Source organism: Mirounga angustirostris, unplaced genomic scaffold, assembly GCF_029215605.1.
Source record: "Mirounga angustirostris isolate CCGP_5_RB_7025 unplaced genomic scaffold, mMirAng1.0.hap1 SCAF_3, whole genome shotgun sequence".
In the NCBI taxonomy this organism is placed as follows: domain Eukaryota; kingdom Metazoa; phylum Chordata; class Mammalia; order Carnivora; family Phocidae; genus Mirounga; species Mirounga angustirostris.
Window position 1 is genome coordinate 94807550 of NW_026991711.1, and position 142821 is coordinate 94950370.

General features: G+C 48.1%; 2 protein-coding genes across 2 annotated transcripts; one reads left to right on the plus strand and one right to left on the minus strand.

Annotated features, from left to right (window-relative positions):
• Positions 1-12917: 12917 nt before the first annotated feature.
• SCTR (secretin receptor) lies at positions 12918-88301 on the plus strand. Its single transcript, XM_045868509.2, has 15 exons — positions 12918-12986; positions 13096-13152; positions 32400-32513; positions 34367-34487; positions 54731-54838; positions 61113-61216; positions 65810-65907; positions 66858-66990; positions 69052-69205; positions 76194-76254; positions 77512-77581; positions 81050-81141; positions 82598-82724; positions 86877-86918; positions 88001-88301. Exons 1-15 carry the CDS (start codon positions 12918-12920, stop codon positions 88169-88171), a joined length of 1521 nt encoding a protein of 506 aa, XP_045724465.1. The 3' UTR covers positions 88172-88301.
• TMEM37 (transmembrane protein 37) lies at positions 84324-96824 on the minus strand. Its single transcript, XM_045869008.3, has 2 exons — positions 96646-96824; positions 84324-91263 (listed from the first exon to the last, which is right to left on the minus strand). The coding sequence occupies exons 1-2, from the start codon at positions 96664-96666 to the stop codon at positions 90691-90693; spliced, it is 594 nt and encodes a 197-aa protein (XP_045724964.1). The 5' UTR covers positions 96667-96824; the 3' UTR covers positions 84324-90690.
• Between the last annotated feature and the right edge of the window lie 45997 nt (positions 96825-142821).

The window sequence follows — 142821 nt, forward strand, 5'->3', positions numbered from 1 at the left end:
GTCTGTGACTGCTTTAACAGCCCAGTCCAGTCCTGCCTGAATTTCTGACCCTAACATTCATGAGAAATAATAAAATGGTTGTTGTTTCGAGCCTGCAGCCTTTCAAATAAAACTTAGCTAATTCCTACTCAGTCTAAGGATCTCTTCTTTAGAGGGGCTTTCCCTCGCTTCCCTTTCTAAATCAGGTCCTACCCCACCACCTTCTCTCCCAGCACTGGCTGCTCTCCCTTCAATGAACTTACTGGAGAATGTGGTTCTAGACTAATAGGCTTACCTCTCGATGTCTGTCTTCCTGGAGTATCAGTTCAGTAAGGCTGACTTGTTCATCACTGTATACTCATCACCTTGTACACTGCGTGGCACATGGTAGGACTTCCAAGATATTTGTAGATAAAGTCATTAATGGGTTATGCCAAGTGAGATCTAAATTTATATATACATATACTTATGTGTGTGTGTGTATAGAATTGGAATATGGACAATATATTCATATGGTTCAAAATCTGAGAAGTAAAAAATCTCCCTTCTACCCCTGTCCTTAATCACCAGTTTCCTTTCTCAGAGGTAACCCATGTTACCTGATTCTTTTTTAAAGATTTATTTATTTATTTTTAGAGAGAGAGTGTGCACATGCTTGTGAGCAGGGGGAGGGGCAGAAGGAGAGAGAGAATCTCAAGCAGACTCCCCACTGAGCATGGAGCCCAACATGGGGCTCGATCTCACGACCCTGAGATCATGACCTGAGCCAAAACCAAAAGTTGGACTCTTAACCAACTGAGTCCCTCAGGCATCCACCAGATTCTTATTTATCTTTTAGGAATACATTATTCATACACAAGCAATTATATGTATGCTTGCATTTATAAGAAGTTCACCGCCTGTTTAAAAGCCCAAATAGGGGGCGCCTGGGTGGCTCAGTTGGTTAAGCGACTGCCTTCGGCTCAGGTCATGATCCGGGAGTCCCGGGATCGAGTCCCGCATCAGACTCCCTGCTCGGCAGGGAGTCTGCTTCTCCCTCTGACCCTCCCTGTCTCATGCTCTCTCTCTCTCATTCTCTGTGTCTCAAATAAATAAATAAAATCTTAAAAAAAAAAAAAAAAGCCCAAATAGGGACATCTGAGCCTGCCAGGCACCCCCCCTCCCCATTGTTTTTTCTGGCTGCAGAAATTCCATAACTTTTGTAATCAGTTTGCTATTATTGAATATTTAGGTTGTTCCTGATCTTCTGCCATATAAACAATGTTGTGATGATTTATATAAGTGCACATGTCATTTCTACAAACTTGTACATACATTCATTCATATGCATGTGAGTATATCTATAGGAAAAGTCCCCAAAGTAGAAGTGTTAGGTCAGAGGGTCTGTGCATTTGTAATATTGATAACTATTGTCAGGTTGCCCTCAATGGCCTTTGTCTTAATTCTTACTCCTACTCATAATGTATCAAAGTGCTGGTTTCCTTATGACCTCCCTAACAGAATATATTATAAAACCTTTATGTTTTTGCCAATTCAGTGGGTGAAAAGTAGTATTTCAGTATGGTTTTATTTTGTATTTCTCTAATAATGAGTAAAAGTGAGTATGCTTTCATATGTTTACAGGACATTTATGTTGTCTTTTCTGTAAGTTCATGTCCCTTACTCTTTTCCATTTGGTTCTTGATTTTTTTCTTATTGAATCACTGGAGCTCTTTCTATATTACAGCCTTTCTATATTACAGTCTTTCTATATTACAGTCTTTTGTTGCAAAAAGTTTCCCTAGCTTGTCATTTGACTTTGCTGTTAATGGTTTTTGTCTTGTAGGATTTTTAAGAAATTTTATGTTGTATTCATTATGTATTGCTCCATAACAAATTACCTAAAACTTAGTGGCTTAGAACTATAATCCTTAACTCTTTCATGGTTTTTATGGGAAGGGAATTCAGACAGGGCACAGCAGAGATGGCTTGTAGATTCAAAAGCAGGGAGGTGGACTTGTCTGAAGGCATCATTTGGTGGTTGATGCTAAAGCTGCCAGCTGGAAACCTAGATGAGGCTCTAGGCCAAAATACCCACATATGGCCTGGACTTCCTCCCAAAATGGTCACTAGATTCTGAAGACAAGTATTCCAGAAGAGAGCCAGGCACAAGCTAGCCTTATGACCTAGCCTTGAAAGTTGTGCAGGACAACTTCCAACCTCATTCTATTGGTTGAGGCCATTCACAGATCCACTCAGGTAGGGGTGCCTGGGTGGCTCAGTTGGTTAAGCATCCAACTCTTGATCTCAGCTCAGGTCTTGATCTCAAGGTTGGAGTGGCTGCCCTTGGCCCCCTACATAGACTTATAGGGGCAGACCACTCCAAGATGGGCCACTTTGGCATGAAGATTATTTTTATTTAAAAAGCAATCAATCAATACCCAGCAGATCTAGGAAAAGCTCTTTAGTTCCCCCCCGCCCTACTCCCTGAAAAGAATGTAGATAGAGGAATTGGTCCAAGAAGGAAGGTAATACCATAGACAACTACATTATACTATGGACTAGGTATGGCATGCAGGGAGGGACCCAGTAAGGCCTGTTTGATCAAAGTCCTCTATGTGCCCTTGTTTTTGAGGGGTCCAGCATACATTTGTTCACAAACATTTACTCTTTTTCATCTTCCTGTGAATTGCTTTTCTTCCCTTTGAAGTCCCAGACCCCTAGCTCCTCCTCCTTAGTTCAGAATGACATATATAACTTACTTCACCTGTCTTAGGAATTTCTTGTCTGTGTGGATTCCCCAAATATATGATATTAAATTTGACTTTCTCCCGTTCATCTGTCTCATGTCCACTAGATTTTTTAGTCCAGCTAGAAGGACCTCGACAGGCAGAGTAAATTCTTCTCCCCCAACAGACTCCACCTCTCAATGGAGAAGCGTCAGCATCTTAAGAGAGTACCACATTCTCTTTTCTCTGGCATTGACTGTGGATGGGAGGGTACAGAACTGCTGTAGCCATCTTGCTACCAGCCTGAGCTTATGCAACTCAGGGTTGGGCCGAGCAAAGAGAACCATGCACAAACACAACCTGAACCATGCGTGAGTCCACCCTGAAGTATGCTCTGTCTCTGGACTCTCAGTCACGTGAGCCAGTACTCATCCCTATCACTACTTCAGCCAACTTAAGTTGATTTGTCTGTTATCTGGAGCCAAATGCATCTCAAGTTGTATATGCAGGCCATTTAATCCCACTGATTTTTTTTTCAACCTCGTGATAATACTGAAAGATCGGTATTATTTGCCCCATTACAAAGATGAGGATATTAGCCCTGAAGGGCTAAAGTAACTGCCCGACGCCTGGGTGGCTCAGTCGGTTAAGCGTCTGCCTTCGGCTCAGGTCATGATCCCAGGGTCCTGGGATCGAGCCCCGCATCGGGCTCCCTGCTCCGGGGGAAGCCTGCTTCTCCTTCTGCCACTCCCCCTGCTTGTGTTCCCTCTCTCGCTGTGTCTCTCTCAAATAAATAAATAAAATCTTTAAAAAAATAATAAATAAATAAAGTAACTGCCTGAGGTCACATGGTGAATTGATGCCTAAGTCAGGATTTGAATCCAGGTTTGTTTGTTGCCGGCATTCTTTTCTGTACACCAAGCCAAATTGCCTAATCAGGCAGAAATGTAGGGAGCCTCTGGGAGGTCGGGGTGCACCTGATCTTTCTTTGTTCCCTCTAGTGAAAGTAAGGTCTTGGGAACACTGGCAACATTGTCTTTCAGATATGGTTTTATTTGCTCTCTTTTATTTGATCTGTTTTAATGATAATATTTCATATAAATATTTAAAAGGATGCTGACAAATGGAGGAGGAAAATAAGAAAAGTAAAGGGAAAACTGCTTTCCCGAGAAAGCCAGCCCACATTTCCAGAGTGTAAACAGTGAGCTTGGACCATAAAAACCTCATTAAAATGTCAGTGTTATACCTTTGTACTTCAGCACTGAATAGGAAATCATGCTTGCCCCATTATTTATGGCTCATCAATAATACATTACCTGGGCTCCAGAAAAGCTCACATTCAAGAGAGGACAGACCTCTTTGTTTGGTTTATTGAGCAGCTGAAGGGGCAGAGCAAGTTCATTTCATTGGTGTGGTCATTTGGTGAAGGCCTTAAACCCAGCCACCCAGGGACAGCCAACCCCTCACTCCTTCCCAATGCTCTCCTCAGCCCCTACCCCCAAACCAGTCCCTTCTGCTCAAATGTCACTTTCCCGGGAAGCCTTCCTTACATGTATGCCAGTGGAAATTTTTACAGGTGACAGAAGTGGATTTAAGTGACAGAAAGAGATTACAAGTGACAGAATGAATTCAGAAGTTAGAAGTAAAAAAAGTTAAAAATTTATCTATCTACCTATCTTCTATCAAGAGAGGCTTCAGTCACAGCTGCATCTAGGTACCAGAGGATAGTGTTAGGAGCTTGTCTTTCTTGGCCTCTTGGTTCTCCACTCTGTGTGGGCTTCATTCTCAAGCAGGACTCTTCATGATGTGGGAGGGCTGCCATCTTGGTACTAGCTTGAGTATAATGCTAATGCGTGGGTTTTGGTGGTGCCACTCTTATTGGCCCAGCATCTGTTACGTGCCCATCCCTGAGCCAATTACTGTGCTTAGTTGGTGGTGCTGCCTCTCCTCGCCTAGGTCTGGGTCATGTGCTCACCCCTGGGCTGCTGTTGGTGAAAGCCCCCCCCCAAGCCCCAAGGTCTGAGAGTGGAGGAGGGGAAGGGAGATCCTTGTACCAGAAGGGGGGGAATGGAGGCCAGCCAGACACACCAACAGATGTCTATTAGATTGAACCTTATAAAGTTATCGATATTCAAATATATTTTACCTATGAGAATGGTGACCTCATACATTAACCCACAAGGTTTGGTCTGGCCCCTGGTACAGTCTCCCATAGAATGTATTGTGGTTTACAGTATCGACCATACATTCTGTAGTTGTTCACTTCAGCCCACCAATTGGTTTGTTAACTATGTGGTTGCGTTAAACCTCTGAAGTCTTGACCGCCAGCCTCCATCATCTTGCTGGGCCTCCTGGGAGGGGGTGCAATTAAAGTACCCCAGGCTTTGTACACAGGGCTGAGATCTCCACAGGCAATTTCCCCAGGCCTCTATCATTCTCTCATAGCCACCTGGAACAGAGTAGGTACTCAATGAATATTCATTGAATGAATGGGCTTAATTAGTTCTCTAACAAGTGTTTATTGTTCCTGGAAAAATGCAAAAAACTAATTTCATGTTGGAGAAGTAATTTAAAATAAAATCTCTGGTCAACCAGGTGAACCCTCTCCACCAAATGAAGAAAAGATGAATCCGTTTTATTATTAAGCATTAAACCAGCTTGAAATGCACATCATTGACAAGCCACAAAAGAGATGGCAAAGACAAATAGAAATCTTACCCTTTTATAGAGCCAGGCAGTTAATTGTCTTTATCCAAAGGGAAAATAAAACTTCTCGTATCTTTTTGACAAGCAGGAAATTACAACTTGGAGCCAAATGTCTGCACTAACCTCCCACAGTGACAGAGAGCTGGAGGGCCTTGATATCCACATTTCATGGAGATGGATCCACCGCCTTCAAGAAAAACTGGCAATAGGCTTATTTCCTTTTTAAAAAGGAAATACATACATCTCAAAGAGACGGAGGAGATTTTTAATTACAAGTTTTCTAAAGGAAATGCTAAAAGAGAAGGAAGAGGAGAAAAGATCTCTTTCCCTTTGGGCACCAGGGATTTTTTAAATTTAGCTTTTGGGGGATTGCACTGTAGGGGAGGAAAAATCTTTTACCCCTACCCTCCCAGGTTCAATGGCTGAAGCTTGCAAATCAATCTGATAGAAGACAGATTAACAAGAACAAAAGCAGTAGTAATGACCTGCAGATGCGTGGGAGTTTCACAAGGAGATGAGATTTAGGGAGGTGGTCAGATGATTGAAGTGTATATACCATTTTAGGCTAAACAAAGGAAAAGGGGGTGTGGGGGCTTCTGGGCTGGGGAGGCAAGTTATGGGAAAGGGAGGGGAGAAAATGTGTGATAAATAAGGTTTGTCTTGTTATGTGGATAAGTGTCTCTCAGATGATAGGAGTTGTCTTGGGGCATAGCTCTCTTCCTGGTACAGCGTTTTTTTTTAACAAATGGAATGCACTGGGCTCCACAATCAGCAGGGAGTCCGCTTGAGATTCTCTCTCCCTCTCCCTCTACCCCACCCCTCCACTCTCTCTCTCTCAAATTGGTAAATAAATCTTTAAAAAAGAGAGAGAGAGAGATGGCCCCTCTCCATCACTCATGGGGGTTATAATGAAGTTTAGAGGGTGTATAGTTTGGTATTTCCCCACAATGGCCATAATGGTATTTATGGTTTCACACACTCTTCCAGAATCTTCTCATTCTCTCTCATCAAGAGATTGAGTCTATGCTGCTTCCCTTGAACCTGGGCAGGCTTCTGTGATTGTCTGGATGTCAGTGAGCCCTCTTGCTCAACTATAGACCCCAACAGTTTTAACCAGAAATAGTCAAGACCCCTTAACTCAGCTCTAACTTAAAACCCTTGTGCTTATTTCTTATCGCACTTTCTTGAGGCATTGACAAGACATTTTGCAATGACCGGAATATTCCAACCACCAGACCAGAAAAGCCTTCATAGCAATGGAATGCCTAGAAGATCACACCCTCACATCCCCTTCCCCACCATGATCTTGTGCTGAACACATATCGACCCCCACCCATGACCACCTGCTCTCTGACAGCTCTCTTGCGCACAACCCCCCCACCAACCTCTCTCTATAAGACTCTAGATGTCCATCTTGATGTGGAGAACAAAGGCAAAAGAATTGTAGATAAAATTAAATGTCCTTATAACCAGCCACCCATTGACAAATACTTGAGACAGGCAGAGAAAGACGTTCCTCCAGGAACTCCCAACTGCCTTTAATGTTAATACCTTCCTGGAGGAAAACAACCTTAGCTTGACAATAGCCAGGCCTCCAGGATCCTGTAAAGTCTTCTTTAACATACGAAAGTCCTTTTGGAAACTTCCTTTGTCTCCCAACTTAAAAGTATATAATCAGCTGCTCCTCACAATCCCAGAGCAGCTCTTTCTGCCCATGGACCCTGTCCCTGTGTTTTTAATAAAACCACCTTTTTTTGCACTAAAAACATCCCAAGAATTCTTTCTTGACCGTTTGCTCCTGGACTCAAACATCAAATCACAATCACATCTTGTGGGCTGGGCCGGGAAGATCGATGGTTAAGGCTTGAGGCTTCCACATCCCCACCGCTGCAGGCACCCAAAAGAAATTTCTCCCTTTCTCTTTTCCAAACCCTCATCTCGTGAGTTACTGGCTTCTCTTGCCATGAGTTTATCTGAGTTTGTTGAGCAACAGTGTGTGCAAACCCAGCCAGGAGCTCTCTTTTCAATTTGTCCGCCTGTCTTGGGACTCCCCCCCCCCCCCCCCCCCCCCGCCAACCACTTGGCTGCCCAGCATGCCAGGGCTCACCAGTTCCTTTTCTGAGTTAGTGACTATGATAGATCGATTGGTAATATGGACAATACGAAGCAACAGAAGCAGTAATGTGTGGTTTTCAGGCTGAGTCATCAATCACAGTAGAGTTTCCACCTGCTCTTTCTTGGGATGCACACCTTTGGGATCATGAGCCACTGCAACCATGTGGAGAAAGCATACAGAGACAGCGGGGGACACCTAAGGAGCCCCAGCTGCTCTGGCCCCAGCCATTTGACTGAGCGCATCTTAGGGTGACTCTTAGCCACAGTCTGACTGCAACCCTGGGAGAGACTTTTTTTTACATTTATTTATTTATTTGAGAAGGGGTGGAGGAAGGCGGAGAGGGAGAGAGAGAGTCCTAAGAAGACTCCCCGCTGAGCACGGAGCCCCACTGGGGGTCATTCCCATGACCCTCGGGCTCAATCCCATGACCCTGAGATCATGACCTGAGCTGAAATCAAGACTTGGCTGCTTGCTGCTTTACCAACTGAGCCCCCCAGGTGCCCCTGGGAGAGACTTTGAATGAGAACTGTCTGGCTGAAAAGAGTCAACCCCCAGAACTGTGAAATGATAATAAATAATTGCTGTGGTTTTCCATCACTACAGCTGGGGGAGATGGGTGTGGGACGGAAACAATTCAGGGCTGGGGACCCAAAGTCCGGAATTCTGTACCAGCAAGCCTACCTCCCAAATGTGGGATTTTGAGCTACAGCCTCATCACATCTCAGTTTCTTCATCTGTTCAATGGGTATAATATTCCAAGTGGGGTTATTCTCCTTTTGCCTCCTCCCTCCCAAACCCATTTTCCTCCCTTCTCCATCCCGCAAGTAAACTGTATGGATAGCTTCCCTCTCTCGTCAGTCTGCCTTATCTCTGGCATTGGGTTGTGTTCAACCAATGGAAGACATCACCAGGAGATCAGTGGACAGGAGAAGGGAAGTCAGGGTGTTTATCTGACCACTTGACCCCTTGCCAGGGCCATAACTTTGACAGTGGCTGCCTCCCTCTATGGTTAAGTTCCGAGGGTGACTCCAGGACAGCTCTTACCAACTTCTGGGACACTGCTTTCTCTCCTGGCCCCTTGTTAAAGAAAACATTATTCTGACACTTGTTAAAATGGTAAGGAAGGGGCGCCTGGGTGGCTCAGTCGTTAAGCACCTGCCTTCAGCTCAGGTCATGATCCCAGGCTCCTGGGATCGAGCCCCACATTGGGCTCCCTGCTCAGCGGGAAGCCTGCTTCTCCCTCTCCCACTCCCCCTGCTTGTGTTCCCTCTCTCGCTGTGTCTCTCTCTGTCAAATAAATAAATAAAATCTTTAAAAATAAATAAATAAAATAAAATGGTAAGGAAGACTTTATTCAAGACTGTTACTATAGGAGTATTGCAATAGGGGAGAGAGATCCAGCTCGTCTTGGAACATAATAAGGACAAGTGGGGATTTATGGCCAAGGAGGAGGGTGAGGGGCGCAGTGGACGGAAGATCACTAAGAGGAGCCATCAAGGGTGGGGGATTCTCGCTAGCAGGACTTAGCAGGATTCTTGCTGAAGGCAGGCCAGGATTGAGACATCAGAGGTGGGGGATGAGTAACTTGATCAGATATCAAGGTTGGTCAGCTATCAAGAGTTCGGGGGGAAACAAATAATACATTATATGTTAATAAAAAAAATTTGTTTAAGAGTTGGAGGGGGGGAAAGAAAAGAGTTGGAGGGATTCTCACTAAGCTGAGGACAGTGGGACTCTTGCTGAGACTGGGCTGGGCAAGCCAGAGACAGAGGGGTCAAGGTCCAGGCCTAGACGAGAAGAGGACTCTGAGGAGTTGAGCTCAAGTTTCATCAAGGAGAGAGTCTCTGCCATCCTTTTTAGGCCCACTGTTGCTAGTCCCTGGCACCTTGCTGTGCCTTGTTGGTTCCCTTAACCTTGCCCAAACCCCCGCACCTCAATGGTCCTTTCATTAAACACTCTTCAGTGAAACCACCTGTGCAAAGGGTTCTCCTTGTCCTGCCCGGCCACGGCTGCTGGTCCTGTCACCCCCACGAGGCTATTTCAAGGGTCACATGAGATGATGCCTACAAAGCACTCTGGAAGCCCGAGGGTAATAAAGTCATCTTCATGACTGGTACAGTGCAAAAGGTAAAGGCAAAGGCTTTGCGCTCAGTCCGGGGTTCAAATCCTGCCCTGCCCCTCGTTAGCTGTGTTATTGGAGGTGAGTGCTTACCCTCCCTAAGCCTCAAGGTCCCATCTCATTGATCAAGGAAAGTAAACGTCTCTCATATAGTCCTGGAGGACTGGCTACAGTAACACACTCCAAATGTCTAAGGGCTCTCTAGCGCAGGGCAGGTATTAAACACCTTGTTAATTCCCTACCTTTTCCCTTCCACCCCTATTATGAAATTGTTTTCTCAGGCAGCTTTTATAAAGCCACTAACTGCATGCATGGCTTGTAAATGGGCTTCGTGGAGCCCTTCAGACCCTTTTCTCAATGCTCAGAGAGACAGAGCCTCCCATTTAAGGGAGGAAGGCTTGCCACAGGCCAGAAATTTATTAAATTGTCCAGAACAGATGTGGTTCTGCTATTTTACTGGCGATCATGAGGCTCTTGTATAGAGCACAGATTCCATTTGTGTATTGTTTTCTTGAAATTTCTTCCCATCAAAAAAGCAATACACACAGTGGTTACAGAAAATATTCGAGGGCGCCTGGGTGGCTCAGTTGGTTAAGCGACTGCCTTCGGCTCAGGTCATGATCCTGGAGTCCCTGGATCGAGTCCCGCATTGGGCTCCCTGCTCGGCGGGGAGTCTGCTTCTCCCTCTGACCCTCCCCCCTCTCATGTGCTCTCTCTCATTCTCTCTCAAATAAATAAATAAAATCTTAAAAAAAAAAAAAAAGAAAATATTCGAGGGGCACCTGGGTGGCTCAGTAGGTTAAGCGTCTGCCTTTGGCTCAGGTCATGGTCCCAGGGTCCTGGGATCAAGCCCTGCATCCGGCTCCCTGCTCAGCGGGGAGCCTGCTTCTCTCTCTCCCTCTGCCCCTCCCCCTGCTTGTGCTCTCACTCTCACTCTCTCTCTCCCTCTGTCAAATAAGAAAATCAAATCTATACAAAAAAAAGAAAATATTTGAGCAACATGGAAGTCTATATAGTAAAAATGGCAAGTCCTTACGGCGTGCACTTTCTGATGTACATTTAAGGTGTAACAACATTATTTCCAGCCCGAATCTTGAACCATTTAAGAAATAAGATTAAGACAGATGAGGTCAAATATCACTTTCACGAACGGTAAAGTTGATCTTGGAGAATGCGTTTATACCTGTGGGCAGGCAGGTTTTCTAACACTGAACTGCAGAATTACTTAGACCCCCCTGTCACTGGTGATACTGGATCAACACAGAGCCTTGACCAGCAATGACAGCCTGGCACCAGTGATCCACTTACAGGCTCTCTGCAGGTGGGGGAGCTGTCAAAGGAAGGCGGGGTGCAGAACCTCATGTCAGTCCTTATCCCAAATGCATGACACACATAGAGCTCTTCCTGTCTCTGCATTTGTGTGTGTGTGTGTGCTAGGGGGAGGGCCTGAATGAGGGGCTTGAGAAAGGTCAAGAGGATTATACTAATGGCTGCACTAGGGGAGGAAGGAAACATCAGGGGTGGGGCTGAGTGTCCCCCTTCCACACGCATTATCTCCTGTTCTCCGATACGGTACTCGTGCTTCTACAAACATCCTTGCACATATTTCATTAAGTCTTTGGGTGAGTATTTCCGTAGCAAAAGTTCTTACAAATGAATTTATGTTCATATATACTTTAGGCTGATATATCCTGGGCATTGATTGTGGACCTGAGAGCTCAAAGCACTGTTTTCCCTCTTATTTTTGCTGTGATCTGCCAACCTTACCTTATCAATAGCCTCCTCAGGTAAGGAAGGCTGCTATGGGCTAGAATATGTTGCTTTAAGAGCAGGTTAACTTAAAAAAAAAAAAGGCAGATTAGCCATCTGACCATAGGGAAGTCACAGAAAATTGGGGTATCAGGGTTAGCCAGGCTTTCCCATCTGACCTTCTGAGTCTCGGGTACCCAACAACGTCATTTATCCTCCTGCACCCTCAATGCCCTTCTCTGTCAAAAGGGCATAATATCACTAAGGGGCTTGGGGGGAATTCAAGCAGCTGATGTGTGCTTAAAGTGCCGGGAGAAAGGCCAACATAGGAGAGCCAAGAGGAAAGGAATGGGCACAAAAACACAGAAAGAAAAAAATTGGGTGTGTAAGAGCCATTTGAGGGTCCTGTACTGAGAGGCTAAAAGCCAGCCTCCAGGGGCGCACGGGTGGCTCAGTCCTTAAGCGTCTGCCTTCGGCTCAGGTCATGATCCCAGTGTCCTGGGATCCAGCCCCGCATCGGGCTCCCTGCTCCGGGGGAAGCCTGCTTCTCCTTCTCCCACTCCCCCTCCCCCTCCCCCTGCTTGTGTTCCCTCTCTCGTTGTGTCTCTGTCAAATAAATAAATAAAATCTTTAAAAATAAATAAAATAAAATAAAAGCCAGCCTCCAGGTCACCTGGGCACTCAGACTCAGGTTGAGCAGGCTACTGGAGAGACCTGCCTGGTGCTTAAATAGCTTCTCAGGGACACCAGGAGCACAAAGCCTCCAGGGGTTCATCTTCAGCGCAGCCCCCCAAACGCCTGGGTGGACCACAGGCTTCTCACCTGATCATCTAAACCTGCTCGTGTGATGGCGCCCATGGGAATGAAATTCCCTAGAATGAGAGGGTATGACTTGAATAAGGAAGAAACTCAAAATGAAAATTGGAAATGAAGTGCCACGTAGCTGTCCCACCCGATCGATGCAATAGGCATTTACGGAGCCCCCGCTACGTCCGCAGGGCACCAGCTCAAGCTTCTTTTAACCCGAACGTGGGCATCAGCAGATGCGAGACTCAAAACCGCGTCATACGTTGCCCGCCGGCGGGCGGCCAGCTTGCGGCAGGGCTGCCCCAGAACTTAGCGCTCTTTCGGGACTCGGGGGCGTTGCAGCGTCCGAGGCTGAGGCAGCGTGCCCTCTGCCGGTCTCCTCCGCCCCCGGGCTGAGCCTGCCGGAGCCGCCTGCGGCCCCCCGCGCGCTCCCTCCGCCTCCTCCCCTGCCCGCCAGTCGCGGCTGCGTGGAGGAGCGCCCGCCGCGCCGCGCGTCCTTATCAATGGGCTGGGCGGCTTAGCGCGCGGCCACCTCTTCCGAGGACGAGGAGTCCTGGGGCTCGCCGCGGGCTGGGTGGCCACAGCCATGGCTCGTCCGGACACGGCGGCCGGCCGGGGCCCCCGCGGAGGGCGCTGAGCTCCCGGACCGGGGGTGCGCACAGGACGGGCGGCCGTCGAGGCGCTCTCCGCGCTCCCCCCCCCCCCCCGCCCCGCGGGGGACGCGCCGGGCACCATGCGTCCCCGCTTGCTGCTGTGGCCGCGGCCGCCCCTGCTGCTGCTGCTCGCCTGCGCTGCGCACACGGTGAGTACCGCTCCCCTCCGTGGGTCCCCAGATCTTCCGTGGAGGAGGGGGAACCCTGACACCCCGTTCCCCCCTCCCCCAAGGATCATCTCTATCGCCTCCTCTCCAGATAGCCTCCTCCCCCGGAGTAAAAACGGCAGGTGCGCCCGGCGAAGGCAGCCCTAAGGTAAACCCCCTCTCCCCTCCACGCCATCCCCTCCCTCCAGGCTGTGCCCCGACGGAAACTCTGAAGGCGCCCCTAGCAGTGCCCATTGTGCGCTGGGCATTCTGCCTCCGTTATTTCATCGCTACCTCCTGATGGGTTTTCCAGGTTGGTAGTGTCCCCCTCTCTTTACGGACGAGGAAACAGAGACTCTAAGAGGCCAAAAATCTTGCCCTAGGAAAATTTGATTGGAGCTTATGTCCGTGGGCCCCAAAGCCTTGACATTCTCTCTCTCTCTCTCCCTCTCTCTCTTTCTCTCTTTCACACACACACACACACGCACCCCCAGGGCTGCAGAAGGGGAAACCTCAGAAAGCTCTGGCTGGAGCTGCCGGCTCTATGGTGGGACCATTAGCAACTCCCTCCCTCCCCTTTGGGATTTGGCTCCCTAAAGTCTGCATGTCTGGGGTGTCCTGGGAGGAGCTGATCTCCAAAAACCCGGTCCAGAGAAAGGCAGAGTGGGTGGCTTGTTTTCCTTTCCCACAGGAATGCCTTGGAATCCAGGGCTTCTCCCACTGGGATCTGTACCCAGACAGCCAGGATGGAAGGAATGGGGAGGGGGTGGTGGGGTGGGGAGTGGAGGGGGGGTGCAGATTCCAGAACCACTTCTTCCCACCAGCATTGCAAACTGGCCTTTAAGGCCTCTGTCCCAAGAAACTCCCCAGGCAAAGTACTTGGGGACCCAATTTGGAGTCTCCAGTCTCTGTCCTGGGTGAGTCCTTCCAGGTGTCCAATGACCTTGCCTTCTTGTAGTCCTCTCCTGTTTGATTATAAGAAAACCCTTCACTCCCAGAGCTGATGGGAGTGTTGACACTCAGGAGCTGCCCATCCAGCAGCTCCTTGACATTCTAGCAGCAGTAGTATGGAAAAGTAGAATTTGGGACTCTCGTTCCCAGCTCCCTTGTAACCCTGGAGCCTCTTCTCACCAGCGGCAGGGCCTGGTGGTTGGAAGGTGCTAGAGCAATAGTACCCACTCACTAATCGGGACCCCCAATTTGGGGAAGGGCCACCCAGGACCCTGGGGATAATTCAAAGCCTCTGGGTGTGCTGTTATTCAGTGCCCAGGGATGGGAGGGGTAATAGCTTCTTCCTCATCACCTTCCCCACCTCCTTCTTAAGTATTTGCAGTAACCCTGAGGTTGTCAAAAGAAATCAACAGGTGGTTGGGCTTCAGGACTGAGGTTCAACCTACATTTTTAGTCTCAAGGGGCCCCCAGGTTAGGAATAAGCAGAGGGGGAAATGAGAGCTTTCACTTGGTTTGAGTCTTCAGTGTGCCTTGGAAGGCTGCTTCATGATGCTCTGGTCCAATTCCCTTATTTTACAGATGAGCGAACTGAGACCCACAGAGAAAAGAGAGTTGCCCCAAATCAACAAGTTAGCTGTAGAGTTGGGACTAGCAACCAGATAGCTTGATCCCGGTCACCCAGGGTGCTCTCCCTTACGTCCTTTGTCTTTACATGACATTTTCATACACTCATGTCCTGCCTTGTATTATCACAAGATGGTTTCCTGTGTATAAGTCTTGGTCTTCTGGGTATTTTATGGGCTTATCCAGACCTGAGGTCTCATACTTCTTGGCAAGAACTCCTTTAATAAACAAGAATGGAACTGACCTACTTTGTTTGGAGTATTTCCCAGGCTTTGAAACCCTGCTTACCTTCTGTTTCTTTGTCTCTGAGTGGTCGGACATTTGATTTGGAAATTTAAGGGCATTCAAACAATTTTTTATTTATATGGGGCCCCCGCATTGTGTGAGATCATAGGCGTCTTCCTAATGGGGCATCATTAGGCCAAACTGCTTATTACTGCTACCCACCTTCCCCCCTTGCCTTTCCATATAGGGAAGTGTCAGGAGGGTCCCTTGCAAATGGAAACCAGAAAGTGATGATGGCTGAAGGGGCCAGCTTTCTGAGACCGCCAGAGGAAACATGGACCACACCCCCCTTTGCTATCCCACCCCCATGAATCTCATGAGGACTTCTACCTGGAAGGATGTTGAGATTATTCACTAGCACATCTGTCCTCTTCCTCCTCCCCAATACACACACTTTGAGATATCTTATTCATCCTCTATCCCTAGAGCCTGTCTCAGTGTAAGAAGGAGCTCAATGAGTGTGTGTTGGTTGAGTGAATGAGTGAGTGAGTGAATGAATGAAGTGACGACATCCAAAGGGAGTGTCGTAAGCTATGGCACTTTCGTATAGCACCAAGTAATAAACAATGACATCTTGAAGGTAACCCTTGCTTATAAAATTGTACATAACCGTGTCAAGCCAATGAAAAACAGTCACTCAAGGTAGGGCTTTTTAATCCGTGGCATCTGGCAAACTGCCAACTCGATAACCATAGTGAGTTAAGTGGGGTGGAGAGGGTTGCCTTTTCCTTCAAGTGGGGTTTCTTAACTTTGACACTGTAACCCCGGATATTAAATCTGGGCTTTCGGCAAGGGGTGCCAGGAAGGGAGCTAGGTCTTCCCCCGGCATGGAGGAAGCCAGAGGGAAGTACTAATGAGGATCCGGAGGACAGAGGGGGAGTCACAGAATTCTTTGTCTTGGGGGACTGTCCTGTGCATTGTGTGCATCTAGCACCATCCCTGGCCTTTACCCACTAGAAGCCAGGAGCACCTGTCCACGTTGTGCCCACAGAAAAATGTCTCCAGACATTACCCGATGTCCTCTGGGAGGCAGGGAGGGCAGAACTGCCCCTGGTCGAGAACCACTGCCTTAAAGGTTGTCCTGTTTCAGGGGAAATGCATGAGCAGAACTAACAATAGGGGTCAATTGCATGTTGGATTCAGGGGAGTGGGCTTGGTGACAAGGAATCGGAGCCAAGGTCCCCGATGAACACCCACTTGCACACAAAACGACTTGTGCTGAGAATGGGCTTGATCTTCTCCAGCCTCCCTCCCTGCTCTCCCACCTCTCTCCCTTCCATCTCAGTGAATGGCTCAGAAACAGAAAAGGTCCTGGCTTGGGGGTCTGGCACATGGTGCTACCACCTCCAGGGGCTGACAAGCTCGGTGGCAACCGGGCGAGCAGAATTTTAGGAAGACCTGCAAGGGTCACCTGAGGAGCTGGCTATTGACAACTCTTCAGAGGAGACTCTCTGGGATTTTTTTTTTTTTTTAAGATTTTATTTATTTATCTGACAGAGGGAGAGAGAGAGAGAGCGCGCACACACAAGCAGGGGGAATGGAAGGCAGAGGGAGAGGGAGAAGCAGGCCCCCTGCTAAGCAAGGAGCCCGATGTGGGGCTCGATCCCAGGACCCTGGGATCATGAGTTGAGCTGAAGGCAGATGCTTAATGACTGAGCCACACAGGCGCCCCTGGGATTTTTTATATCCCTGAAAGATCACCTTCTCATCTTCTGGGGAAATATTTGTGGATTTCTTTTGAAATTGCTACTATCTCTAAAATGAATGTGAACGAAGATGATGATGATAAAGGTGTCCTTTACTGAGCACTCACTTCACACCAGATACTCTGCCAAGTCCTTGCCAGCACCATCTGACTTTATTCTCATAACCCTCATTGTGCAGAGGAAGGAGCAGAGGCTCAGAGAGAGGTGAAGCCATTTGTCAGGGCCACCCACCCAGACACGGTGTGAGGACCCAACCCCAGGATTCCTAACCAGCACCCGCATCTGCTCCCAGAAAGAGGCCTGCGCTGGTTTCCGGTACCCAAGGGGCTGTCGCAAAATGCTCTCCCGAGCCTCAAAGTGACATTAATTTCAGTTTAATCTAATCGCTTTATAAAACATAAAACAAATACTGAATTACACACAGCGTTTTATTAAAGGGGCCAGAGATGAGCTTGGGGTCACAAAATCAATCAACCAGGCAGTACACTTCCCAGACTCCTTAGGGGGCTCCTTCTCTTAGCTTTGGCATCGCCTTTCTGCGCTCCCATGGAGCCCACCTCTCTCCACCCTGTCCCCATTATCCCTGCCCTATGGCTTCCTCCACGTCCAGGAAGGAGGGAGCACATAGCTCTCTTCCTGGCACCCGTCTTTGACAGCCCAGACTTCATAACCAGGGTTAGAGTTCCACCACCACGGTGGCGCCCTCCAATGTCCCCCGACTTAATCCTTGCTTCCCTGCCCTTAGTAAGCTGAGGTTTCTCACCACTGACCTTCACTCGGGCATTGGGACAACCTGCAGCCCAAGGTAAAATCCACAACACTCAGATCCTATCTACTTGCTTACATTACAAACAGAGGGCTGCTCAGTGTTCCTGTGGACTCCAGAAAATAATAATATCCTGGGGCTCAGCCAGCCTCAATATTCTGTGTCCGGCAGATTCCAAGGAGCATTCAGGGAAGGGACATCTCTGCTTGGCCTTGTCCTGAAGTCCCAGCCCACCATGCTGCCAACATTCCTAAGTTTTCCTGTCTTCTCCAGAATCCCCATATGTCAGACATCGATCCCTCACCAGTGGGCTCTCCCTGATGTCTATGTTCCTGATCTTACCAACCCCTCTTTCATTTTCAATAGACAGGCTTGCCTCCTATTTCCTGAGAGTCAGAGAATGAACTTTCTCCGACCAACATCTGGCTCTTTTTTTTTTTAAGATTTTATTTATTTATTTGACAGAGAGAGAGAGAGATAGTGAGAGCAGGAACACAAGCAGGGGGAGTGGGAGAGGGAGAAGCAGGCTTCCCACCGAGCAGGGAGCCCAGCGCGGGGCTCGATCCCAGGACTCTGGGATCACTACCCAAGCTCTCTGGTGTCTCTTCTTATAAGGACACTAATCCTATCAGATCAGGGGCCCACCCTTATGACCATGTTTAACCTTTGTTACCTCCCTCCAGGCCCTGTCTCCAAATACAGCCACACTGGCGGATAGGGTTTCAACATAGGAATTTGGGGGTGTCACAGACATTCAGTCCCTAGCATCATCTGAGTGGAAGAGAGGCACTTCTCCAGCTGGTGTGGCCAGTCCCTGCACCTGTGCTCCTAATCCTTCCACCCAAATCCATGGGCACTCCCATCCTGAGAGGACACAGCCAAGCCATCGTGCCCAGTCTTTGCCATTTTCCTCTAACCGTCTTTTCCCATCAGCTGGTCAACTTGCCCAAGTCTATCCAACCAGGTGGTAAAGAGCCCTCCCTCTGCACTCTGGGCCTTCCAAGCGCTGTTCCATCTCTGCCCCCTGACGGCCAGCTTCTGGGAAGAAGCATCCATGATGCTTGCCTCCACTTACACTGATTTCTTAGCCTGCCACCGCCCGCTCCCACCCCACCACCCGCTGAAATCAGTCTCTTGTGTGACCTTAATTTCGTTGTCTTCATTACATCCTTTTTGGCCCTGGTCCGACCTAGAGGGACCACATGATTTATGAGAGAGACGGGAGGTTGTCTGTAATGATGTCGAGATGGCAGGCATACACCTGACTGTCTTGGGCAAAGCGGGCATGGGACCCCTGCCTCTCGAGGTATCCCGTGCGGGACCCTCCCTCCTTTCCACTCCCCACTCCGTTGGCTTCTGCTCTTTACGGGCTTCTGATCGCCATTTGCCCTCCATCTTCTCAGTCCTGTAAGGATCTCTTGTCCAGGCTTGTCCTTGCTCTCCTCACTCTGCTCACTCTTACTGTGTGATCTTCCTCAGCAGTCCTACCTCATCATAAATCCAGCCTTCCAAACTCATCTTACCCCAGCTCCTAAGCCTTCTTCTCTTCTCTTTTCCTTGTTTTTCCTGTTCTTGAAACTATGGAGGCACCCAAACCAGCCTCGTGGGAGTCACACTGTCCCCTGCCCTCACCCCAACATTCAGTCCACGGCCTGCTGCTGCATAATCTGCCTGTTCACTGTCACATTGGGCCCTATTCTTTATGGGATGTTCTGGTGTTGCTGTTCTGGGTCCAATGACTCTCACTTCTTCCCGAAGCCGTGGAGCCACCTCCTGGAGGGCGGGTCCCCTGCCTCCACTCTTGGTCCATTATGATCTGGCTGCTTCCTTCGTTGTGTACTTCAGCTATGGCCTCTCCGGACCCCTCAAGCCATGAGCTTCAAGAGCAGGAACTATGTCCCATTCACCTTCGTGTCCTCAGTGATGAATCAATTGCTTGGCATAGAGTAGGTGCCCAATAAGTATTTGATGAAATTTTGCATTTTGAACTGGTTATTTGGTAATGAGTTTCCTCTTCTTAGTTCTCATTGTATAAACTAGCTAGTACCATGTCTCCTTTTATTTCCCCCTTGAAAAAATTCTTTTCCAGTCTAAGTTGGCAGGCAAGTGATTATATCATGAAGTGTGATTGGCAGAGTGATGTTGAGTCTCTTCACCTTCTTCGGAATCCAATAGATTTTCACTTTATCTCCTCCCAGATTTTACCTTTTCAGATTCAAGAGTCCAAAGTTAAACTAGTAGAACTCTCTCTTGACATCTTTCTTCTCTTATTTTGCTTAATTATTCTCTCTCTCTGCAGACTGAAGTTTTCTGTTGCTTTCTGAAGGACAGAATATGCTGCCCCATAGCTTTCCAAGAGTACATGCTTTAGGAATGGGAGAGATTGACCTTACTCCCCCTTACAATACCAAATATCCAAGAGAGGAAAGCACATTGTCCCAATCTCGGTTAGGTTTTCTCCAAAGGTCTGATCATTGAAATGGGACTTCACCACACACCTAAGGGTGAAGGGGTCTTCCCAGAGAAGAGTTGTTGCCTAATAGGTTGAGCAGACACCTCAAAATATGTCTACCATCTGAGAAAATACCCCAAAGAATGGGACAGTGGAAGCTAATCACACAATCATGAAGCAACAAGTATGAACTTGTACCCTGTAGTGGGCCAGCCATGACTGGGGGCCAAGGTCAGTGCTGAAGTATCAAAGAGTGATACTTGTACAGAGACACTACTAGATACACAGTCTAAGAAAGATTACAACTTAAGTGCCTTTCTTAAAAAAAAAAAAATTACTAGAGGTTATTCCCAGCAAAGCCAAAACTGAATCTAAAATATGGGATACAGGGGTGCTGGCTGGCTCAGTCGGTAGAGCATGTGACTCTTGATCGTAGGGTTATGAGTTCAAGACCCATGTTGGCTATGGAGCCTACTTAAAAAAATAATAATAAAATATGGGATACAAAAAAGTGTAATTTACCCAGGATGGCAATGGGCAGATCAGTTCCACAGTTCTGAAACAGAGGATTTAGTCCAGAAAGTCAAAGACTCCTTGAGTCACTTCCACAGAGGCTCCTTGGCAGAGCTGCTCTATTCAGGACCATGGAGTGCAACTATGCTATGCAAGGGATAAAGTGAAGGCCTATGAATTTTGTGATTAACAAGAAAAAAGAAAGTTAACTTAAAATTCCAGCAAAAGACAAAAGTTATATGAAAAATTTCATGATGCCAGTATTCTTTTTAAAGTTTGACATGATTGCAGCAATATTTTTAAAACTCCAGATGTAAAGATGGCCTGGACTCAAAATCTGAAACTGAAGAGGAAAGTCATGTAATGTGTCTTTTTGTTTGGTTAACTTAAATAATAAAGAAAAGTACCATTTAGTAAAATCCTTTTCTCTTGTACTCTCTTAGTGAACTTATGAGGAATACATATTTTTAAGTGTACTTTGGTCCGAGATGCCATTTTTACTACGAAGCAGCATCCCATTCTTGGTACCAACTATTTTGGGATTTTCTGCTCAAAATATTTCACTTACGGTGCTAAATATATGTGGTTTTTCCTCACATTGACAACCAATTAAACTCGCCAGACACCAGCTGGGTGTTCTAAAATTCAATTCAGGGCGCCTGGGTGGCTCAGTCGTTAAGCGTCTGCCTTCGGCTCAGGTCATGATCCCAGGGTCCTGGGATCGAGCCCCGCATCGGGCTCCCTGCTCGGCAGGAAGCCTGCTTCTCCCTCTCCCACTCCCCCTGCTTGTGTTCCTGCTCTCTCTATCTCTCTCTCTGTCAAATAAATAAATAAAATCTTAAAAAAAAAAAAAAAGTAAAATTCAATTCAGTTCTGGGGCACCTGGGTGGCTCAGTTGGCTAAGTGTCTGCCTTTGGCTCAGGCCATGATTCTGGGAGTCCCAGGGTTGAGCCCCAGGACCAAGTCACAAAAGTCACACGCCCCCTGCTCAGCGAGGAGCCTGCTTCTCCTTCTCTCTCTGCCCCTCCCCTGGCTCGTGCTCTCTCTCTCAAATAAATAAATAAAATCTTAAAAAAAAATCAAATTCAATTCAGTTTTGACTCTAACCACCTGGAATCAGCACAGACCCTGTGGGCTAAGGACACAGTCCACAAGACCACTTCTACTTTAGATGCCAATCATGAACGTGGGTCACCCGTACTTCCGGCTGATCTGCTGCTGTACATCGGGGATTCCCATGACCTCCTCCTTTCATTCGGTAATTTGCTAGAAGAGCTCACAGAACTCAGGAAAGTACTTTACTTGCCATTACTGGTTTATCATAAAGGATACCACTCAGGGACAGGCAAGTGAAAGAGATGCAGAGGGTGAAGAAGGGGGAACATGGATGCTCTCCAAACCCTCTTGTGTAGGGTATTTATGTAGGTTTCATTACATAGGCATGATTGACAAAATCACTGACCATTGGTGACTAACTCAGTCTCTGCCCTCCCTCCCATCTCCTGTGGTCAGAAGGGAAGCTGGAAGTTCCAATCTCTCACCCCATGGTTGGTCTTTCTGGTGACCAGCCCCCATCCTGCAGATATCTAGGGGCGCCAGCCACCAGTCGTCTTATCAGCATATACAAAGTCACTCATCACTTTGGAGATCCCAAGGGTCTTAGAAGCTCTTGTATTAGGAACTGAGGAGTAAGACCCGATATTATAACAAAAGATGCCTTTCTCACCCCTAATGCTCAGAAAATTACAAGCGTTTTAGGATCACTAGGCCAGGAACCAGAGATGAACACCAAATATATATTTCTATTATATTTGAATGTTACATTAGGACATCCAGTTTCAAATGGCAGATAACCACAGGCGTTTATCTACTCTGTCCCTGGGAACATCCTTAACATGATAGTAAAGGAATCACAAGGGTACAAACTCACAAAGTCAAAGGGAACAAGATGATACAACAATGAAGCAGAGATTTCAAGAAATCTTTGGGAATGGAAAGCGAATGAAGTAGGGGTAGCATTGTGGGAAAAATACCAACCTACATGTGCGCACCGGGCAGAGGGGTGTCCGGTTGGCCTGCAGCGCCCTGGAAAGGCTCCGAGCAAGGAGGACAAACAGATCCTGACTGTGGGGACCCGCTCAGCCTGATTTATTGTGTAGCAAAGGCCACAAACTGTTCAGGCCCACGGTGGTTCTAAGGACCCCATTAGTGCTTCAAGCTTAACTGTGGCATTGAGCACAGCACAGGGACCTTAGCCAATGGGATTGTGATGGGGTTGTATGGCGACTGATGGCAGCTACACTGGAGGTGAGCATAGCATTAATGTACAGATTTGTGGAATCATTACATTGTGCACCTGAAACTAATGTAACAGTGTGTGTCAATCATACTTCCATAATATACATACATACATATATTATATACAATGACATATATGTGTGTGTGTATATATATATGTATGTATATATATACATATGGCATTAAGGAAGGCCTCCAGTGTGAAAGCAAACAAACAGAAGGGAAAGAGGAAATATCCACCATGCAGAGAGGAGAAAAGGTCACAGGATTACAGTTAATGTCCTGAAATACAGTTCTTTAAAAAGATCTAGGGGCACCTGGGTGGCTCAGGCGGTTAAGCGTCTGACTCTTGATTTCAGCTCAGGTCATGATCTCAGGGTCCTGGGATTCAGCCCTGTGTCCGTCTCCATGCTCAACAGGGAGTCTGCCTGAGGATTCTCTCTCTCCCTCTCCCTTTCTCGCTCCCCCTCCTCGTGCTCTGTCTCTTCAAATAAATAAATAAATCTTAAAAAAAAAAAAAAAAAAAAGCATGCCAGATCTAAGAAGAAAGAGTCTGGGAAAGAGGCTGCTGGACAAAAGGAATCACCAGAGAATAAGAAAGGCTGCCTGGAAATTAAGTGTATGATGACAAAACATTTATTAGGAAACTCAACAGGTGATGTCAAGTGACACAATGGTAGAAGAGTAGAGGAAGGTGAAAAGACTAGAGGGTCCATCTGGGTTGTCCATTATTCAAATAATATGAATTCTAGGAAGACAGAATAGAGAAGATGAAGGGAGGAAGTAGTAAAATAAATCACATAACATTTAAAAAATTCCCAGACATGAAGAACACAAATCTTCAGATAGAAATGTCCCCAGAGTATCTAATGAATGAATAAAAAAAACATTTCTGCAAGGAATTTAAAAGCAACTAAAAACAAGAAAAATCCTGGGGCGCCTGGGTGGCTCAGTTGTTAAGCGTCTGCCTTTGGCTCAGGTCGTGATCCCAGGGTCTTGGGATCGAGCCCCGCATCAAGCTCCCTGCTCGGCGGGAAGCCTGCTTCTCCCTCTCCCACTCGCCCTGTTTGTGTTCCCTCTCTCGCTATCTCTCTCTCTGTCAAATAAATAAATAAATAAAAATCTTTAAAAAAAAAACAAGAAAAATCCTGAGTATTTCTACAGAGAAAACAAAAGTCACATACAAAAGGTTTGGAAGTACAGTTGGATTTCTTATAGATATTGGAAGAGAGAAGGAGAAATGCCTTCAAAATATGGAAGGAAATTTCTTTTCAACCCAGAATTCTCTGCCCAAATTTGATTAATTATCAAATTAATAGAAGCTTTTTCACTCCTGCAGAGATTTCAAAGTTTATCTCCCACATACGCTTTCATAGGAAGTGACTAGAGAATGTGCTTCTGCAAAACAAGGAAGTGAAGCAAGGAAAAAGATGTGGAATCTATGAAAGTGAAGTCTAGTCAGAAGAGTTGGGGAGAGGTACCCCAAACCACAGCCAGGCATCAGGCCCAGATTGGAGCTAGAGGAAGGAGGACCGGCAGGGAGGTCTCCAGAAGTAAAACAAATACCACTGTTGATAGATGTCTCTCGGAGCTGTTGGAGCACTTGGAAAAATTAGCCATATGTACATAGAACACTAATCAAATGAGAAAAACAAATTAATTATTAACGTCAGGAAAAACAATATGTACGAGAGGAGACGTAATCATTTTACATGGCTAGACTTAGCGGTGAATGATATTTCACAGTCAAAACAAGACATTATAAATATAGACCATTCATTTAACTAAAAATTAAATCAAGAGAAGTATATGTTTATATGGGGGACAGAAGTATATGTAGGGAGATTTAAAAACATCTAAATCTTTATCTTCCGTAACAGAGAGTTTTAAATAGTGTCTCAGATTAATAAGCCAAGAAATAGCAGTATAGGAATATAATATTTAAATATGGAGGGGTGCCTGGCTGGCTCAGTCAGAGAAGCATGCGACTCTTGATCTTGGGGTTGTGAGTTTGAGCCCCACGTTGGGTGTAGAGATTACTTTAAAAAAATCTTAAAAACAATATGGAGATTAAAAACAAAAATGAACAGCTACAAAGAGTTGAAATGGTTGCCTCTGGAAAGTAGATAAAGATTAGGGAAGGAAACTGCTATTTTTCATGACAAATTCCTTGGCACTCGTACAAGTAAAAAAAAAAAAAACCACATATACACAAATACAAATTTTTTAACTGTTTAAAGGTAACTTCTAAGGACTAATAGCTCTTGTTTTGAGAACAATGTTAGCAGTTCTTTCATCTTCATTTGTCTGTTTCTCCTGTGAATTTTATGTATGTATGTATGTATGTATTCATTCATTTATTTATTTATAAAGATTTTATTTATTTATTTTTGAGAGGGACAGAGAGAGCACAGTGGGGAAGGGCAAAGGAAGAGGGAGAGAGAATCCCAAGCAGACTCAGTGAAGAGCGCAGAGCCGGACTTTGGGCTCGATCTCATGACCCCGAGATCGTGAACTGAGCCGAAACCAAGAAGAGTTGGACAGTTAACTGACTGAGCCACCCAGGTGCCCCTTGCCTGTGAATTTTAAGTAAAATTATGTTTAATAATTATATAGAAATATACACATAAATATACATGCAGCTTCTTCCCTTCTCTAGGTTAATTTAGATCACAAGAGGGCTTGTTTCCCATTTATTCTCTCTCCAATGCTCCTACTGGGTGGTTGCTCCATTGAATACACTCCTCCCAGCCTCTCCCAGCACCCCGAAGGGTCCCCATTTTTTTTTTAAGATTTTATTTATTTATTTGACAGAGAGAGACACAGCAAGAGAGGGAACACAAGCAGGGGGAATGGGAGAGGGAGAAGAAGACGTCCCACTGAACAGGGAGTCCGATGCGGGGCTCAATCCCAGGCCCTGGGATCATGACCTGAGCTGAAGGCAGACGCTTAACGACTGAGCCACCCAGGCGCCCCTGGAAGGGCCCCTTTTCTTAATTGCTGGTCACCATATGGAGCCATGGGCTCAGTCCTTTCAGCAGAATGCTGCTGCTGGCAAGCCACCACAACACAAAATTATTTTGGTTTCTTACATTCTAATGGAAGGATCAAGGGAAATAGAAATGTGGAATGAGCCACTTCACACCCATCAAGATGGCTGTTATTAAAACAAAATACAAAAACAGGGGATCCTGGCTGGCTCAGTCGGTAGAATGTGCGACTCTTGATTTCAGGGTCCTGAGTTCGAGCCCCACATTGGGTGTGCCTACTTTAAAAACATACAAAGTAAAATAGGGGCACCTGGGTGGCTCGGTTGGTTAAACCTCTGACTCTTGATTTCAGCTCAGGTCATGATCTCAGCATAGTGAGATCGAGCCCCATGTTGGGCTCCACAATCTGTGGGGAGTCTGCTTCATATTCTTTCCCTTCTCTCTTCCTCCCCCTCTGCTCCTCCTCGTTTCTCTCTCAAATAATAAATAAATAAATAAATAAATAAATAAATAAAATCTTTAAAAATATATAAAGTAAAATAAAAAATAACAAGTGTTGATGAGGATGTGGAGATAACAGAACCCTTGTGCATTGCTAGTGGGAATGTAAAATGGTACAGCTGCTGTGGAAAACCATTTGGTGGTTCCTAAAAAAGTAAACATAGAATTACCACGTGATTCAGCAGTTCTGTCTCTGGGTATACACCCAAAAGAATCAAAAGCAGGGACTCAGATATCTGCACCCCCACGTTCATTGCAGCATTATTTACAATAGCCTAGAGGGGGAAGCAACACGAGTATCCATCAACAGATGAATGGAAGGACAAAACATGGTGTATACACAGAATGGAATATTATTCAGCCTGACAAAGGAAGGAAATTCTGATAGATGCTACAATGTGGATGAATCTTCAAAACATACTAAGTGAAGTAAGCCAGACATAGAAAAAATAGCGTATGATTCCACTTACATGAAATACCGAGAATAGGCAGATTTGGAGAGTCAGAAAGTAGACTAGAAGTCATCAGAGGCTACAGAAGGAGGGAAATGGGTAGTTATTGCTTAATGGGTACAGAGTTTCTGGTGTGATGTTGAAAAAGTTCTGGAGGGCGCCTGGGTGGCTCAGTTGGTTAAGCGACTGCCTTCGGCTCAGGTCATGATCCTGGAGTCCCTGGATCGAGTCCCGCATCGGGCTCCCTGCTCGGCAGGGAGTCTGCTTCTCCCTCTGACCCTCCCCCCTCTCATGTGCTTGCTCTCTCTCATTCTCTCTCTTTCAAATAAATAAATAAAATCTTTAAAAAAAAAAAAAGAAAAAGTTCTGGAAATAGTGATGATGGTTGCACAACATTGCCAATGTACTTAATGCCACTGAATTGTACGTTTAAACATGGTTAAAATGCTAAATTTTATCTTATGTATATTTTACTCCAATTCAAAAAAAAAGAAATGTAGGATAAGAAGAAAAAGCTAAACTGTCCTCTGATTATTATTTTTTTCCTGCAGTCTAAGGGAAAAACGCCAAGAAAGTTGAACTTGGAGCGATGTTCCCAGCGCAGGTGTCCTCTACATTTCTAACCTTGCTCCATTTTTCTTAAGAGTCCCCTCTTTGGGAGTACTCTTTTCTTGAATCCCCCAGATGCAAATCGCCACCTTTTGGGGGAAACTTCACTGCCTAAATGGTATACGTTGGCGCCGCCCTAGAATCTCTTTCCTACCCTGTGTCGTTCAGCTATGCTGCGTAACAATCAGACAACTCCGTGGCATACAGCGATCAGTGTTTATTTCCCTCTTTGTTTGCAAGTGAGCTAGGGTTTGATTGATCCAGGCCAGGTTCAGCTGGCTCGGCTCCAGCCCCCAGGTCAGGTTCAAGTCTGCTGTTGGTGTGTTATTCATTCTTCCAAGACCAGCAGGATACCCCAGGTGGCAGAAATGCAAGAGAGCAAGCACAGCTGTGCAAACATATTTCAAGCTTTTCTTCATATCAGATCTACCTAATATCCCAGGGACCAGTCACATGGCCAAGCCCAAGGCAAAGAAGTATACTCCACCCACCATGAAGTCATATGTATAAACTCCTATAGCGACTGAGACCAATAATTCTAATTACGATAATGCCTCTTTCCCTGTCCTTGACAGTAAACCTCCTAAGTCTGTTGAGTTATGTTGTCTCTAGTAATACCAAAAGGATGCAGTGGAATGTGGACATTCACAAGTGCAGTCCAGGATGAATTTTGTCCTCTGAATCTGGGAGGAGAGTCAAGCCTGAAGTGTTGCCCTCATCCCCATGATTGAATATGGGTGATCACCATATCCACACATGAAAGAGGGAGGCAGGTTTCTTTCCTTTTAAGGGCATAAGATAGCATTTGCACATGTGTCTTTTGTTCTAACCCATTGCTAGAACCTAGTCACGTGGGCATGCATTAGTTGTAGGGAAACTGGAAACTCTAGTCTCCAGATGGGCAACCATATGCCCAGTTAAATTCTGATTGCAGTAGGGCGCCTGGGTGGCTCAGTTGGTTAAGCGACTGCCTTCGGCTCAGGTCATGATCCTGGAGTCCCGGGATCGAGTCCCACATCGGGCTCCCTGCTCGGCGGGGAGTCTGCTTCTCCCTCTGACCTTTCCCCCCTTATGCTCTCTCTCTCTTTCAAATAAATAAATAAATAAATAAATAAATAAATAAATAAATAAATAATAAATAAATCTTTAAATTCTGATTGCAGTAGAGGAAGAGAAGAATAATTATTAAGGAGACAAAGAGCAGTGTCTTCCAGAGAGGTTATAACTGGAGGTAGGAATGGGAACAGAGACATAGAATGAAGTATCTACCTTCCTCTATATATTTACATATTATTTTTAAAGTTTCATATAATTTTCATAATACTTTCATGTATTCTTTTCCAGATTTTCCTCTGAAAATATGGTACATTGTACATCCTTACAATCATACTGTGTATACAACTTTGTGTCACGCTCTTCTCATTGAATATCATGGTGTCACCAGTAATAGTCTGTACTGCTGAATAGTCTTCTGAACTATCACGGATAATGGCTGAAACTATCACATTGAATGTAATTTCAGGATTATAGTATATATCATGTTGAATGTTAGCTGAGTGTTCCCTCGGATATTTAAATTGTCTCTTTTTAAGATTTATACTTTTAATTTTGAGATAATCATAGACCGTAAGAAATAATACAGAAAGATCCCCACCTCCATAGCCTTTTGTCAGTTTCTCCCAGGGATAAAATCTTGCAAAACTACCTAAAACAGGTAGTACTATAGTATTAAAACCCCAGCATCGACACTGATACCGTTCAGATACAGAACATTTTTATGACCCCCAGGGTCTTTCAAGGTGCCCTGTCAGTCACGGCCACTTCCCTCCTGCTCCTACCCCTTCCTTAATTTCTGCAACCGCTAATCTGTTCTCTATTTCTATAGCTTTGTCATTTCAAGAGTTACACAGATAGAATCATACAGTACCTTATGTAACCTTTTGGGATTGGCATTTTGCATTCGGCGTACTTCCCTGGAGATTCATCTAGGTTGGCACATGTATCAAAAGTTTGTTCCTTTTTATTGCTGAGTGGAGTTTCACAGTATGGATGCACCATCGTTTGTTTAATCATTCACCCATTGGAAGACATCTGGATTGTCTCAGTCTGGGGCTGTTATGAATAAAGCTGCTATAAATATTCACGTACAGGTTTTTGCATGAATATAAATTTTCATTTCTCTGGCATAAAGGCCTAGGAGTGCAATTGCTGGGTCATATAATAGTTGCATGTTCAGCTTTTGTAAAAGCACTGTGAACCTGTTTTCCAGAGTGGCCATACTATTTTACATTCCCACCAGCAATGTATGAGTGATCTAGTGTCTCCACAACCTCACCAACATCTATTGTTACTATTTTTTAATTTTAGCTCTTATGATAGGAATACAGTGATAACACATTGTGGTTTCAGTTTGCATTCACTTAATAGCTAATAATTTCACGTTCTTATTTGCCATCTCTATATTGCCTGTGAAATGTCTCTTCATGTCTTTTATCTATGTTCTAACTAGATTTTTTGTTCATTTACTGTTGAGTTTTGAATGTTCTTTATAAATTCTAGATACTAGTCCTTTCTTGAATATGTAACTGCAAATATTTTCTCCCAGTCTGTAACTTGTCTTTTCATCCTCTTAATATGGTTTTTCATGAAGCAAAAGTGTTTTTAATTTTTATGAAGTCCAATTTATCCAGCTTTCCTTTTATGGATTGTGCTTCTGTTGTCACGTATAACCCTGAGAGTCTGTTTTTTGTTTTTTTTTTTAAAGATTTTATTTACTTATTTATTTGAGAGAGAGAGAGAGAAACAGCATGAGAGGGGAGAGGGTCAGAGGCCCACTGAGCTGGGAGCCCGATGTGGGACTCGAACCCAGGACTCCGGGATCATGATGTGAGCTGAAGGCAGGCGCTTAACCAATTGAGCCACCCAGGTGCCCCAAGTCTGTTCATTTTTTGTTTTTATTTATTTATCTGTGGATTATTTAATTTTTTAATTTTACTTCTAATTTTTTTATTTTAAAGATTTTATTTATTTATTTGACAGAGAGAGAGATAGCAAGAGCAGGAACACAAGCAGGGGGAGTGGGAGAGGGAGAAGCAGGCTCCCTGCGGAGCAGGGAGCCCGATGTGGGGCTTGATCCCAGGACCCTGGGATCATGACCTGAGCTGAAGGCAGACGCTTAACAACTGAGCCACCCAGGTGCCTCACTTATTTTTTTTTAAATAAAAAAATATTTTAAGCTCTAACACGGGGCTTGAACTCACAACCCCAAGATAAAGAGTCATATGCTCTACCGACTAAGCCAGCCAGGAGCCCCAAAGTCTGTTCATTTTTATTTTTGGTTTATTTTTTCTCTGTGTTGCTCACATTGAATGATTTCTACTCTCCTGTCTTCTGGCTCAGTGACCCTTTCCTCTGTCCCCCCCCTTCCCCATGCTACTGTCATTCTGTTGAGCCCTTCCACTGAGCTTTTTACTTCAGTTATTGTCTTTTTCAGTTGTAACATTTACATTTGATTTTTTTTACATCTTCTATTTCTTTGCTGAGACTTTCTCTTTTTGCTGAGGTTTGTATCTCTACATTTGTTTCAAGTATACTTATAATTGCTCACTGAAACATTTTTATGATGGCTGCTTAACAATCTTTGTCAGATCGTTCCAGATCCCTGTCACCTCAGTGTTGGCATCAATGAATCACCTCTTTTCTTTCAGTGTGATGGCTTCCTGGTTCTTAATATGGTGAGTGATCTTGGATTGAAAGCAGGACATTTTGTATTGCTGTAAGACTGCGTCTTATTTAAGCCTCTCTCAGTTGGCTTTTCCTGATAGGGGAAGGGGGTGGGGGCTGCCTCCTTTCTGCCAGGTTTAAGTAGATGTCCAGCTAGCCCACTCTGCCTTACTTGATGCTGGCAAAGAAGAGATGATCTCCCCTTACTGCTGCGGGAGGGGTGGGAATATCAGCTCCCCACATGGTCTTATAACACAGCAGTGGGTAGGGTCTCATCACCACTGGCGATGGTGAAAGTCCTGAGTGCCCACTAGGCGCCTTCCATGTTTAGAGAACTTTCTTTAGCCATTCTTTTAGGGTAGGGTGCTAGCAACAAATTCTTTTAGCTTTCCTTATCACTTGAGAATGTCTTGATTTCCCTTTCATTTCTGGAGATAATCTTTTACTGAGTATAGGATTCTTTGCCTTCAGCACCTGTGACACCACCCCAGCGGGGAGATGGAGGAGCACCTTGTTACTTCTGGATTGGAGTGGAAGTCCAGTCTCCACTGACATCATGGGCTGGGGGGGATCTTTGTTAGCACACAGCAGGGATGAACGTGCCAACTTCCTACTTGGCCATCTGACACCGTCCTGGCCTGGAGGTTGGGGACCCATGTCACAGCCCGGGGAAGGCGGAAGTCCTGGCTCCCCAGTTGACCACAGTTTTTTCTGTGGTGTTTGGCTGTTGTAGGGCAGTTGTTGTCTGTACGTTTTCTGTCTTGCTACATTCCCTCTTTCCTGGTCCTTGGCTTGAGAGAGCAGGCTTTTATTGGGGGCTTTGTTTTGGTCTGCATCTGGCTGCATTTCCTTATTGCTAACTTCTGCAGCTCCGTAATGGGATATACAAGGAGAAAAGAAACTTCAGGGAACTCACCACTTGTTGAGTCATGAGGTCTTTAGCCACTTTGCCTTCTCTCCACCTTCCAGAATCTTCTGATGCTTGTTTTGTATATAATGTCCAGGGTTTCTTGTACTTAACAGGAGTGAGAGGGAAAACATACATGTGTTACATCTTCCTGAAAGCAGAAGTCTCTTTGTTTCTTTTTTTTTTCTTTTTTTTAAGATTTTATCCATTTGAAAGAGAGAAAGAGAGAAAGAGAGCATGAGAGGAGGGAGGGTCAGAGGGAGAAGCAGGCTCCCCACCAAGCAGGGATTCCGAGACTCCAGGATCATGACCCGAGCCGAAGGCAGTCACTTAACCAACTGAGCTCCCCAGGCGCCCTCTTTGTTTCTATTAAGCGTATACAGAATCCTTCTGTATAAATCTAAATCTTTTCCCACATATGGGATGGATTCCTAGAAGGAAAGTCAGTCGGCCAAAGGGTATGAACATTTTTGTGACACTCAAGACATGATGACAACACTTAAAAGACTGTACCTGTTCACACTATCTCTGGCAGTTTCTTGCCTTTTTAAGGATAATGTCAGTTTCAAAGTGGCACTGAATCGAATGTGTGCCTACTTGAGGTCCTTGGTAAACTGCAGGCCGCTTGCCAACCTGTAGGTGGATTTTTCCCCTGAAACTCTTCTACTGCCTCCGCCGAAAAGCCAGAGGGTGCTGGTGATGATGGGCTTCAGCAAGGACTGGGCGGAGCCCCGCGAGGGGACAAGGGCCCGAGTATGTGGGGCTGCATGCCGGTTCTCCTAACAGTGACTATATTCTTAGGGAAGCCGCTTGTTTCAATATAAGAGTCTAAATATAAGAGTCATCACAAGCAATGTGATGAAGTCATTAGCTATATTGTCAGGTGCTAGATGGAAACTAGGGGAGATGAATGGGGGAAGGAACGAGCATAGTATGATTTTTTTTTTTTTAAGATTTTATTTATTTATTTGAGAGAGAGAATGAGACAGCACAAGAGGGAAGAGGGTCAGAGGGAGAAGCAGACCCCTTGCTGAGCAGGGAGCCCGATGCGGGACTCAATCCTGGGACTCCAGGATCATGACCTGAGCCGAAGGCAGTCGCTTAACCAACTGAGCCACCCAGGCGCCCCGAGCATAGTATGATTTTAATGCTGGGTGGGTACAGGCATTCCTGCAGCAGCTCTGTTGCGGCTGATCACAGGCTCTGGGCCAGGGGGTGTGATGTGTGTGTTTCCTGGGGATCACAGACCCAGTCTCATGGTATCAGAGAGTCGGGGAGAAGAGGCAGTTGCTGACAGCTGATATATATATATATATATTTTTTTTTTTTTTTTTTTTGAGAGAGAGAGAGTGTGTGAGTGGGGGTGGGGGGTGTGGGCAGAGGGAGAGAGAGAGAATCTCATGCAGACTCCATGCTCAGCACGGAGACTAACACAGGGCTCTGAGATCATGACCTGAGCCAAAATCAAGTGTTGGATGCTTAACCGACTGAGCCACCCAGGCAGCCTGTGGATAGATACTCCCTGACAGCGTTAGTGAAGGGTGTGGAAGATCCAAACTTAAGAGATAATCAGATCATTTATGTTTGCCTTTGGAATCTTTGGAATGCAGTACTACCTTAGCTGCCCTTCTCTGGCCCAGAGTTTTGTTGATTTGCACCATTTTGGAGCATGGCCTTGTCCCCAGACACTTCTCCTCCTGCTCCATTATGTTGACATTTCCACCTACAAAGCATTAGTGCAGGGTTGACAAGAGGTTATAAAACCTGGCCCTTGACCTCTTGGAAGGTTGATCTCTGAAACTGAGAACGCTGGGTGTCGGACCTTGGTCACATGCCCTAACCACTATGGGCTTCAGTTTCCTTTTCTGGGTCTCTTTACAGGGTTATTTTGAGGATTAAATAAGGTAATAATGTATGTGAAAAAACTCTAATATTAAAATTCCATACTCTGTAGGAAGTAAAGTAGGAGTCCAATTCATTGATCTTTTCAGTTGTTAATTCACTCATTCATTCATTCACTCACTCATTCATTCATTCACCAATCACTCACATATTTATCATGTGTCAGGCACAAATAAAAGAAACGAGCCATGCTCAGGAAGTCTACTCTAGGAAGAGCTAGGAAGCCAGGATTGTGTGCTAATCCTTCCTGTCTAACTCCTCTGTCCATCGCTGTTTGGCTGGGGTGGACATAGACGCTCTTCTGGGGAGCTTGGAGATGGTTAAGAGGAGCTTTCAAAGACCTTCCAACCAAAACCAAGCTTGCCAAACCTGAGAAAAAAACACTGTTGGAATAAATGAAGTCCTACAGACTAATAATAGTAAGGTGCCCAGAAAGCAAGTAACTCACTGGGCTCGGGAGTCTTGGTAAACTTCAGAGCAAGATTTGCAGTGGACAAGCTACAGATTGTTTGAGCCTCCTGGCTGTCCCAGCTGTGGTCTGAATTCTCTCCCAGGAGTGGCTGCATCCAATCCTTGCTGGCACAGATTTTGCCTTCCTCATGTTGAATCCCCACTGTCTGGCCCCACTGTTGCTCACAGAAAGTCTTTTTGTGGTACCCTGGAGTTAGAGGCCGCGATGAGCATTCTGGGTTTTGGACTTGCAGGTGGGCACTCTCCCCGGACTGTGTGATGTGCTGCAGGTGCTGCGGGAGGAACGGGACCAGTGCCTACAGGAACTCTCCAAAGAGAAGCCAGGAGACCTGGGCACGGAGCAGCCAGCCCCAGGTATGTGGCTCACTTCAGTCCACGCTTGGACGTGGATAGTGTCCAGTCCCACTGGGGTAAGGGAGGCTCGATGGGTTGGGGATGTAGGGGGCTGGACTAGCTCTATTCATTCAGATAATCACCTGGGGGGAGGATCTGGAATGATCCCAACGAGCAGTTGACACACACTCAAAAAGCCAGATCATCACCACTCACCGTTTCTCTGGGCTCGTAAATACAGTCTGTGTTTTCATACCACCAACTTCTGCATAATGACTTCACCAAGGTAAGAGTTTGGTGAGAATTCCTAGTCAAGGCAGTGTACCTCCTATCCATTCTCTCACCTCCTCTGCCAGTTTGATAAGTGAGGTAGTCAAAGAGGCAGCGAGGGGTCAGAAAAACCTGGGGTCCAACATTGGCTCCCACTCACTGGCTGTGTAACCATGGACAAGTTATTTAACCTGCTGAGCCTTGGTTTCTTGATGTACACGATGGAGGTGACAATGTCTACTTTGGGTTTATAATGATGCATGAGATAAAGTGTGTTAAATACTGATGATTCTTAAATATTATTCATTTAAACATTATTATTAATCATTGAAAAATACCATTAATTTGATATTGAAGGGGCACCTGGGTGGCTCAGTCAGTTAAGCATCTGCCTTCGGCTCAGGTCATCATCCCAGGGTCCTGGGATGGAGCCCCACGTCGGGCTCCGTGCTCAGCAGGGAGCCTGCTTCTCCCTCTCCCTCTACCTGCCTGCCTGTCTGCGTACTTGTGATCTCTCTCTCTCTGTCAAATAAATAAATAAAGTCTTTAAAAAATTTTTTTAAACATTTGATACTGAAATGTTAATTTTATTTCTATTCTGCTTTTTAACTTTCCCCATCTAAAGGTAAGGAGGTGTGTAGCATTAAGAAAAGAATCTATTACAGGTATTCAAACAAAGACTTGTACACATATATTCATAGAGCCGCTAGTCTGAATAGCCAAGAGGCAGAAACAGCCCAAGTGTCCATCAACTGATGTATGGATAAGGAAATGTGGTCTATACACACAATGGAACATTATTCAGTCTTAAAAAGAAATGAAGTACTGAACATGCTACAACATGGATGAATCTTGAAAACATGTTAAGTGAAGGAAGCCAGTTACAAAAGGCCATGTATGGTATGATTCCATTTATATGAAATGTCCAGATCAGGCAAATCCATACAGAGAGAAATTAGATTGGTAGCTGCCAGGGGCCAAGGGGAGGGAGAATGAGGAGTAATTCTTAGCGGTTCCCTTTTGGTGGTGGTGAAAATATCTTAGATCCAGATAGAGGTGATGGGTGTGTGTTAACAGTGACTGTCCCAAATTCCACTGAATCGTACACTTTAGAATGGATAAGGGCTAATTGTATGTTATATGAATTTTTTTTTAAAGATTTTATTTATTTATTTGAGACAGAGAGAATGAGAGACAGAGAGCATGAGAGGGAGGAGGGTCAGAGGGAGAAGCAGACTCCCCGCCGAGCAGGGAGCCCGATGCGGGACTCGATCCCGGGACTCCAGGATCATGACCTGAGCCGAAGGCAGTCGCTTAACCAACTGAGCCACCCAGGCGCCCCTGTTATATGAATTTTTAAATAGACTTTATTTTTAGAGCAATTTACTGCAAAATGGAGCAGAAAATGCAGAGTTCCCATATACTCTCTGCTCCCCACCCAAACACAGCCTCCTCCCTCATGAACAACCTATAACAGAGTGATACACTTGTTATAATTGATGAATCTGCATTGATACAATGTTACCATCCAACGTCCATAGTTTACATTTGGGTTCACTCTTGGGTGTACATTCTGTGGGTTTTGACAAATGTATAATGACATGTGTCCACCATCATAGTATTGGACAGAGTAGTTTCTGTGCCCTAAAGATCCTCTGTGCTCTACCTATTCATCCCTCTCTCTCCCCCAACCCTTGGCAACCACTGACCTTTTTACTGTCTCCATAGTTTTGCCTTTTCTAGAACCTCATATAGGTGGAATCATACAATATGTACCCTTTTCAGATTGGCTCCCATCACTTAGTAATATGCATTTATGGTTTTCTCCATTTCTTTTCATGGCTTGATAACACATTTCTTCTTAGAGCAGAATAATATTCCATTGTCTGGATGTAGCACAGTTTACCCATTCACTTACTGCTGAAGGACATTTTGGTCGCTTCCAGATTTTGATAATTATAAATAAAGCTGCTATGCGTGGGCAGAAGTTTTCAACTCATTTGGATAAAATACCAAAGAGCTTGATCGCTGGATCATACGGTAAGAGTATGTTCATAAGTTTTGTGAGAAACTGCCAAACCGTCTTCCAAAGTAGCCATGCAATTTTGCACTCCGTGACAATGAATGAGAGTGCTTGTTGGTCCACATCCTTGCCACCATTTGATGTTGTCAGTGGGTTTTTTTTTTCTTTTTAACTGTGGTAAAATACGTATAACATAAAATGTGCTATCGTAATCATTTTTGAATTTGAGAAATTTGAATTTTAGTAAAAATCGCCTAACATAAAATTTACCTTAAGTATTCTGGAGGTACAATGCAGTAGTGTTAAGGACATTCACCTTGTTGGGCATCTAGTCTCTAAAACTCTTTATATTCGTTAAAACAACAACTCCCTTGGGGCGCCTGGGTGGCTCAGTTGGTTAAGTGTTCCAATCTTGATCTCAGCTCAGGTCTTGATCTCAGGGTCGTGAGTTCAAGCCCAGTGCGGAGCCTATTAAAGAGCAAACAAACAAAAAACCAAACCAGCCCCTTTTTCTCCCTTCCCCTATCCTCTGGCAACCACCATTCTACTATCTATGAATTTGACTATTCTAGATACCACATATAACTGAAATCATACAGTGTTTGTCTTTTTGTGATTGGCTTATTTCACTTAGCATAATGTCCTCAAGATTCATCAATGTTGCAGCATATAGCAGAACTTCCACATTTTGTTTATCTGTTCATTCATGAAAGAACACTTGACTTGTTTCCACCTTTTATCTACTGTGAATAATGCTGCTATGAACATGGGTGGGCAAATATCTCTTCAAGTCTCTGCTTTCAATTCTTTTGGGTATATACCTGGGAATGAAATTGAAGGATTATATGGTAATTCTATTTTTAATTTTTTCAGGGTCTGGCATACTGTTTTTTTCCATAGTGGCTGTCCTATTTCACATTCTCACCAGCAGTGCACATGAGTTCTAATTTCTCCACATCTTCACCAACACTTGCTACTTTATTGGGGTTTTTTTGATAGTTGCCATCCTAATGGGTGTGAGGTGGTATCTCATTGTGGTTTTGATCTGCATTTCCCTGATAATGAGTGATGAATGTTGAGCATCTTTTCATGAGCTTGTTGGTCATTTGTATGTCTTCTTTGGAGAAGTGTCTATTCAAGTCCTTTGTTCATTTAAAAATAGGGTTGTTTGGCTCTTTTGCTGTTGAATTATAGGAGTTCTTTATATATTCTTGGTCTTAACCCCTGATTAGCTCTACAACTTGTAAATAATCTCTCCCATTATGTAGGTTGCCTTTTCATTCTGTTGATTGTGTACTTTGATGAACAGAAGTTTTTAAGTTTGATATAGTTCACTGCATCTATTTTTTACTTTTGCTTTCTGTGCTTTTGAGGTCATATCCAATAAATCATTGCTAAGTTGAATCTCACGAAGCTCTTTCCATATGTCTTATTTTTTTATTTTTATTTTTTTTTAAAGATTTTATTTATTTATTTGAGACAGAATGAGAGAGAGAGAGAGCACATGAGAGGGGGGAGGGCCAGAGGGAGAAGCAGACTCCCTGCCGAGCAGGGAGCCCAATGCGGGACTCGATCCCGGGACTCCAGGATCATGACCTGAGCCGAAGGCAGTCGCTTAACCAACTGAGCCACCCAGGCGCCCTCTTTCCATATGTTTTATACAAAGATTTTTAGAGTTTTAGTTCTTACATTTATGTCCTTTGTCCATTTTGAGGAAATTTTTATATGTGGTCCAGCTTCATTTTTTCACATGTGGATATCCAGTTTTTCCAACAGCATTGGTTGAAAAACTTTTTTCCACTGAATGGTTATGGCACCCTTGTCAAAAATCCTTTGACCATATATATGAGGGTTTATTTCTGGGTTCTCTATTCTTTTCCATTGGTCTATATGTCTGTCTTTCTGCCAGTGCCACACTGTTTTGATTACTGTAGCTTTGTAGTAAGTTTTGAAATCTGAAAGTGTGATACTTCCAACTTTGTTCTTTCAAGATTGATTTGGCTGTTTCCAGGTCCCTTGAGATTCCGTATGAATTTTAGGATAGGTTTCTCTATTTCTGCAAATAACGCCATTGGGGTTTTGAAGGGATTGCTTTGAATCTAGAGATTGCTTTGGGTAGTATCAACATCTTAACAATATTAAATCATCTGATCATGAACACAGGATGTCTTTCCATTTATTTGTGTCTTTAATTTCTTTCAGCAACATTTTGTCACTTTCAGCATGCGAGTCTTTAACCTCATTGGTTGGGTCTATTCCTAAGTGTTTTTTTTTTTATGCTATTGTAAATTGATTCATTTCTTACTTTCCTTTTCAGATTGCTCCTCATTAGTGTATAGGAATACAACTGATTTTTATGTGTTGACTTTGTATCTATCTTGCAACTTTGCTGAGTCCATTTATTAGTTCAACAGGTTTTTTTGTGGAATGTTTAGGATTTTTTACATACAAGATTATGTTGTCTGTGAACAGAGATCATTTTACTTCTTCCTTTCCAATTTGGATGCCTTTTATTTCCTTTTCTTGCCTAATTGCTATGGTTAAGACTTCCAGTACTACTCTGAATACATGTGGTGATAGCAGGCATCCTTGTCTTGTTCTTGATCTTACAGGAAAAGCTTTCTGTCTTTCACCAATGAGTGTGAAATTCACTGTGGGCTCGTCACATATGGCTTTTGTTATGTTGAGACAGTTTCCTTCTATTCCTAGTTTGTTAAGTGTTTCTATCATGAAAGAGGGCTGAACCTTGTCACATGCTTTTTCTACATCAATTGAAATGATCATGTGGTTTTTGTTCTGTATTCTGTGAATGTAGTATATTACATTGACCGATTTTCATATGTTGAGCCATCCTTGCATTGCAGGGATAGATCCCACTTGGTCATAGTATATAGTCCTTTTAATGGATTATGCTATTCAATTCAGTTTCCTGGTATTTTGTTTAAGATTTTTGCATTAATGTTCATCAAGGATATTGGTCTGTAGTTTTCTTGTAATGTCTTTATCTGGCTTTGGTAGCAAGATAACAGGGGCCTCATAGAATGATTTTGAAGTTATTCCCCTTTTTCCCTCTTTTGGAAGTGTTTGAGGAGGATCGGTGTTAATTTTTCTCTAAATGTTTGGCAGAATTCATCAGCAAAGCCATCTGGACTTTTCTTTGTTGGGAAATGGAAATTTTTTATTATTGACTCAATCTCTTTATTAATTAGAGGTCTGCTCAGATTTTCTATCTGTTCATGCTTGTCTCAGTAGGTTGTGTGTTTCTAGGAACTTACCCATTTCATCTAGGTTATGCAGTTTGCTGACGTAAAGGCCACATATACCCTTTTGCGAAAGTCTTCCCTCCAAGTCATGGCCTTTGTTCTTGAAATTTTTGATCTGTTGGTTATCCAGTTTCTCACTGTGCACCATGGCTGGGTCAGGGACTCCTCCCCTTGTCTAGCAGCAGGTGGCACAGACACTCCCTAGAACTCGGCTGTGCCCCGGTGGCTCTGCCTGCTGTACAATGCTTTTTCCCTCCTCTCATCTCCTCTGCCTCAGCCTCCTCCTCCTCTCTCTGTCTTTCCCACTTCACCTTCACATGGCGCCTGACTACTGGTGGCAATGACGGTGGAATGTGCTGTGAGCTAAAAGGGAAGGCAGCCTCCATCTCTGTTATGTGAATTTTACCTTATTGTTTACAAGGAAAGAGGAAGAGGAGGGGAGTGGAGGAGAGGGGCCTAGGCTTTTAGATTAGACAGACTGGGGGCGCCTGGGTGGCTCAGTCGGTTAAACATCCAACTCTTGATTTTGGCTCAGGTCATAATCTCAGGGTTGTGAGATCAAGCCCTGCACCGAGCCCCGTATCATCTCCATGCTCAGCAGGGAATCTGTTTAACATTCTCTCTCTCCCTCTCCCTCTGTACCTCCCCTCCCCCACCTCACTCTCTCTGTCTCAAAAATAAAATAAAAATAAGTAAATAAATTAGACAGACTGTGTGACCTTGAACAAGTTACTTAACGACTCTGGGTCTCAGTTGCCAAATGTTTTTTATGGAGTTGGTGTGAAATTACAAGCATTCATTCACAAAATATAGCACTTACTGTTATGAGGTGGGACTGGTGAGAGCAGAGAATACAATGGTGAGAAAAAAGGACCACAGACTCCTCTCTAATCACTGAGGGATGTATTTTTCCACATGTAGCAGAAGCGTGGTAGGCTAGCTTCACCAAATAGGAGTTGACTTTTTTTTTGCACATTACAGAAAGTCCAGAACTGGTGCAAAGTTCCAGGGTGTCACCAGATCCCAGATTCCTTCTGTCTTTCTGCTTAGTGTGTGCTGTTTGCCTCATGGTCATAAAAAGGCTGCCATACCTCCAGGCAGGAGGTGAGAGTACCTGTTTCTGGCAGGAAGAGGAGAGTCACCAGAAGAAAGGGTGAGATACACTAGGAAGTCCTGAAGCTCTCCAGGTGACTTCTGCTCATTCTTCGCTGGCCAGAACTGGACTGCATGGCCACCTCTGGCTGCACCTGAGGCTGGAGATGGAGATTTTTTAGCTGTGTGTGTGGCACCTTGAACAAAATCACGCTCTGTCAGTGAGCAAGATGGACAGTCTCTGCTACAGCTGTTATGACTGGTTGATGAGGGAGGGGTTAATCAAATAATCACAAATTATTGTAAAATGGGAATGAGATGAGTTGAGTGTGGTGTGCGGCTCTGTGTAATTATGCAGCGAGGGACCCTGACCTGGTCTGCAACCCTGGGAGGGCTTTCCTGGGACCCTGGGAAGCTATGTTTGAGCCCAGACCTAAGGATGAGTAATCTTTCTTATGCAAAAAGGAGAAAGAGCAGTCGGGGGGCTGGGGGAACAGTGGAGTACACTTGTGATGGGAGGAAAGCCGAGGTGGCCAGAACACAGCCTAGGGATGAGAGCGAGCTTATTACAAAATGAGCTTGAGAGGCAGCAGGACCACGGCACACACGAGCTCATTGGCCATGTAGAGGATTTTCATCCTGATCTTTAGAGCAATGGAAAGCCCTAGAGAGTCTTAAGAGGGGAGCAATAAGGTCCTCTGCATTATGCAAAGATCACCTTTGCTGCAGCATGGAAGGTGGGTTGGAGAAAGACAGGAGGATGTTCTGAGGCACCCACTGGAAAGTTAGTGGTCTGCTATGAACATTGGGGTTCAGGTGCCCCTTCAGGTCACTACATTTGTATCTTTGGGGTAAATACCTAGTAGTGTAATTGCTGCATTGGGGTTGTAGGGTAGTTCTATTTTCAACTTTTTAAGGAATCTTCACACTGTTTTCCAGAGTGGCTGTACCAGCTTGTGTTCCCATCAACAGTGTAAGAGGTTTCCCCTTTCTCCACATCCTCACCAACATCTGTTGTTTCCTGACTTGTTAATTTTAGCCATTCTGACTAGTATGGTGGTATCTCATTGTGGTTTTGATTTGTATTTCCCTGAAGCTAAGTGATGTTGAGCATTTTTTCATGTGTCTGTTGGCCATTTGGATGTCTTTTATGGAGAAACGTCTGTTCATGTCTTTTGCCCATTTCTAGACTGGATTATTTGTTTTTTGGGTGTTGAGTTTGATAAGTTCTTTATAGATCTTGGATACTAGCCCTTTATCTGATACGTCATTTGCAAATATCTTCTCCCATTTTGTCAGTTGTCTTTTGGTTTTGTCGACTGTTTCCTTTACTGTGCAAAAGTTTTTTATCTTGATGAAGTCCCAATAGTTCATTTTTGCTTTCCGTTCCCTTGTCTTTGGAGACGTGTCTAGCAAGAAGTTGCTGTGGACAAGGTCAGAGAGGTTGCTGCCTCTGTTGTCCTCTAGGATTTTGATGGACTCCTGTCTCACATTTAGGTCTTTCATCCATTTTGAGTTTATCTTTGTGTATGGCATAAGAAAATGGTCCAGTTTCATTCTTCTGCATGTGGCTGTCCAATTTTCTCAGCACCATTTATTGAAGAGACTGTCCTTTTTCCACTGGATATTTTTTCCTGCTTTGTCAAAGATTAGTTGATCATAGAGTTGCGGGTCCATTTCTGGGTTGTCTATTCTGTTCCATTGATCTATGTGTCTGTTTTTGTGCCAGTACCATACTGTCTTGATGATGACAGCTTTGTAATAGAGCTTGAAGTCCGGAATTGTGATGCCGCCAGCTTTGCTTTTCTTTTTCAGCATTCCTTTGGCTATTCAGGGTCTTTTCTGGTTCCATACAAATTTTAGGATTATTTGTTCCACCTCTGTGAAGAATGTTGATGGTATTCTGATAGGGATTGCATTGAATGAGTCCACAATAGCCAAACTGTGGAAAGAGCCAAGATGTCCATCAACAGATGAGTGGATAAAGAAGAGGTGGTATATATATACCATGAAATATTACTCAGCCATCAGAAAGGATGAATACCTACCATTTGCATCAACATGGATGGAACTGGAGGGGATTATGCTGAATGAAATAAGTCAATCTGAGAAGGACAATTATCATATGGTTTCACTCACATGTGGAACATAAGAAAGCACAGAGGATCAGAGGGGAAGGGAGGGAAAACTGAATGGGAAGTCATCAGAGAAGGAGAAAAACCATGAGAGACTCTCAACTATAGGAAGCAAACTGAGGGTTGTTGGAGGGGAGGTGGGTGGGAGGACGGGGTAATTGGGTGATAGGCATTAAGGAGGACACGTGATGAGATGAGCACTGGGCATTATACACAACTGATGGATTCTTGAACACTACATCTGAAACTAATGATTTACTATATGTTGGCTAATTGAATTTAAACTTAAAAAGAAAAAAAACATCGTACATACCTAAAAAAAAAAAAGAAAGAAAGAAAACTACATAAGTGGTGTCATAATGTTAAAAAAAAAAAAAAGCTAGTGGTCCAGGCAGTGGATAATGGTCATCTGGACTAGCAAGGCTCCCAGAAGCAGGTGCTGGGAAGAGGATTCAAATGCAAGTAGCTAATTTGGCAGCTATCCCAGGAACCACCAGTAGGAGTGTGGGGAGCTGAGACAGAGAAGGGAAGGAGGCCCTTAAACTTGGCATTATCACTGTGAGCACTGGTGTTCTTTTCGTTTAGTTCTCTATTTTTTTGCATTCAGGACAGCTAGAACTTTAACAGATACTTAGCAACCACTGCTCAACTGAAGACAGTTTTCCATCTTTTTCCAAGCGGTTCAAGCTTTTGCCACCTTGCTGGATACTGAGGGACAGGGAAGAACAGGGTAAGGAAGGGGTGTAATGCTTTCCACACAGGGCAGGGAATCACACCGTTGTCGAATGGTGCTAACCGGCCATTCATGCTGGGGCAACCTGACAGTTTTATTGCTCGTAGCCCTCTGGGGCCACGTTAGGAGCCAGCACAGGACACACGCCTCGGAGGGGCAGAGGAGCTGGGATATTTACCCACCAATTCCCCATCAAGTCAGGACCTGGGCTGCTTTCTGGGGAGGGAGCGTTGATTCTCCTGCACTCCCAGCCTGCTGTACTTGGGGGGAAAGTGGGCTCCAGTGGCTGGAGAAAGCCTTCAGACAATAGCATTCGGGGGCTAGCAATTTGAAAATGAGGTTGGTGTGTAAAGAAAAGGTAAAGACCAAGGAGATACGAGCAAGGTCTTCTCCTGAGGGGAGGTGGAGGTGGAGAGGAGTTGGCACATGGGAGACAGGTCTAGATGGTAACCCAGACAAGACGTGGTGATAACTTGACTCAGGAGCAAGGTGTGAGAGGGCGTGTCCAGGATGACCCCTCAAGTGTTCCACCTGAGCAACAGGGAGATGGGGCCAAGGAAGGCCAGGTATTCAGGGGGGAGGAGAGACAAAGATCAGGAGGTGAGTGCCAGCCATGCAGAGCTGAGACTTCAGAGGAGGGGTCAGGGCTGGGGAAGCCCTCTGTACAGGTGACAAAGGGATTGAGGCCGCACAAGTTGAGGGGGTGAGAGGGAAGAAGAGGTGCCCGGACGCCAGCCTCGAGGTCCCCAGCATGCATTGTCAGGAGCAGCCAGACGCAGGGGGGAAATTGGGGAGTGCTGGACAGCGGGATGTTGCAACGTGCTTTAACCGATTCGCCCATCCTCTGCACAACGGACAGGGCAGGATGACTTTTTCCCATAGTCCAAGCCTTTCCTTCCTCTTTGCTGGCTATGAAAGCTGCTCGTGGGGAGGCAGGCTGTGGTCTTGCAGTACTCACTGGGGGGGCACCATTGAGCCTGAGCCTGCTGATTTCCTGAGCCCTCCTGCTACCCCAGATGCTGTGTCTGGAACAGCAGAGAACGAGGTACCGACAAGGCCAGCCCTGGGTGCTGCAGAGTTGGCAGCTGACCTCTGTCTGCATGTCCCGCATGTGAATGCCTAAAATTCCAGTGACAGGGCATGGGCCTTTCATTCAGTCCCGAGAAAGAAGGTCTAGAATGCTAGGCCTCTGGGAGAGATACGGGGGAACTTCAGCTCCTCCTGAGAAGTAAGGGACGCTTATTTTAAGAATTAGCATTTGATGGGGGCACCGGGTGGCTCAGTCGTTAAGCGTCTGCCTTCGGCTCAGGTCATGATCCCAGGGTCCTGGGATCAAGTCCTGCATTGGGCTCCCTGCTTGGCGGGAAGCCTGCTTCTCCCTCTCCCGCTCCCCCTGCTAGTGTTCCCTCTCTCGCTGTGTCTCTCTCTGTCAAATAAATAAATAAAATCTTAAAAAAAAAAAAAAAAGAATTAGCATCTGATGTGTTTGAAATGTCCCACTGTTCTTCAGTGGTTCCAGGATGAGGTCCAGTGCCTACTTGGATCTTGTCCATGCCTCCATCCCAAACATTTCCCTTTGGCTCAACCATGTTGCTTACAGTATCATGACAATATCAATTTCTTGGTGCCTCCAGGCCTTTGCACATGCTGATCCCTCTGCTACGACACCATTCCCTCTTCCTCACTCTGCCAACTACTCTGCTTTTTAGGCTCTTCCAGGAACAATTTCCTGAACGCCCGCAGCTCTGGTTTAGCTGGCCTCTGCCATGGATGGGTAGGCTCTGCTTGGGCCTTCTGTCTACCTGTACGCTCAGCCCTGCCCTGGGAGGTTCTTCTATCCATGAACCACTATCCAGGCACCAGACGGATGCCGACCTCCCCTTCACAGGGCTTGGGGTGGCTGTGAACATGCCCACACCAGCTTCTGGGTTGACTGATCTGGAGCAGGTCTTGTCATCCTTTTTCCTTAAGGCTCCCATGTAGTCCTAATTGTGCATCCAGGTCTGAGAAAGCTCATGAGGGACTCCTGCCCTGGTTGTCCCTCTAACTCCCTTGGGGAGATGTGGGGAAAGCCCTGAGCACAGCCTGTCTTCCGGACCTCACTCTCCTCATCTGGGAAAAGCACTGTGTTGTATTTGCAGTATTTAAGAATGTTTGGCAAGGCCCCGGGGAAGGTGAGTGAGAAGGTGGCCAGGCTCCTCTCCCCACCTTCCCCTTACCCCATCACACAGGGCTCAGCCTCTTGGATCTGTTTGGCACATCGGCCTTCAGCAATTTTCATTTAGGAAAGGGGATCTGTTGCTTTGAAAGCCTAGTTTAAAAGCCCTCGAGGCAGAGGATGTCCGAGTACCAGGCCTGCTAGAAAAGTCTTCAGGCTCACTCTGCTGAGAGGTTGAGAACGCAGAGCAGAATATCGATCTCAGAGTTTGGAATGAATGTGTGGCCGAGGAGGGGGGACAACTCCCTCAGAGACGGAGGGAGAGGAGAAACAGCAAAGGGGGCGAACCGTTGGTGTGGTTGTCCACGTCAGAACCAGGCCGGCGGAGGCCTGGGGCTAGGCCGCCTGCAGGCTGGCCCCGGGCCCTGCTCTCGAGACTGCCCAGGTCCCCAGGCCACCGAGGCCCATGGGCCCACAGGACCTCCAGCCCCAGCAAAGATCTGTCCTGGCACCTGAAGCAGGAGGGGCTCTCGGTGGGGGGCACAGGGTTAATGGTTAAGCTGCTCAGTCCTCCTGGGGGAGGAGGTTAATGTTTGATCACAGACGAGTCACAGGAAATGCCACTCATGGAGCTGTCACCCAGCCCAGCACACTTATCACAAATAAAAAATTAACTCTTCAGCTATTCCGGGTTAGGTGGCCAAGGCCTTCCCAGCATTTTGTGGGAACATTTCAGGGTCACCCTATTAGCTGTGTGGACTGCTCTACCGGGCTGTTTATTGCTCTGTTTACAGAAGCTGATACCCCCTCAGAGCTGGCTGGTGGAAGGGCTTTGGCTCTCCATAGGGAAGAATATTCCAGAGAGTTGGTGTGGTGGCAGGAAAGGTGTGGGTTCGGCAATTACAAATACATGTGCGTTCCTCTGGCTCTTAGGGGCTGTGTGACCTTTTTTTTTTTTTTTTTAAGATTTTATTTATTTATTTGAGAGAGAGAGAATGAGAGAGAGAGCATGAGAGGGGGGAGGGTCAGAGGGAGAAGCAGACTCCCCGCCAAGCAGGAAGCCCCATGCGGGACACCATCCAGGGACTCCAGGATTATGACCTGAGCCGAAGGAAGGCAGTCGCTTAACCAACTGAGCCACCCAGGCGCCCGGGGCTGTGTGACCTTGAACAAGACACTAATCCTCTCTGGGCCTTAGTATCCTTGCCTTCAAAGTCGGGACATGCCATGCCCTTTTTCTTCTTGTCTCTGCTAGCTGGTTGTCCGGGCCTGAAGAACATGGGCAGGAGGGAACAGGCTGACTCCTTTTGGTGGGAGGGGTGGGGCGGGGCGGGGGAAGGGGTGAATGAGATGAAATTCACATAATAACCATTGTAGAGTGAACAATTGCATGGCATTCAGGACATTTACAACGCGCGGCCAGCACGCCTCCAGTTCCAACACATTTTCCTCGCCCCAAAAGAAAACCCCATGCCCAGGAAGTAATCACTCCTCACTGCCCCCCTCCCCTGCCCCTGGCAACCAGGAATCTGCTTGCTGTCTTTATGATGACCCTGGATTTCTAAACGGAATCCTACAGTAGGTGACTTTCTGCATCTGCCCTCTTCCACTGAGCATGTTTTCGAGGTTCATTCACATTTTAGTCTGTACCAGTATTTCAGACACGCTGGCTTTTCATGCGATTTTTTATAGCAAACATTCCCAGCTCCTCGTCTGGATTCCGCTCTGGCTCCTCCCCCAGCACCCGACACGCCCAGCCTGCCCACAGCTCCCCTCCCCTCTTTTTCCCTGGACACAACGGATCTTGGCTCATTTTTCAGAAACAAGTAACTTATGTCTGTATGTGGGGCGCCTGGGTGGCTCAGTCGTTAAGCGTCTGCCTTCCGCTCAGGTCATGATCCCAGGGTCCTGGGATCAAGCCCCGCATCGGGCTCCCTGCTTGGCCGGAAGCCTGCTTCTCCCTTTCCCACTCCCCCTGCTTGTGTTCCCTCTCTCGCTGTGTCTCTCTCTGTCAAATAAATAATTAAAAATCTCTTTAAAAAAAAAAGTCTCTGTGACATTTCAGACTTTTTTTTTTTTTAGTTTTTAACCTGTATGATAAGTACCATTATTAACCCCATTTCACAGATGAGGAAAATAGAGGCTCTGAGAGACTCGGGATTTCCCAGAGCTGAAACAGGACTCTCAGCCCACATCTTTTGACTCTAAACCCTAAGGATTTTGTAGTTTGCAACCCAGACTGAGCTGTGAATGACTGATATCCTCACTCTCCCAAGAAGGGATTTAAAAATTAGAAATTAGAAAAAAAAAAGACTGTTGATGCCAGTTAATCTTTAATTAATGGGAGAGGTGGCATGAAATGAAGAGCTTTAGGCCAGGTGAGGAAGAGCTATCAGGGTGCACGAGGGGGATTCTGTGAGGCAGGGTACAGTTTGCCCAGTCCCTGGGAGGGGAAGGGCTCGGCATAGAGCGCTCAGGAACCCACCTCAAGGAAAGCAGACTTCAGGCTTAGGCTCGAAGCCTCCTTCGTCTTATCCCCTGCGGCCTCCGTGCAACATCTGAAGTATTTTCCAGTCTGCTAATTCCGTGCCCCTCTCTGCTTGAACACTTTTCGTGGTGGGGAGCTCGCTACTCCCAACACAGTTTATCCCGTGGAACTGCTTGGGCTTCGTGGTTTAAAAAGAACTCCACGCCTGCCCCCCCCCCCCCCCCCGCAACTGTTTAGTTGTTCCTCCCCGTGCTGTGCTTTGGAATGTCTTTGCCACCCGGGATTTCAGTTCCATTGACTCCCTCCTGACCGCTTCTGTGTGTGGTCCAGCCAGTACCGGGAGGCAACACCTTTCTTGACCTCAGTGCTGTAGATCAGCTCATCAGCAGAGCCCTCACCGGGTTGCCCCTTGGATGGCCTAGGGATGGGGCCGGGGTAGCCAAGAAAGGCAAAGGGAGGCAGGATGAAGCCAGGGAACAGGCAGCTGCAGGAGCCCCTGAACCACTGAGAGGTCTCGGGGAGGAGACAGGTGAATGGTGGTGAGTGGGGGTAGGAGACACCTGGGAGATGGATATGGCAGCTCTAGGTAGGAGGAGAGCGTTAACACTGACAGAAGCAGAAGCTCGGGGAGGACCAGAAGGGCAGGGCGAGGGGGAACTTGGGTTCCCTGGTGACCAGTGAGCAGCGGGGGGTGTGCAGGGGCCTTGGAGGGACGGAGGACCCAGTGGTCAACCCAGCATGGCCCTGGGGGCCTGGCTTGGTCCTGGCCCCATCGCATTGCAGCCTGACACATGGCTCCGGAAATACTCCCAGGTTATCGCCAGGCCATCTGAGCTTATTTATAAATAAATCAAAAACTGGAAGATGGATGCTCTTCTCTGGGTGGATGCAGGGCAGACAGGCAATTAGCAGAGGGCTGGCTGTATGCCAGGCACCAGGCTGGGTGGGGATGGAGAGATGCCCCAGGCCCGGTCCTGCCCTCTCAGATCACCTCTACCTGTATTCCAACCGCGTCCCTGTCAGCAGACCAGCCTCTGGGGCCACCTCTCTATGGGGACAGGGGGTGGGGCAGGACAGCAGGACTATAGGACAGAAGGAGCACATGTCATTGAGCCTGGCTCTGTGCCGGGGGCTTCACAAGTATAAAGGAGACCAATCTTTGTCCATCAACTCCAGTGGGCAAAAATAGAACTTTCTCAGTTTTCTGTACCTTTAATTCTGACTCCGTTCTCCTGGGATGGAGAAACCTAAGCCTTGTTTTTTTCTGGATCTTCCCCACAACTTGGCCAGGCTATCAGAGATTCACATGGCACTGTGGTATCTGGGGGAGCCCATGTGGTCTTGAGCTTTGCTCCACAGAGTGGCGGCCAACGGACTTCTGTGCTTTGCTGGAGGCATGAGCTCTGCAAGGCTGTCTGTGGTCCCGCCCGTCTAGAAAGATCCCTACAGCCATTTCTCCTCTGGGCTACCCCACCATCCAGGACTGGCTGGGCAGCAGGGTACTCATGCCTCTTGCTGGAACCTTGTATATCCTGTTCATCGCTTGCCCTCCTTGTCTCCCCAGACTGAGGGAAGTCTTGGTTCCTTTTCTGTTTTCTCCCAAGCATTTTGTTTACACCAGAATTCTTGTCCCCGCCCCCCCCCCCCCCCCCCCACTGCCTAGCCTTTGGAAACCCAAGCCAGGAAGATTCTAAATTTTTCTGCCCACCTCTGAGAATGTGAACCAGTAGGCTGAGGAGGAAGGACAAAAGAAGGGGGGCGGGGATGGAGATTAATAGATCAGAAAATATTCTCCTGAATACACAAATCATTTAATCCTCACCAAAATCCTGGGGGATGTTACTACACCCATTTTATAGATGAGAACACTGAGGCCCGTAGAGGTAAGGGGCATGCCCAAGCTAGATTTGGGTCCAGAGTTCGCTCTATCTCCACCACAACACCACTTCAACTCAGGATCCCGTGCTGTCCTCTGTGGCCACGGGCACTCGGCAGGCACCCCCTGCTCCCCCAGATGGCATTTGTGGGCCAACATTGTCTTCTCTTCTCTCCCCACTTAACCATCCCCAGCTTTCCCTCCTCACCCTCCAGCCAGGCAGTCAGCGGTGACAATGCCCATCAAGGATGGTGGAGAGCTGCCCCTCACGCTGCCCTGGGCCCTGCTTGTCCACGAAGCAGCTAATGTGTATGCATTTCGGCCCTGCTTTCCGGAGGCAGGGAGCCCTCCCTACTGGCTCAGTGAACAGGAGCCCCATTTACAAAGCTCCTCCATCCCTTATTTCATTGGACACCCCCTCACCCCGAACTCAGGCAGCGAGCTCTGGGGTCAAGATCTAAACCTACCAGGAACGCACAGTGACCCGAGTTCTGAGCTTTGTCCCTTTCCCACCAGAGCCCCAGAAGGAGTCTGGTGCCAGGACGCCCTCCCTTCTTCCCATCCCTGCCTTACCTGTGCAGGCCTTCCCCCTACTCAGAGCAGGAGCCTGGTGGAAAGTGGGGTCTGAGGCTCTCCACTCACACCCTGGACAGTGCAATGGGGGTCCCTGCAAGCAGCCAGGAGCCACACAGAACCACCTGGCTGCCCTGGCCACAGTCCCTCCAGCCCAGCGCACACGTGTGCTGCTTGCCTGAATGTTTTCTCTTTCAATCAATTGACTTCTTTTTTCCCATCATGCTGTACATTAGATCTTAGACTCATTCACCCTTAAGAACTGCAACTCAGTGCCCTTTGGCCAACCTCTCCCCGTTTCCCCCCAACCCCAGCCCCCAGTGACCATTCTACTTTCTGCTTTGGTAAGTTTGAATCTTTCACATTCCACATAGGAGTGAGATCACACGGCATTTATCTTTCTGTGTCTGGCTTAGCTCATTTAGCATACTGTCCTCCGGGTTTATCCATGTTGTCACAAGAGGCAGGATTTCTTTCTTTGTTAAGGCTGAGTGATACCGCATTGTAATCCTCCTCGTCCATTCACTGTTCGATGGACACGGAGGCTGTTTCCACACCTTGGCTATTGTGAACCATGCTGCAGTGGACATGCAAGAGCAGAGATCTCCCTCTCTGAGGTCCTGATTTCATTTCCTTTGGGTATATACCCAGAAGTGGGATTGCTGGATCATATCGTAGTTCTATTTTTATTTATTGAGGGCCTCCGTACTGTTTTCTATGATGGCCAGTTTGCATTCCCCCAATAGTGTACGAGGTTCTCCCCCCACTTTTTAAAATTAATTTATTTTTTTCGGAGAAAGAGAGAGAGAGAGAATATGAGCAGGGGGAGGGGCAGAGGGAGAGGGAGAATCTCAAGTAGACTCTGCGCTGAGCTCAGAGCCCAACACGGGGCTTGAGCTCTGGACCCTGAGATCAGGACCTGAGCCGGAAATCAAGAGTCGGATGCTCCACCGCTTGAGCCACCCAGGCATCCCGAGGGTTCCCTTTTCTTCAACTGACTTTCAGTTTTTAACTTAGCTTCCTTCTAAACAATAATAGCTATAAAATCACAGATGTGATATGCTCGTCCTATAACTGCTTAATATATATTAAATTCTCTTTTTTAAAAAAAACGTGTAACTATTAAAATTAAAAGCATTCAATCAGTAGGGGCTAGAGGAGCATGCTATTGAGGATGGGAGCACTAGGTCTGTTCCCGGTGCTGAGGCTGGAAGAGAGCGTGGCCCTGCCACGGCACGATACCGTGCTCAAGACACGAGCATCAGGTGGGCTCCTACCAAGGGTCAGCCTGGAGGGTGGGATGCCAGCTCCAGCAGCATCAGCTCTGTCCCCCTGCACATGTCACTTTGCCTCTCGGAGCCTGGGCTCCGCATCTCCATCACCTCTGCTGTGGGGCAGTGATCTTACCCAACCCCTGCACACTCCGCAGTGTCTGATGCGTGTCCAGGCTTTTCTCTCTGCAGGGCTGAGATGAAGGGCGTGTCAGTGACCTGGCCGCCAGGGGACCCCACTCACCTTGAGGGGAGCTGCTCCCCCCTGACCACCAGCCCCTCCTCCACCGCCTTCTGCCAGCACCGGGGCAGTGTCCCCGTGGGCCCAACCTGACATGACCCAGGTCAGGAAGCCTGCCAGATGCCCTGGTACCCTCCCCAACTGTCTGGCCGCTGGACAGGGCTTGTCTGGCCTCACGGGCAGGAGCCCTGGGCCCAGGCCCTGGCTGAGCTGGCTGGGCCCAGCCCTGAATTCATTTCTCCCAAAGGGAGGAAAGAGGCCCCTGAATTCTTCCACAGCTGGGAAGTGCCCCAACCACTTCTAATACAAGACATGTGGCTCCTTGTAAATGAGGCACCCTGCTGTCATATGGAGACTTCTGCAGAAGGAGAAAAGACGTGGGTCAGCGTCATCCTCCAGGCTCCAGATCCTGGAATAACTCAAGTAGACAGACACAGTGGGTCATCTGTTACGGGCCTTCCCAGCCTGGTGTCACCATCCCAGGGCCATCTGGGGAGGCCAGAGTCACTGGGAGCCTGCAAGCTCTGAAAGACCCTGCTCACGTCTGGCAGGCAGCGTCCACGGCTGGAATGTGGACGACCAGTTGCCTGGACGGTGGTAAACCCTGCCTGGGTGCTCTGGGAAGAGCTCAGATGGACAGCTCCAGCCCCTCCTCTTTCAGGCCTCACTGTGAGAGTTGGGGTGAAGGTTCAGGGACATCCAAGGGGTTGCTCATCTCCCACATTCCTCGAGTGACACAAACCCTGGTCCTCAGTCCCAAGATGCTTCCACCGTCCTGGGCAAGCCCCGTCCAAGCCCTGCCTTTGTGTCCAAGCTCTCTCTCATTCCATACCAGCAACCTTGCCCTGGGGCCACAGTCTGTCTGTCACTCAGGGGCAGCTCTACCTCCAGAGCCCCCAGCTGGGCATCCTGACTTCCCACTTCCTCTCTCCCCCCATCCCTCTGGGGGCCGACCCCCCTGCGAGAGGAGAGCCCCAACTGCCTTCAGCCCAGCTCTCTGCATCCTCCCTCTTTCCCTCCTGGCCCAGCTTCACACCCTGCCTCCCCGCCACCTCCTGGCCCCTCTCCAGCTCCCCTAGCCTGGCTCCATGAGGAAGGCTCTCGGAAGCTGGGGTTGGTGCCCCCGAGGAGACAGGGCAGGTGGGTGAAGCCTGGGAGGTGGCATGGAGCAGTGTGGCTGGACAGCCCCTTTCCAGCGCCTGCATTTCCTGGGCTGTGTGACTCCAGAAACCTGTTTCTCTTCTCTGCTTCATCATTTCATTTATAAAACAAGGACAGGGCCGGATGCCTTGGAGCACTGCTGTGGGTTAGATGAGCCCATGTGTGTGAAAGCACAGGGTGACGGACTCCCACTAGCACCAAACCAGAGCTCACAGGCCGAGGACTGGAAGGCCAGCACCTTAACGTGGAATCCAGAAGTCGGTGCTCAGACCAAAGTCCGTTTCCGAGGAATGCATATGGGGAAACAGACTCCTGTTTTAACACAGTATCACTCCTGGGCCCCTCCCGACACCAATTAAATCAGGATCCCTGGGTGTAGGGCCCAGTTCTGTATGTTCTGATGCCTGGGTGGCTCAGTCCATTGAGCGTCTGCCTTCGGCTCAGGTCATGATGCCAGGGTGCTGGGATCGAGCCCCGCATGGGGCTCCCTGCTCCGCGGGGAGCCTGCTTCTCCCTCTCCCTCTGCCGCTCCCCCTGCTTGTGCTTTCTCTCTCTCCGACAAATAAATAAATAAATAAAATCTTTTAAAAAATTTAAAAATAAGTAAATAAAGCTCCCTAGATGGTTACACTGTGCAGCCAGGCTGGAGGCCCCCTGCTGTCAAGTCTAATGCAAGCTGAGGCCAAGAGGTGTTCTGTCTCTAGAGAAATCCAGACCTGCCCTGGTGAGGCTTATATGAGATAATGTGTGTTCTCTCCTTCCTTCACGCCTTCAACGTGAGCACTTACTGTGTAGACAGCAGAGTCGAAGGCCCCAAAGATAAAAAGGCACATTAGACCCCACTGGTTCCTGATCTTGAAGAGTCAGGACCGCACGGGAACTCCTAGCAGGCCGGAGTGTTGGGGATGGTGCCAGGCGGTTTGGGGGGAGGCCCTTGGCCCACGCTCTCTCCCTGTCTAATGTTGTGTTCGTCTTGGCAGGTTGCGAGGGGCTGTGGGACAACATGAGCTGCTGGCCCTCCTCCGCGCTGGGACGGACTGTGGAAGTGGGGTGCCCCCCATTCCTCCAGATGCTCACTGGCAGAAATGGTAACCACTCAGCCCACGGGTTCCGGCTGCGAAGCAGTGGGTGGCCCTCTGGGTGGGGCCCTGGCCTGGAGACCAAAGAACCTCTGGGGACAAGTGGTGAACAGACTGGTGGGAGGTGGTTCTTGTTGGGGCCTGAAGGCCTTGCTTGGGGGTGTGAGGTGGGCTCAATTCGCAGGGTCCCAAGGAAGGGGGCCAGGAGGCAATGTACTAGAAGTGATAAAGGAGACTGGGCTTGCTTCTCTCTGTCCCACATCCCCAGTTGGGCTCCCCCACTTCCTTCCATGTTTCTGCCCCCTTAGCAACCAGACCCCTTGTTCCAGCCCCTGGGTCTGGGTCCCACATGGCACAACCTAGCTTTCCAGAACACTTACTTTCTATGTATCCATTCTGCCAGGCCCTGCTGATAAACTGTGCCCTCCCTGAAAGCCCCTCGCCTCCTGGGTGATCTCTTGCCCGAGGAAAACTGCAGTTTACAAGGATTTTCTTAATTTGAGGCAGGGAGTGGGGAGACTGTGTCAGACAGGGGATGTTCAGGGACTAACATTGGCTAAAGCCCCACCACCTGCCAGGCATTTTTATATACACAGGCTCAGTTGAACCATCACAACTCCCCTGCCAATCACAGAACTTGTCTCCTCCACTTGACCCAGGAAAAAGGAAAAAAAAAAAACCAGGGAGTTAAGAGGGGTTTAGCACTTTACCTAAGGTTCACGGCTAGAAGATGGAGAATCTAAGATTCAAACTCAGATTTCTCCGACTTCAAAACCAGCGCCCTGTCCTTCGATGCCATGGTCAAGGTGGGACTACAGCTCTGTGGTGGCGGGTGATGCTGGGTGGAGACAAGGTGGTTTCATGGCCTTTGGCCCCTGTCCTCCATGAGGTCATTTAAAGTCAAAAGCCTGACCTGGCCCTGCTAACCCCTCCCCTCATCTATGTGGGGCAGGAAATGCTGACCAGTGAGGCCCTTCACAAGAACAAACCAGAAAAGATGACTTTACACTAAAACCCACCAGCATCCCAAAGCCGGGTAAGGAAAGGTTGACCAGCAAGGAAAACAAGACCATGCAGTGTGGGAGAGGAGTGTAAATTCCTCACTCCATAATTCTCTAGTACGCATGTGCACACACACACACACACACACACACCCAGATCTGGGGAGCACACTGTGGTAGCTCACAATCCCGCTCAGCCTCCTGGATGCCCAGCAGACAGGAACTGCAGGGGACCGGGGAGATAGGTCGGAGTCCCCCTTCTCCACTTCCTGCTTGGATAACGCCAGCTGCCGAAACAGACAATGTCCCAAATCCCAAAGCCTTCATACGTATGTATAATGCCTGCCCGCCTAACGTGCAAACTGGGCGCTCCTGATTAGCACCAGGCCTGAATATGATCCCACTTCTGCCCACATTGCCTCTGCCAGAACTCAGTCATGTGGCGACACCGACCCGCAAGGGACGAGGGAAAGTGTGGTCCAGCCAGGTGTCAGTCTCCCGGGCCTGAGAGCCCAAGTTACTCATTCTCAGCCTTGATTTTCTCATCTGGAAAATGGGGAGAATAAACAGGACCAGGCTATGCTTGGAAATGAATTTTAAATATCTTCTTTTGTCCTTTCTCTTCCTCTCTTCTCCCTTTTTGCCTACCCCCACACACACCTGCAAACACATGCCAGGAAACTTACCAACAGTCTTTTTCTCCCAGTGTGACCCTTCCACGTCTATGTCTGGGGTCCATGGAGCTCCCGACACATGAGATTAATCCACACATGACTGACCTACAGCAACATGCTGGTCAGGTGCAAGGCCAGGACCAGATCCTGGACTCCCCATCCAGTGCTCCTCCCTCGCTGACCGAGTTCTCCAGTTGGAGGGACTTGAAGCTCTCCTCCTTTCCCAGCCTTCCCTTCACAACCCGCCCAGAGCCGCAGTGCCTCTACCTCTCCTATCAATGTCCCTCCTACCTTTCTGCGGAGGGGGCCAAGCAGAGCCGTGCTCCTGGCCAAATCCTTCCCAATCAATTGCTAGAACGCCGGCCTGCCTCATTAACTAGTAGCCCACTGACTCCTTTCTGAGGATCCCCAACCCTTTAATTGCTCAAGACCCCCCCGGAGTTCAGCCGGGAGTGCATTTCTAGGTCTGCCACTGTGGGGGAGGAAGTTGGGGTGGTACGTGTACCTCTGCTGCAGTTTCTTCTTGCTGCCACATGGTGTCGCTGTGGGGCTGCAGGAGCCACCCGTCTACCAGGCCACAGGGAGGCCCTGCCCTCCCCACCCCAGGGCTCTGCACTTGCTGGGGGGCAGTGTCACTACCCCCCCACCCAGTGACCCCAGGGCCACTCTGTTCATACCCATCCCCAAGCCCAGGGCACCAGCCAGTCCAGGAGCACGGGTCAGGACCAGTCCGGCCTCAGTTAGCCACCAAGAACCATCTTCCTACCACCATCTTCCCTCCCCATAGATCTCAGCCCCCTGGACTCCTCTCAGGAAGGAAAGCTCCCCTCAGTGGTTTCCCACAGGATTCCAGGGCTCCCCAACCCAGCCCAGGGAGGAGCGCCCAGTGAGGACAGTGTGGTGTTTTGGACCGACCCTTCCTTTTGAGAGAAGAAAATAATAATAATAAATTATTTCCCAGGGACCCCACTACAGGGGCCCAGACAGGATGGTTGTCCATGTGACTGGAGAAACTGCAGGCTAGAATCTGCCCCCAGATATTTTTCTGTGTGTGCCAAGGTCTAGAATGTTCCCTCCAGGATGCATTCCTTTGATTCTTAATGGGGCACTGGTCTTCCAGAGTTCCTTGTTAGAAAACACACTTCCGTGGCAGGGTCAGGCCTTGGCCTTTCCCTGAGCCTTAACTTAGTAGACGTTCCTTATAACCTGATTAGATTCCAGGAGCCTTTTGAGAATTGGATAAAAGCTTTGGACTGGCTCTTCCCCAAACTGCACATACGTATATGCACAAAAATACTGCCTGTACCTTCAGGGGCCCTTGAGGTGTACATTGACCTGAACGTGGGTAAGGACGGGCCCCTGTCCTATTAGGAATTAACCCCAGGGGAAGTGGGTGGGGTTGAAGGGACTCCAGAGAGAGCCCAACCCTTGTCTTCTCAGCAGCTCTGCCAAGAGCCCGGTCAGCAAAGGGCACCGTCTTTTTAGTCTCACCGGGCTCCTGGCCTGGATCACATGCAGCATCTGTCTGGGGAATCCCACTGGGTCAGTGAGGAGAAGGCCTCAAAACAGGCAGCCCAGCCCAGCCTCTATGGGCACGCTGGCTGATAACCGGTTCTGGGCTCCAGGGAGTTTGTGTTTTCTTAATCCAACTTCCCATCCAACCAAGCCGAAATTGGACCACCATGTTTTCCCGTCTGACAACCTAGCTCCCTTGATTTAACTACAGAAATCTTGCACCCCCTCCTAAATTCCATGCCCCACCACCGCTGGTCCATTTTGGAAAGGCTGAAAGGAGGAGGGAGTCACACTCCCAGCCCAGCGAGCACCAGCCTGGGCACTTCCTGGTGCTATCGTGTTCCCCACTCGGTCCTGCAGGTGGGTGGTTATTGTCACTGGGCACAGAAAAGTGAGGTACCTAAGCTCACACCCAGATGACCAAGAGGCAGGGCTGGGGTTCACACTCAGATCTGGCTAGCTGGAAACCTGTGCTCCAGGTCTCAGGAGCCTTCAGGGGCTGGGCATTCCTGGATGCGGAAGGCCAAGGTCTCCTGGTGGTAGAAGCTGCCCCCAGGACTGCAGGGAGGGAGGCACAGTGAAGAGTCACATCCTGGCTGGGCCCTGTTACCCAATCCTGGGCCTTGGTTTTCTTGTCTGGAAAATAAGCCAGCAGTATCTCCCTCACTGAGCACTGGGAGGATTAGATCAAAATCTGGAGATGAGCATGGTGGCTGGTTCTAGAAATGCCAGCCACAGTTCTCGAGTTCAGTGGAACCCATCTGACCCTGAACCCTGTGAACCAGTGGTCCAGACTGGAGGCCTGTCAGAGAGGAGCATACAAGGCCCAACTGGGATGGCTAAGGCCCCTGGGGAGGGTACAAATTAGAACAGAGTGGGTGTCAGAGTTCCTGTCTCCAGGGCTGAGACCAGCCTCCCCCCAACCCCTGCCACACGGGCAGCAGCCAGATCCTGGGACCAGTGCTTGGCCCTCCTCTGGAGTAGAGGATGCAACTGGGCCGTCAGTCCATGGAGGGCGACTCCTCTTGGTCACTTCCCAAGACTTCCTTCTCAGTGGCTGGCAGCTCCCCTTCCCCAGTTTTCGGACTTCTGCTCCAAAAGCTCCGTGTGGGCAAACTTCCCTGTTCCCTTATAGGAGAATTTAGAGCAGGCTCTTCTCCACTCAGTTGGTGTTCTGGCCCGCCAGCCAGCAAACGGATGAGCAAGGGCTCTGGGTTGGCCCCGGGAGCCCTCCAGAGCTCATCAGCTGCTAGGGGAGGTGGGGAAGCCAGCCACCACTGTGTGAAGGGCACAGGACTTGGCCTTGGCCTTGTGCGGGGAGAAGGGCGGTGAGCGCTGCGGGAGGATCGGAGGATCGCAGCTATCCTGTGATTTACAATGCAGAGAAATGCGGAGGTGTGGCCGGAGGACTGAGAACTCCTTCCTTTCTGGGAGGGGCGGCCCCCTGGACGGTCTACCTTAGTGCCCCTGCTCTGCTGGAGGTTTTCAGGTGCTGGGGAGCAGGGTGGGAAGTGAGATTTGAAATAGAACTTCCTCGGTGTGGGACATTTCACTATGGGAATGGCCGGGTCCTTGCCAACCGTGCCAGGTTCTCGGGGAACCCACCCATTAAATGGCAGCGGGATCTGGGATCAGTACGTAGTAAGAGGAGAAAGCAGGAGAAAGAAAGGGGATCCGTACATAGTGTGTGGTTGAGAGTGAGGGTCTGAGACCCGGGGTTCAACTCCCATTTCCTCCATTTCCTGTGCTGTGATCTTATGCAGATTATTTAACCACGGTGTGCCTCAGTTTCCCCAACTGTGAAATGGATGCAGTATTTACATGTTATAATATGTTTTACTATAAAGGTAACTGCTTAGTTCATAGTCTTGTTAGGGTTAAAGGAGTCGCTACCTGTCACAGGCTTAGGACAGTGTCTGGCACATAGTAATCACCAGGTATTATTATAGTAGAGCACGGGATTTTATAATTGAGCAAATACACAGCCCTTAGAGAGTGAGATCAATGGGGTTTTTTTGGTTGGGGGTGTATGATCAGAATCGCTTGGGACCACTGTCCTTGAGCACGACATTTGGCCCCTTGTATGACATGGGACACTGTAATCCCTTGCAAGAGCACTGGTGTGCTGCCATTGCGAAGGTTTATATTTATCTCCTGTGAACACCCAGGGGGTCAAGTAGCACCCCCTGTTTTGGGAAAACCCTCAAAAACCAGAAGTGGCACCTCAGCCAGTGGGTGTGGAGGATGGGCAGGGGGGTCCCCCCTGGAGCACTGAGGGGGCTTGATGCTGAGACTGGAGCCCGGGAAGGGAAGGTGAGGGGTAGGGTGGGAGTGGACATGCCTGGGGTGAAGCCGTGGTGCCCCGGGGCCTGAGAAACCCCTGGAGTGGAGCTGGGCCTGGGGGCAGCCAGCCGGGCTGGGGAGCGGTGACCAGAAGCTCTGCAGGGTTGGGAGTGCAGTGGGGGAGAGCTGCTGTGACCGTAGGGGACTGTAGTGTGTGTCAACCCCGTCTGTGGAGCCCTGTGCCTGGCACAGAGGGATGTGGGGGTGGGCGAGGCCGTGGGACCCCGGGGAGGGCAAGTAGTGCTTGGAGGCTGAACAGGGTATTTGTTCAGAGCCGGCCTGTTTGTAGATTGAGGCCTCAGGGGTCCACGGATCTATCTCTCTCTCACCTGTGCACACACATCTGCATCTTTGCCCTTTTTTTTTTTAAGATTTTTATTTATTTGAAAGAGAGCGAAAGTGAGAGAGATCACAGAGGGAGAGGGGGAAGCAGACTCCCCGCTGAGCAGGGAGCCCGATGTGGGACTCGATCCCAGGACCCTGGGATCACGACCTGAGTCAAAGGCAGATGCTTAACCGACTGAGCCACCCAGGCGCCCCTTTCCCACTCCTTCTTACTGACCCTTACATATTCTTCAAGGATCAGCTGGGCCAATTGAGAGCTGACCCTGTGGTTCAAAGAAAGGCAGCTGGGGCCCAGCAATGGGGAAACACCAGGCCACCCCTAAGGTGTGGCTGAGGGTACCCGGGACCCCAGGCCATCTGTCCCCTGTCCCCACTGCTCACCTGCAGGATGCTTGGCCCCCACAGGTTCCATGTTTCGAAACTGCACACAGGACGGCTGGTCGGAAACCTTCCCCAGGCCTGACCTGGCCTGTGGGGTTAACGTGAACGACTCGTCCAATGAGAAGCGGGTAAGCCTGTCTGCCCCTCTTTCCCTGGCTGGGGGCCTGCAGGGTGAGAAGACAGAGTGGAGCCAGCCCCGGGGCAAGATCAGGGGACCAGGAGCTGCTCCGGTCACCCACCCCACCCCGCTCATCATCCGGGGTTCGCTGGGCCTGCCTCACTGCCCTGGTCTGTCATGTGAAGCCAAGGTAGGTCTCCTTTCCGCTACTTTTGGCCAATGAATATTCTGAGTTAAGTCCAAACTTTGCATTTACCTTTGTTAAATTTCAGCTCCTTGTTTCGGGATTTTACAGTTTCAACCCTGGAGGAATATCATAGTTAAGGCCCTGGGCTCTGTTCTTCCCCAACTGATGAGTCCAAGCCAACAGTGTCTCCTATGTGATTTCAATAGGCATAACTCACAAAACCAAAAGCTCGTGGTGTCCGCAATAATTCTTAAGGGTGTAAAAGGGTCCCAAGGTCAAACGGTTTGAGAACCACTGGCCTAGGCCAATCCTGTATCCCAGCCCTCTGCCAGGGATGGTCCAGGGGTGGGCAGGCTCCAGTCACTTTGGGCCAGTGAGATGTGAGGACAAGCTTGCTGGGGTTTGGGAGAAGAAGCTTTCTCACTCTTGGGAAGGAGCCATAGGAAGTCTGGCTGTCCCTCCTCCTGGACAAGCAGGCATGGGGAAGCATGTGGCTGTCATCACCAAGGCAGTCATCCAAATCGAGAAGTGGCAGCCTCGAGAAGAAGCCACCAGGATAGCAGGAGGAGAAATGGAAAGAACCCGGTCCTTTGGCAGCTTCTTAGTGCTGCTTTATGAAAGAGTTCTGAAGCCTGTTCTCTGCATCCCCAGTTACAGGAGCCACATCTGTTTATTAAGCAAGTTGGAAATTTCTGTTTCTTGCAGCCCAGAGCATCCTTTCGAACCTCTGTGCTGCCATCCATCATAAGAATGTTCTCTCTTAATTTTATGGATTTTGCCAATGTGATCACATAAACTTCCTGTCCTCAGAGAGGTTGGCACACTGTGGCCCTTGAGCCAAACACAGCCCACCACCTGCTTGTGCAAATAAAGTTTTATTGAGCCATAGCTACGGCGATTTGCCCTACGAGCAGAGCTGAGTGATGGCAAGAGCCCAAATGGGCACCCAAAGTCTAAAACACTTATTACCTGTCCCTTTACAAAAAAAGTCTGCTGACCCCTGTTCTAGAGGATGCAGAAGGAAGGTGGCCTAGTCAGGAAACATGGCAGAGAGACAGGCAACTTGATCCAGGGCAGACAGCAGTGAGGCTTCTGGACCCCAAGCCCCCAGGGAGGTGGCGCCCGTTGCAGATGTGGAGGGCAGGTGCGCTGAGGTCACATCAGGCCTCCTGGGAGCAGGGCTCTTTCTGGATCAGAATTTACACACATAATGCAGGGACAAGTGGAGTTAGCTGGTGTCCTGAGGCTTCCCTGGCAGACAATCCGCCCAGCCTCAGGCCAATGCAGAACATTCAGCCTGAACGCCCCATACTGTCACCCTGTGCCTCCTCATGCTGTCACAGACTGGCCCAAATCCGCTTCTGAACTGAGAGCTGCTAGCCAGGTGGTCCTAGGAGCGAGGCTCATGCCCTCAGGTCTGGGGCTCATCCTGCCCATGGCAAGATTATAGGCCGACACATCATCGATCCACTAATTTCTTGACATTTGACTGCTCTTTGATGTCCCAAAGTCAAGGCACCATGAATCTAGGGCAACCTACTGTCCTTTCGGCTCTCATCTACGTTCCTGAGAGGTGGCTCCTGGCTTCTGGGATCACAGTCACACCAGTGGGGAAGCTCAATGTCACATGGCAGCCAGCCCATCAAAGGTTGCCTCTTGCTCTCAGAAAAGTTTTGGTCACTGAGTCAGATATATTTTTGGTAGCTTCCTCCCCCTGGAGCTAATGCTTCTACCTGTCAATCGTCCTAATACTTTTTTTCCCAAGTTTATTTGTTTGTTTCCTCGGGGTGCAATGTACCCAGTTTTTTCATGCACTCTTCCCTTCTCTGGAAATGTTCCAGTTTATTAATGTGCCTCTTAAAATAGCATGCCCAGAACTGGACAAAACACTCCAAACGTTCCAGTGTTGTTCGGTGTCCCACAGCACTCCGTTATTGTAACTGAGAATGCAATATAGCTTCTTTATAACTCATACTTCATACCGTGATCTTGGACCCATGACTCGTGTTGAAGGGTGGATGATGGGGGTGAGGGGTAGAGGTGGGGAAAAATTAACATGCTCTGAGTGTCTTGTAAGTGTCAGTCTAGATACTCTAACTGATACTTCATTTGCTCTTCCGACAAGCCTGCAAGGTAGATATTATCCCCCATTTTGCAGATGAGGAATCTGAGGCTCAGAGAAGTTAAGTAATTTGCCCAAGGTCACATAGCTGGTGAGTAACAGTCCTGGGTTTGGAAACTTTGTCTCGGCTCTGAAGCCTGCATTCTTTCCCTGCAGTACACTTCCTAACGCCATGGAGCTTGGGACATTTGAACCTCAAGGTCATTTTCATATGAACAGCTGTCAGCAAGGTTTCCCCAATACTATTCTTGTGCCTTTTTTTTTTTTTTTTTTAGATTAATTACCTTTTTCTTCTGGTTATAAAATAGTACTTACCCTCTGGGGAGAAATGAAAAGTGTAGAAAAAAATAAAATAAAAATAACAACTCTGTCCACAAACTTATCTTCCAAAGTTAACCATTATTAACCTCTATCACATCTTTTTACAGCCTTATGGTTTATGCATGTATGAGATTGAACCACATGAAATGGCCGGTACTCAATCATTTGATCTACAAAAGAGGGCAATTTCATGTAATTCAACCTAATACTTTTTTTTAACAGATAGCAGGAATCACACTGTACATATAAAATTTGTATTCTGGGGGTGCCTGGGTGGCTCAGTAGTTAAGCGTCTAACTTCGGCTCAGGTCATGATCCTGGGTTCCTGGGATCAAGCCCCGCGTCGGGCTCCCTCCTCCACGGGAAGCCTGCTTCTCCCTCTCCCACTCCCCCTGCTTGTGTTCCCTCTCTCGCTGTCTCTCTCTGTCAAATAAATAAATAAAATCTTTAAAAAAAATTTTGTATTCTGCTTTTTCACATAATGTTACATTCTTAGCACGTGCTGACATCTTTTAAAACGCTTGGTAGGCAGCATTTTAATGGCAGCATACATTAAAATACTGATTTAAAATAATTTAGTTAATTGTTCTATTGTTGGACATTTGAGTGTTTTTCATCACTAATCGTTCTGTGATCAACATCTTGATGTATAAATACGCTTTTCCTTTTGTGCTTATTTCTTTGTGTGTGTGTGCTAATGTCTTAGAATTAATTCCTAGAGGTAGAAGGGAGGTCAAAAGGAATGCATATTTAAAGGTTCTTGATACATGCTACTTTCAGGAGAGATTGAAGCAATTTTTGGTCCCCCTCTACCCTCAGCTGCATAGAATATTATTGCCTGTAAATATTAGTTCATTTGGTTGGGAACAGATGGTATAGCATTATTGGTTTAATTTTCATTTCTTTGATTCTTTTTAAGGCTGTCGCACAATTTGTTTTTTTTTTAACCTAAAAGATGCAGGTTTTACATTTATCTTTATATGTCGCCTTTTCCCATCCCATTGAGATTCTTTCTGAATCAAAGATGAGTCAGTAATGGGAAGTGGCTGTGGGCTGCATCCATATGAGTGCAGTGTAGAGATCAGGAGAGGTGATGGTCCCACTCTTCTCCTTCCTGCTCAGAGAGTACATTGGAGCTTTCCAGCTCTCGGTTCTGGGTGTCTTATTTAGGAAGGACGGTGACAACAGAGCATATTAATTGAGCAGAAGGGTGAAGGATCGTGGAAAGAGATTGAAGACACAGGAAAAATGTAATGCTGAGACTATATGTGAGAGACGAGCGGGTAGAAGAGCTGTATTAAGAAATGACAGATCTCTCTGTACAATATTTGCAACCCTTCTAGAAGCCCGAAACGATTCCAAAATGCAAAGTTTATTTAAAAAAAAATAATGCTAGCCCCGCATCGGGCTCCCTGCTCAGCAGGAAGCCTGCTTCTCCCTCTCCCCCTCCCCCTGCTTGTGTTCCCTCTCTCGCTGTGTCTCTCTCTGTCAGATGAATAAATAAAATCTTAAAAAAAAAAATAATGCTAGGCCTTAGATACAGACAAATTCAATTTATTTCAAGTGGTTCCAAAAGTAGGTCCAGAAAAAAGACCAATAGGAGCAATTTAAAAGTAATAGATTTTAGCTTCATGTGAGAAAAAATGACCTAATATTTTGCACCCTTGTATACCAGATGACTTCCTCAAAAGGCCAGGTGAGCCTATATCCCTGGAGGTATTCAAGCAAAGGCTTGAATTCAGGGTGATGGTAAGGGGCACTACGCATGGGGTAGAAGTTTGAGTTGGCATCAGATGATCCCCGAGATCTTCTCCAAAGCCAAGGTGTTCCGAGTCTATGAGCTGAGGTCCGCGGAATCTGATCAGCAGAGCAGTCAGTATTGAAAGGTTCCAGCTGCCTGAGCAGGTACACTCTGAGGCAGAAAAAAGCCCAGCCACCGGGTGGGTGGGGCTGACACATGCCTCTCTCTGCAGCACGAGTACCTGATGAAGCTGAAGGTCATGTACACCGTGGGCTATAGCTCCTCCCTGGTGATGCTCCTGGTCGCCCTCAGCATCCTCTGTGCTTTCCGGTGAGAACACATTGCCATCTCTCTGTCTCCCCAGCCTTCCACAGGCACAGAATTTGGGTCTCCTTAAATTACTCAGGCCAGAGAAAGGAAGGTCTGGGTGGGCCACTTGGTGACCTCTTGATCTAAACCTTACCCGTGGCCAAACACTGACGTTCCTGTGATCTTGTTCATATTTTTTATTCATTCCACAGTTACTGTGTGTAACGAGGAACTTACTGCACATGTACTATTTGTAATTTTCACACAATGCTATAAGATGGGTATCATTACCCCCGTTTTACAAGTGTGTTAGCCAGACTCTTGGTTGCAAGAAACAGAAATCCACCTTAAAACAGTTTAAGTAAACAAAGGTGACCTGACCCACATAATTGACAAGGTCAGGGGTGCTGGCTTTAGGAATGGCTGTATCTAGGTGCTCAAAGGTATCAGCAGAACTAGGTCTATCTCCCTCCCTTTCTCGACTCTGCCTTGGCCTCATCCTCAGGTAGGCTCTCAGCAGGGGTGACAGAGACAACCACCAGCAGCCTCAGGGGTACATTCCACCGGCTCGGCCACACCAGGACAAGGAGAGCTTCTTCCCCATTAGTTGCAATCAAAGTCCTGGGGTGGGGATGGGGGTGGGGATATCTCATAAGCTGGGCTTGGGTCACATGCCCAACCTGAGCCAGTCACGGCAGCCAGGGGTGGAGTACTCTGATTGGTCAGGTCTATCAACAGGGTGGGAGGATGGAGTCACCCCCACTCAGAGCTGGAATGGGTTCCCCATAAGAAAGCTTGCTTCTGGTACCAGAAGATGGGGAAAGAGTAACAGACCTCTGACCCCTCCCACAGAGGAGGAGACTCAGGCTCTGGAAGGTGAAAAGGCTTGCCCGAGGTCAAGGTCGTCTAGCTAAGAAGCGGCCGCGCTCCTGTGGCTCTGGCCCCCATGGCCCTGCATTCTCTCTCTCCAGGAGGCTTCACTGCACCCGCAACTACATCCACATGCACCTTTTTGTGTCCTTCATCCTGCGTGCCCTGTCCAACTTCATCAAGGACGCCGTGCTCTTCTCCTCGGACGATGTCGCTCACTGTGATGCCCAAAGGGTAACATGCCTGCATGGCCCCGAGTGTGGCCAGGCTGCCCACACTCAGCCCAACTCTGGGAGAGGGTGGTGGCCCCCTTGTCTTTCCCCCACGTCCCAGCTGAGGTTGCACTTAATGCCTAGTGCTGGGCCAGGGGGCCTGGGGAGAGTCCCATGTCTCCATGTGCACAGTCTGGGTCATGTATGAGGGCAGTTTGTCAGGAGGCCACTGGGGGCTGCCCTTCAACTCCCAGCATCCAGGAGTGGCTTAGCCACTCTGGCAATTAGATACATAGTGAGGCTCGTCTTTTCCCTCCACCTGCCAAGTCCCAGCTATGGACAGATGGCCAGGTGTAAAGAGGGCTGGGGTTGGGTGTAGAAAGAAAAGTGCGAACATATGCCTAGGTTCTGCAAACACAGGTCTGTAGCAAAACAATTGTTTTGTTAAATCTAACCCCCTTCCTCCTTCTGAATGCTCAGATAACTCTTAATTCTTTGCAATATTGCTCTGCGTATCAGTTGGGAATCCCTTTTGCAGCATATACCAGAACACAGCACATCAGTGGCTCAAACGGATGGGGTTTGTTTCCCACATCAGCCATCCACAGATGGGCAATCCAGAGGTCGTACGGCGGCTCCGTGATGCAGTGGTGGACACAGTCCTTTTCCCTCTTTCTGCTCCAGCGTGCTTGATGCCATGCTTTAACACTGCTTGTTTACAACATGGCTGTTGCAGCCCCAGGCCTCACATGCATGTTCCAGTCAAAAAAGAGAGTCAGGGTTAAACAGTTTTTGTCTTTGGGCAGCTTTGCCTTTTTAGGGTGGGAAAGAATGCCTGCCCCAAGACACCTATCTACATCTCATTGGCTAGAACCGTGTCATGGGACCACACCTAACTGCAAAGGAAGCTGGGAGATCGGATTTTTTTTACCATCATAGTCTCCATAGCAGAGGAAAACAAGGGAGAAGGGATTGGAGTTTGAGATTGGTTCGGTCAACCTCCCTGTCACTTCCCACCACTCAAATCTGTAATTCTTTACGGATCTGTTAAGTTTGTGTTGTTCATAGTTGTGTGTGTGTGTGTTTTCTGACTCCAGCTGAATCCCCCTTCAGGATATTGTCAGGATGAAGTAAGAGTACCAGAGTGAGAGTCAGAAGACTTAAATTCAGGCCCCCCACCTCACTGACCAGCAGTGGAGAAGTCCAGCAGTGTCCCGCAGGGAACCTTCTTGGGTTCCACCAAACATCAGACTCCTGGGCCAACCACGGGCGCCCCCCGGAATCCAAGTCTGCAGGAGGCCGGAGGGCAACACCGGCCTCTCCTCCTCCGTGGATGTGACCTCCACGTAGCCCATGTAGCAGCCCTCGGGCCATCCCAGAAGCTGTCCTCTCCCCAGGGGACAGCTCAGGGAAAGGAAAGGGGACCCTTGCCGCATGGGAATGGTTGCCTTGCTGGGACGGAAGCCTTGGGCCCCACAAGTCCCCAGGCACAGCTTCCGGCGATCCCCGCAAGAGACAGGCCTCTAACAAGTCACTGCGTCAGGCAAGGCTAGCACTGGCCCCCCATCTGGTAGTTAGAGGTCTCCAGAACAGACGCAGTGTGCCAATTGGGGGCCATTTTCACTATAATCAATGTTGCCCTCCTAACATAATTGGTACGTCCCTTCTTCATCTGTTTCCGGGGAAAGAGCTTGGAAAGGATTTTGTTACTCCTTGGCTCAGAAATCCCTTTCCTTCTCTCAGCCTGGTGCTCATCTGCAAAGGAGGCACTTGGGAGCTGGGCCCTATGTGACACAGATTTTACTGCTGGCGGTCAGCTCCAGGGTTCGAATGCACTGCCTACTTCTGTGATGGCCCGTTAGCCTTCTTGGCTGAGCCTCTTGGCATGTGGACTTCCACCCTCTAGAGAACTCCTGGGCCTGGCCTTCTGAGAGTGGACAGCCACAGGGGATGGCCAGGAGCCCTTAGAGACTCTCTCTGCGACCTGACCCCTCCTGCGCCCTGTCACGTCCTTCAGGGGTGGCCGCCAGTGGGGAGCCCGCTGTTGCCCAGCCCTGGGGCTCACCTGCCTCTCTCCTTGCAGGTGGGCTGTAAGCTGGTCATGGCTTTCTTCCAGTACTGCATCATGGCCAACTACGCCTGGCTGCTGGTGGAAGGCCTCTACCTTCACACGCTCCTCGTCATCTCCTTCTTCTCTGAAAGGAAGTGCCTCCGGGGATTTGTTGCCCTCGGATGGGGTATGTTTCTCCATGGGCAGAACGGCAGGGGTATGTGGAAACAGGCACTGAGCCAGAAGATTCGGTTTCTAGTTCCAGCTCCACACACAGTTAAGTTAGCTAATTTGTGGAATCTTAGGCAAGTTACTTATTGTTTAACCCCCTGGCTTTGGTTTACTTGTATGTCAAGTAGGAATTCACAGTTAAAATGTAGCCCCAGCTTTGGCCACCCAAAGTCTCTTACCATTTGATACCAACCAACGCTTGTTGCTTCATCTTCCTTAGACGTTCCATTCATGTATTTTCATTCTTGCTTCCTTTCTATATCAGTTAGTGTACTTTTGATTGTAGGTATCAGAAAATCTGGCTTAGATCAGCTTTAAACATAAAAGAAAGCATTGGCTCATGTATCTGAAAAGGCCAAGGATCACCAGCCTCAGGTGAGGCTGGATCCAGCAGCTCAACAACATTTCTTTGTGCCTTTCGACTTTGCCTTCTGTAACGTCAGCTTGATCTCTAGGCTGGTGCTCCCAGTGTAACTGCCAACAGCTTCTGGGCTACCAGCTTCCTTGTTGTACCTAATGAGAGAAAAAAGCCCAGCATTCCCAACAAATACTCTGAGGTTCACTCTGATTGGACCAGCTTGTCTCAGACACGTCCTGAGCCAATCACAGAGGCCTGAGTGAATGGAATACACTGATTGGCTTAAGCTATTCAAACCACATGGCTTCCCAAAGGAATTTCAGGGTTCATTTGCAGGAAGGAGGGGAAATGGCAGTCAGGTAGCCAACTGCAGGCCGCATTCTTTCTCTTCCCCCTTTCTTTTCTGATCAATGAAGATGATAACTCCATTTCTTGAGCACTTACTATGAGCAGGGCAGTTTACATGCATTAATTAATTGCCACCACAACCTCCAGAGGCCCTTCAAAGAAGCCTGCTAAAAGACGGGATGTAATATGCTCAGCTCACACTGTAAACAAGGGCAGACCCAGGATTCAAACCAAGGCTTGCCTGTTTCCAAAGGCCCCTTAACTCTTATTCTGCCATTAACAAACATCCATCCATCCATCCATCCATCCATCCATCCATCCATCCATGTACCCATCCATCCGTCTGTCCGTCTATCCATCCATCCATCCATCCGTTGTTCATTTGATAAACATATGTAAGTTACCCATTGGGTTCTAGAAAGATAGCCAGGTTCCTCTGAGTGACTCATATGCTTACAGGGATAGTCATGTGTACCAGCCATTAATTTCATTTTCTTTCTTCTTAGTGCCTTTAATTAAGAAGTGCCCCTGCCAGGAAAGCCCTGTCTTTTCTGCTTGTCTAAATCCTTCCATGCAAGGGCCCCATCTCCTCACATCAGGGAAGTCACCTGAGCTGCCAGAGCTTGCCGAGCCTTCCTGTAGACTTTGGCAGCCTGATTAGCACATAACCCTTAGCCAGTGGGAGCTGTGGTACTCTGCAGATCTTTGGATTTCTGCAGAAAACAGTAGTCCCAGAGTACTGGGGAACCAGGGACCTGCCTTATGCAGTTGACCCCAAAAAAGGACCCCATTTGGAACCTCGTTCACTGACCTTGACTCCCAGATCTGCCAGGATCTCATCATGTGAATATAGGCAGTTTCATTATCTGTAATATCAGGATCATAATTTTTTCAACTTCTTCGAGCATTTCTTTGTGCTCAAAGGGGCTTCTAGAGATTACAGAAACAAAAACAGTTCCATCATTCAAAGAGGTCGTATCAAGCAGGGAGACAAAATTGCATTGCAACATCTCCGTCACGGATTTTTAGGAGGGTTTATTTTATTTTATTTTATTTTAAAGGTTTGTATTAATTTGAGAGAAGAGATAGAGCACAAGCTGATGGGGAGAAGCAGAGGGAGAAGCAGACTCCCTGCTGAGCAGGGAGCCTGATGCGACTCGATCCCAGGACTCTGAGATCATGACCTGAACCGAAGGCAGATGCCTAACCAACTGAGCCACCCAGCGCCCCATGGATTTTTAGGAGGGTTTAAGTGAGATTATGAGAACCTTCCTTTCTTTCTCAAATAATGCAAGGCCCTGAGATAGAACAGCACATAAGGCAGAGGTTCCTCCCCTCCTGGTCTCTCTGCCTGCACCACCCCAAGGAGACCTTGAAGGGACTTAGGAAGGTCTAAAGTTTTCCGTCTGGGAGAAGCCTTTCTCTTGCAAAAGCAGGGACCCCTCCTCAATTTGTATGCAACTTGTTTCCCCAGAGATGGGTTGCTTAAATGAGTACATGCTCACTGTATAACTGCAAAAAATAAAATTAAGTAGAAAAAAATTACCCTGGTCTCATCTAATGAACATTTTGGGGGGTTTTCTTCCAGACTATTTTTCTTACTGAGTTTTTCTCTGCATTGTTGTGGTCATTCTTTTCTTTTTTTTTTTTAAGATTTTATTTATTTATTTGTCAGAGAAAGAGAGAGAGAGAGAACACGAGCACAAGCAGTGGGAGCGGCAGGCTCCCCGCTGAGCAGGGAGCCTGATGCAGGACTTGATTCTGGGACCCTGGGATCATAACCTGAACTGAAGGCAGATGCTTAACCGACTGAGCCACCCAGGCGCCCCTGTTGTGGTCATTCTAAATGTAGAATTCTGAATCTTGTTTCTTTCTATTGACACACAGGCATGCTCTGTATTCTTCCACCTCTGCCATAAACATTTTTAACTCATCTCTGTACCTATTTAACCAAATACCTATTGTATGGACATTTGGTTGTTTCTAATTTTCCACTATTATAAGTAACACAGTGATAAATACTTTTATGGACAAAGCTTATTTCCATGTGTAATATGGGATCCTAGAATTGGGATCACTGGATCAAAAGGAGTGGGCACTTTTAAGATTTTTTTTTAAATTTTTTTGAAGATTTTATTTATTTACTTGACAGAGAGAGACACAGCGAGAGAGGGAGCACAAGCAGGGGGAGTGGGAGAGGGAGAAGCAGGCTTCCCGCTGAGCAGGGAGCCCGACGCGGGGCTCGATCCCAGGACCCTGAGATCATGACCTGAGCCGAAGGCAGACGCTTAACGACTGAGCCACCCAGGCGCCCCAAGATTTTTAATACTTACCCAACACTTTTACTTTTTCAAGGTGGCTGGGGTGTCTGTCTGCACCCAGAAAAGGGTGACACCTCTGGCTTTTGTGGGGATGAACCAAGCTCCCACTCACTGAGTTGGTGGCTCTCCAGTTGGAGCCAGCATCAGAGTCACATGGAGGGTGTGTCAAGCCCAGCTGGCTGGATCCCCCGCCCAGTGCCTCTGAGCCAGTTGGCCTTGGGTGTAGCCAGAGACTCCTCACATCTAACAAGGCCCCAAGTGACTCTGATCCTGATAGTCTGGGGACCACACTAAGAAACCCTAACTTGAGCCATTATTGGTTTTCCCACTTTCTGCCAACTCTGTTAAAGATGGGAGACAACGAACAGGTGGCCCTTCAGAACCCATGTTCTTTGCCCAAAGCATCCAAAATTGAGCCAAGGAATTAAAAAATATATATATTATTTTTATTAAAGTCATGCACATACTTGGTTTAAATAATTAAATAGCGGGGTGCCTGGGTGGCTCAGTCGGTTAAGCGTCTGCCTTCGGCTCAGGTCATGATCTCAGGGTCCTGGGATCGAGCCCCGCGTCGGGCTCCCTGCTCAGCAGAGTCTGCTTCTCCCTCTGCCTGCCACTCTCCCTGCTTGTGCTCACTCTCTCTCTGTCGAATGAATAAATAAAATCTTTAAAAAAAAAAGTCCTATTCTATGTATGTATCCTTATATCTATGTAAATGTTTACTGCTGAGCCGAGTGGTGTACAATGATTTTACTTCCAATAGTTAACCTTTCGTTTTTTACGGAGTCACTTTTGATTGACTTATTTGTTTTATGTTGCTGTCCTTAATTCCCCCCAGTTCACCCAGAGCACTGGAAAACTCTCCAGTGCTGTTTCCTGATCATCCCATGCCAACAGGAAATCTATTAGTTCCTATTTGTTGGTTTCTTCCTGCTGTATTCGTTTCCTATGGGTGGCCGTAAACAAATTGCCACAAACTCGGTGGCTTAAAACAATAGAAATTTATTCTCTCACAGTGCTGGTGGCCAGAAGTTCGAAATCAAGGTTCTGGCAGGGTTGATTCCTTCTGAACTGCTCCATGCCTCTCTCTCTTCCAGCTTCTGGTCGCTGCTGGCAGTCCAAGCGGATTTTGGCTTGTGGCTGCATCCTTGTGATTTCTCCCTCCGTGTTGACGTGGCCTTCTTTCCGCTGTGTGTTCTTCTGCTCTGTGTCTCTCATGGTCTTCTCATAAGGATGCCAGTCATATTGGATTAGGTCCCCCATATGACTGGCATCCTTCTAAGTATGACCTCTTCTTAACTAATTACACCTGCTAAGACCTTATTTCCAAATAAGGTCACACTCTAAGGTTCTGGGTAGATAGGAATTTAGGGAGGATGCTTTTCAACCTGATAGAGCCAACAATGTTCTTTCTAGAGCCTTCTGATTTCCTGCCCTATTTGGGCTGGTTGTTCTCTAGACTTGCTCAATTCCCTTACCCTTCATGCTGAGAATTTCCTTCATTTCCCTCTATAAATCCTATTCCTTTTTTTCTTTCTTTCTTTCTTTTTTTAAGATTTTATTTATTTATTTGAGAGAGAGAGCACAAGCAGGGAGAATGGCAGAGAGAGGAGCAGACTCCCTGCTGAGCGGGGAGCCCAACTGGGGGATTGATCCCAAGACTCCAGGATCATGACCTGAGCTGAAGGCAGACGCTTAACCGACTGAGCCACCCCGGTGCTCCTCCTTTATTTCTTATCTCCTCCGTGGTTGCTCCCTGGTGGTGTTGGAGCACGTGCTCCGGCACCTGTCTAGCAAAGAGTTCGTGGAATGTACATGTTTTTGCATTGCATATCTGAAAATCTTTTTCAACTTTCACACCTAATTTATAGTTTTCCTAGGCAAAAATTTAGGTTGAAAAAATCGTTTTCTCCTAGGATTTTGGAGGCTTTCTGTTTGGGCATCTGATGTTACAGGATGTGCCGTGTTATTCTTTTTTTTTTTTTTTTTAAGATTGTATTTATTTATTTGAGTGAGAGAGAGAGAACACTCGCACAAGCAGGGGCAGAAGGCAAGGGGCAGAGGCAGAGGGAGAAGCAGACTCCCCACTGAGCAGGGGGCCTGATGTGGGGCTTCATTCCAGGACACTGAGATCATGACTTGAGCTGAGTGCAGATGCTTAACCGACTGAGCCACCCAGGCGCCCCTGCCATGTTATTCTTCTTCCCTGGGCATTTTTACTCATCTCTTTCTACATAAGCTGCAGGGTCTTCTCTCTGTCCCCTCTGTTTTGAAATGCCCTAGGGATGTGCCCCAACTCGAGGTGATTTCATCCTTTTTGCTGACATCCGGTGGTCCTTTCATCTGGAAATTCACATCCTTCATTTCTTGGACCATGTTCTTACATCACCTATTTGATTTCTTTCCCTTGGGTTTTTATCCTCTCTTTCTGAAACTTTTAATCAGATGGCGCATATCCTGGAATTGACCTCTGATTTTTTCGTGTCTTTCCTCCTACTTTTCATTCCACTCTTTGTGTTCTGCTTTCCGGGCGATTCCTGGTCCTTATCTTCCAACCCATCTATGGAGTCTTTTATCTTGGTTATCATATATTCAATTTCTAAGCCCTCTTCCTTGTTCTCAGACTGCTCCCTATTTTCGGCATCCTGTTTGGGTCTTGCAGATGTAATCTTTCCTCTTATCTCTCTGATGATATTCCTTAGAGTTGTTTTGTTTAAGTTCCTCCTGCAGCCTGCACGGTCTGTTTCCTTTGAGTTCCTTCTCTCTGATTGTTTTGGTCCCTGTCTTTTATGTAATCAGCTTTCCTCAGATGTCCGTGACCTTGACTGACTGTTCATGTTTAAGAATGAGTCACTTCAGAGCGGACTGAAGACCCCATGTGTGGGGTGGCGGGGCATGTCTCTCAAGGGAGACTGGGCTGGAAGTGGCCACTGTGTTGGAAGGGGTCCCCAGCATCGCCATCTATAGGCCCTTTGTCTGGGGCTGTTGGATTCCTCCAGAGAAAAATTCTTTCATCTCCTGCCTGGATGTAAACCTGGCTGCTGGAGGTCTGAAACCTGAGCAGCCCAGGGACGGGGCTGTTATCATTTTCCGGTGTGGACGAGCACGTCCATTAGAAATACAATGAGCCACATATATACCCTAAAATTTTCTAGTAGCCACAGTAAACACAGTAAAAAGAAGCAGGTAAAATTAACCTCAATAATCTATTTTATTTAACCCGGTATAAAAATATTTTCATGTCAGCATATAACTAATATAGAAATTAGCATATTTCACATTCTACTAAGTCTTCAAAATCGGGTGGCTTACACTTACTGCACATGTGCTGTGGGACCAGCCACATGGCAAGCAGGCCGTAGCCACGTGGGGAGAGCGGCCGCTGCCCAGGACAGCCCAGCTGTAGACCATCACTTCTCCCTTCTCTTCCCTGCAGAGGGCCTCCCGAGTCTGCCCCAGGCTCCCAGGACACTCTGTGCCCCTCCTGGCGTTCAAGAACCTCTGATTCTGCCTCAGTTTGCAGGGCATGCCTGGTACCCTAGAAGCAGGAAGCTACAAGGATTTGTTTGCACAGGATTTACAAGGGGGTTTCTGTGACACCTGCTCACTCCCAGGCTGGGTGAGCTGCCCTGTTCCCTTACAGGGGTGTTGAAAATTGAGTCCCCTTTCCCCGCTCCCTCCTTTTTTTTTTTTTTTTTTTTTTTTTTAGATTTTATTTATTTATTTGACAGAGAGAGACACAGCGAGAGAGGGAACACAAGCAGGGGGAGTGGGAGAGGGAGGAGCAGGCTTTCTGCTGAGCAGGGAGTCCGACGTGGGGCTTGATCCCAGGGCCCTGGGATCATGACCTGAGCCGAAGGCAGACGCTTAACGACTGAGCCACCCAGGCGCCCCCCTCCTTTATTTTTAATCTTCAGGTTCCCCGGCCATTTTTGTTGCTTCGTGGGCTATCAGCAGGCACTTTCTGGAAGATGTCGGGTAAGCTGAAGAGAGGTAACAAGAGTGTATTTTATATTGTCCAGTTCTTCAAGCAGGATGGGCACTTCTTTGGAGCTATCTAGAAGAAGCTTGTTTTTTAAACGGCGGGGGGGGGGTGCGGGGGGCAGGGGGCCCACAGGCGAGTACTCTGGAGTGCTGGGCTGGTGTGAGCTTGCAGATGGGTGGTGGCCTCTACCGTGTCCGCACCCTCCTGGGCCTGCCCACACCATCAGCTCTGTGGAAAGCAGGTGCTGGGCAGGAGCCATGAAAGTCCAGGCAGGTGCCACTCAGTGAGGCAGCTCTGGGCCAACCAAGCTTCTCCTTCCTCCTGGGATCCCCTCCTCTGCTCCTCCCTACCCCTGGGGTGGGGAGGGGTGCTGTGTGAGAGTCCGGGAGGTGGGTGTAGGAGAGCGGCATTCCCAGTGACTCCTGATGGGGACAGAGAGATCTAGTCTTTTCTCTAAAGCTGCCAGGCGCTGAGGGTGGAGGTAAGCGCAGGGGAGCCTGCTGGGAAGTAGGCACGAGGAGAGAAGCCGAGGAGGAAGTGAGGCGGCCTGACAAAGCAGAGGCAGTTTCTCACGGACATGCGATGCAACCAGGACATGCTGATGCAACCAGCCCAGGATGTGGATTTGGTCGGATGAGGCTTGCCAGTGTCTTTCGGTCCACCTCTGGCCCCAAATAATCATTTCAAAAGAATTACTTTAATTGGGTGAATTCGATTTTTTGTAAAATCTGGATTTTTAGCTTCTCTGGAGAACATGGGAAATTCTACCAACATCTCTCATTTTCCCTTGTGGCAAAAATCAGCCGGAGCCGATGTGGCTGCCTTAGGCCCCACGCATGCTCTCCAGCTTGCCAAGTACCCCCCCACACCTGATGTCCCAGGGTCCTGAGGCCACATGTCAGTTACCCAGCCACTTCACTCACTGATGTCACCTGCCTGGCCCTTGTTGGCAGTTGAGTTTGTCACTGCGCTCGCTTTGGGATTCTGGGATCTTCTGGCTGTCAGGTGCCACACAGGTCCGCTGCCCCGGACACTCACTGGGCGAGTGCGCGGACCGGGGGGCTGCTCCAGCGGCCTCCGAAGTGCTCCCGGGCGGCCGGAGAGGGTCAGTTCTAACAGGGCTGGGCACCCAGCCGCAGTGCTCGGGGCCACCAGCATGGATCCTTGCTCAGAAGAGCACTTGAGGGAACTAGTCTTTCCTGGTCCCCTCAGCTCTCCACTCCTAACGATGCCTGGCTGTCCTTCCACAGGTGCTGGGACATCAACGCCAACGCGTCCATCTGGTGGGTCATTCGGGGGCCCGTGATCCTCTCCATCCTGGTGAGTGGCCGTCTTGCCGAGCTGGGCTCCAGTGGGAGAGACGGAAAGAGTGACTGGCCTGGACAGAAGGCCAAGAGAGAGCGCTAGCTTTGTTCCCTTCAGGAGCGGGGAGGGATGAACCACAGAGCTTCCAGAGGCTGGTCAGCAGCATGAGGGTCTAGATGGGGGATGGGAGAATGGGGGCTGGGGGGTGCGAGTGGGATGAGGGGCAAAAGTTTACATAACTCTCTTTGGTTCGTGAGTGGCCACTAAAATGTAGTGAGCAGAGCTCCTTGCCCTACACTGGCTGGCTCTGCGCTGGCCCAAAATGCGCCCCCTTCGGATCTCTGGGTCCTGATCTTTTTTCTAGGCGTTCCTCTTGTTAAACTGAGAAGAATCACTGAGCTGGGATCATAGGATGGGGCTGGGGAAAGCTCAGTGAGGCTTGGTCTTGGGCCTTTGGGGTGCTGTTGGGGGGGGGCAGGCCTGAAGGGGTGGCCCCCAGGGAGAAGATACAGGAGCGACTCTCATGGACAGGGAGCTCAGAGTGTCTCAACCGGGCTGCCCTTCAGAATCCCCTGGGAGTTGTTTCAACTATCTCCGGATAGCCAGAGATTCGGGCTCTCTTCGTTCTGGGAAGGGGCCTGAGCGCTCAGCGGGGGTTTAAGTTCTCAGGTGCTTCTGCTCTGCAGTAGGGTTGGGACGCCTGGAGCTGAGCCTGTGGGTAGAGACAGGAAATAGGGGGACAGCGGGCGGGGGACCCACCGGGGTTGTCTCCTGGAAGGAATCAGCCCCGCAGCTGTGTGCAGGGCTCCGAGGGACACCACGGCCGCAGGACCCTTTGGCAGGAAGCTCCCTTCGTGGATCTGCTGCAGGGGGGTAGGGGGTGGGGGGTGGGGTGGGGTCCAGCCCAGGGCAGCAGCCCCCACCCACCTCTTTCACTGGCTGGCTCGTGGACCTTCCAGGGGGCAGTTGGGAGGAGGCGGCCATTCCAGGACCTCCTTCTTTTTTCTTTTCTTCTTCTTTTTTTTTTTCCCCAAAATAATAGAATTCATGTCAAAAAAAGTTGGAAGATACAAAATGTGTTTTCCAAAAGGAAATAAAATCACACATACTTTTAGCACTGAGACACACACTGTGAATACACATGTGCTTTTCCTTCCTATCTTTTTCTTTGAGCACACACACTTTTTTTCAAAATGCTTAATAGAGTTTTGTATACTAGTTCGCTTTCTCACTTAGCAGCAGATGTGAGCTCTCCCGTGACCTTTTTTATATATATATATATATATTTTTTTTTAAAGATTTTATTTTTTTTATTTATTCATGAGAGACAGAGAGAGAGACAGAGGCAGAGGGAGAAGCAGGCTCCCTGCGGAGCAGGGAGCCTGATGCGGAACTCGATCCCAGGACCCTGGGATCATGACCTGAGCCGAAGGCAGACGCTTAACTGACTGAGCCACCCAGGCGTCCCTCCCGTGGCCTTTGAAATTATTTGATCCACCGATGTGCTCTGGCTGCATAGTATTCCCATAGGAGGGTCTTTCTTCCTTTAGTTAGGCCCGTTTCCTTGCCGTCATTCTGCGGCTCTGACCGTGCCGCCCAGGAGAGCCCCGGCTGAGGGACGATGGACCCCGGGGGTCCTGGAGGATTTCACCAGACTCTGGTCTCTCTAGTGATGTTTGGTGAGCACTCCTGATGCAAAATCTCCCAACAGGGCCCCTGGCTGGCTCAGTCTGTAGAGCATGCGACTCTTGATCTTGGGGTTGTGAGTTCAAGCCCCACACTGGGGGTAGAGATGACTTAAATAAATAAATAAGAACTTAAAAACATCTCCTAACCAGTAGGTCATGGGGCCTAGAATTCCACTATTTAGGACTCATTCTTGAGAGCTTAAAGTTTATTTTTTGTTTTTGGGGGTTTTTTGTTTTTGTTTTTGTTTTTATTTTTGCCTTCAAGTGCTCCCTATGAAGTTAAATGCAACTCTAAGATTAAAAAAATAAATAAAAGTAAAATAGCCTTTATTCATTTACACCATGCATCGCCAGCTCCGAGCAAGATGCATAAACAACAAGCTGAGAAGCAAAGTTCTCAAAGAGGCAGGTGGGCTAGAAGTCCTGGACAGGCACTAATCCTTGTCTTTTGGCCAGCATTCCCACGCCCCAGGCTGGTTGTGTGAACAATGAGGGTGCCCGGCTGGGCGATTCCACTGATCCCTTCTTCTCTAAATGGTTCTGGAGCTGGTAGGTGGGTGAGAGAGGAGGAGAGGTACTGGGCGCCACGTGAGCACCTTTATAACATTCTGGCACTGGGCTGGGGGGAGGGGACACCAAACGAAATAATGAGACTGCATTCCTGTCCTTTAGGAAGTTATTGAATTGACAGGTAAGTAGACACACACAACTTTGACAGGTGCATGTGTTTGGCCTCTTTCAAATATTTCAAGTGCTTACACAGTAACATGATCCCTAACTGCAATGTATCAGGAAAGATAGGTAATCAAGGGCGGCTTCCTGGAGTTGGTGATTAAACTGCAAAGTGACTCTATAAGGCTTTGAAGCAGTGGTTCTCAAAGTGTGGTCCCCAGACCAGCAGCTTCAGCATCACCTGCAATCTTGTTAAAAAAATGCAAATTTGGGGGCCCCACCCCAGATTTACTGACCTGGAACTTCTGAGGGAGGGAGCCCCCAATCCACACCCAAAACTTTAAGAACCTCTGAGAGAGGGGCGCCTGGGTGGCTCAGCCATTAAGCGTCTGCCTTCGGCTCAGGTCATGATCTCAGGGTCCTGGGATCGAGCCCCACATCGGGCTCCCTGCTCGGTGGGAAGCCTGCTTCTCCCTCTCCCACTCCCCCTGCTTGTGTTGTGTTCCCTCTCTCGCTGTGTCTCTCTCTGTCAAATAAATAAAATCTTAAAAAAAAAAAAAAAAGAACCTCTGCGAGAAGAAAGCCTTGCCACTCAAAGTGTAGCCAAGGACTGGATTTGGCATTACCTGGAGCTTGATAGAAGTGCAGACTCTCGGGATGCCTGGGTGGCTCAGTTAGTTAAGCGTCTGCCTTTGGCTCAGGTCGTGATCCTGGGGTCCTGGGATAGAGCCCCGCGTCAGGGTCCTTGCTCAGCGGGGAGCCTGCTTCTCCCTCTGCCTGCCGCTCCCCCTGCTTGTGCTTTCTCTCTCTCTCTGGCAAATAAATAAATAAAATCTTGAAAAAAAAATGCAGCATCTCAGGTCACCGGTGACCTGCCTTTTAACAAGGTCGCCGGGGAATGCCAGCTCCTGCAGCCAGGGATAGGCGCGGGTGCTGTGTCAGCCGTCACCTCCAGACAGCCTCTTCCACTGGGACTCTGGGGCAGCAGGCCGGGTGGGGTGGCTCAGCGACCTGCAATCCCGGGTGTGGTCTGCAATGTCTTCTCTGCCCTCAGGGCCAAGGGGTCAAGGCCAGGAGAGGTGGCAATCACCTTCAGCCCACACCCCCCTCTTGTGTTTTACAGATTAACTTCATCCTTTTCATAAACATTCTAAGAATCCTGATGAGAAAACTTAGAACCCAAGAAACAAGAGGAAATGAAGTGAGCCATTATAAGTAAGTGGAGGGCAAAGACCCAGGCACGTTCAGTCAGTCGACAGGTATTTAGAGTGCCTATGGTTTACCCAACTGGCCCTGGTTCCAAGGAGGTTATGATGCAATTGGGAATGGGGGTGGGGAGAAGTGGGTCCACTAAGAAGCCTTAGACGCAGGTCCAGCAGTGGGAAGATAAAGAAATCTCTCAGGATCCCAGGGAGCAGAGATCTGTGTTTGGGGCAGCGTTAGGGAGTCTGCCAATGGACTTCAGGGACCCAAATTCAGAGAAATGTGTATAGGTCTGTGTATTTTTCAGGGGAGAAAGGCTCTAGCTTTCAAGATGTGCGATCCAAAAATACTTTAAAACCTTTAAAATGTTAAAGGGAGATGCTGTATTAGCTTGATAGGGCCCCCATAACAAAATCACCACACGTGGGATGGTATAAGGAAGAGAAATTTATTTACCCGGAGTTCTGGAGGCTGGAAACCCAAGATCCAGGCGCCCACAGGTTTGATTTCTTCTGAGACCTTGCTCCTGGCCTTGTAGACTGTAGACGGGTGCCTTCTCCCTGTGCCCTTACCTGGCCTTTTGTCCTGTGTGCCGGAATCCTGGGTGCCTCCTCCTCTTTTTATAAGGACACCAGGTGATTGGACTAAGGTCCCACCCTAATGACCTCATTTTACCTTAGTCACCTTTTTACAGGCCCTACCTGCAAATACAGGTAGGTATTTCTGAGGTCCTGCAGTTAGGGCTTCAGTGGGTGAATTTGGGTGGGGGAGACACAATTCAAAACAGAATCTTTAAAGGCAAATCAGTGTCCAAAGAAGACTTCTCTGTGATGTTCTGGGCTTTGAGAATCTGGCAGTGACCTGGATTGCTTGGTGACAGATTCTCCAGGACATCTTTAGGGCAGTGGGCGCCACGGTAGGGTGGAGCTGGGGAATCCAGAATAAAGTTGCCAGATAAAATAGAGGATGCCCAGTTCAGTCTGAATTTGGGATAAACAACGAATAGTGTTTTAGCACTTACTCCCCCAAAATATTATTCCTTGTTTATCTGAAATTCAAATTGAACTGGGCATCCTGTATTTTTATTTGCTAAATTTAGCAACCCTAATCTGGGATCTGGGAAGAAAATGAAAGAACTTCTCCTTATAGATATTTATTATCAAAAAAATAAGAATGCTGGTTTCGTGAATAATAGGTTCAATGACACATGCAGGTAATTTATAAATAATAAAGTTATTTGGGTGGATATGTGTTCACATTTTTTTTTCCTGATGGCGTGCATGATCAGAAAGTGTAGAGGACTGGCCCTGGGTGATGGGTACGTGGGAGCTGGAAATTCTCCAAAATACAAAGTAAAACCACAAAGATTTGGGGGCACCGCTGCAGGCCTCTGCGATCTGGCAGGTTGGGGCTTGCAGAGCTGTGCTGGGGGGGAGGGGACAGGACACCAGCGGGTCTGTGTCTGCAGGCGCCTGGCCAAGTCCACCCTCCTGCTGATCCCCCTCTTTGGAGTCCACTACATCATCTTCGCCTTCTCCCCAGAGGACGCCATTGAGGTCCAGTGGTTCTTTGAATTGGCCCTTGGCTCGTTCCAGGTAAGCTTCAGGGATTACGACCCTTGGGAGTTCATAGAGACCGCAAGCCAGGTCTCCCCGGAAGGGTCTGGCGCTGCGGTGCGGAATGCCTCATCAGGCACACACCCAAGAGGAGGTAGGCAGGACCTCACTGTGCTGTGGGACCCCGAGTGGGACCCAAGTCCCCCCACCGGTGAGATAGGGGTGGGAGAGAAAACTAAGGAGAGAGACTGACTCCAGGGAAGACAAAAGGGTACCTACATAGTCAAAATGACGTTAGCTGAGGGCTGTGGCTGAGCCATCAAAAAGCGGGGCAGGAAGATGAGCATTGTGGGAATGGGCGAGGGGGAGTGTCTGAAAGAGAATAAAGTCCTCCTCTTCATTCTGGGAAGTCCATGAAAGTGCCCCAAACTGAAAAATCCAGAAGGAGCAGCATCAGCATATTATTCAGAAGCAGCAAAGAGAATTCCAAGGAGTTGCCTCTGAGGCACAGGAAATGGGGGCAGGGGTGTTCGGAGGCTGCTGTTGTTTTGTGAGGAGAATCACTGGACTCTCTGAAACTATGTGCACACACAATGTATCAAAAATAAAAACCAACTTTAAAAAAAAGGAGAGTGAGGGGAGAAATCACCTACCTCCTAATTCAGTGAGATCTTGTGAGGCTTAAACAACAACAACAAAAACAAATAGTAAACATGTTTGGACAGGACTTTTGTTTACACTCTCATAGCTGTCTCCTTCCAAAAATAATATGATGTAGCTTTCAGGAAGACCATACAGAGGACCCCCCCCAAAAAAGTAGATGAAGGATCAGTGAAAAAATAAAAGTCAAAATTGAGTTCATACAGAGAAGCAAATTCAATAGAGTGCTATGAAGGTAGGAGAGATGGGTCAGACATTTGGTTTGGAGCTTCACAGTAGCCAAAGCAAAGACAGAAACACAATCTGTTCCAAGATTTATAACATCTATAGATGGGGACAAGCTAATTCTCGGGAAAAGCCTAGACATTATAGGCTTTGGGCCTGAGAGAAATTTCTCCCAGGGGATTTTCCTCAAGAAGCCAGACTGTCCTCAACAACACTGATTATTCTGCAAAGTCCTCCTCATGGGGGAGACTTTGGTCTCAGGATGGGGCTCAGAGTCTCCCCCAATCCCTGAGTTCGGTTCGGGGATGGGGGGGAGGTGGGGATCAGGGTCATCCTCCTGTCACTTTCAGCTTCCAGGAACACTGGGAACACATTCTTGAGCAGAATCCGGTCTTGTCCTAACCCTGCCTTCAGACCCTACCCCAGGGCTGTTCCCTCTCCTCACTGGGCCTCTCCTCTGCCCAGGGCTCCCTGCCAGCGCCCAGGCCTCCAGAGAACGCAGCCTCTTGCATAATCCGTGTTCTTTGTTTCTGGACCAGGGAGCTTTCATGCCCACCTGCTCTTGGAACATGAGCTGGGCTCACACAATGGCCCATTTAGCAGGGGTGGGGATTCCAGGTCCACAAGGGCGGAAGACCTTGAACTGGCTTCCAGAAATGGGTAGTGACCTCACTTCGAGCACGGAGACCCAGGTCTGCCTCCTTGCATAGAAAGGGAACTTCCTGTCCCCTGGAGTTGGGGCTTGTGGTTGGGGCCGAGGCTTGCCAGTGAAGGCCATTCGGCTTCTAAGGAAATGGCTTGTCAAGAGAAAACCAAAAGCGCTTTCCTAATGTTCCCATAGAAATGTTTACACAAGTCTTTGAGGCATTTAAACCTTTGTTCACATACAAACATATATCATTTTATTGTATATTATACACGTATATTCTATATAATGTACATATTTTTAAAAATTCTGTATTATAGAAAATGTCTCCCATATATTAAAGTAAAGAGAATAGTAGATAGTGAACCCCCTATGTGACCACTGCCCACTCAAGTCCTGGCTGGTTCCATCTCTGTCCCCATCCTCTCCCTTCACCCCATCCCCCATCATTTTAAGCACATTAAAGGGATGGTTTTACTCAAATGTAAATATTCTAGTACGCATCTCTAGAAGACAGGGGCTTAAAGACACACAGAACCACAATACATTTTTCAGTCATAGACTTCTAGAAACAAAAGTTGATTTGCTTTTTCTGATTATAGAAATAACACTTATTGTAGAAAATCTGGATAATAAGGAATAGTTAAAAAAGAAAAAAAAATCATCCATAATCTCATGACCCCAGAAATTACCTGTTAAAATGATGATGGGTTTACTTCTAAGTCTCTCTCTCCCTCTTTTTTTCTTTTTAAGTCTCTTTTCTATCCAGGAAGACACACATGTACACACAGCCCATATAGCTGAGGTCATGCTGTGTGCGGTTTTCTAACTTGCTTATTCTAATTCTCTGTCTTCCAAGACTTCATTTTTAATGATTGTATAAAAACTGTGGAATTTCTTAAGCTTGCTGGCTGTGGGAGGCCTGCCCTATCGATATTCGGGGCACGACTAACTTTCCCTCCCTCGGGGCTCCCTCACCTGACCTGCGCAGCTGTGTCCCAGGATCTTGGAGGCCCAGGGGTAGGACCCGCTGGGCCCAGTGAGATGGGCAGCCCCCGCAGCCAGCAGCCTGACCACCGGCTCTGGGCCAATCGCACACAGCGCCAGTTGTTGAAACCCCCTGTGACTCAGTTCCTGCCCGAGGGAGACAGGGCTCCTCCCCGCTAGGGCTTTGGCAAGGATTAAATGAAGCATCTGGGACCAAGCACCCCACAAGTAAGCAGGCCAGGTGGCATGCCGCATCCTGTTCCGTTTCATCTCTAAGCCTTTCACACCCTCCAACAGTGGTTCCCAACTGGGAATGACCATTAGAACCACCAGGGATTTTTCAAAGCTGCTGCAGCTTCCATCATCCTCAGACATTTGGCCTTGGGGTATGGAGGGTTTACTCCCAGGTGATTCTAACGTGCTACAAAATTTGGAAACTGCGGCCTTGAGTAACCGTTCCAGCCGCTCACCTCCTCCAAATGATGCCCATTCTGGGTAGCGGTCCTCGGTGCCTGATATTCTAAAGCAAATTCTTCCAGGTCTGTCACTAACTCTTGTTACAACGACGGCAGCCCTGAGCAATTGTACGTATTAAGTTCACCACAGCAGGGCTGGTTCATCATTCTTGGGGGTCTTTCCCAAGTTAAGTAGGTGAAGGCAGGCCTGGATGGGACTCGGAAGGGGGCCTTAGGGCCCCCTGAGGTCAGAGCTAGGACACCCAGGCCTCTGAGGGGGAGGGTGCTCACCAGCCTGGGAAGCCTCAGGGCAGAAGGAAAGGCAGGCTGGCCCAAGGCGGCTCCCTGAGGAGGTGAGCAGGACCTAAGCACTGAAGAGACCCTGCCCGTAGCTTATGGTCCCAAGCAGGCCTCTGGGCCTCAAATCCTGCATCTCGAGACCAGAGTCCCTGCCCTGGTAAAGCTCCATGCCAGGACTGGGGGGCAGGGGAAGGCACTCCTGGGAAAACAGGTGCTCCAGATACTAGGGAAGGAGGGTCCTAACAGGTACCAACCCCCATCCCACCAAGGAACGTGTATATAGCCTCAGGGGCCCTAGCCAAGGTGATATAAGCAGGAAGTCACACCCACTACTTGCTGGCCAGGACCTACACTCGGGCTTTGTCCCGACCTCACGCTCGCACATTCGTGTTTCAGTTTGAATGGTTGCCTGTGTTGGAACATCTCCATTTCCAGCTGATCTTGAAAATGAGCCCACCCACACAGGGCACAGGGTCTCCCATGGGCTGGCCCCACCCCCTACCTGAGGGACAGGTGCACATCAGGGGCCGCCACTCCCTGCTTCTCCCAGATGGCCCACCTTACTAATTCAGGTGACTTGCCCCGTCCCCACTGGCCCAAGTTAGCAGCTTCTACTCTGAAATCCCATGTGTGCAACGCCCCACGCCGGACCCTAGTCCTGCCCCAAGGAGCTGAGTCTGTGCTGGATGATGCCGGCACAGACAGAGACACTGTGGGGACCCCAGAAGAGGTAGTCCCAGTCCCCCACCCACCCACCCCATGCCCCCGGGGGTGAGAGGTGTGGGAAGGCTCTGGAGCACTTCCTGGGGAGAAGTGAGCCTGGGGCTGGCAATTTAAGGACATGGGGAGGAGGTTGGAGGAAGGAGGCCGGGTGCCGGAGCACCTGCATTGACCCCCTACTGCTCTGCCCCCCTGCAGGGCCTGGTGGTGGCGGTCCTCTACTGCTTCCTCAATGGGGAGGTGAGTGTCCTCGGCTGCCCCGATGGAGGAGCTCCCTAGCCACTGGATTCCTGCTCAGCAGCTCCCTGGAAAGGGTGGTGGGGAGACATGGATGGTGTGGCTGGGGGAGGCCTGGGTCCCCTGAGCTCACTTCCTAGGAGCACTGAAGAACCAGGAGGCCTAGTTAAAACAATTGCTGGGCCCTGCTCACCCCCCATTTCTAATTCAGCAAAAGGAGGAATCTGTACGTCTGGGTTGGAGCCTGAAAATGTTTAACAAGCATTCCAGATGATTCTTAGCCTTGGGCGAGTCCAGGAACTAGAGGAAAGGGCAAGCACCCCAACAAAAACCCAGGCTCCTGACTGCTGCTTGCCTGATGGGTGATCCTGCTCACTGCCCTTCTCTGGGCCTCAGTCTTCCCCTCTGCTCAATGAGTGACTCGATGATGAAATCTCTGACACTCAATTGCTCACTGACCCCCACATGAGTGCTGACTCCCCAGGAGGGCTGCACACTTACCTCGAGGTCTCTGCTCCTCCCCAGAGCATTTGGGTGGGGACCCACACAAGCCATGCAGCCCACATTAGTTGAATAGTGTTCACATAAGTAAGGCCTTTCTGTAACTGGTGACCATTTATCTGGTCCCCCACACTTGAATGGGAAGAACCTCTGTTTTCCAAACTCCAAGCCTGAAGCCTGGCTTCAAAGGTTTTGGGCTGCTACAGCTGGGAACTGTGAAGATTTCCAAAGAGCAACTCCAGGGTCCCCAGATAAGGTCTGAGCTAGGGTGGCTTTATGGGAATGGGTCCCATTGTCCCGGGTGATGATCTGGACGTTGGAGTTCTGGAATTCGTGAAAGAAGCCCAGGCCCCTTTGGGACACAAGCAGTAAGGTGGCAGGTGAAGGCGTCCAGGCGAGAGGGGGCCCTCGATCCCTACTGGACATCGGGGCTGGAAACGGCCCATCTGAGCGGCCTGCGGGAGAAGGGGAGGCAGGACCCCTGGGCGGCAGAGGCAGGGCGCGTGCCGCGGTCCCGGGCGAGTGAACGGGCCTGTGGGCACCAGGTGCCCATCTGCCCGGCTGACGGCTGGTCTCCGGGCCAGGTGCAGCTGGAGGTTCAGAAGAAGTGGCGGCAGTGGCACCTCCGTGAGTCCCTACTGCGCCCTGTGGCCCTCAGCTCCTCCTTCAGCAACGGCACCAGCGGTCTGGCCCACAGCACCAAGGCCAGCACCTCGGAGCAGAGTGGGGCCACCTGCAGGGCCGGTGTCATCTGAGAGTCTGGAGCAGGGCCATCCACGGGACAGACACCGAGACGGGTCATGAGAAGGCCAGACACTGCTGCGGGACAGTCCCGGACCAGTCTTCTCAGCAGACATCATCTGCTTCCTCCTGTGACCAACAACCCTCCCTCCTCTGAGCCTTGGGATGGGGAGGGGGCTCTGGTGAGAGGTTCCTCGGAACTGAAAATAATGGGGGGACCATGGGGCAGGAAGAGGGCCTGGGTCAGAGGCTCCAGAAGAGGACAGGGAAATAAATGGTAGCTGGGATGGGTTTGGTCTGTAACTGCCCACTCGTTTTGGCCCTCGAGACACAAGGTGGAGGAGGATGCTCCCGCTCACTTCCCTACCCCTTCCTGGAGTTTCCAGGGTTAAGGTTGAAGCCCATGAAACAGGAGAGATGGAGACCCTTGGCCCTGGGTGCACCCTCCCTACGCCTCACTACAACTCACCTGCCCAGCTGCTCTGACCCTACACTTCAAGACGACTGAATTCATCTGATCAAGTCAGCGAGGCCAAGAGAGTCCCAAGACCCCCAGCTTCCTCAGTAACCCTAGCGTGGCACAAGGCACCCCTCTGTTCCTCCTGTTTGCAGTTATCCACAGCCCTGGGGGCACAACAGCTGGGAATGGGGCATAGATTCCAGGGGACAGAAAAGAGAAACAGGTTCTCCAAGGTCCCGCGACTTGCCCAAGATACTCTGCAAGAAAGGGCATGAGTTCAGTCCAGGGCTTTTGGTTTCAAATCCCCATGCTCTAAGGCTGCGTCTGTTTCTTCACTCCTGGGCACCGGACAGGGACCTGTCTCCCTGTTTTATGGGGATCTGTCTCCCCTTTATTCTCTGGATCTCAGTTCCCTTGACTGTAAGCACTCCCTCATCACCAGCCATGTGAGGATTAAAGTGAACTGAACATTTGAACCCTTTTATAAAACAAAGCCTACCAGTGTTTTCGGGCGGGGTGGGGGGGGAAGCATTCTGGACAGAAGGCACAACATAGAGGGGAAGACATCTTGCTGGTGGGTGACCCTGGACAAGTGCTGCCCCCCTCTGGGCCCTGGCTTCCCACCTCCGCACCTCCCCACTGCAGAGACAAGGTCACACCCCTTTGTGCCAGATGAACGGCTCCTGGAATGAAAGGTCAGGTGCCTATTTCCCAGGGCTGAGAACCCAGCCCGTCTGGTTGATGAGCTCTGTTCTCTGAAAAATGGGTTGGCCCATGACACCTTTCTTCAGTGATCTCCATGGACTCCATATACATTTTGGAGTCCAAGTTTTTTAAAAACCCACGAGAGAGAGAGAGAAGCACCCAGCCCAGCCCAGAAAGTGGAGCCTGCAGTGACCAGGGCGGGGCAGAGACCAAAAACCCATACCAGTAGTAGCTAGAGTGGAGCCGGTGGAATGAAATGGCTTGAGGGCAAATCCCCCAGCTCTGGGGCAGAAAAGACACTGGGAAGGGGGCAACTGGTTCCCCAGAAATGCACATCTGCTGGCAAGGATGGAAATCTCCACTGGTTCCTGGTCCCCTTCACCTGCACTCATCCCCAGGATGGCTGTTAATCATTACTCAAGGCCCAGCAAGTCCCCTTGACCCCCCTGGAGTTCCACAGGTCCAGACATGAACTCTTTGGAAATGTGCTCTAGAATCAAAAATGGTACCCGAGGCCGTCTTGACCCTTATCAAAGCCGGACGCGCACACACGCTCGCCTCGGGAGGACCGTGTATTGGGCTGGAGGGCTGTCCTGAGAAGCTTGCTGGAAGGGTTCAGGCAGGATCCCCAGACAGGACAGCCGGCTGCAGGAAGTTGCAGTTATTCAAGGATTATGCACCGCCCCCCCCCACCCAACACACACACACAGCAAAGGGCAGGGTTCAAATCGAGTCAAATGGTTTGAAAACCTAGCATGTGGAAGAGATCGAGGGAATCCTGAATTCTGCCTCCCTAGCATGACTGAAGCTATAGCAGGGAAATGTGCCCATAAGGCCCTTTGAGCTGGTGGAAGAACAGTCCGAGGCACTGACTGGATATGCTTTGCTGGAGGAACGATCCACTCCGGGCCTAATCCCAGGAGACCCCAGGGGCCCCACAGCCCCGATCCTGGCACAGAGTCAATAAAACAACTGGGAGCTGCACTTAGCTGTGTGGCCAGCCCAGGCGCCGTTACCCACGCTGCTTCCAAATCTACTCCCATCCTGGAAGGATTCAAGAAAGGATTTTAAAAGGAGGATTCAAGAAAAGGGTTTTAAAACGTGTTACTTCTCCTAAAATCAACATCCTAATAACTGGGTAAAGCTGCTGGCACTGAAGCACCCTCCTGGCCTCTGGCCCCGCAGGCCAGCTGCAAAGGCTGCTGGGCTGAATCTGGCCGACCACCCAAAGGTTATTGGCTGAGAGGCAGCAGTTTCAAGGTCATTGCCCCACCCTTCCCCGCCCCAGCAGAGGTCACGGGTTGGAAACGTCCCATCTTGACCACACTTTCTCGTAGAACCTGATGTCCTCGGATTTGGGAGGGAGGCCTAAAATTTCCTCGGTTGGCCCCAGGGATGGGTGATGCTGTTGATGTGAAGGCCACTGATGGCATTCAGAAAGAAGAGGAAGGAGGCCGTGAACTCGCACCAGAACATCAGGGTGAAGCCAGTGAGCGTGACGTGGTTCCAGAGGAGGATCACAAAACTCAGGAGCCCCCCGGAGGAGAGGACGAAGGAGACGAGGAGGACGACAGAACCCATGGCCCACTTGCGCCGTGAGTGGAGGTCCTCACACACCTGGGACACCATGAGGAGCTCTAGGCCCAAAATGGCGGCCACCACGGCCAAGGCGCCCACGCTGCGGGCCAGGACCATGCCCACGGCCAGCCCGGGCACGTGGGCCCAACTCAGGTCTCTGAGACAGTGTGTCCCCGTCTGGTTGGACGAAGTGCAGAAGTGCCAGAGCCCGAAGAGGCGGTCCTCAGCCAGCAGCCAGTGGCCATCGCAGACGGAGACGGAGGAGAGGACCAAGGCCAAGGCAGCACACACAATGATGAGGGCCCGGATGAAGGATTCCAAGAAGGGCCGCTGGGGCCTCCTCTGGGCCAGCAGCCTCTGGGCCTGGAAGACACCACGGAGGGCATGTCAGGCAGGGCCCTCCTCCACCCCTCCAACCTTTTTAGGGGAAATCCTTGTCCATGCCCCCGGCTTCCCAAAGCCTTATTTTTTTCTGCTGCAGTCTCCTTCGAGGCCCAGAATGCCCACCTTTGCAAGGAGCTTCCTTCCCAACTCCTCCTTACCTTTCAGCACAGACCCACTCCCTTGGGGAGCCTTTCCCCCATTCCACCTGCTCCCTGACCTCTACTCAAGACCTAGAAGCACCGACTATCCAACTATTCACCAGGCATGAAAAGTTCCCTGACCCTTCTTTCTTTAATGATCTTCACGAATAAGAAATCCAAATTCTTTTGACCAGCAGGTTGGCAGATCCTCGTCAGTTCTGAATTCAGAAAACTTGTCAGGCCAGGCTAGTGTGACCTTGAACTTGCAGTACCCCCTGGGTTTCTTTATACACAAAGCAAGAATCCGGGCACCGGATTATTAGTATTCTTTTTTTTTTTTCTTTCAGTTAGCATGCTAATACAAGGCTACATTCCCCTTCTCCCAGAACTTCCCAGTACACTTCAGTTTTACCCTAATCTCCACCCAGCTGGTTCTGCGTGTCCCAGACTCCACATGTTATTACCTTGTTTTCCTCTGTACTGAAAATGATGTTTGCACTTTGCCCTTCAGTCTTGCTCAGCCTGAACCTGAACCCCACCCAGAGTTCGCCAATCAATGTGTCTGTCTAGCAGCTTTTGGGCGTGGAGAGGCCCCTGAGGCTCTCCTTCAGCCTCTAGTTTCAGCCCTGAAGGGTGCACCCACCCGTCTCTTCTGGCAAACTGGGCCAGGACACCACCCAGGCATGGGTTCCATCCCCAACCAGAAAGCAAAAAAAGAAAAACACTTCAAAGAGTCAAACTCCTTACCACTGCCAAGCCCTGCACCCTCTGCCCTGCCTCCCTCTCCCACTTCACCCCCCAACACACTCTTCCTGGCCCCCTTGCTCAGACACAGCAGCCCTCTTTCCAGACCCAAGGACAAGCCTAGAACTTTCTTCCTCAGACCTACCGGCCCCTCCGCCTAAAAGGTTCTTCTCCAGGCTACCTCCTTTTCTCCATTCTTCATGTCTCCGTGGAAATGTCCCTTCCTCAGAGATCTTTCCTGCCTCCCCCACCCCATCCAAACCAGGCCTCCTCCAGTCAGGCGGCCTGTTTTCTTCACTGTTCTGACCACCAGTTATCCATTCCCTTCCGACTTGTACTTATATATTGCCTATCGCATGCAGACACTGTGCTCTCCAGGAGGGCAGGGCCTCCCAATCAGGCACTGCTGCATCCCTGGTGCCTGGTGCAGAGCTTGAGCTGGGCATTCAGTGACGGCTTGCGCAGAGCCGCGGGATGAATGGTCATTGTCACCACTGTCACTGCTTCCCGAAGCTCCCTCTCAATAAGTCTCCTACCCAGTCATAAATTACCCCCTTTACAGTGTGTATGGAAGCAGCCCAGGTCACACCCCAGTCTGGGAGGCAAGCAAAGCAGGCAACTCATGCGCATCTGTCACCGCGGGGGAAACCGAACAAGGACTACGGGGTGCACCCTGTACCATGTGCAAATGGAGGCTTCCAGAGGCCAGTCGGTGGGAACACCTCTCAGTTAGGGACAGAAAGCAAAGCCATGCTCCTGGGAGACTCCTGTGGTCGGAGCCCCAGCAGGAACATCAGGCTGGCTGCTAACCTGCCCACCTGAGCAGGAGCAACTGATAAATTTCAGCCCGAGGGCTATGTGAGTAAGGACCCAGTTTGCTTTCAGCACTTCTGCCTAAGCAGGGCCCTATTTTACTCAAACCTGTGAGGTTCATAAGAGTAGGGAGCTCCAGCAGGGGTGTGTAAAGAGGGAAACTATGTCACGCAGAGGTCAGATGACTTCCCCAAGGTCACTCACCTAAATCACAGTAAAGCCTGTTACGGCTGCCTGGACAATTGTATAATGTGCAGGGCATGGGATGCATCTAGCCAATACATACTGACGGGGGCCTTCCAAGTTTGGGACCTTTGTGTTAGGGGCTCAGTATGACTGGTGAGGAAAAGGAGTAGAGTGCAGAGGGATGCCCAAGGCAGGGTCAGGGCCCCAACTCACATCCTCAAAGGTAGCCTGGGGCGTTATAAAGAACACCCCAGTGGAGTTGGCTGTGGTTTCTCAAACTGTGACCCCCTGCTTCCTAAGCGGCTTCCAGGTGCTGAAGCGGGGGGGGGGGGGGGGGGCGGTAGGGGACGCTTCCCCACTTCAACCACAACAGGTCCTTCTTACCTGCTAGAGACACTGGTGGCCTAGGAGTCTGTCCTGGATTCCATCAGAGAAAAAAAAAAACAAAAAAAACAAACCAAAAAAAGGCTTTCCTGCTAAGAAACAGACTAAGGAAATCTTGAAACCTCTGCTTCTACAAACCATTAAAGGTGTTTGTCCTTGGGTGGCTTCTGAATCTCTTTGGCCCTGGGTTTCTCATCTACAAAATGGAGCTGGCGACCCCTGCAGGACAGCAGGTGCCATGAAGTTACCTGGCCAGGTTACGAGGCCCCCAGAAGCTGGTTGGTAAGGTCCTAGAATGGGAGAGCCCCAGATGCAAGGCCCCAGTCAAGGCACGAAACCCAGGACCCAGGACCTAGGGAACAGGTACATCCTGTCCCCCGCTCAGCCCCACCTGCCTTGGGCACAGACTGGACTTTAGTCTCCAGCCCTTCAGACACCACACTGGGATCAAAGAGAAGACAGCTCACATCAGTTCATTTCTTTCCCCTCCCACCTCAACGCAGGGCTTCATGGAAACTCTCTGATCACCAAGAAAACTCCCAAGGATTAAATGAGGTCACGTCCACAACGGTGCTTGGGGGCTACTGACAATATGAGCAACAAGATGAACGCATATTGGAGTCTTCATTCCTAACCACCCTGCCCCACACTCAAGCTGCCTGCAGCTTTGCTGACTTCCAGGGACCCAGGGTCTGAAACCTTCTGGAGGGCAGCTCGCCGCAGTGTGGTCAGCAGAGGGCCAATGGACAAGAAGGAATGAAGGCTGTCTAGCCTGCCCTGCCCGCCCGCCCCTGCCCTGCCCGCCTCCAGCTGTGGGACCTTGGCCAAGGCACTTTAATCTCTTCCTCCGCGGAAAAAATGTGTTTCTCTTTCCCATCTCTAAACCTGAATGATTTCTATGATCTCCAAGACAGGGTCACTCGACAGTCCTGGGCCACTGAGTCCAATGCCAAGGTCTTCTTTTCCTCTACACCCCAGGACACCACCGGCTCCCCTCAACCCCAGAGGGTCTGCTCACTATTCAGTCCTCATATCCCCAACATTACCCCCCCCCATGCATGCCTCCAGACTCTGCCCACTCTGTGAAGGCCCAGGTCAGGCCCCCCATCATTATTATTATTATTTTTTTAAGATTTTATTTATTTATTTGACAGAGAGAGAGATAGCGAGAGCAGGAACACAAGCAGGGGGAATGGGAGAGGGAGAAGCAGGCTTCTTGCCGAGCAGGGAGCCCGATGCAGGACTCGATCCCAGGACTCTGGGATCATGACCTGAGCCGAAGGCAGACGCTTAACGACTGAGCCACCCAGGCGCCCTGGCCCCCATCATTAATAACCAGAAATTTCTTGGCCAGCTTCCTAAAGAGTTGGCCTGCACGACCCCAGCCAGCCTGCTTTTTGCTGTCTGTCCTCTGGCATGCATGCATCCCTCTTCTCTGGGTTTTCTTGCCTAGGAAGGAAGATACAGCATCTTCCTCCTGGTGATTGTGGGTGGGGCTGGAATGAGTTAACACAAGATCTTAGAACAGCCCCTGGCACGGCTTTAAGGGGCTCCTGAACAGCAGCGACGATTGTCGGACAGGGACGGCGCCCATCCCGCAGGGCAGCCTGTGCCGCGCGTTACCCTCGCGGCAGAGCCTGGGGCTTGAGCTCCTCTCGCCCACGCGCGCCCCACGGCCCTCCCCCGCCTCTCCCGACGCTAACGAGGTCCCTCACCTGCTACCAGTCTTCTGCACCCCCCGCCCCCCTCCGGGCCAGCACACAACGCCCCCGTCCCGTGAATCCAGCCTGCCGATTTTGCACCTCTTAATTTAGCACTCACTTCCCCACATGTCTTCTAAATCCTTGTTTGCAAGTCTCTCTCCGCAGCTGGACCGCGGGGCTTCCGGAGGGGAAAACCTCACCCTGTCCCACCCTTCTCACGGTGGGTCCCCCTCTTCCCAGGGCCTGTCCCGGACGCTCCCTCCTCAAGACTCAAGGTTCTGATCTAGAACAAAGAGGAGGTACTCGCTGCAACCCGCCCCTCCTCCCCCAAGCGGCTGTGTCCTGGCTAGATGGGGCTTGGGGGGTGCCCGGCGGGTAGGGTTTCTTCTGTTAGTAAAAAGTAGAAAGGGCAAGTAGGATTCGGAGCCAAGAAGTCCTGCTTTGCATCTCGATTATGTCGCTTAGCCGGCTGCCGTGGGCTGGCTACTTCACCTCTGAGCCTCAGTTATTTTGTCTATCAAGTGGGCGGAACAGCATCTACCAGAGTCAGTGTTGGGGTGCGGGGGTTTGGGCAGTTGCATGCAAAGTCAACGAGCCTCTGTAATCGTTAGGACGGTCGGGCCAGTCGGGACGAGGCGAGCTATTGAGATGCCTCCGTGGAGAAGCTCGCTCGCAGGGTAGCTAGCGGTCCCGCCACCCAGTTGCCTTCGGACAGCAGCGCGCCCGGAGGGAGGGGGCAGGAACGGGGTAGGTTCTCAGCCAACAAAAACATCTTTCTCCAGTCTGAGAAATCAAACCTTTGGGGATGTGGGTCCCCCCCAACCCCTCGCTACAGCCTTCTCTAATAAGTATCCGCGCGCCCCAGCGAGTGCGTCCCCGCCCCAGCACCCGAGACGCGTCTGGGAGATGGTCTTTCTAGCCCCTGCCCAAGAAAGTTCTGGCTTTCCCCGGAGACGCATCCTCCCGTTACATAAGACATGCCTCACTTTGCAAGTGGACTGTGTCCATCCCTCCACCCCAGACGCGCCTCTCCTTTTTAAAAAGGAGGCGCCCCTTTGGTGAGCCTAACCACGGTTACTGGTGACCCCCCAAAGAGAAGCAGAAAAATGCACCCAAGAAGCTTGGGAGGCACGGGTGCTTGCAGGGCCGCAAGGAGACCGCGCGCAGGAGCAGCACTGGGGGGGCGCCCCCAAGTTGCTTCCGGCCCACCTTCCTCCGAACCCCGCAAGCTTGCAACAGAGGGCGGGCACGACGGGGCACTCCCGGCACCCGCGTTCCCCAGCGGCTGGATCTGGTGCTCCGCGCAAAGTCCCCTCCCGCCCCCGGTGGGGCAGAGCCCCGGGCCGCTCGGAGGCAGCGGGCTCAGCGCCCCGCCGGGTCCCTGGGGTTACCTGCACGGCGATGGCAGTCATGCTGCGCCCGGACTCGGCCGCGCGCTCCTCCTCGAGCCCTCCGGCCGCTCGGCTGCGGGCGCCTGCTCCCGGCCGGGCCCTCTCCCCGGGGGCGGAGCAGGGCGGCTGGAGGGCGGGGGAGAGGGACGGGGCAATCAAAGCGGAGCACTGGAGCCCCGGGGCGGGCGCGTCTGGCCCCGCCGCCCTTCGCGGCTCGGTTTACGCTGAGTCAGCGCTGGCGGCCTGGAGGAGCCCCCGGGCAGGGGCGGGGAGGGAGGGCTCGGGACAGGGGGGGCGCGGACCAGGCCTGAGCCGGCAAGGGTCCCCCACAGTCTGAGGGAGGAGGATCCGGCACTCGCGGGAGGGCTGATCCGGCTGACTTCGGCGCCGGGAGTTAACTTCCTTGCTGCCGAACCTGGGGGGATGACTTCTCCTGGGGCTTATTCCTCAAGGGAGGGCCAGGCCGGCGCCAGAGGAGTCGGTTCCAGTCCCAGCTTGTCCGGAGGAGGCAGTAAGGTCCGGAGAGACGAGGCACGCTCGCTCCCGGGTTCTGCTGTCTTCCTCACCCGCTGTGTGGCCTTGGGTTGCTTGTTTAACGTCTCTGAGCCAGGGTCAATAAATAATACCTGTGAAAGGTCGGGGCCTTGCGAGGCCCTCAGTAAGTATAAACGGAGAGGAACTTCCTGGGGCAATCCTTGCATCGTTTTCTCTCCCCCAAAGGGGGATGTACAAACCGGCTCCCTTCCTGGCCTCAGGGACCACTGAAAAGGCAAACAGGACAAAACAAAAGTCATTGTTCTTCCTTGACTTTTTTTTTCTTGATAACTCTTCCTTGACTTTTGATGGGGCCTGAGTTCTAGAGGAGGCAGCCCATAAAGTCCCAACCCAAAAGGAGTGGGAGTGGGGAGAGGGTCCAAGGGCAACAATTCCAGCTAAGACCCTCCTTTCCCTCCTCAGCTGTAGGGAAGCGTGTGTGGATTAGGAGGGAGACGTCTGCTTAAAATAAAGCAAGATCCTCTTTCTCCGTAACTAAGTGGGATCAATTAAATTATTTGGCTCAATTAGCCAGGCAGGCAGCTTCCCTGTGACTTTACCCAAGGACATTCCAAATAACCACACTTCTCCTGGACCAGAGAATTTCCAGATGCTAAGAATGAAACAAAACCAAACACAAAAACAACAACGACAACAAAACCAGGGCACTTTTCTCTTTTCCAAGAGCCGTGCAAGAAAGGGGGAGAGTTACAGTAGGTAGTCTGCATCTCCCTGTTAGATGTTCATCTGACTCCCATCACTGGCTGAGAGACTGTAAAATCCTTTAACCCAGTCCTTGGGCGTAGGCGCAGGAGGGCCTCACTCAGCCTCGCATATTGAAGTTCAGTGGAAAGCCAGGCCTGGGCTTAACTTTCACCCCTTCCCACCATGCTGCACCAAAATCACCTGGGGGGACTTCTTAAAACAGCTATTGCTGGGCCCCAGCCCTGAATTTCTGATGGAGTAGGTGGAGGGCAAGGCCCCACTGTGTGTGTGTGTGTTTCCAGCAGGGGACCGTTGCTGCTCCTGGTCTGGGAGCCCTGCTTGGAGAACCACTGAGCTAAGGCGAAGGGCAGCTGGCCAGGCCCAGCCAGGTTGGCCCCTCCCTGCTGGAGGCTTCCCTCCATGGCTCTCACTTGCCTTCTCCCCCACTTATGGCTCCCAGAAGCTAGGGCTCTAGAGGAGGGGCTCACACAGGAAAAGAGGACCTAGCCCTGTTGGGGTTCCCTTTCCAGAGCCCCAGGATGCTCTGTGGGAGGGCCTTCCTGGGGTTTCTGGGGCCTGAAGAATTTCACAAGACCCAGAGCGGAGTGCCTGGACTCGAAATCAGGAAGAACTGTCAGGTTGGCTGATCCGTCCCCACCGTGGGCTTTCACACACCTTCTAAGATTCCATGTGTGGTCAGGCATGTTTGGGGATCCATTGCCTGTTATGCTTCCTTGGTAAGAATAGAAAGTCTTGAATCAGTGGAATTTAGAACATGTCTCGTCAGCAAGACTGATGGAGAAGCAGAAATGGCTTGGACATCATAAGGAGGAAGTGACGGTCATTTTGTTGTCATAGGAAGGCCCAGGCACAGCCAGGAGTCTGGGTGGAGTTCGTGCTGAGAACCAGGCATCAAGTCTGGGAGCTGGTAACCTGGGCTGGTCCTTTGCATTCTAGAATCCCAGAGTTTCTTAGGTACCTCCTTGGTTCCCAGGGCTTGGAGCCGAGTGGGCGCACAGCACCCCCTTGGTGTACCCTTAATCCCTGGAGATGATGAGAGAGGCAAATAACTCTCCAGGATGACTATCTGGAGGGGCGAAGGGTTCCCCATGCCATGGGGATCATGGCAGGGCCAGAGGCAAGGGGCAGGGTGACTGGGTGGGACCCCCAGGAATTAAAAGCAGAAATAGCATGGGGGTGAGTGATGGCCTCTGGGACAGCACAGAACCGGCCCAAGTCCTTGACTTTCTCTGCCTTTCCTCCAGACCATGTGACAACTTCAATCCCGGTCCATCCCACTTCCCTGTTTCTAGGCCTGGCCCATGCTGGGAAAAGAGGGATGGCATAAAGAAAGGAAGAAATTGGTTCCCATTCTGCCCTTCTGACCATTCTTTTGGTGGAAAAGACACAGGCATTGTTCTCAGAGACTTCCAAGGCAGAGACACAGGTACTGATTAATGAATCAACAAGTAAATGATTGGTCAACAAGCACTCCCCCACCTCGGGGCCTTTGTTACTTGTTGCTTTCTGTCTGAAATGTACTTCCTCGAGATACTCACATGTAAGGCTCCCCACCTCACTCTTTTTTTTTTTTAAAGATTTATGTATTTGTTTATTTATTTGACACAGAGAGAGATTACAAGCAGGGAGAGCCGCAGGCAGAGGGAGAAGCAGACTCCCACTGAGCAGAGACCCTGACCTGGGGCTGGATACCAAGACCCTGGGATCATGACCTGAGCCGAAGGCAGATGCTTAACCGACTGAGCCACCCAGGCGCCCCCCCACCCCACTCTTTTGAGGTCTGGGCTTAGAGATCACCTGCTCAGGGAAGCTTACCATGACCACCACATCTAAAACCAGCCCCCACACACATGCACGCACAAGCACGCAGGCACACATGCGCCCGTCCCCTCTCCCTCTATAGTGTAAGCTCCAAGGGGCCAAGGACTTTGCCATGCCATGTATATCCCTGGTGCCTAGGACAGAGCCAGGCATATAGTGGGTGCTCAATAAATATTCACTGAATACACCAATGAGTTGATTGAATACCTACCCTGTACCCACCACTGTCCTGGCCAATGAGGGACAGGGAAGAAAAAGACAAAGTCTCTGTCAGTGGTAAAATGCTTGGGTTTTAGGGTCAAATTCTGCTTCCCCCTTTTTTTTCTGCTCCCTCCCTGGCCTCCCCAGTTCAGGCCACATCCTCCATCTCTCTAGTCCCTCACACCTTGGGTCCAATCCATCCTCCCTACCATAGGCCCTGTCATCTCTGAGCCTGATGCCTGTGGACTAGCCTACCTGGCCTCCCTCTTTCCACTCCCGCCTCCTCTATTCCTTCTTGCAGCTTCCCATCCCCTTTCCCCAAAGCCCATGAGGCTGGAGTTATCTGATCCCTGCCCACCCCTCCGTGCTCAGGTCCAGCTCCCCTTGCCGGCTTGCCACTCGGGCCCAGGGCAGGAAGCTCCAGCTGGTCTCAGGGCTTCTGTGCTCCCTGCTCCCTCTGTGCGGGAGGCCCTCCCACTTCCCTACTTCTAGGGTGTCTGCTGGGCAGGGGTGTCCGCTGGGCTGGGCTGGAGCCTCCCTTGACTTCCCAGCCTGAGTAGCAGCCCCCCCACACACACACACTTGCCCCTCTCTATGACCTTTGTATGCTCTTCATCATTAGCTCAGCTTCTCTATTTGCTTCTTGGATTTTCTGCCTTCCCCTCTAAAATACCAGAAGCCCCCTGAGGGCTGGGACTGTCTCTCACTGCTGCATGCCCAGTCCCAAAAATAGGGACCCTCAGTAAAGCTCGCAGAGCGCAGAGCGATGGACCAGTCTTCAGATGCATTCTGGGCCCATCACTTCCCTTCTGGAAGCCTCCCTTTGATGTCAGATGGGGAAACTACCCCTCCTGGTGTCATGAGGGTCACATGAGGCAACTGCTGTGAAGTACCCTGCAGACTGCTTGGCATACACGTGCCTGACATTCTGTGGTCTGGACTATCCAGTGTCCCCGACCCCAGGGACGCTTAGATGGGAGAAGACCCTCCAGTCCTGCTGTTAGGGAGCTTCAGCCTGCGGACGGAGATCCCTGCCCTAGAGTTTTCTCCCTTGAGGGGTTGGGGTTGGGGTTAAGGGTCAGGGACTCCTGATCTAAGGCATAAGACCGGCAGACACTCCAGAGACTCGAAGGCACTAAGGGAGTCTTCCAGGAGCGCCACGGTTCACAGGGCAGCTTGCAAGCTGATGACTAAGCCTGCCTGCAGCTCGCCTTGTACTTCGGACCTCTCCAGCTCTTGCCTGCTTTCTGGCCTTGGAGACAGAACAGCACCACCCGCCACCTCTCCCCTCTCCCCTCCGCGCCTCCTCCCCACTGTCCTGCCTTCACCCACTGGGTCGCCCTCTTCTCCCAGCTGCCTCCACACCAGGCCTCCACCTGCCCTTTGCCTCCTCGGCTCTGCACTCCAGCCCTGCATTCTGACCTCCCCGTCCGTCGCGGGCGCCACGGTTGCGACACACAGACCTTGTTTACCGCATTCTAGTGCGGCTGGGGGCCGAGGGGCTCGCCTCTGTCCCTCCTTCCTTCCAGGCAGGCCGCAGGTGTAATGTTAACTCTGCAGCTTTAGCAAGTCCCATGGCACCAGCTTCTGCTGGGGGTTAGTGGGGAGACCTGGCTGTGGTCGGAGCCATGAGTGAATGAAGCAGGAACCACACACACACACACACACACACACACACAAATGCACATGCGTTTTGAAGGTGGTGGGGAGTGATGTCGATGGGACTTCTGATGGCGACCTTTCTATGGGTTCTCTGCTTTCTAAAGCAAGTCCTTCCTTGCGATGGGAGGCCTCCAGGGCACCGGGACCCAAAGATTTCCAGGCAGACTTCATACCTGTGCTGGGGACACTTCTAGCACCTTCTTTTCAGACCGGGACACTTCTAGCACCTTCTTTTCAGACCGGGACACCGGACTTGTGGGCATACTCTGAGGCAGCAGGTGTCTTGGGGGCGGTCCCCTGCTAACCAAGTACATTCAGAGGTTGTATAGAGCAGCCTGCCAGCCCAGCCCTGAGAAAAGCGTGGGGTTCTTCCCTAATCAGGGCACCCCACTGAGATCAAAGTGCCCAGAAATCAAGATTAGGCCGCAGGAATGGTTGGTGAGCACAGACTGATGACAAGGGGGAATTAAATGGTTTAGACAGGGCTTTGCCTAAGCTCTGGGGAAGCCCAGGAACTACCCCTCCGCCCAGGTTATTAGATTTGATGTTTACAAGAAAAACTGGCTGGGTCAAAGGATCTGGGAGGAGTGATAAGGGAGACAACAATCTCTAGGGAATTCACCAGGGGAAGATCGTGTCCCCAGGAGAGGGGCAATGGACTCTGTGGACTGGCTGCTCACCATCCTCCATCCATGGACACATTTCACCCGCAGTGTTTTCTAATTAAAAGCAAAAAATGTCAATTCAAAAATTGGGAAGCTTGGGCGCCTGGGTGGCTCAGTTGGTTAAGCGACTGCCTTCGGCTCAGGTCATGATCCTGGAGTCCCTGGATCGAGTCCCGCATCGGGCTCCCTGCTCGGCAGGGAGTCTGCTCCTCCCTCTGACCCTCCCCCCTCTCATGTGCTCTCTCTCTCATTCTCTCTGTCTCAAATAAATAAATAAAATCTTAAAAAAAAAAAATTGGGAAGCTTTCTACTAAATCCTTGATTTCTGGCTTTTCTAGAAAATGCACCACCTTGGAACCCTGAGGGTCCTTCTCCCATGTGGGAATGATGGCCACTTTGGGCGGATGTTCTTTGGACAGACGGTGCTCTGCCGGCCCCACCGATCTTACCCCGGGCTCTGCCCACTCCTGTGTGTTGCCTGCCTGGCCCTCCGCGTAGTTTCAGTGTGTAAGCCAGCCCAGCTCTGTGTTGTGCTCGTAAAGTAACCCAGTCGTGTTTTCAGTGTCTACATATTTCTATCCCACCACCACTGCCTTCTCTTGTGTGGCCCTGGCTTTGTTTCCCTGTAACTCTGGCCTGCCTGAGACCCACCCCAGCCTCTCCTGCCCAAATTCATGACTGTCCTGCAGTCGTTCTCACTCTTACGGCAGTGATGTCTCCCATTTGTGCTCAGGATCTGGAGACAGAATCCCCTTAGTCCAGGAGTGCCAAGCTGCTTAGTTTAAAGGGAACCTGACAGCCTAGTGCTGGTTACTCTGGGGCTAGGGGTTAACCCAGTCCAGAAAAGCTGTGACCAAGGGCTGGGGACAGGGTCACATGATTCAAGATATGGCCTCCTGGGCAGCAGAGGCTGTGGGTAAGGAAGGGATGGGAGCAAGGCAAGGTATATATACTGACCAATCATGCCTCTGATTCTCCTCTGTGCAAGCTTCCAAGCCCATCGCCTCCTTTTCAGAGGGCATCTCCTTGTCGATGGTGAAGGGACCCTTCTTCCTCACTTCCAGTGTGCCCTGGATGATATTTTGTCTCTGACCCTTATAAACTGATTTTATTAATGCATTTCAAGAATTCTAAATCTATGTATTTCTGGGGATTTATGTGATTCTCCAACTTTTCCAGCAAGAGACCTACTCTCCCACCCCAGTTCTGTTTTGTCAGACCCCGGTTGAGGGTACAGTCAACCATTCTGCTCCGAGCATGGCACAGTGGCATGATCCTTGCACTCAAGATCCATTTGGCATTTACCTTCTTTTTGTTCATTTCCCTATTGGCACCCCCTTTAATGTGTTTGCTATGTATCCTTAACTACGTGCGGATCTGTGTGCGTGTGCGCGCATGCCGATGCGTGCTTTTGGCTTTCCTAAGTGGCATTGGGCTATAAATCTTGTTCTGTTTTGGGCACCTGGGTGGCTCAGTTGTTAAGCGTCTGCCTTTGGCTCAGGTCATGATCTCGGGGTCCTGGGATGGAGCCCTGCATCAGGCTCCCTGCTCAGCGGGAAGCCTGATTCTCCTTCTCCCACTCCCCCTGCTTGTGTTCCCTCTCTCTCTGTCTCTCTCTCTCTGTCAAATAAATAAATAAAATCTTTAAAAAAAAAATCTTGTTCTGTTCCCTATTTCTTTTCTTTTTAAGATTTTATTTATTTATTTATTTATTTGAGAGAGAGAGTGCGCACAGCAGGGGGAGAAATATTGTTTCGTGAATTTTTTTTTTCAAAATAGACAGACAGATAGATAGTTATGAATTACGATGGGAGAAGTATTTCTTACTGTGGGTCTCAGTAAAAAAAGCTCGAATGCTCCTGGTTGAGGAGAATACAGAGTGCTGTATTCTGCTCCTCCACTGCGTTGTATTGATCTCTGTGATGAGCAGTAGGTCACTGCAGAGCCCCGCCCCCCTGCCAGCCACACTGATGAATATCTTGATTCATGTTCTGTTGTATGAGGAATTACCTTTATGCCATGAAAACCTCCAAGTACACTACCAAGCATGTTGAGCCAAAGATCACCAAATAGAAAGGTTCACAGACCAAATTAGGATGCCCGCATCACAGGGAGTATTAAATCAATTGAAAGCACACAGAAAGAAGACAGGAAGAGATGGAGTGCGTCAACCTACCTAGGACAGGGTGTGAGAAGGCTGGAAGGCATGTACTACCTGGATCCTGACTATGCAATGCTCATTTGTCTTATCTCTCCCTCTCTCTCTCTCCCTGACATTAGCCTTTTCTACTGAAGGTGAATTATACCAGCTAGAGTTGAGGTTTGAGCAAGGGGCCCAGCAGACAGAAGGTGCCCTGGGGCTAACTAACACATACCCTTGCTCAATTAGAGTCAAAGGAATAGTGGGCCTGACCCAGCTGTAACTCACCAAGAGTCTGACAAACAACCCTGGGCTTTCTCTGGCAGAGGACCCCTGGGGCAGAATGGGTCACCGGTGGGAAGCCCCATCAAGATTATGAGAATCAGGTGCCTTGTAAGCTTTGTGTGTATCTAGGTTTAGAAACGGTCTGTGCCCCTGGGGAAATGTAACATACCAGGAATAGCTAGCATCTTCTGCTCCTTCAACCCCTTTCTGTCTATATTCATAGTACCATCTTTTGGTCTGTCTGTTACGTCCTATCGCTCTATACTCAACACCTTCTGAGTTTCATCCTTCCCATTTTTCTGGCAGAACTGAATGTTCTCAAATAACTTAGCAAATGCGCGTGACCTGTTCTCAAGATGCCGGGGCACGAAGCCCAGGTATGTACTTGAATTTGCTCAATGTGCCTGTCGCTCCCCAGAATGAGTCCTGGGTGCCTACCAGTGCCAGCAGCTGCGTCAGCTTCCGTCTCCCCACATTCTTGTCGACGTCTGATTTTATCCTCTTTGTTAAAATTTGCTATTTCGATGGGTATAAACCAGGGCATTTTTATAACTCCAAAAAATTTTCAGAGTCCTACATGATAGTTTCTTGATTGAGAAAAGTACACGTTTGTGTGGGGACTCCTAGACATTCATTGCAAAAAGCTCTCCCAGTTCTGCCTCCCCTGATGATTGGTGACCCCTGGGCTAAACCATTGACCCCATCAAAGAACCGCTGTTCTCAACTTTTATCAGTCTGAAGACCTGCTGATGTGCTCTGTGGGGGTGGTGGGGTGACAAGTGCGTGGTAGGGACCGAGAAGGCCCCCAAACTCCAACTTCCTAAGGTGTATATTACACATTTACGTATTTATTTGTAGGTATAAAAAGGTTTTCCTAACCATGGAGGTAGTATGTTCCAAACTCTCTCCCCTTGTGTTTTCCAAGCTTTTGGGGATGGGGGGCGGGAGAGTTTCCTGCTCTGACTTGGGTGTGCCTCTCCTAGAAGCTGGTTAATCCGTGGTGGCACGGTGAACAGGCCTGGCCCACTAGAGCTCTCTTATGGCCCCAGGGCTGCTATCTTGGAGAATTGGGGTACAGGACGAGAAGAAGAAATTTTCTATCATTTTCCCAGAACACAGGCCCAGGTCTCAGAGAGGTTAAGGGTTTCATATTGAAGTGATCCAGAATTCACCACTGGGACATCAAAACCCTTTGGAGCTGAAGTTGTTTGAGAATAGGTTGTTCCATTTGTTTGCGTGTTTTTCTGATCTGCCTTATCCATCTAAAAGCCCAGCCTCAAAAGAACTTGAAGGGAAGGAAAAACTGTTTTCCCTCTACCCGTCTTTGGTTCATTGTCTGGGGCCCTGTCAGTTGGACTGATAAGATAAACAACAGATTTGATAAACAAGACAGATAAACAAAGGAAAAACAAATAGAAGTTTGTTAGCATGAACCTCACCCACATACACTGGGGAGGGTGGGGGCACTCAGTGATTAGTAACTCAAAGGGGTAGGTTAGAACTTGGCTATGCAGCATTTTAATGAAAGAACAATACATTTTTATTTTATTTTGTGATTTTTATTTATTATTAAAGTATAATTGACAGACAATGGTAGATTAGCTTCGGATGTACAACTTAGAGATTCGGCAGTTCCGTGCCCTGCTCAGTGCTCACCATGATAAGTGTAGCCACCGTCTGTCACCATACAAACAATATTATTGACTCTATCCCCCAAGCTGTGCTTTTCATCTTCATGATTTATTTGTCTCACAACTGGAAGTTGGTACCTCTTAATCCCCTTTATCTAGTTCATTCATTTCCCCTCCCCCAGCCACCAGTTTGTTCTCTGTCTTTGAGTCTATTTTTGTTTGTTCATTTTTTCTTTCTTTTTAGATTCCACATACAAGTGAAATAAAAAATGACAAGACAAAGGAAAAAGGCTGAGTTTCCGGAGCAGTGAATTGTGGGGAGGCAAATCCATGGGGGAGATTAGTGGAAGGTAAGGGCTAGTCAGTAAGCTTGTAAGGTAGTTTCCTCTGGGGCCATGTCTGGGCTCATAAGGGTCTACAGTTGTCCCCTGTGATGAAGTTTTGTCCTTCCCAGTAGAGAGGGGAGGACGGACACCTTTGTAAATATATGTTCTGCTTTTAGGGGAATAGGGGGAGGGCAGAGAGCTTGTCTTGTCTCTGCTTTTTCTCAGTTGCCTTCAGCTCAAAATAATCCTTATGACAAAGTGGCCTGTTTTGGGGCAGCATCTTCTGCTACCCTTCTAACCCAATCGTCATAAATTCCCTCCATGGGAGCAACAAGGGAGGATGGACTCTTATCACTAGAGACTAAAAATCAGCATCCCACCTAAATAGACATTGTCACAATATCACATCTCCCATCTGCTCTCCTAAGAGCCTGTTTATCTTTCCCAAAAGTCGTTTGTTTTCCCATGAGTGCCCTTTCTCTCCTACTTCCCCTGTTAAGAAGTCATTTGTTTTTTCCAAGAGTACCTTCTTCCCCCCTCCCTTCTCTATTTAGTGGCATAGAAGCACCAAATTCCAACTACCTCCTTCAGTCATGTTTTGTGTGTGTGTACTCCTGTTTGTACATGATTAATCTCTGTCTTTGCTCTTGCTAAGCGGTCATTTGTCTCTTTAATTCATAGGCCCCCATCACTTGACATAAGAGGGTAGGGGAAAACTTTTTATTTTCCAACAATATCTTCTTTCATTACCAGTCTACTTCCTGGTGACTTTCTCCCCCTAAATCAGTGGTCCCCAACTATGGCTGCTCAGTGGATGGAAGTTTAGATGTAATGGTCTGGGCTGGCCAGTTAAAAACATTGTCCTAGACTCTAGAGTTGTGGCTGGGGCACACCCTGCCCAGGTCCCCTCCCCAACATTCTCTACTTCCCCTTTCCCCAGCTTCCTTCCTTCATTGACCTGGAACTCAACTGGGTGTGAGGAACATGTGAGCATTAAGTGGTAAATGGCCAATTTACTTCCCTCAAGGAAGTGAACTTTTAACATGCAGATACTGGTTTATGGAGACAGACCCCTAATATGAACACTACCAGGCCCTGTAGAAAAGTGGAACTACAGAGTGTTTTTAGGCTGACGCTAGACCTTAAAGCAAGATTGTCAACCCTACCTGCATATTAGGATCCCCTGGGGAAGTTTTAAAAAGACACCAAGGCCAGCCCCCACCCCAGACCAATCAACTCGGTGTCTCTGTGGGGCCAGGCATGGACATTCTTTCTTAAGGCTCCCCAGATGATCTTGAAATGCAGTTGAGATTGAAAATCTCTGTCCTAAGGGCTTTCTGCTTTCCTTAGTTTCTGGCCTACTTTCTTCTCTTCTGGGTTCATAGAAGATGTTTTTGATGAAGGATAATTGGAAGGCAGGCAGGCAGAGACAAGGACCATCCCTCCCCCCTTTTTTTTTTCAAGATTTTTTTTTGTTTAATTCATTTGAGAAAGAGAGAAAGAGAAATAGCATGAGCAGGGGAGAGAGGCAGAGGGAGAAGTAGACTCCCCACTGGGCGGGGAGCCCAACATGGGGCTCAATCCCAGGACCTAGAGATCAGGACCTGAGCTGAAGGCAGACGCTTAACCATCTGAGCCACCCAGGCTCCGACAACAGGAAACCACCCTTAAAAAGGATTTTACATCACCCTGGAAGAAGCCCTCCACCCTTTCCATGTGACAGAAACCTGATTGGATGACAGGCACAGGGAGGGTTAATCAGACTAAAACAGCCTGCCAACAAGCCCCTAAAAACCCCTAGACTTAGAAACTTGAGTGGCAACCCTCTCGGGTCCCCTCCCTCCTCGGGAGCTTTGCACTATCACTTTGCTATCGCTCGATAAATCTTGTTTTGCTGCCCACCACCACTCTGTCCGGTCTACCTCTTCATTCTTTGAAGTGGTGTGACCAAGAACCACAGGCAGCCACGGAGAAAAAAATCCTATAACATTTTGACCTTAGAGTTTTGCTTGTGTGTCTGCTTACCACTGCTTACAGAGCAATGTGGGTTCAGAAGGGCAGAGTGGGTGTTGGTTCTTCATTTCGGTAAATGTTGTCAGAGACCACGTGTGTGTACGTATGTACGGTGTGGATCCATCTAGCTACATCTGTTTGCACATCTCTCTTGAGAGACAAGAGTCCTTGCTTATCCATTTCCTTGGCAGAGTCCCATGTCTCAAACACAAGTGAGAACTGGGAAATCAGCCCTCCAAAAGTTCCCCAACAGTCAAACAGAGTCCCTGCTGAATTCATTACTGAATTCACTTCTTACACTGCTTGGTGTCCCTAGGTCCTCAGGTCAATGGGAAAAGTTGCTTAAGAGGACAGGGAGCCCACAAGGGACCTAAAGGCACCACTGCCTGGGCGCTGGGTGGCTCAGTTGGTTAAGCGACTGCCTTCGGCTCAGGTCATGATCCTGGTGTTCTGAGATCGAGGCCCACATTGGGCTTCCCTTGCTCTGCGGGGAGCCTGCTTCTCTCTCTCCCTCTGCCTGCCACTCCCCCTGCTTGTGCTCTCTCTCTGTCAAATAAAGAAATAAAATCTTTAAAAAAAAAAAAAAAAGCACTTGTGCCTGACGGGACCAGCTGCAAATATTTGGAAGACTGATTTATGTGCAGTCAGATAAATAAGGTATTAATGTGTGGTTTGTGTTAGAGGCCCAATAATATAGTAATATTTGCTGAGCGCTTTTGTCCCAGGTACTATGCCAAGCATGCTAGAATATGTTGTTTGATTTATTCCTCCTCTCACCCTTTTAAGGCAGGTACTATTATTATATCCATTTGGAGAGAGGAAACAAGCACAGAGAGGTAAAGCAACAGACCCAGGCACACACAGACGGTAATGGCATTTTGGGGGGTTAAATCCAGGCCTCTCTGCAAGGTCAGCACTCTGAACCTCAGCATGACGCTCACAACCCGGACTCACTGCTCACATCCTGGGTGCTCTAAAAAGAGCGCTTATTTAAAGAGTCTCCTAAGCCTACCATGGTATTTTCTAGCGCTTTTCCAGAATGCCTGGCTGCCAAGATGGCGAGCAGAGAACAAGGAAATGTCTCTCTCTGGGCAAAATGTCATTGGAAAGTGGACCAGGCAGGAGGCTTGTGGGTCTGTGGCTTTCGGTCTGCCCGCCCCACAGCCCCCTGGGCAGGGGGGTGCTGGGTTGGGCTGTTCTGCCACTCACCCCAGGTCACCACTGTAGGGGTTCAGAACAAGTCGCCCCAAGATGTACCACTTTGCTTACAAATTATTTCAAGCTGGGGCACCTGGGTGGCTCAGTGGGTTAAGCATCTGCCTTCGGCTCAGGTCATGATCTCAGGGTCATGGGATCGAGCCCTGCATCGGGCTCTCTGCTCAGCAGGGAGCCTGCTTCTCCTCTCACCCTCCCTCTGTGCTCCCTCTCTCTCTCAAAGAAATAAATAAAAATCTTAAAAAAAAAAATTATTTTGAGCTGAAAATGATCAAGGCACAAAAGACTTAGGAAGAAATTTGGCCCTCCCCTTCACTGCCTAAAAGTACATAGGTAGAGGACCTGTACCAGGAAGGGGGCTATCACCATAGAGAACCACAGTATGGTGTGAACTGGGGATGGTGGACCGGGAGGAATTCAGCAGTCTGTTTGTTACAGTTCCTCTCTATGTCTCCTTGTTCCTGAGGGGCCCCAGCAAACATTTGTTTACCAAACCTTTACTCTTTTTCATCTTCCTATGAATTGTCTTCCTTTTCTTTGAAGCCCAGACCCCTACCCACTTCTCCTTAGTTCAGGACGACGTGTATTCCACGTTCTGCCTGACTGTCTTTGGAATCTTGTGTTTATGTGGACTCCCCACATGTCCATAATTATATCTGATTTTCTCTTGTTAATCTGTCAGTTTAATTCTTGGACCACTAGAACCTTGAAGCGTAGATGAAAATGTTTCCTCCCTAATACCACCAACAGAATCGTCCCAGCCAGGCATAGATTGGGCTTCCCAAGTCTTGTCTCTGGGCAGAGGACCCCACAAATCCCAGAAAATCACAACATCCCCCTCTGCTGGCCTCTGCCTGAGATTACAGCCAAAGGATCAATGTTTCATTCCCCCACCAAAGCCTGGCACCCAACTGCCTCCCATACACACACCACCCCCTCCTGGTTACAGTCCTCTGGGGGGAGACTGGCTCTCTCCCACTGTCCATGTCTCTGCATTCTGATAGAGCTACAATCACAGAATCCCGTGCCTCTTGCCAATGGCAGTGGGCCTGTCGCCCGAGGTAGTGACAGCGAGGTGCCTGATGGGTGGGCACATAACCCAAACAGGACAGTCCTGGGGCCTTATAAGACCCCTTCTCCTGGGGGTCTCCCTGGGAGGAGCTGAGACCCTGGGCTCCCTGTGGCCTTGACCCCCCTCCCACATAAGGAAGCCTGCCCACCGCTCTAAGGCCAATGCCCAGAGAAACCCACTGGGGATGGACTAGGAGCCTCATAGGAGTTCCTAGACCCAGACAGGGCTGGATCCTTAATGGAATGCAGGCTTTGCCGTGGGAACTAAAACCAGTGGAGGTAAAGGCCCTGCAGGAGGAAGTTGGGGTTTCCTTGGAGGGTTTCCCATCTTCACACTTCCCTGGGATATGGCTGAACCGACTGGCCACACGTTCCTGGGAGTACCCTCGGTCAGTGAGCACATTACTTGGTAGCATTCACTGATTTTGTGGTTTTCAAACATTTCTTATGTGTGTCCTTTCGCGCACCCCTCAGTGAAGATGCCAAGTTCTCTCATGCTCTCCTGAGCTGGGGAAGATGCTTTCCTTGCTTCCAGTGGTTCTGGTCCTGTGTGTTTAAATTGGGAGGGCCTCAAAGGAAGCCTCAGTTTACGCAGTGATGGGGCTGAGGGCACCTCTCCCCTCCTCATGTCCACCCAGCTGCTGGCTGCGGTGCCACGGGAACCCATGGAGGCAGGGTGTCCCACAAAGGGCAAAGATTTGGCTTTCCTCGCCCTCAGAGCTGGCGTCCCAGCTGCAGCAAGGCCAAGCGAGAGTGCAGATTTTAATTAAGGCCTGCATCATGTCTGCATTCCAGAGATGGTGGCAAAACTCTTCTACAGGAAAAGATTTCTTCCTTTTCTTTCTTTTTCTTTCTTTCTTTCTTTCTTTCTTTCTTTCTTTCTTTCTTTCTTTCTTTCTCTCTCTCTCTCTTTCTTTCTTTCTTCTTTCTTTCTCTTTCTCTTTCTCTCTCTTCCTTCCTCCCTTTCTTTCTTTCTTTCTCCTTAAAAATAAATTATCTTTTGTCCATTGACAGATGAATGGATAAAGAAGATCTGGTATATATATACACAATGGACTATTATGCAGCCATCAAAAGGAATGAGCTCTTGCCATTTGCAACGACGTGGATGGAACTGGAGGGTGTTATGCTGAGCGAAATAAGTCAATCAGAGAAAGACATGTATCATATGACCTCACTGATATGAGGAATTCTTAATCTCAGGAAACAAACTGAGGGTTGCTGGAGTGGGGGGTGGGGTGGGAGGGATGGGGTTGCTGGGTGATAGACACTGGGGAGGGTATGTGCTATGGTGAGCGCTGTGAATTGTGTAAGACTGATGAATCACAGACTTGTACCTCTGAAACAAATAATACATTGTATGTTAAAAAAAAGAAGAAGAAGAAGAAGAAGATAGCAGGAGGGGAAGAATGAAGGGGGGAAATTGGAGGGGGAGATGAACCATGAGAGACGATGGACTCTGAAAAACAAACTGAGGGTTCTAGAGGGGAGGGGGTGGGAGGATGGGTTAGCCTGGTGATGGGTATTAAAGAGGGCACGTTCTGCATGGAGCACTGGGTGTTATGCACAAACAATGAATCATGGAACACCACATCAAAAACTAATAATGTAATGTATGGTGATTAACATAACATAATAAAAAATTATCTTTTACTGCAGAGGTTGAGCCAATAATAAGCCGCTGAATTTCTGCAGAGCCATCTATTTTTAACCTTCTTGTTTTTCTGTCCTACTATTCTCTGAAAGGTTTGGAACAAGGATTGTTGGGGCAAGACACATCAGGGCAGGACCAAAATGGGACCTCCCGTTGGTGGGCCCAACAGCAATTTCTACAGTGGAAAGTAGAAATATGGTGTATGGTTTTTTTTTTTTTCCTTTCTCTTTTTCTTCCTTCCTTCTTTCTTTCTTTCTTTCTTTCTTTCTTTCTTTCTTTCTTTCTTTCTTTCTTTCTTTCTTTCTTCTTTCTTTCTTTCTTTCTTTCTTTCTTTCTTTCTTTCTTTCTTTTTCTTCTTCTTCTTCTTCAATAATCAGAAAACTAATTTTTTCTCACACATCAAAAACCTGGTGTTGGGGTATCCAAGCTTGATATAGCAGCTCCGTGTTGCCACTGGGGGCCCAAACTCCATCTTCCTGCTTGGTCATCTTTATCAAGTGTGTTTTGGTCTCAAGCTTGTCTCTTTGTGGGCCCATAGTAACTGCTCCACCTTCAATATGGTGTTTCCATTCTAGGCAGAAAGAAGGGTCCAAGCTAAGAGCAAAAGGCACGTGCCAGCCCCCTCTCAAAGGATTTTCCCAGATGCCTCATCTAACAACCTTGGCTTTTCCTTAGCCAGAACTGGCCGTTTCTAGCTGTGAATGAGACTGGAATTTGTAGTTTTTCACTGTCACACCGCTTCCCATACAAAATTGGTGTTCTATGTTAAGAAGGAAAGGGGGCATGGCTATCAGGTGGGTAAGAGGCAGTGTCTGTCACGGGATCACACTTGGTCCGTGCTGCAATGTTCTGAGATATGCATGGCTCCTGGAGTCTCCACTTAATGGCTCCTCTCAGTATTAGCCTTTATTTCCATACTCTGTCGGGTCCCAAATACAGATAGATTTTACACAGGCGGCTGAATGGCATTACTGATCTGAGTAACTTACGCAAGGGAGACACGGGTACAAGCTGTTCCTCTGGTCTCACACCCATTAGGATGCCTGCTATAAAAAATGCAGAAAGTTGGGGCGCCTGGGTGGCTCAGTTGGTTAAGCGACTGCCTTCGGCTCAGGTCATGATCCTGGAGTCCCGGGATCGAGTCCCACATCGGGCTCCCTGCTCAGCAGGGGGTCTGCTTCTCCCTCTGCCCTCTTCCCTCTCGTGCTCTCTGTCTCTCATTCTCTCTTTCTCAAATAAATAAATAAAATCTTTAAAAAAAAAAAAAAGGGGGCGCCTGGGTGGCTCAGTTGGTTAAGCGACTGCCTTCGGCTCAGGTCATGATCCTGGAGTCCCAGGATTGAGTCCCATGTCAGGCTCCCTGCTCAGCAGGGAGTGTCTGCCTCTCTCTCTGACCCTCCCCCCTCTCATGCTCTCTATGTCATTCTCTCTCTCATATAAATAAATAAAATCTTTAAAAAAAAAATGCAGAAAGTAACAAGTGTTGGTGAGTATGTGGAGAAATTGCAATCCTTGTGCGTCGTTACCGGGAATGTAAAATGGTGCAGCCATTATAGAAATCAGTGTGGTGGCTCTTCAAACACTTAAAAATAGAATTACCATATGATCCAGTGATCCCACTTCTGAGTATGCACCCCAAACAATTGAAAGCAGGGTATCAAAGAGATGTCTGCACACCCATGTTCACAGGAGCATTGTTCACAATCATGAAAAGATGGAAGCAGCCCAAGTGTCCATCAGTAGACGAATGGCTAAACACAATGTGGTGTAAACATACAATGGAATATTATTCAGCCTTTAAAAGGAAGGACATTCTGACACACACTGCAACATGGATGAAACTCGAGGACATTGGGTGCCTGGGTGGCTCAGTTGGTTGGGCGACTGCCTTCGGCTCAGGTCATGATCCCGGAGTCCTGGGATTGAGTCCCGCGTCGGGCTCCCGGCTCAGCGGGGAGCCTGCTTCTCCCTTTGACCCTCTCCCCCCTCATGCTGTTTCTCTCTCTCTCTCTCCCTCGAATAAATAAACAAACAAATAAATAAATAAACCTCGAGGACATTATGCTACATGAAATAAGTTTGTCATAGAAAGACAAATACTGCGTGATTCCATTTATATGAGGTATCTAAAATAGTAAAATTCCTAGAATCAAAGAGTGGAATTATGAGGCGCCTGGGTGGCTCAGATGGTTAAGCATCTGCCTTCGGCTCAGGTCATGGTCCCAGGGTCCCAGGATCGAGCCCCGCATCGGGCTCCCTGCTCCTTGGGAGCCTGCTTCTCCCTCTGCCTCTCTCTCTCTGTGTCTCTCATGAATAAATAAATAAAATCTTAAAAAAAAAAAAAGAAAGAGTGGAATTATGGTTGCCAGGGGCTGGGGGGGAAGACGAAATGGGGAGTCAGAGTTTAATGGGTATAGTTTTGCAAGATGAAAAAGTTCCAGAGATGCATGGTGATAATGGTTGCACAGTGCTGGGAAAATACTTACACTGAACTGTATACTTAAACATGGCTAAGATGGTAAATTTCATGTCACGTATATCTTACTACAATTGATCTGATTTGAGGAAATCTCGGTAGTGTTCAGGTGTGCCTCAGACTCTGGTTACTCCTGAACGTTTGTCCCTGGCAATCCAGCCACCACGGGATTGCCCAAACGGGGTGGAACTCCAGGGGAGAAAGATCAGTTCCTTTGCTTACTATGCTCAGACACCGTGTCAGTGCTCTGATTTGGGACAGAAACTAATCACCCACTGTTCCCGGGTAAGGGCTTTCCCGTCAAAACATTGTACTGGGGGTACCCGGGTGGCTCAGTCAGTTAGGCATCTGCCTTTGGCTCAGGTCATGATCCCAGAGTCCTGGGATCAAGCCCCGCATCGGGTTCCCTGCTCCGTGGGGAACCTGCTTGTCCCTCCTCCCCGCTCCTGCTCTCTCTATCTCTCTCTTTCAAATAAATAAATAAAATCTTAAAAATAAATAAATAAATAAAACACATTGTATCGAATGTTTGTCAAAGCCAGGGTTCTGTTCTGTCGAAGGAACATTTTGGGACCAGTTACTTGGCAGTGTGCTCCATGAGCCCTTCTGGGGTGAATGAATCTGCTTTAGGATTTTTGGAAGAGTCTGTCTGTCTTTCCAGGTGTATTCCACCCCCAGCCACCCACACCATGGCATCTGTACACTGTCCACCAGCGTGCTGTGAAGGCGCACACAAGGGCTGTGTCTTTCCACAATGTCAGCTTTATCCAGTCATAAAGCAAGGTTAGCGTAATTGTAAAGCAGATCCAGGATTCCAAAGTCAATGACATTTCACTACCCATTTAACTTGGCTTCCTACAGGTCACACAAAGCAAGCACAAGACAAAGTCACATGACAAACAAGACACGATAAGGGGTAAGAAGTTAACGATCCAAACGTGCAGTGAGTCCATGAGTGCAGTGCGGGGGAGGTGAGACTTGGATCAGGTGCAGTCTGGCTCAGCTCTCATTGCAGGGTGGAGGAGCTCTGTTCTGCTCAGAGGTCAATGGGGCACAGCCTCCGGGACAGCTGCCTTTCAAATGCATCATAGGGCACAGGTCAGCGTCTGGAGAGTCCGACGGGTGGCTGCCAAAATGCTCCCTTTTTAAAGGAATTCAATCAGTCTTGGGCCTTTGCAGACTTCCCCTGGTTGTGGTGATTACCAGCTCTCGGTTCTTCCAGGCTTTCGAAGCTTTCCTAGTTATCAGTTGAAGGTGCTGCCAACCTGTGCTGATTTTGCTGATAACTGGTCTTAACTACAACGCCCTTGGCTGCTTACATCACTGCTTGACATGACTCACTCTTTGACGTGAGTGATTCCATCTTGCTCTCTACAACCATCTTCAAGGATTCTTCTCTGAGGCTCTGGTGGCTGCAGCACCTGGTTTGAAATAGCTTCCTGAACATTCCTTCAAACCCCAGAAATATGTTAAAAGAACCTCCAACCTAGGAGAAAACTGCAAGAGTTTTGGGAGGTTTTAAGGAGCTGGCAAGATTTGAGTAACTCAAGAATGTCCAATCTTGATCTCTTTTGCAAATCAGAGCCCTCTGAGAATCTCAAGAAATCTGTTGTGACAGATTTAAATATGACATAAAATGTGATTTATATTATGATTTATGATAAGAAATATATATTTGATCTTTGGTCCCATTCTGGCACAGAGCTCCTAACGCTCTTGGAATTTCCTAAGTGATGAGAGTGATAAACGTGTCCTTTGTTAGATTAATAAGTGAATTTTGGATGCACCTAAGGATGGGGGCTGGTTGTCAGGAGAACCAACTGTGTCATTGGAGGGTTGGAACGTTCAGTCCCACCCCCCAGCCCCCGCCTCGGGGTTGAACCAGTTGCCAATGGCCAATGATTTAATCAATCATGCCTATGGAATGAAGCCTCCGTAAAAACCTGAAAGGACCGATCAGAGAGCTACTGTGTTGGTGCACAGAGGGAGGTGCTGGGAGAGGGACGCCACTGGAGAGAGCATGCAGCCCCCTGCCTTTTCCCCAAGTTGCCCTACACATCTCCAAAATCTGGCTGTTTCTGACTTAACATCCTTTCATGATACAGCGGTAATCAAGTAAGTAACTTGTGTCTCTAAGTTCTGTGAGCAGCTCTATCAAATTAATTTAACCCAAGGTGGAGGTTGTGGGAACATCTGATTTATAGCCAGTGGTCAGAAGCCCAGGTGATAATCTGGCTGTGACTGGTATCTGAAGTGGGGGGTGATGGGGGGCAGTCTTGTGGGACCGAGCCCTTAAGCTGTGGAATCTGATGCTGTCTCTGGGTGGTGTTAGAATTGAATTGAATTGTAGGACTCCCAGTTGGTGTCAGAGAATTACTTTGGATGTGAACCTCCCCCGTCTTTCCACACATTGGAATTGGATGCAGAACCCAAAATACCTGTGTACCCTCTAGTCAGATTAAGACTCAAGTGCACTGGTCGTCCATTTTAACGTGTTCTTCTAGGGGTGTCCTGGGTCCAGTTAAGCCCAGGTTAAGGGCTCGGGCTCCAGCTTCTAAACAAGTGTTGCATGGACAGAAAGTGTCTCCTCTCTATCAGGGAGGCGAAGTTAAGAAAGGCAAGCAGAGGGTCGTCCCTGGGGAAAGGGCGAGCTAGAAATTAGGGAGAGTGGGGAAGGGGATCCTGCAGTGATCGGCTGGGCTGCTGGCCCTCGAAGACCTTAATCTTCAAAGCTAGGGACACTCTACCCTCTTCCTAGGACGAGCCTTGTCTCACCCGTGAGGATCAGGAGCCAGAGCCTGCCATGTTCCTGTGGCCACGTGTCACGGGAACTTGTCCGAGGCCGGCCACCCACCCTTGCTGCTCCTGGAGTGGTGGTGACCTCGCTCTCTTAGTCAAGGGTCACTACGGACCCCTCCCTCTCCAGCCTGCATTCTGCCTTTGAGGGACTGGAATATTGCAGTCGAAAGGTGGCCAGTGATACAAAGAAAACCACAGGTCCAAATGGTGTCACTTAGGCCAAATCACCACATCCAGCTAATACCTAAACTAAAGGCAGCTTTAACCTCTCCCAAAAATGTAAACCTTAAGTTGTGAATCAGGAATTTTCTGATAAACGCCCCAGGAGGTATCTGTCACTTGGGCCTCCCCATCCCCTGAAGGAAGCTGAGGTAATCCGCGTAAAACCCCCTTGTCCTTCCTCCCTAAGATGCGGAGTGCCTGGCATTTTTGCTAACACCAATTTTTATTTTTTTTTTTAAAGATTTTATTTATTTATTTGTCAGAGAGAGCGCGAGTACAAGTGGGGAGTGGCAGGCAGAGGGAGAAGCAGAAGCAGGCTTCCCGCGGAACAGGGAGCCCGATGCGGGGCTCGATCCCAGGACCCTGGGATCATGACCTGAGCCGAAGGCAGATGCTTAACCTACTGAGCCACCCAGACGTCCCACTAACACCCAATTTTAAGCTTGCCTAATTCCTACACTATAAATGCTTTCGGATCATAAGGTTTGTGGCCCATTCAAATCCAGGATTGGTCTGGAGAAGAGGGGGGGGACCATCTCGGGTCCACAAGTGGGATAAAGCAGAAGGCACCGGGGAAGCTGAAAGAGGGGTTAATAAGTGATGAGGAACAGAAGGCAAGCTGAGGACAAAGCAGAAGCTGATACCTCACAACCGTCCCCGCCCCCATGGGATCTGTGTGACATTCCTCAGGCACCCCTGGCTGCCTTAAAGCTAAGGAAAGGAAAAACAAATAGTTAAACTTACAGTGATCACAATCCTGCAAGACGTGAGTCTCCCTCAGTTTACAAATACTTAAGCGATCTATAAGAACAAAACATTTCTTTTTTTAAAAATTTTTTTAATTATGTTATGTTAATCACCATACATTACATCATTAGTTTTTGATGTAGTGTTCCATGATTCCATTGTTTGTGCATAACACCCAGTGCTCCATGCAGAACGTGCCCTTTTTTTAAAAAAGAATTTATTTATTTATTTATTTGACAGAGAGAGACAGCGAGAGAGGGAACACAAGCAGGGGGAGTGGGAGAGGGAGAAGCAGGCTTCCCGCGGAGCAGGGAGCCCGACGCGGGGCTCGATCCCAGGACCCTGGGATCATGACCTGAGCCGAAGGCAGACGCTTAATGACTGAGCCACCCAGGTGCCCCTAGAACGTGCCCTCTTTAATACCCATCACCAGGCTAACCCATCCCCCACCCCCCCAGAACCCTCAGTTTGTTTTTCAGAGTCCATCGTCTCTCATGGTTCGTCTCCCCCTCCGATTTCCGCCCCTTCATTCTTCCCCTCCTACTATCTTCTTTTTTTTTTTAACAAAGCATTTCTATCAATAACCTAGCTTCCAGAAGGAAATGTAGATACAGTTAAATGCCCTTATAACCTGCAGCCCATCGACAAATACTTGAAGCGGGCAGAGTATAATGTTCCTCCAGGAAGTTCCCAACTATCTTCATGTTAATGCCTTGCTAGAAGAAAAAACAACCTTAACTTGACAATGGTAAGGCCTCCGGTCTCCTGTGAATCTTCTTTAACATATGAAAATCCTTTTGAGGCCTCCCTTTTCCTTACCTCCCCCACCGTAGTATATAATCCCCCACCCCCCACAACCCCGGGCAGCAGCTCTTTCTACTCACGGGTCCTGTCCCTGTGCTTTAATAAAACCACCATTTTGCACCAAAGACGTCTCACGAATGCTTTCTTGGTCTCGGCTCCGGACTACACCCCACTGAACCTCACCTATATTCCAAAACCCCATCATGAGGATCACAGAGGGTGAAAACCCTCCGACGAACCCCAGGAGAACACAGGGCCACGTGCGAGTCCCATGTTTGGTGGAGGCCCACTGGGATTCCTCGCCTGGGCACCCGCGAACAAGCACGGAGTAAGGAATGGCTCTTAACTTGGCCGCTGTCCGCGTCAGCCACAGGCCTCCGCAGGCAGAGCTTCCTGCCCCTCAGGCACGCTGACAGCCTGAGGTCCTGGGGCCTCCACACAGTGAGCGCTCATAGGCGTCACCTTGCGCTTCACTGGGGCCGCCTGTTTCTGTCAGATTCTGCCGGGCCCGAGCTGGCCCAAGCAGTCACAACGCACCCCATGCTCCGGAAGGCCCAGCTTGGTTCAATGCTGTGCCGTCACCACCTCGAAATTCGTAGGAGTGTCTGAACAAGGGGCTCTGCTTTTCCATTTTGCTCTGGGCCCACAGCCTGGGCAGCCGGTCCTGCTCGGATAGGAGGTGCAGATACAAGGGCAGAGCAGGACCAGAGCCAGGACGTGAGAGGGGGGCATCCAAATCTTTCCTACCCCTTCGTTTCGCAGAGGAGAAAATAGAGGCTCCTGGGGAAAGAGACACGAGGGGGTTTGGTTAGTCGAAAGAGCAAGGTTCTCCATTTCCACACTAGACTCCTCATGGGCAGAAAGAGGCACTGAGGTTGTGAGGAGCAATTGATTATATACCATGGGGCTTGGGGCGCTAAGGAAAAAGGGAGGTTTTCAAAAGAACTTTTCATATGCTAGAGAGGACGGTTCATATGCTAAAGAGGACGGAGGCCTTGCCATTGTCAAGTTAAGGTTGTTTTTCCCTCTAGCAAGGCATTAACATGAAGATAGTTGGGAGCTTCCTGGAAGAATGTCACACCTGTTCCAGTCAGGAGTGGGGGGTGGGGAGGTTGTTGGCTGTCTGCTTATGCTTTGTCTTCAGTTCGCCTTCTGCTCCCTCATCCCAGCGACTCTGTGAGGCCTGGAAGGGGCTGATCACACCCTCTAAGCCATTTTATAAGTTAGTTCACCTTGCTCCTTCCTCCTCCTGGGGACAAGCTGCTGCGTGTAGAGCCTGGATGGCTGCTGGACCCAGAGCATTCAGTGGGACTCTTGGACTCTCAGGGTCTGGGCTGGGTGGCCTCCACCAGGGGCTAGCCCTGTGTCTGCACCGTAAGGCCCCCAACACCTCATGTCCAGCAATTGGGACAACTGCACAGAGCGGGCATCATGGAGCAGGGCCCTGGAGGTTCCTCACTGGGCTGGCCTTTACCCTTTGTCACTGGATGTTGAGGACCCTTTCAGGAGGGAGGCTTAAGGGGCAGGGGCCAGGGGATCACTAAGGGAATGGAGGAAGCTTCCATTTACCAGCTTGTACTAAAAGCAGCTGATCCATCTGGGCTCAGTGGGCCAGTACACAGAGGCAATCAGCAAATGCCTGAGGAGTTGAATGAATGAATGAATGAATGAATGAATGGAGAACTGAATAATGCCTGGAAGGAGGAAAAACACATTCCAAATGCCTTTAGGCTGTGCTTCAGTTTGGGGGTTTGGCTCTGTATTTCAAATGCTGAGCAGAAATTCCCTTGAGGCCCTGGCGCGCCTGGGTGGCTCAGTCGTTAAGCATCTGCCTTCAGCTCAGGTCATGATCCCAGGGTCTTGGGATCGAGCCCCGCGTCGGGCTCCCTGCTCCTCAGGAAGCCTGCTTCTCCCTCTTCCACTCGCCCTGCTTGTGTTCCCTCTCTCACTGCATCTCTCTCTGTCAAATAAATAAATAAAGTCTTTAAAAAAAGGAAAAAAAAAAAAAGAAATTCCCTTGAGGCCCTGGATGGAATGGTGTGTAGCTGGAGGGGTTAGGAACCAGCAACCTTTGCCCAGCACTGTGGGTGTTCTCCAGACTCCGGCAAAGTCGGCCACTTGTAGTGCTTAGGAAAGCACCAGCTTATCGCTTCTGCCCCCTTTAACCCTGGCCACCGGGAAGTTCCAGCTCCAAGCTGGTTTCTTCCTTCCTACTGGGTGGTTGCTGCGGGTCAGTCAAAGAGACAGCAGAATATAGAGCAGCAATTCCCAAACTAGTAGAAAATCTGGCTCCATGAGGTAAAGACATAGGTGGATATATGAAGGGGCCACGAGTCTACGAAGCCCACACAGAAAAAATGGGCCATCGAACTAACGTTCATCATTATTTTCTCAGTTTTCCATTAATATTAACTTTTTCTTTTGTTTTTAATTGGTTGCCACGAAAAATAAGCGTATGGGAAAAGCCCTTAACATTGAGAACATTCTACGCATCAGCTTGGGAGAGCCATGTTATGTGGTGGAAAGACGATGGGCCCCTCAGCGGTAGGCTCAGGGTGACCAACAGTCCAGGTTTGTTTGCTCAGGGCTGAGGAGAGTTTGGGCTTTTTTTAGGACAGGGGACTGTCAGTGCTCATACCAGAACAGTTCTGAGCCAAATGGATGAATGGCTTGCCTTGTACACGCTGCTTTTGTCTTCCAAGCCGGGTGTGCCGAATCACTGGGTGTTCAGTGGACACAGGCAGGTAGGGGATGATGCGCAGCAAGTGCTCCCTGTTAGCGACTGGTGGGCAGCACGTGGGTTTGGCCTTCTGTTGGGTGTAGTCAAGGAATGACTGGGTTACTTACGGAATTCTAGAATTCTGCCTCCTCAAGAAGTCAGGGTGTCAGGAGACGCAGAAGCTCCCTGGCTTCCCCGAGAGCGGCAGGAATTCAGGGAAGACTCAGCTCCTGATGGTGGGAGAGGCCTGGTTCCACAGATGGGGGATTCAAGCCTGAGGGCCGGGCTGCAGATAGGGTCATTGATTCTTTACACGCCTGTGCCCGTAGACTTATATTTTACATGGTAATTTTTGAAAATTCTACACAAAGGCAGAGATAAAACCCCATGTATCCATCACCCCCCTTCAGCAGCTATTAACTCATGGCCACTCTTGTTTTATCTATATGTTATTACCTACTCACCTTCCCCAGTGATTTTTAAGCACATATGCCATATTTCATATATAAATACTTCTGGGTATCGTTAAATGTAAACATAAGAGTTCTTATATAAAAAAAAGCATAACTCACTATCATTATCACACTCCCCCTAGAATAGTAATTCCTTAGTATCATCCAATGTCCATCAGTATTCACATTTCCTAATTACCTCATCATTTTTTTAAAAAGATTTTATTTATTTATTTATTTATTTATTTATTTATTTATTTATTTATTTATTTGACAGAGAGAGAGAGAGAGCACGCACTGGGGGAGGGGTAGAGGGAGAGGGAGAAGCAGGCTTCCCGCTGAGTAAGGAGCCCGATGCAGGGCTCGATCCCAGGGCCCTGGGATCATGACCTGAGCTGAAGGCAGACGTTTAACCACTGAGCCACCCAGGTGCCCTTCATCACTTTTTTTTTTAAGAGTTATTTTGTTCACATCAGGATCCAAACATGGTCCATGCATTGCACTTGGTCGATTTGTCTCATAGGAACCCTCCCTCCCTCCCTCCTTATTTTCCCCTACCAGACATTTTTCGGAGAGAGCTGGTTTTTCGCCCAGTAGCATTGGTACGCCTGGATTTTGCCGGTTGCCTCCCTCTGGAGTTGTGTAACGTGTTCCTCTGTCTCCTGCACTTCTTGTGAGCTTATAGTTCCATCTGGAGTCTTGATGAGATCAAGGGGAGATTGCTGGCAAGCAGAACCAGAGGTGGAGCCGTGGTTCCATTTGCATTGTCCTCTGGTGACTGAGAACTCTGGAAACCAGGGACCAGTCGGATTTATCTGTGTGTGGCAGGATCTCTGTACACCTCTGTGTCCAAAGACCAGGCGCCTCAGCAGCTTCCTCTTAGGGGAAAGGCTCTGGGACCAGATACCTGGGTCACAGCTACTCTGCCCCTCACTGTGCACCTGGTACAACTTACTGAACTTTCTGGATCCCAGTTTCTGAACCTGACAGGTGGGGATAATAGTATCTCCTCCATGTGAAAGCTCAGAGTAGCCTTCCCGGGACATAGCTGCTAAATGTTCCCAAAGTTGGTGATCCTTCTTGCGATCAGCTATTCCATCTGCCTGATCATCCAGGTGCACCCCTCAGACGGTGCAGGTGGGAGAGCCAGTGGCCTAGGTTGGGAGGGGCCCCGGGAAGGTGACATCACCCAGACGCAGCTTCCCTGGCTCTCTGATGCTTGCGCGAGGGGAGGAGTGAGTCACCTCTTGAAGTTAAACATTGCTTTGTTCCTCATTTCTCCTTTTGAAAAGCAAATGTTCCTGGGCAGCATTAAATCCCGTCATTTCTGGAGAAGGGTTGAGAGGAGGGGGAACAGTCCAGAAAATGGAAACGTCGCAGGGAGTGTCTATCAAGGGAGTTCCCCTCCCATCCTTGGGGCTCACAGGCTAGAGGCTCTGGGCGGACTGAGCTCAGAAGTGAATGGGGCTGTCCCAGGCTGTCCCAGGACGTCTTGGAGAATGGCCACTGGGGGGAAACAGGCCTTCCACAGTCACTCTCAAGGGCCTGTGTGTGTAGCGTTATGAAAATCTCCAGGGTGGGATGGGACACGAGTATTTAGAAATGACATCGAATTATAACATGTTTCAAAGAGGGAAAAAGCCCTACCGAATTGCAGCGCAGCCTACCAAAGTAAAGAAGTATCGGTGAAGCTCGGGTAAGCTGGTAAGGATGAGAAACACTTCTTGGGGGTGGGGTGGGGGAGACTGGGGGGGGGGGGCCGGGGCGCCACCCGGAACACAGGTTTCAAGGAGGCTGGAAAAATGCGTGCCCGGCTTGGCGAGTGGAGGCGTCGGCGCGCCCTCTAGAGGCCAGGAGCCCAAAGTACAGCGCGAGTCACTGTCAAAGCGCCCGCGGCACCCCCCCCCCCCCCCCCCCCCCCGGCCGGCTCCCCTTGGCCCGCGTCCTCCAGGAGCCACGCAGTCTACGCTGGGCAGGTCCAACAGGGAGGCGAGACTTAACACACAAGAAAGGCGCCGGGGGACGAGGCCTTGGCCCAGGCAAATGTTCAACTTGCCTTAGCTTGCTGTGCCCCCAGCGCACTGAGGGTGGGAACTGAGGCGGTAACTTGCAGGTTAAAGGTACTGGGTCTCCCCTAGTTTACAAGACTTTTGCAAATAGTTTTCAGATTTAAGACTCCCCATCAGGCCTCCTCTCTGAAGGCATCTGCACTCCCACCTTTCCTAAGAGGTCAGAGGTCAGAGGCAGAGGGTGGGCTCTGGCCCCAGGTGGTGTGTGGGGCACCCCTGAGTCCCTTAGTGATGCATGGGTGGCCCCGGGAACTCAGGACCTGCTGATGCCTTCTGCCCCAAGCCCAGCGCTCCTGGGCCCCTATGCTCACTTGCCCTCACGTCCTGCTTACTGGCATTGCCCTCCTTGAGGCCTGGTGGCCTGGATTACGAGTCCTGCCTGTGTGCCTCTTCCTCAGATTCCTTTTGCGCCTTGCTGAGGGAATCAGCACCTGGGTTATCCTCCTGGGACCATGGGCACGTCCAGCCCTCAACACGGGCACACCGGTGTTTTCCTTGGCAGAGGCCTTCAGGGCTTCCCAAGATCTCCCCACCGGGTGCCTGCAAGCGGGAGGAGCCACCTGTCTGATGTGTCACCACCCCCAGACACTGCAGTATTTCGCTCTTAGGGGACTTGATCTCCCTCCTCCATATTCAGCCACAGGAGGGAAAGAGGAAGAGAAGATTCTCAGGACTCACCTCCTGCCCTCCCTCTCTCTCTACCAGCTGTCTTCTGCCTTCCCCCCAGACCTACGTAGAGGCTCCCCCTTGTCCAAGGAAGTGAAAAAAACCTTTACTTAGGTCAGATTTTGCATCCTCTTTATACTGCAGCTTATTTTAATGGTCGACTCTCTGTCCTCCAAGCTTTGCTTTTGATAGGTAAGGGGAAGCTTTTGGAAATCGGAAAACCTTTTCTATCCATAAAGTCAAGTTTTAAGATTGCTATCTTTCTAGGGTAAAAAAGAAATTAATTTGAAAGGTGAGCAATGACACATTCAAAAGACACTTTCTAGGTCTCTAACTTCAAAAGTGAAGATTATGATTTTGCTTAATTTTTAAGGAGCCAGGTTTGGTACTTTAATATAATTCTGCCCTAAAGGGAATCAGGACTCCATTAGAAGGTAACGAATTCCATGTCCAGGGCAGAGAAAAGCAAGAATGGGCTTAAACTATCTTGCTGTTGCCCTCTAACAATGAAAGATTGCTGAGATGTGGGGTGGGCCTGGGGGCAGGTCATGTTAATAGAACAAAGGGTCTGGTTGGCCAGACTGCAACAGTTGGCAACCACTTACCACAGTTTGAGTGTCAAAGTTGAATAACAATTGTAGTTGTAAAGAGCAAGTCTGGTCTAAAAAGACCTGAGACCATAATGGTAGTTCAAAATGCTTATATAAAGTATACAAAGACAGTATTTTATTTTATTTTATTTTTTATTTTTTATTTTTTTTTATTCATGAGAGACAGAGCGAGAGAGAAATGCAGAGGGAGAAGCAGGCTCCCAAGGAGCAGGGAGCCCGATGCGGGACTCGATCCCAGGACCCTGGGATCATGACCTGAGCCGAAGGCAGACGCTTAACCATCTGAGCCACCCAGGCGCCCCACAAAGACAGTATTTTAAATGCATTTCAATATTAAGAAGAGTGTTATGGGGGTGCCTGGATGGCTCAGTCGGTTGGGCTTCTGCCTTCGGCTCAGGTCATGATCTCAGGGTCCTGGGATGGAGCCCTGCGTGTGTGTGGGGGGGGTTCCTGCTCAGTGGGGAGCCTGGCTTCTCCCTCTCCTGCTCCCCATGCTTGTGCTCTCTCTCTGTGTCAAATAAAATAAATAAAATCTTAAAAAAAAAGTGTTATGTGTGGCTTTCTTATTTCTTCAGGTTCTGTCTGTTTATAAAACTATGTCCAACATGTTCTTTTATTTATTTATTTATTTGTTTGTTTGTTTATTTTTATTTTTTTTTAAAGATTTTATTTATTTATTTGACAGAGAGAGACATAGTGAGAGAGGGAACACAAGCAGGGGGAGTGGGAGAGGGAGAAGCAGGCTCCCTGCTGAACAGGGAGCCCGACGTGGGGCTGGATCCCAGGACCCCGGGATCGTGACCTGAGCCGAAGGCAGACGCTTAACGACTGAGCCACCCAGGCGCCCCTGTCCAACATGTTCTTTATGTTTGTAAGTGGGAATGGTTGAATATGGGATGTGCAAGCAGGCCAGAGGTGACCAGGAAGAGTATCGTTGATAGTCACACAAAATCACAAAGTAGAAAGAAAGTGTGTTGCAAGGTGAAGGATGAGGTAAGTCTCCAAAAGGAGAGAATTAACTGCCTAGATGTTATTCCTTGAGTTCTGGGAGATGAAACCTCTAGTTGTTCTACTTAATTAAAATGAGACCTCAGAAAGCAAGAGTGTTTCCCCCTCCCTCCTTCCCCTTCTCCTTTCCCCCCTTCTCTGGTTCTTCCCCTTTCTATCCCCTCCCACTCATTTTTCAAGGTCTTTTGCTGTATTCCAGAAGGTATCAAAATCAGCACCACCATAATTGTACGCACATAAAAGAACAAGTGTAAGAGTGATGGTTGTAAGATGAATCCCATGGTGCTGATATTTTAAAACACATTTCAACATAAATGTAGTAGTTTTTTTTTTTTTAAGATTTTATTTATTTATTTGAGAGAGAGAGAATGAGAGACAGAGAGCACGAGAGGGAAGAGGGTCAGAGGGAGAAGCAGACCCCTTGCCGAGCAGGGAGCCCAATGCGGGACTCGATCCTGGGACTCCAGGATCATGACCTGAGCCGAAGGCAGTCGCTTAACCAACTGAGCCACCCGGGCGCCCCTGTAAATGTAGTAGTTTTATAGTCATTGGATTTGTGGATATTTTATATCAGTCTAGATTTTTTTTTTTTTTTTTAAGATTTTCTTTTTGAGTAATCTCTACACCCAACATGGGGCTGGAAGTTACAACCCCAAGATGAAGAGTTGCATACTCTACCAGCTGAGCCAGCCAGGTGCCCCTCGATCTACTTTACTTTTTTTTTTTTTTTTAAAGACCTTATTTATTTATTTGAGAGAGAGAGTGCATGCCATCGAGTGAGCTGGGGGAGGGGTAAGGGGGAGGGAGAGGAATAAGCAGACAATGCACTGAGCACAGAGCCTGGTGCAGGCCAATCCCATGACCCCAAGATTATGATCTGAGCTGAAACTAAGAGTCAGATGTTCAACTGACTGGGCTACCCAGACACCCCATCCCTAGATCTTTTTCTTAAAGGGCCAGATAGTAAATATTTTGGCTTTGTGGGATTCATGGTCTGTGTTGTAACTACTCAACTCGGCTGTCATAGAGCAAAAGAAGCCATAGACAACTTCCAAATGAAGGGCATGGCTGTTGCCCATGAGAACCATGTTGTGTGCATATAAAACTTTATTTATAAAAGGAGACAGTGGGCCGTAGTTTGTTGACTCCTGGACTAGAGTATTTTTTATTTATTTTTATTTTTCATTTTAAAAAAAGATTTATTTATTTTAGAGAGAGAGGGACAGGGGAGAGGGAGAGGGAGAGAAATCCTCAAGCAGACTTCCTGCTGAGTGCGGAGCCTGACATGGGACTCCATTCCAGGACCCTGAGATCATGTCCTGAGCTGAAATCAGGAGTCGGACCTTAACCAACTGAGCCACCCAGGCGCCCCTGGACTAGAGTATTTAAAGCTTCAAATAATGTTTGTGATAAGACTATCATTTTAGTGTATTGAATTGAGTTTGTAATCACTGTTCAAATGTTTATGAAAAATTATTCTCCAGGGACGCCTGGGTGGCTCAGTTGGTTAAGCAGCTGCCTTCGGCTCAATTCATGATCCTGGGTCCTGGGATCAAGTCCCATATCTCCGGCATCAGGCTCCCAGCTCAGCAGGGAGCCTGCTTCTCCCTCTGCCTGTTCTATCTGCTCTGTCTGCCACTCACCCTGCTTGGGCTTTCTCTGACAAATAAATAAAATCTTAAAAAAAATATTCTCCAAACGTGGTTTATTAAAATTGTGTTGTTTAATAAAAGCATGAATTCTGGGGTGCCTGGGTGGCTCAGTTAAGCGGCTGCCTTTGGTTCAGGTCATGATCTCAGGGTCCTGGGATCGAGCCCTGCATTGGGCTCCCTGCTCAGTGGAGAGTCTGCTTCTCCCTCTCCCTCTACCTGCCTCTCTGCCTACTTGTGCTCTCTCTCTATCTCTCTGTCAAATAAATAAATAAAATCTTAAAAAAAAAAAAACAACACATGAATTCCTATACGAGTGATGGGAAGTGTTCCTCTCTACTCAAAGTCTTTCTGGTACTATAATTTTCCACCCATGTAAATGATGGAATCTAAGTTCCCACATCTTCCCGTTAGTAAAAGAATTCCCATTAAGGTGGTGTGGCAGAGACTGGCCGGCTACTAAGCAAACCCACTTCCTCTTCTCCCTGAGCACACAGCCAGACTCCATTTCCCCACCCCCACAGTTAGGCTACTGTGTGACTGAATTCCAGGGAATGGAATGTCAGTGCAAGTGAGGCACGTCAGTTCCAGAGCTGGCCCGCAAAAGCCTCCATCTTTTTTCCAGTCCACACACTGACTATGGACAACTCTAAAGCTGGGGAAGGGAGGGCAGAGCCAGGACGTGGAGGGCCCCATCCACTGAGTGGGAAATCTGCTTTGGGCTTCCCATGAGTGAGCAATAAAATTCTTTTGTATTGAGCCACCGAGATTTTTGGCTTAGCTGTCACAGCCAATAATGTTGTCTTAATTATGGTAATGGTGGATAGCAGTGGAGATTTATTTATTTTGGAATATCTTTAAAGGGGGAGGGTGGAGGGAGGCAAGAAAAAGGTGGAATTTTTACATTTATCTGTCTATTCGTTCAACAAGTATTTATTGAGGATTTACGTGGCTAAGTTCTGAGGATAAATAGACAGAGAAGACACAGCTCCTGTCTTCGAGGATTTGGCTCAGGTCATGACCCCAGGGTCCTGGGATTGAGCCCCGCATCGGGCTCCTGGCTCATCGAGGAGCCTGCTTCTCCCTCTCCCTCTGCCTCTCTCCCTGCTCATGCTTTCTCTCTCTCTCTCTGTATCTCTGTGTCTCAAATGAATAAATAAAATCTTTAGAACAAACAAACAAACAAACAAACAAACAGAGTGTCCTGTGATAGAAATATATCCAAGTGAGCGGGTGGGATAGAGTAGGGAGTTCCCATTTCGGGGGGAAGGAGGAAACAGCTTTCAAAGGCAAACAGGGCTGCCATAGCTTGTGGCCAGCCGCCTCTATAGTCGGGCAGGGGGAGGTTAGGGAGGGCAGGAGTACCAGGAGGTAGGCTAGGGAAGCAGACATCCCTCAGGTCCCACCAGGCAGGTGGCAAGAGGCAGATGGTGGGGTCCAGGACTGAGCTCTGCATAAAACGTCAGGATTCAGCAGAAATCTACTCTCACAGTGCTACCATATGAAGAGGCCGCCCGGTGAGCTGAGCGATGGGCTTGAGTAAGCTTGTTGGGACTCTTACAGGTTGGCACCGTCATAGTTCTTCCCTTGGCCTCCAGAGGGCGCGCCGGTGCTTCCCACAAAGGTTCACTCTTGAATACAGTAGTCTCCACTTAGACCAGGTTTTCCTGCAGTCAACCGCCCAGCGGAAGCCGATGATCCTCTTTGGGACATATAATCAGAAGGTCAGTAGTAGCCTGATGCTACGTCACTATGGCTGCGTCATTCCCCTCAATTCATCTCATCACGTGGGCGTTTTATCATCTCGAAACATCACAAGAAGGGTGAGTACAGGACGATAAGATATCTTAAGAGAGAAACCACATTCACATAACTTTTATTACAGTATATGGTTCTAACTGTTCTATTTTATTATTAGTTATTGCTGTTAATCTCTTATTGTGCCTAACTGATAAATTACACTTTGTCATGGGTATGAATGTATGTGTAGGAAAAAGCATAGTGTACCTGGGGTTTGGTAGTATCTGTGTTTTTCAGACATCCACTGGGCATCTTGGGATGTATCCCCCATGGATAAGGAGGGACTACTGTATACACAGAATGTGTACTGTGTGTCAGGTACAGCTCCGATCCCACAGTCTAGTAGGCAATGGGGGCGACTGATGCGCACATATCCTTTACATGTCATGCCTGTCATGAGTCCACCAAGAGACATACACGTAGGATATCATAAGAACCCAGAGAAGCGGTTGGCTATGTGTCCGTAGTAAGTAAGGACTCCTTGTCCTCACCTTCTCGAATTTGTACACCAAGTCCTTGTTTCCTCCACACAAGAAAACTTGCCTGATTTATTGAGCAGATGCTGGACGCCAAGCACTACCTACATCTAAACACATCCGATTTCCTTGAGTTCTAGTAACAACCCCCTTTCCGGATGAGTAAATGGAATCATGGAGAGGTTAACTAGCAAGTGGCGGAGCCAGGATTGGAATCCAAACCTGCTGGCATTGAAATAAATCTCATGCTTTTAGGCCTTCTGTTCTAGGGCTACCCGGAAGCTCCACATTTTGCTCATCAGCCCCCCAGGCCTTCTTTCCTCCAGATCGGGGCCCATTCCACCCCAGAAATCAACGACACCATCTCTCTGCATGTCCTTCTGAGAACTGTAGTTGGCTCTCTCTAGACTGTCTCCACCCCTACCCTGCTTCCTATGCGACAGTGGGTAGATTTGGCCGGCCTTTGCTTGGGACGCTGGGCGGTCAGGTCTCCTGACAGCCCAGCCTTCTCCTACCGCAGGTATATCACGGCCACGGTCACCTGCATAGCTTCAGGCTTGGCTTTGCTCCCGCCTCCAATGCCGTCTTCTGCTTCTCACACAGATTCTACTCAATGTAATGTCTGCCTCAAATTCTGCCTTCTCCAGGGTGATAACTTGCTGGCCCACAAGGACCTCTGCCTATTATCTTCATTTCTGAAACAAATTAAATCAATTTATCAGATGTTTTCCCAAGACATATCTCTCCTATGATAATTTATTTTCGAATAGTTATCATGTATGTGATAGCCTTTCCTACTATAGGAAGACCCGAAGTGTATCCAAATTTTAATAGGCTGGAAGTATAAGATGTAGGGCACCTGGGTGGCTCAGTCGTCAAGCATCTGCCTTTGGCTCAGGTCATGGTCCCAGGGTCCTGGGATTGAGCCCCGAATTGGGCTCCCTGCTTGGTGGGAAGCCTGCTTCTCCCTCTCTCACTCCCCCTGCTTGTGTTCCCTCTCTTGCTGTCTCTCTCTCTGTCAAAAAATAAATAAAATCTTAAAAAAAGAAGTATAAGATGTAATTAAAGTACAACTTTATATTTGCCTCTAATGCATGTTTTTGTTACTTTAAAAATATTAACTTTATTGAGATATATTTTAATACTATAAAATGCACCCATTTTAAGTGCATATTTTGATGAATTTTGACAAATTTACATAACCATGTTAGACCACCATGATCAAGATAGAGGACATTTATATCATCCAAAAGAATTTCTTTTTTTTTTTTTTTTAAAGATTTTATTTATTTGACAGAGAGACACAGCGAGAGAGGGAACACAAGCAGGGGGAGCGGCAGACAGAGGGAGGGGAGAAGCAGGCTTCCCGCTGAGCAGGGAGCCCAATGCGGGTCTCGATCCCAGGACCCTGGGATCATGACCTGAGCCGAAGGCAGATGCTTGACGACTGAGCCACCCAGGTGCCCCCATCCAAAAGAATTTCTATGTGTCCCTTCTCAATCAATGGTTCCCAGCTTCCATCTTGGCGAAAGGCAATCACTGATCTGGTTTCTGAACCTACAGATTAGATTTATCTTTTCTAGAGTTTCATATAAAAGTGAAATATAAAGTATGTACTCTTGTGTCTGACTTCTTTCACTCAGCATAATGTACTGGATATTCATCTGTGGACCAGTATTTCCATATTATTGTTGAATAGTAGTTTCAGTGTATTAATACACCACAATTTGCTTTTCCATGCTCCCATTATGGACAGTGGAGTTCTTTCTTGGTCACTGAGAATAGAACTGCCATGAACATTTGGGTTTTGTGTGGACATATGTTTTCATTCGTTCTTTAATCAATACCAAAGAGAAGAATTGCTCAGTCATCTGGTAAGGTTTTGTTTAACTTTATAAGAAACTCCTAAATTATTACGTGGCCACACCATTTTACAGTCCCATTAGCAATGGATGAGAATTCCAGTTGCTCCATATCTTCAACGCTTAGTACTGTTAATCTTTTATAATCTGAGCCATTTTAGTGGATATGTAATGTTATCTAATTGTGGCTTTAACTAACTCTGATGACCAATGATGTTAAGCATCTTTTCTTGTGCTTATTGACCTTTTGCATACTTTCTTTTGTGAAGTGACTATTCAAATCTTTTGCCAATTTTTAGAAATTGGGTTGTTTGTCTTTTTAGTGTAAGAACTTCTTTTTAGTAAGAACTTTTTATATATTAGAGATACAGTTTCTTTGTCAGGTAAATGTATTTTCAATATCTTTTTCCAAGTTTAGGCTTCCCCTTTTATTTTCTTAACTATGTTTTTTTAAAGGGTAAAGGTTTAATACTGATGAAGTGCAGTTTATCAATTTTTCTCTTTTATGGTTTGTGCTTTTTGTGTCCTACCTAATCTCTGCTTACCTCAGTTTTCAAATATTGTCTTTTTTGTTTTCTTCTAGTAGTTTTGTAGTTCTATCTTTTATATTTGATATGGTCTATGATCCATTTTGAGTTAACTTTTTGTACCTGGTATGAAATAAGGGATGGATTTATTAATTTTTTCCCCTAAGGATATAGAGCTGTTTCAGCTTCATTTGTTAAAACTCTATCTGTGGGGTGCCTGCGTGGCTCAGTCATTAAGCATCTGCCTTCAGCGCAGGTCATGATCCCCGGGGTCTGGGATCGAGCCCTGCATCAGGCTCCCTGCTCCGCAGGAAACCTGCTTCTCCCTCTCCCACTCCCCCTGCTTGTGTTCCTTCTCTCGCTTTGTCTCTCTCTGTCAAATAAATAAATAATTCTTAAAAAAAAATAAAACTCTATGCTTTTCCCCACTGAATTATTTTGGAACCATTGTCAAAGACCAATTGACTAATAAAACTACCGTAATCCAGAGAGTGTGGTATTAGGGAAAGAATAGGCAAGGAGAACAATGGAATAGAATAGAGACCAGAAATAAACCCATATGAAAATGGTCCATTTTTTATCTTTTGATCTTTGACAAAGGAACATCCATTTATGATAAAAGTCTCAACAAAGTGGGTACAGAGGGAATATACCTCAACATAATAAAGCCCACAGCTAACATCATAATTAACAGTGGAAAGCTAAAGGCTTTTCTTATAAGATTAAGAACAAGACAAGGAGGGCACCTGGGTGGCTCAGTTGGTTAAGCGACTGCCTTCGGCTCAGGTCATGATCCTGGAGTCCCTGGATCGAGTCCCACATTGGGCTCCCTGCTCGGCAGGGAGTCTGCTTCTCCCTCTGACCCTCCCGACCCTCCCCCCTCTCATGTGCTCTCTCTGTCTCAAATAAATAAATAAAATCTTTAAAAAAAAAAAAGAACAAGACAAGGATACCCATTCTTACCACCTTTATTATAATGTTGGAATAGTATTGGAAGTCCTTGCCTGAGCAATGAGGCAAGAAAAAGAAATAGAAGGCATCAATATTGGAAAGGAACAACTAAAACTGTCATAATTTGCAGTCAATATGATATTATATGTAGAAAACCTGAAAGACCCCACCAAAATACTGTTAGAACTAATAAACAAATTCTTTAAAGTTGCAGGATACAAAATCAATATACAAAAATCAGTTGCATTTCTATATACTAATAATAAACTATCAGAAAAAGAACTGAGAATACAATCTGATTTACAATTGCATCAAAAATAATAAAATATCTAGGAATAAATTTAATCAAGGAGGTGAAAAGCCTGTACACTAACTAAAATGCATTAATGAAAGAAATTAAATATGACACAAATAAACAGAAGATATTCTGTGCTTGTGAATTGGAAGAATTATAACTGTTAAAATGTCTGTATTACCCAAGAAATCTACAGATTCAATACAATCCCTATCAAAATTATTTTTTTTAAGGTTTTATTTTTAAGTAATCTCTACACCTAATGTGGGGCTTGAACTTAGAACTCTGAGATCAAGAGTTGTATGAGCCAGCTAGGAGCCTTCCTATCAAAATTCTAATGGCATTTTTCACAGAAATGGAATAAATGATCCTAAAATTTTTATGGAACCACAAAGGACCCCAATTAGCCAAAGCAATCTTGGGCAAGAAGAACAAAAGACTTTGATGGATTCCTGTCTCATATTTAGGTCTTTCATCCATTTTGAGTCTATTTTTGCGTATGGTGTAAGAAAATGGTCCGGTATCATTTTTCTGCATGTGGCTGTCCAATTTTCCCAACACCATTTGTTGGAGATTATCTTTTTTCCATTGGATATTCTTTCCTGCTTTGTTGAAGATTAGTTTACCATAGAGTTGAGGGCCCATTTCTGGGTTCTCTATTCTGTTCCATTAATCGATGTGTCTGTTTTTGTGCCAGTACCATGCTGTCTTGATGATGACAGCTTTGTAATAGAGCTTGAAGTCTGGAATTGTGAGGCCACCATTTTGGTTTTCTTTTTCAACATTCCTTTGGCTATTCAGGGTCTTTTCTGGTTCCATACAAATTTTAGGATTATTTGTTCCAGCTCTGTGAAAGAAGTTGATGGTATTTTGATAAGGATTACATTGAATGTGTAGATTGCTCTAGGTAGCATAGACATTTTAATGATATTTGTTCTTCCAATCCATGAGCAAGGAACATTTTTCCATTTCATTGTGTCTTCCTCAAGTTCTTTCTCTTTTTAAAATTTTTTTAAATTTTTTATTTTTTTAAAGATTTTTATTTATTTATTTGACAGAGAGAGAGATAGTGAGAGCAGGAACACAAGCAGGGGGAGTGGGAGAGGGAGAAGCAGGCTTCCCGCCGAGCAGGGAGCCCGATGCGGGGCTCAATCCCAGGACCCTGGGATCATGACCTGAGTTGAAGGCAGTCGCTTAACAACGGAGCCACCCAGGCGCCCCTTCCTCAGTTTCTTTCTTGAGTGTTCTATAGTTTTCTGAGTACAGATCCCTTGCCTCTTTGGTTAGGTTTATACCTAGATATCTTATGGTTTTGGGTGCAGTTGTAAATGGAATTGACTCCTTAATTACTCTTTCTTCTGTCTCATTGTTAGTGTATAAAAACGCAACTGATTTGTGTGCATTGATTTTATATCCTGCCACTTTGCTAAATTCCTGTATGAGTTCTAGCAGTTTTGGTGTGGAGTCTTTTGGGTTTTCCACATAGAGCATCATGTGATCTGCAAAGAGTGAGAGTTTGACTTCTTCTTTGCAAATTTGGATGCCTTTTATTTCTTTTTGTTGTTTGATTGCTGAAGCTAGGACTTCTAATTTTATGTTGAACAACAGTGGTGATAGCGGACATCCCTGCCATGTTCCTGACCTTAGGGGAAAAGCTCTCAGATTTTCCCCACTGAGAATGATAGTTGCTGTGGCCTTTTCATATATAGCTTTTATGATATTGAGGTATATTCCCTCTATCCCTACACTGTGAAGAGTTTTAATTGAGAAAGGATGCTGTACTTTGTCAAGTGCTTTTTCTGCATCTATTGAGAGGATTATATGGTTCCTGTCCTGTCTTTTATTTATTTAATGTATCACATGGATTGATTTGCAGATGTTGAACCACACTTGCAGCCCAGGAATAAATCCCTCTTGGTCATGGTGAATAGTCCTTTTAATGTACTGTTGTATCCTATTGGCTAGTATTTTGGTGAGAATTTTTTTTTTTTAAGATTTTATTTATTTATTTGAGAGAGAGAGAATGAGAGACAGAGAGCATGAGAGGGAGGAGGGTCAGAGGGAGAAGCAGACTCCCTGCCAAACAGGGAGCCCGATGTGGGACTCGATCCTGGGACTCCAGGATCATGACCTGAGCCGAAGGCAGTTGCTTAACCAACTGAGCCACCCAGGCGCCCTTTGGTGAGAATTTTTGCATCCATGTTCATCAGGGATATTGGTCTGTAATTCTCCTTTTTGGTGAGGTCTTTGTCTGGTTTTGGGATCAAGGTAATGCTGGCCTCATAGAATGAGTTTGGAGGTTTTACTTCCATTTCTATTTTTTGAAAGAGCCTCAGAAGAATAGGTATTAATTCTTCTTTAAATGTTTGGTAGAATTCCCCTGGGAAGCCATCCAGCCCTGGCCTCTTGTTTGTTGGGAGATTTTTGATTACTGCGTCAATTTCCTTGCTGGTTATGGGTCTGTTTAGGTTTTCTATTTCTTCTTGTTTCAGTTTTAGTAGTTTATATGTCTCTAGGAATGCATTCATTTCTTCCAGATTGCCTAATTTATTGGCCTATAGTTGCCCATAATGTGTTCTTATAATTGTTTGTATTTCTTCAGTGTTGCTTGTGATCTCTTCTCTTTCATTCATGCTTTTATCTATTTGGGTCCTTTCTCTTTTCTTTTTGATAAGTCTGGCCAGGGGCTTATCAATCTTATTAATTATTTCAAAGAACCAGCTCCTAGTTTCCCTTGATCTATTCTACTGTTCTTTTGGTTTCTATTTCATTGATTCCTGCTCTAATCTTTATTATTTCTGTTCTCCTGCTGGGTTTAGGCTTTATTTGCTGTTCTTTCTCCAGCTCCTTTTGGTGTAAGGTTAGGTCATGTATTTGAGACATTTATTGTTTCTTGAAAAAGGCCTGTATTACTATATACTTCCCTCTTAGGACCAACTTTGCTGCATCCCAAAGGCTTTGAACAGTTGTGTTTTCATTTTCAGTTGTTTCAATGAAGTTTTTAAATTCTTCTTTAATTTCATGGTTGACCCATTCATTCTTTAGTAGGATACTCTTTAGCCTCCATGTATTTGAGTTCTTTCCAAATTTCCTCTTGTGATTGAGTTCCAGTTTGAAAGCACTGTGGTCTGAAAATATGTAGGGAATGATCCCGATCCTTTGGTACCAGTTGAGACCTAATTTGTAACCCAGTATGTGATCTCTTCTGGAGAATGTTCCTTGTGCAGTCGAGAAAAACGTGTATTCTGTTGCTTTAGGATGGAATGCTCTGAATATATCTGTGAAGTCCATCTGGTCCAGTGTGTCGTTCAAAGCCCTTGTTTCCTTGTTGATCTTCTGCTTAGATGATCTGTCCATTGCAGTGAGTGGGGTGTTAAAGTTCCCTACTATTATTCTATTATTATCAATGTATTTCTTTAATTTTCTTATTAATTGGTTTATATAATTGGCGGCTTCCCTGTTAGAGGCATAAATATTTACAATTGTTAGATCTTCTTGTTGGATAGACCCCTTAATTATGATATAGTGTCCTTCCTTATCTCTTAGTATACTCGTTCATTTAAAATCTCATTTGTCTGATATAAGGATTGCCACCCCAGCTTTCATTTGATGTCCATTAGCATAATAAATGGTTTTCCACCCCCTCACTTTCAATCCGGAGGTATCTTTGGATCTAAAATGAGTCTCGGGCACCTGGGTGGCTCAGATGGTTAAGCGTCTGCCTTCGGCTCAGGTCATGATCCCAGAGTCCTGGGATCAAATCCCACATCGGACTCCCTGCTCCTTGGGAGCCTGCTTCTCCCTCTGCTTCTCTCTCTCTCTCTCTCTGTCTCTCATGAATAAATAAATAAAATCTTTAAAAAAATAAAATAAAGTAAAATGAGTCTCTTGCAGACAGCATATCAATGGGTCTTACTTTTTAATCTAATCTGATAGCCTGTGTCTTTTGATTGGGGCATTTAGCCCATTTACATTCAGAGTAACTATTGAAAGATAAGAATTTAGTGCCATTGTATTACCTGTAAAGTCACTGTTTCTGTAGATTGTCTTTGTTCCTTTCTGGTCTATGTTACTTTTGGGCTCTCTCTTCACTTAAAGGATCCTTACAGGGCTGGTTTAGTGATCATAAATTCTTTTAGTTTCTGTTTGTCCTGGAAGCTTTTTATCTTTCCTTCTATTTTGAATGACATCCTTGCTGGAAAAAGTATTCTTGGCTGCATATTTTTCTCGTTTAGCACCCTGAATATATCATGCCAGTCCTTTCTGGCCTGCCCAGGTCTCTGTGGATAGATCTTTTGCTAGTCTAATGTTTCTGCCTTTGTAGGTTATGAACCTCTTGTCCCGAGCTGCTTTCAGGATTATCTCTTTGTCTCTGAGATTTGCAAGTTTCACTATCATATGTTGGGATGTTGACCTATATTTATTGATTTTGAGGGGGGTTTTCTGTGCCTCCTGGACTTGGATGCCTGTTTCATTCCCCAGATTAGGGACGTTCTCTGCAATAATTTGCTCCAATATACCTTCTGCTGCCCTCTCTCTTTCCTCTTCTTCTGGGATCCCAATTATTCTAATATTGTTTTGCTTTATGGTGTCACTCAGCTCTTGAATTCTCACCTCATGATCCAGTAGTTGTTTATCTCTCTTTTTCTTGGTTTCTTTATTGTCCATCATATTGTCTTCTGTAACACTTATTCTTTCTTCTGTTTCATTTATCCTAGCAGTTAGAGCCTCCATTTTTTTAGAGCCTCCATTTTTTATTACATCTCATTAATAGCCTTTTTGATTTCAACTTGATTAGATTTTAGTTATTTCATTTCTCCAGAAAGGGATTCTCTAGTATCTTCTATGCTTTTTTCAAGGCCAGATAGTATCTTTATAATCATTATTCTGAACTCTAGTTCTGACATCTTACTTATGTCCATACTGATTAGGTCCTTGCCAGTCAGTACTGCCTCTTGTTCTCTTTTTGAGGTGAGTTTGTCTGTCTTGTCATTCTGTCCAGAGAGGAAGAGATGAATGAGAGAACAAAATAATAAAATGGCAACAACACCCCAGATAAATATACACTAAACAAATTAGAAGAGACCCAAAACCGAAAAAATAATTTAAAAAAAGAGAATATAGGGGTGCCTGGGTGGCTCAGTTGGTTAAGCGTCTGCCTTTGGCTCAGATCATGATCCCAGGGACCTGGGATCGAGCCCCACGTCAGGCACCCTGCTCAGCGGGGAGTCTGCTTAACCCTCTAAACTTCCCACCTGTTTGTGATCTCTCTCTTTCACTCTCTCAAATAAATAAATAAAATCTTTAAAAAAGAGAGAATATAATCAGACAGATAAACAGAATAGAACAATACACTGGATCCTGTGTCTAGTTTGGTCTGTTTGTTACAAAATTAGATCTCAAAATTGTAAAGAAAGAAAAACTTATATATGTACAAAAATAAAATTAAATACAATGAAGGGATAGAATGTAACTGTAAAAATGAAAATTAAAAGACAAAAAAGAAGAGAAAGAAAAGAAGGAATATAAACAGATAGGTGTACAGAACAGAGCAATACACTATATCCTGAGTGTATTTTTGTTGGTTTGTTAGAAGAAACAACATCTCAAAATTATAAAGAAAGAAAAACATATATATACAAAAATAAAATTAAATACATTGAAAGGATAGAATGTAACTGTAAAGGTGAAAATTAAAAAAGACTTTAACAAAACAAAATACAAAAAAGAGAAAAAGAAGAAGAAGAAAGAAAAAAACCGAGAGAATATGATTAGACAGGTGAAAAGAACAGAGCCATACACTAAATTCTGGATGTATTTTGGTCTGTTAGAAGAAACTGTATCCCAGAATTGTAAAGAAAGAAAAACATATATATATATATAAGCAAATACAAGGAAAGGATAGAATGCAATTATAAAAATAAAAATTAAAAAATATTTTTAAAAAGAGTTGATAAATAACAATTGGGTGAAAAAGGAAAGAGAAAAAAAATTAAAATTGAAAGAATAAAGAATCATGGGGAAAACCCCATGAATTCTATATCTTATATTCCCCTAGTGCTGGAGTTTTGCAATTCTTGTTGATTGGTAAACTTGGTCTTGGCTGGATGTTCTTGCTGATCTTCTGGGGGAGGGGCCTGTTGCATTGATTCCCATGTGTCTTTGCCTGAGGCGGAATTGCACCACCCTCGCTGGGAGGGACTAAGTAATCTGCTCCAGTTTGCTCTCTGTAGCTTTTGTTCCCTGAAGCCTTTACGTGCAGCTTTAGAGGATGAGAATGAAAATGGCAGCCTCCCAATCTCTGGTCCCAGAGCCAAGAGCTCAGGGTCCCACTCCTCAGCACGCCCTCCGGGAAAAGCAGTCAATCACTCCTGTCTCCTTCAGCTGTCTGTGCACCCGGTCTGTGACATAGCATTTCTATCTCAGGCATGTGACCCTGTTTTGAGTCTGCAAACCCTGTGGACACCTGCAGCGGGCTCCCCCACCACTCCTCCTGGGGGAGGAAGGAGGGTCTTGCCAGTTCTGCAGCTTGCTGGGCCCCTGCTTGGGGAGCAGTTGCCTGACCATGTCAAGGTTCAGGGTTTATGGCAACACTGAGCTGAGAGCCCACTCCTAGGCTCACTGGTTACAGCCGGCTTCCCCGCTCCGATACCTGGGAGCTCTGTCTCACTCAGGCACCCCCAGTCTTTCTGTGACCCCAACGGTCCTGAGACCACACTGTCTCACCTAGGATTCCAATCCGCTTCGCCATCTGAACACCTTTCAGGTGGGGACATCCCTCACCAGAGCCAACTTCTTAAAGTTCTGATTTTGTTCTCCGCTGCTCTATCACTTGCTGGAGCTGGCTGATGGAGGCTCCCTCCCCCCGCAGTTTATCTTCCCATATATCACCTTGGATTCCCTTCTCCACACCTTCTACCTTGCAGAAAGTGGTCGCTTTTCTATTTGTAGAGTTGCAGCTATTCTTTTCTTGGTCTCTGGTTGAGTTCACAGGTGTTCAGAATGATTTGATAGCTATCTAGCTGAATTCCTGGGACCAGATGAAACTAAGGTTTCCTACTCCTCTGCCATCTTGGAATCTCTCTGCCTGATTCATTAGTATTGTATACCTCTTTACTTGAGTTTTCTTTAATTTCACTCACAATGCTTTGATGTTTTCATTGCACAGGTCTTGCAGATATTTTGTTAAATTCATCCCTAATTATTTCATGTTTTTGGATGCTACTGTAAAGTTTTTTAAATTTTGATTTTCAGTTGTTGATTGCTAGTCCATAGAAATAGAACTGATTTTTTAATATTGACCTTGTATCCTATGATATTGTTTCTTTTCTTTTCAATCTAGATGCCTTTTTCTTTGCCACATGTCCTTGCTAGAAGCTCCAGGATGCTGCTGAATAGAAGTGGTAAGAGTGGACATCTTACCACCATAAGGAGAAGTTTCCTTATAGTGTTAGTTTGTTTAGAGTTTGTATCATGGATGGGGAACGACACTTGTTAAATGCTTTTTCTGCATCTACTGAGGTGATCACATTTTGTTTTTTCAGTCTTTCAATATGGTGAATTGCAGTGATTTGTTTCTGAATGTTAGGCCAACTTTGTATTCCTGTAATAAATCTCGCTTTATCCTTTTTACATATTGCTGGATTTGATTTGCTAATATTTTATTAAAGATTTTTGCATCTATGTAACGTTTTGTGTCTTTTTTCCCCACTCACTGTAATATTTGTGAGATTCATCTGTACTATTGCATGAGGTTGTAGTTTGTCCATTTATTATCGTATATTATTCCATTGCATGAATATTCCATATTACCTCTTCTGTTCTCCTGTTGATGGACATGTGGGTTATTTTCAGTTTTGGGCTGTTATGAATAGTGCTGTTATGAACATTTTTGTGCAGGTCTTCGTGATGTGTTTCAGTTGGGTGTATACCCAGGAATTGAGTTGCTGGGCCCTATGGTATACATATGTTTAGCTTTACTATCAGACAGTTATCTAAGATATTTGAGCTGAAATATTTGTGCTGATGGAACATCAGCAGCATATGAGAGTTCTGATTGCTGTACATTTTGCCAATACTTGACATTTCTTTTTCTTTTT

Coding starts and splice junctions, on each gene's coding strand:
- SCTR (XM_045868509.2), top strand. CDS start 12,918: ATGCGTCCCCGCTTGCTGCTGTGGCCGCGGCCGCCCCTGCTGCTGCTG. Junction 54,839..61,112: donor GATGCTCACTGGCAGAAATG/GTAACCACTCAG, acceptor TGGCCCCCACAG/GTTCCATGTTTCGAAACTGC. Junction 69,206..76,193: donor ATTTGTTGCCCTCGGATGGG/GTATGTTTCTCC, acceptor TTTAATCTTCAG/GTTCCCCGGCCATTTTTGTT.
- TMEM37 (XM_045869008.3), bottom strand. CDS start 96,666: ATGACTGCCATCGCCGTGCAG. Junction 91,264..96,645: donor TGACTGCCATCGCCGTGCAG/GTAACCCCAGGG, acceptor GGTGTCTTCCAG/GCCCAGAGGCTGCTGGCCCA.